Source organism: Melopsittacus undulatus, chromosome 11 (assembly GCF_012275295.1).
Source record: "Melopsittacus undulatus isolate bMelUnd1 chromosome 11, bMelUnd1.mat.Z, whole genome shotgun sequence".
Classification (NCBI taxonomy): Eukaryota; Metazoa; Chordata; class Aves; order Psittaciformes; family Psittaculidae; genus Melopsittacus; species Melopsittacus undulatus.
In genome coordinates, this window is record NC_047537.1 from 22,290,281 (window position 1) to 22,405,845 (window position 115,565).

The 115,565-nt window shown below is 51.4% G+C and overlaps 5 protein-coding genes and 1 long non-coding RNA gene across 6 annotated transcripts; 3 read left to right on the forward strand and 3 right to left on the reverse strand.

Annotated features, from left to right (window-relative positions):
- Window positions 1-6,827: 6,827 nt before the first annotated feature.
- On the reverse strand, window positions 6,828-14,241 carry SLC16A6 (solute carrier family 16 member 6). The gene is made up of 6 exons (XM_031046373.2): window positions 14,121-14,241; window positions 12,177-12,418; window positions 11,454-11,597; window positions 10,619-10,747; window positions 8,907-9,728; window positions 6,828-8,294 (listed from the first exon to the last, which is right to left on the reverse strand). The coding sequence occupies exons 2-6, from the start codon at window positions 12,409-12,411 to the stop codon at window positions 8,017-8,019; spliced, it is 1,608 nt and encodes a 535-aa protein (XP_030902233.2). The 5' UTR covers window positions 12,412-12,418; window positions 14,121-14,241; the 3' UTR covers window positions 6,828-8,016.
- Window positions 14,242-19,530: 5,289 nt separating this feature from the next.
- ARSG (arylsulfatase G) lies at window positions 19,531-36,829 on the forward strand. Its single transcript, XM_034067861.1, has 11 exons — window positions 19,531-19,730; window positions 20,058-20,245; window positions 21,031-21,078; window positions 21,157-21,268; window positions 21,554-21,691; window positions 24,638-24,825; window positions 25,344-25,424; window positions 28,217-28,325; window positions 32,678-32,798; window positions 36,102-36,192; window positions 36,495-36,829. Exons 1-11 carry the CDS (start codon window positions 19,540-19,542, stop codon window positions 36,827-36,829), a joined length of 1,602 nt encoding a protein of 533 aa, XP_033923752.1. The 5' UTR covers window positions 19,531-19,539.
- Window positions 36,830-37,334: 505 nt separating this feature from the next.
- Window positions 37,335-58,680, reverse strand: WIPI1 (WD repeat domain, phosphoinositide interacting 1). Its single transcript, XM_034067860.1, has 13 exons — window positions 58,550-58,680; window positions 56,629-56,711; window positions 54,959-55,128; window positions 51,507-51,603; window positions 47,901-47,998; window positions 46,840-46,932; window positions 46,518-46,588; window positions 45,562-45,669; window positions 45,003-45,167; window positions 44,713-44,820; window positions 43,408-43,529; window positions 42,164-42,264; window positions 37,335-37,854 (listed from the first exon to the last, which is right to left on the reverse strand). The coding sequence occupies exons 1-13, from the start codon at window positions 58,618-58,620 to the stop codon at window positions 37,807-37,809; spliced, it is 1,335 nt and encodes a 444-aa protein (XP_033923751.1). The 5' UTR covers window positions 58,621-58,680; the 3' UTR covers window positions 37,335-37,806.
- Window positions 58,681-68,292: 9,612 nt separating this feature from the next.
- PRKAR1A (protein kinase cAMP-dependent type I regulatory subunit alpha) lies at window positions 68,293-84,461 on the forward strand. The gene is made up of 12 exons (XM_034067427.1): window positions 68,293-68,428; window positions 69,605-69,668; window positions 71,579-71,754; window positions 76,837-77,010; window positions 77,608-77,699; window positions 77,891-77,952; window positions 78,460-78,506; window positions 79,105-79,263; window positions 79,838-79,898; window positions 80,169-80,290; window positions 80,877-80,958; window positions 81,999-84,461. The coding sequence occupies exons 3-12, from the start codon at window positions 71,581-71,583 to the stop codon at window positions 82,169-82,171; spliced, it is 1,146 nt and encodes a 381-aa protein (XP_033923318.1). The 5' UTR covers window positions 68,293-68,428; window positions 69,605-69,668; window positions 71,579-71,580; the 3' UTR covers window positions 82,172-84,461.
- Window positions 84,462-86,423: 1,962 nt separating this feature from the next.
- On the reverse strand, window positions 86,424-98,862 carry FAM20A (FAM20A golgi associated secretory pathway pseudokinase). The gene is made up of 11 exons (XM_034067714.1): window positions 98,504-98,862; window positions 94,334-94,518; window positions 93,865-93,915; window positions 93,342-93,420; window positions 92,458-92,550; window positions 90,992-91,107; window positions 90,558-90,738; window positions 90,163-90,272; window positions 89,960-90,041; window positions 89,810-89,869; window positions 86,424-87,081 (listed from the first exon to the last, which is right to left on the reverse strand). The coding sequence occupies exons 1-11, from the start codon at window positions 98,818-98,820 to the stop codon at window positions 86,817-86,819; spliced, it is 1,539 nt and encodes a 512-aa protein (XP_033923605.1). The 5' UTR covers window positions 98,821-98,862; the 3' UTR covers window positions 86,424-86,816.
- Window positions 98,863-103,350: 4,488 nt separating this feature from the next.
- On the forward strand, window positions 103,351-114,170 carry LOC115946039 (uncharacterized). Its single transcript, XR_004550134.1, has 5 exons — window positions 103,351-103,408; window positions 110,275-110,484; window positions 111,015-111,176; window positions 112,800-112,909; window positions 113,989-114,170. It is a non-coding gene; the product is annotated as an uncharacterized lncRNA (long non-coding RNA).
- Window positions 114,171-115,565: the final 1,395 nt, after the last annotated feature.

A 115,565-nucleotide genomic window follows, 5' to 3' on the forward strand; every position in this document is an offset into this window, starting at 1 on the left:
GCAATGGGGGGGGGAGAAGGATTTTGCTTCAGTCTTTCAATGTGGAGATTAAAGTGGTTCAACTCTAGTTCATTTCCACTTCTCACTATCAAGGAATGCATAAAGATGATAGTGAAATAGCAGCAGGAACCCAAATGTGTTCACCATGAGCGTTCGAGGGGAGCCACAAGTGGTTATTGAGGTGCCTTGATGTGCTGCAGGACTAAGGCATGCAAGCAGAACATATAATACATGCAGCAAAGCTCATTATTTAAAGGGTTACTCACTGTCATTGCCTATGGGCTGTTTGAAAACGTTCTGTTTGACAAGGAACTACCAAGTGCACTAAAAATTCTTCACTGAAAAGCTCATGTTTGTATCATCTCTTGGCTGACACCGGTTGCTAACGTGATGCTACAGTTATGGTCTCTGCTGATGCTACGTGTAGCCAGGAATGTTTTGTCTTCATCCCTCTTGAATGCTGCTTTCCTCAATAGGGCTCAGGGTGTGCTGTGTTCCATGGCTTGTGCCATAGAATGAGTGGTGCTTTATAGGATTAATGATGAAATTGCAGGAATTAGAGTTTCTTTGCATAAGTAAATGGGGTTTTGAAGGTGAAAAGGAACAACGGTGAAGCAGCTTGGTTTTGGGGTGTTGGGATGACATGGGGAGAGGCAGTCCATGAGCACCCAGTGCGATGTGATGCAATATACATGCCGTCCTCAACCAGAGTCCCAGGTACCACGGTATGCCCATAGCATGGGTTGCACCCAAGTGCAGTGCATGAAGATCAAGCAGAGATGCCTTGAACTTTAATCCAGGTCATTTACACCTTTCTCTCTTTAAACCAGGCTCACAGATTTAATTGGTGCTTCAATTTCCTGAGCCAGGATGGCATTTTAATCACTGTGGCCAGGATTTGGTTGGGTTTCCATTACTCTTCACACCACCCCAGTAGGATGCTGCCTCCTCTGGGCTAGTAAATGGGTTTCCTTGTGCCAAATCCCAGTTGATCCCAATTGAGCCCCAAATCCGGCTGATGGGGGAAGGTTCCCACTGGGCACAATTTTCAGGATTAATTGTTGCTTCATGCATCCACTTTGTGCCCCTTCCTCACACACTGTGAGCAATTACCTTCTCTGCAGCAGGTCACTTACCTGCTGGTGGAAGCACCCACCAGAGTGCACCTCTATGGAGATGTGTAAAAACTTCCTCTTTTGAGATAGATTCACACATTTTGATGTTTATTGCTGCTGTTTCCTTCATTATTAATATGGAATTTGCCATCATACACAGTTTATGTGCAGTTTGCACTTTAGACATTGTTAGTTGACCACTTCAGCCCCTTATGCTGTGCTGAAGGTGCTTTTAACTAAGGAGAGCAACACATCAGTCTGGCTGCAAGATCAGAGTCTGGTCCTGGAGGACAAACATGAGGTCACATTTCATGTGTCGGTCAAAGATGTGCAAAAGAGACTGAATAAAGCAAAGAGATGCAAAAGAGATTGAAGAGGCTGCCCCATCCCTGGCAGTGCTCAAGGTCAGGTTGAACAGGGCTTGGAGCAGCTGCTCCAGAGGAAGGTGTCTCTGTCTATGGCAGGGGGTTGGAACTGGATGAGCTTTAAGGTCCCTTCAATGCAAACCAGGCTGGGACTCTCTGGAGATCTCTGGGATGTGAAGATGCTGGTGTAGAGCTGGGGAGGATCGGGGTGGCCTCAATGAAACCATTTACAAACTAAAGCTTGAGCCTGGTTTCGTTTTTGGTTAATGTGTTTGCATGAGGGCTTGCTCTTGCTGTTGTGGAGGGGCAGGGTTCCATCTCCTCTCTGATACTGGAAGAGGCTGAGAAGGGCTCTGACCCCTCACCGGTGGAGGCAGGAGGAGAGCAGGCAGCAGCAAAGTCACCTTGGTGCTTGCTGGCTGCTTCCCTGTTGATCTCATGTATGGTGCTTCTGGCAGAGCATGGGGAGGTGCAGAGCTACCCAGGGAAGTTGTGTGCGGGCGAGGATAGACCTGAGTGTTACTGAAGCTCCAGTTTAGGGGCTCCCAGAGACAAAACCCTCTGTGGGCTCTGATGCTTGAGCAGGACAGGGCCGTGATTCGTCAGCAGCAAGGGAGTAGCTGCGAGTCTGTTATGTGAGGGGCTGCCGGAGGTCGGGGAGCTCATTCCCCTGTCCCTGGGATGAAGCCCCTTTGTGCCCCATGGGTGTCTCGGGGTGCCCTGCGGATGGCACAGCCGTTCCCATGGGCTCCGCGCTCCTCCCCTCTGCCCGGACGGACACGGGATGGGAGGAGCAGGACCCGACCGTGACGCCTGAGCCGTGGCAGCCGTGAGTGCTCGGGTTTGCTTCAGCCTCGTCCCGCTGTGTCCGGGGGGGGGTTCCCTTCCCCATCGCGGTGCCCCATGCCCGGCTCGCAGGCCGCGATAGCCCCACCGTGGCCCCGCATGGCAGGCACTGATAAGCGGCTGTTGCGGCATCCCCCGGCTGCGTGAGGGAGGGAGATTGGGGCCCTGGGGCTCGGTGGTGGTTGTGGGTGCAGGGAGGGGGGACCGGAGGCTCTGGGCTGCAGCAGGAGGAGGGCAGGGAGTGATTTCACAGCGGGCAGGGAAGGAGCTGGCTCCGTGCGGGGTTCTGCTCCGAGCAGGGCACAGGCTGCAGCTCCATGTGTGTGCTGCCGTGTTCGGCTTCCTGGTGCGCACGTTGCAGTAGTTATCAAAGGCTGCCTTGTCCCACGGTGCTGCTTTGGATGCAGCCTGTCCTGCATCCGCAGGGGCACATCCTGTGTCCAGTCCGGCGGTGAGGCTGGCTTCTGGGGCTGGGATGTGGAGGGCACCCTGCCCTGCTCTTCCCTCCTCTGTGCAAACCAGACCCTTGTTCCACCCCCTGAATGAATCCTCTAGGACAGGCAATGTGCGAATATCAAGGTGTAGAAATTGCTGTGCCAGGTCCTGTCTGTGATGCTGCATCTTAAGTAGAAGTAGTCACACGTGTGGAAGTGTCCCTAAGTTACCACCAGCAGAGAGAAGCAGGGATGCAAACCTGTAAGAAGAGGTGTTTGGGTAACTTGGGTCAAGTTTGGTGACTGGGAGTGGATAAAAGGCCTCAGCAGCAGGTTTGGCCAAGAGGGAGTGTTGGAGATTTAGATTGGATCTTAGGCAGAAATTCTTCACTGATGATTTTGGGTCTTTATCTCATTTCGCAACATCTAAAAACCCCCATCCAACAGCAATGCAACCAACAGCAAAACACAAAAGCTTTGATGCGTTTGAAGTGTTTAAAAGGCCTAATTTTGATAACTTCCCACAGCACAAGCTGGTGGAGATGCAAGTGAATCAGCAGAGCGGGGAGGCAGGAGGGGGGGTACCAGCATCACTGGGGAGTGCAGGGCACTGAAGCAGGAGCAGAGGGTGATGCTCAGCACCCTGCTTTGCCACCACTCAGCCCTGTTTTGCTGCTCTTTGGGCTGTTCCTCTGCCACAGGCTGGCTGTGGCCAGCAGCTGGCAGCGGGTGAAGTAGAAAAAGACATTCACAACATTAATGAAAGCTTTGACAAAAAGGAAGCGAGGGGAACTATTGTCTCCCCAGCCTTATTCTCATAATGTCTGCGTGTAATAAGTCTTTTGGTTATGCTTGTGGCTTCTGTGACAAAGCAGTGATTTAAGGGGCTGTCTTTACAGAGGCAGAGCTGCTCACACGGGCCAAAGTGCTGGTGAGTAATATTGTACCACAAATTGTTGTAACTGGAGCTTGACAACTGCAGTAGGAAGGAGGGAGGGGGGTGCATTTGATTTATGACATGGCTTGCTGCAGTTTGCTTTATGCTGCTGCAGCCACAGATGTGCAAACCCTGCAAGTAAAAGCCCATGTGAGTGTAAAGAGGGAGGGGATAACTGTGATTCGCTGCCAGGATTCCCAGAGGTCTGCTGGATCAATGGGAAGCACACGTGCATCGTGTCTTCTTGGACTGATGGCATCTTGGGATGCTTGGGAGCCTTTCCTTGTGCTGCCAGTGTTGTATCCCATTGGGAACCAGGGGGCCTGTCCCGTAGTGTGGACACCAAGTACAACATAGCTCCTCTGGGCAGCTGTGCTTTCTCTCTCTGCCTTCAAACCAAGCCAGGAGTTAAAAGGATCTTTAACCCAACCTATGGAGCATCTTTAAGATGCAGTCCAAAGAGAGAGAGAGGAAGGAAGGCTGCAGCTTGGGCTTGCATCACTGACAATCCAGGTCATGTTTACTATGGGCAGCTGGAACATGATGATCTCAGATGCTAACAAGTAACATCTGAAGGGAAGCACTAGAACATCGGAGCTGTTTTGTAAGCACCTACTTCACTTTCATTTCCAAGCCAGTTTAGCTGTTTTTAAAGGTTCATTTGTCCCTTTAAGTACCTGCTGTTGGTTTATCTAAAGCAAGTCAAGAAGCACAAGAGGTTGCCCTTCCTTTGGATTTCAACTGGAAAAATGGCATTGTCGCTTTGAAAGACCCCAAAGCAGCAAACAACCCCCCTGGACAGCTTCCTTTCTGCTCCACATACCTACAGCCAGAGCTTTGTGTCCTCCTGCAGGCTGACCTTGTGTAATTTCCTTTATTTACATTAGGCCGGCACTGGCCTCATTGACTGCAAGAGTTTGTACAACCCCTTTTATCCCAATGCTTGCAGTTCTGCTCGTGCTGTCCTCTTATTTACTGCTGCAGAGTACATATGGCATGCTGCTGGATCAAATGGGTCTTATCCTATGTGTTCTGCCCTTATAGCCTTTGTACCGGGGTAAGAGGAGGATGTCGGCAATTAACTTAAACCAGGTGGGAAAAATGACTCCAATCTGTGCAAGGAGACATCAGAAAGTGCTACAGTTTGATATGCTTTTATTTGAGGGAGTTCTGTTCAGCCTTTGTAATGCCTTTTGAAGGGGTTGTTTATGAGGAAGCTGTTGCAAACAGTGTTTGTTCACTGCTGTAATGGAGGCAGATTAGCTTCCCAGGACTTTGGTATTTGCACTAGGTCTGTGTGCACAATCACCTCTGCTCTAGGACTTTTGCAACCAGAATGAGAACAGATTGCACTTAACGCGTCTCATTGGCACGATGGTTTCTTCAGTAAGTAGTTCATTTGCAAACAGAAGTCTTGATAGCTGGAGTTAAGGGTGAGCGTGACTCCTGGTAGGGTTTGGTGATGGTGAGTTAGGGGCTAAGTGGGGACGGGCGTATTTCATCTGGCTATAAAAGAAACAAGGCTTGGGGGAGAGAAAATTGCCTTTTAGTGCAACTATCCTGGTATTTAGTGGCTTGCTTTGTGCTACATGAGCTGCCCAGCCTGGCATAGAGAAAGTATGCTGCAATTGGGAGATGATAAAATAATGACATGATTGTGTGCTTCTCAAGGCGTGAGGGTACTGCTCCCCAGTGCCACCAGTCCAGGAGGAGAAAAGGCTCCTTCTAATCGGGGCTCCCTGGTTTCCCAGGCTTTACAAGAGCACCCTCGAGATCAGCCCTGATCTTTAGAACACAGGATTGCCCAACTCCCAGGGCAAAGAGGCTGCTGCAGGCTGAGGAAGTGGCATGTGATGGCCACGCTGCCAGGCCTCGTGCTAGGGATGGAGAGGAGGAAAGCAGGGAAATGTCTTCATTTTCTTTATTAAAAAAAGGAAAAGGAAAACCAAAAAAGAACAAGTTTATTGCAAAACTCAGTGTTTTAGAATCGTTCCAGAGTCCACTAGGTTACAAACACATCAGTAAGTCCTGCTTTGAGCGCATTAAAGCCTGCTTCTGGGTCTTCTGTGCCCGCACACACACATACTCACACGCTCCCCTGCTCGTGCCGCTACACAGACAGGAACAGAAACGTGAGGTCAGTGACAGACATATCATTGGATCTGTATTGGAAACGGTCGTAGAAAACAAAGAGAACATTACAGTAGAACCTCGCCAATCTGCCGAACAGGGAGCATCCACACACACACAAAACCTGGAGGCCTTGTTCCACTTCCAAGCAGAGTTGTAATAGCAAAGTGCTGTAGTGAGGTCTCGTATCACAAAAGACTTCCATAATCTCACAAGTAAGAGTCTACAGAACATTTACCAAAATGCTTGAAGTCATAAATTAACAATAAATAAAAGGTACATCTTAATGCGACGATTGTGACTTGTTCGTGTACTCACTGATTCACAAAACTCAGTTCTCTGTAAGGGGTCTTCCAGTCCTGGGTGCATCGCAGCGAGGTTCTGCTGGCCGTGATAAAGTGCTGAGGCAGAGGAAGGATGCGAGACCGCGGGTCTCAGGCAGTGAGGATGGATTGCTCGAGCCACTTGGTTGCAAGAGTGCCTGTTTCTTGGGGTTTGGGACATCTAAGACACAAAAAACACATCAAGCACCTTCCCCAAAAGATGGGGTGAGATTCCTGGGGGGTTATCTTTTTTCTCTTTTTAACAGATTGTCCCCCGTTTCTATGGCTGGTAAAACACAGACAGGTCAGCGTAGCAGTTAATGCATGATGCCACTTCCACTGAAATACACAGAGATGTTGGTTTGGTTTGCCTTCCAAACCGAACCAGACTTGTTTTATTTGTCCCCCTGAGTTGCTTAAGAGGCGTTAAGATGCATATAGGTGGGGTAAGCAAGCTTGTGTCACCATGAGTAGGAATCTCTCCCATTAAGACTAAATGAAGAGCTAGGATGTTGTGTTTTACTATTCCCCTCGTGCCTTCTGTGTGCACAGACTCTGGTTCATTTTACTGGAGCAAAAAGAGCGATCCTGCTGACTTTGGGGAGCAGGGAGTACATGCCCCATGGCTGGCAATGTGGGGAGCAGGGGGCACGTGCCCCATGGCTGGCAATGTGGGGAGCAGGGGGCACGTGCCCCATGACTGGCAATGTGGGGAACAGACTGCAGGGGCTGGGTATGAAGGGGATGTTCCACATTCATTTGTGATGTGGCAGAGATTTCCTTGTGCACGTGTAAGCGAAGGTTTTGGGTCCATTAAGACATACTGAGCCCAACCCTCCCTGTGGGGTGGGCTGGTGACAGCAGCAGAGCTAGGTCCAGTGACACCAGCTGAGGCCTGACGGAAAGAGATGCTGGATCTGTGGTTTATTATTGGGTTGGGGTTTTTTCTTCCTTTCTAAATAAGAACTGGGTTACCTAAGACCTACCTATTCAAAACAGCTACACTCTATGCTGTAAGGTTCCCAACAATTTCACAAGCTAGCAATACAAGATAGGTGTTGAAGAGGGTGATGTAAAGACAGCTTTCCGATCTGCAGAAGATGATTTTTCCTCTCCCCATATTTAAGCTAACCTCCTTTAGCAATCTTAGAATAAATTAATAAATACTAATTAAATTAGAAACAGTACATCAGAGCTGGCTATCAACAGGGAAAAAACAGTTCTAAGGATACCAATCAGGAGAAGAAAAATTATCTTGTGATTAAGATGTGCAGTAATAACTGGCCATAAAGACATACGGAGCCTCTGATTTCCCAGCATGTGTGACGTTCAAGTTAAGAACATTGACAATGGTTTCTACTAGGTCAGCTATCTAGCCTAGCCTCCTCCAACCGAAAACATGAGTCCTTACTCTCCTAGAAGATTGACTTGGCTACTGGTGGTGTATGAAACGCTTGTCTCCAGTTCATGCCGTCGGTGTCGTATTTGCTTGGAATCTGTGGTAGGGAATGGCTGAGGACAGTCAGAGGCTGAGCTGCTTCGGCTGTTGTTCTCAGTTTCTCTGGGGTCAGTTGAACCTTTACCTATGCTTGTTAACAGGAAAGCGGGAGTGTGCATCACATCTTCATGCTAGACACAAGTTATTGGATGTGGCTATCCGTATTTTCTATGGAGCTTTCCATTGTTGGTTAAAAGAGTTCTTCCTAATCATTAAAACAAAAAGAAGTTGTCGGTAGCAACTGTTCACATTTAAAATTTCACATTCCCTTTAGAATGGAGCTTTAAAACGTGGAGCAGAGCTGACATCTTCCCCAGTCTGGCGCCGGGCAGATTGAGATGGAGAAGGAACCGGGTGTGTGGGGGGGTTTATACCACTTTGTCAGAGCCTTTTCCTGAATTTTCCCCTTTTCCTGAATTTTCCCCTTTTCCCGAATTTTCACCTCTTCCAATATCCATGTCTATAAAGTCATCAGGTAAGTCTGGCGCAGCCCCCACCGCGCTCTCCTCCGTGCCCTGCTGTGAGCAGTGGCACAGCCCAACCTTGCACGGTCTCACCAGGGACAGGAACACGGCGCCCAGGACCATGCCAGCAGCACAGGAGTAAAAGGCTGAGCTGTAGTTCTGTGTCGTATCCACTATGACACCTATAGAGACACATTGACAGCAGTTAGCCACAGGTGACTCCCCTCTCCCATGCCCATCCATGCCTCCCTTAGGGGTTTTAATCTGGGTACCACTTCAATCCCGGTACCACTGCATCATTTTTTCTGCAATCAGTGCTACTCTATGACAAACAGATGCTACCTTAAAAGAAGTAAAACCCAGTGTTCAGGGGTGCATAGTGTCATCTTCAGGCGTCAGAAGCCTCTGGGCATGAGATGCATCTATTTATTATGCCAGAGACTTCACCTTTCTGCAGTCTATAGCAGAAACACATGCACAGAGGAAACAATGCGTTTCTGCCTCTCGCTAGAGCCTGAAGTGATGCCAGGTTTAGGATTCCAGCAGGATCAGGGGAGCACTGCAGTATTTTCCTTCACTCCGAGGTTCCTCAGTGGAGACCGCCTCATCTGTGGGACTCTGCAGAGCTGCATTGCAGTAGTCTTCTGGCTCTGAACGTCTCCTAATACTAGTTGCAGGGCTTTTAGGCGAGTACTATGATTAGCGCTGCCAGAACACTTTCTAGACAGATCAGCACCAACAGCATGCCAAAAAACACACCCCAAACCCCAGATTAACACGAGTTTTAGCGTTACCTGCAAGGGGTGGTCCAGCCAACCCAGCTAAGCTCTGAATAAAGACATAGACACCAGCCGCAGAAGACATCTTCTCGATGCCCACCACGTCGTCTTCTGCCAGGAGGGGAATATGTGTGCCCGCTACCGTTCCGAGCATGAACCCGAAGAATATGCTACATGTCATCAAGCCCCAGAACTCGGAGGCAAAAGGGAAGGCAAACAACGCTACAGACAGCAGGACAACGCAGATGAGCTCGATGTAGATCTTGCGGATGGGCTTCTTGTTGAGGACCCAGCCCGCTGAGATTCTTCCAAAGACCTCTGCAATCGCCATGGCTGACAGTATGTATGCAGAGTGGTCTTTGCCGATACCAAGGCTGAGACTCAAGGGGATGATGTAGAGGGAAGGAGCGAAGAAGCCCAGGGTAGCAAACAGGCCAAAGAATGCATAACAGATAAAGCTATAGTCTCTCATCACAGAAAAGTCCAGTAGTTTGGTTTTTGGTTCTGGAGGGGTGCTGTTATTTTCAGCAAGTATCTGCACGTGTTCCTTTGGTTCTTCACTTTTCGGCTCTGCTTTGGTTTTTCCAGGCACATTGCTGGGTGAGGTAGTTATTTCAACTCCTGAGTCTATGGACTCTATTGAGGTGCGTGTTTGCTCGTTTTCAAGCATGTACTTGGTCTCCGTGGGCTCTTCTGGAGGCTGCGCTTTCACTTCTTCTTGCTCTTGGATGATGATGGGTCGCAGGAGAGACCCGCAGATGACGATGCTCAGCTGCAGCACCCCGACAGAAAGGAGGCTGTATCTCCAGCCTATCTGCTCCTTCAGAGCAGTAATTGCTGAGGGAAGAGGGCAGAAGAAGAAGGAAGTATAAGTAGAAGAACATGGAGTTACACCAAGGAGCTATTTGAACTGGAGCTTCATCACCATAGAGCCCCCAGCATCTCAGCTCTCACAGAGGCTGAGCAGGGTCCCTCCTGGTCCATCCTGCCCAGGGCCACCCAGGGGTCTGGCACCCACATTCCTCCCATCAGCTGCAGCAAAGAGCCAGAAGCCATCTCCAACATCTGGCTAGCAGGAGCCACCCTCTAGATAACCACTTGTGAGGTCCCAGTGATTTTGGGATGCGCAAGGACGAAGGTGGTGTTATTTTTAGTGAATGAGAGCAAACTCAGCAGTAAAGTTTCCTCTCTCACTGACCCCACCCTGAAACCAGCTACCAGAGGAAGTCTCTTTGCTCTACTCAAAGGTGCTACCGCATAATCACAAGCCTTCATCTGCAATCAGAGCAGCTTTGCAATGGGTTGTTAGCTGAATGGAAGTGTGCGCAGCAGAGGACCACCTGAACTGCAGAGACAGGGACGTGGTGCCCAGGAGTCTGGAGCAGCTCGTGCTGAGCAGAGGCTCACTAACCTTTAGGAACAGTTATGTGTACTGTGTATGTTTTAAATAGCTGAAGTTTCTCGGTCTTATTTTTAGCCTGCTAGATCTATATAGGGAACCGGGCAGGCTGTGTATCAGCAAGGCACGTCCTGCTCTGGCACACGTCACACTGGGGGGGCTTGGCCATGGTGAGACCAGTCTCTAGGATTACTTGTAGCCCTGTTTGCAGGGCATGTGAGCAACCACCTGTGGACTTGAGCAGCGCAAGAGCACCAAGTTGGTATCAACTGGCTTGGGAAAAGGATTGGAGCAGCATCGGGCTTTAGGCAGCATTTGGGCACTGTACCTGGTGCGAAGGAGAAGACAGCAAAACATTCCCCTGTGGATGCCACTGCTGTGACCAGCGAACGCCTTTTGTCAAAATACTGTGATAAAATGGTGACAGTCGGGAGGAAAGAGAGGCAGTATCCGAGGCCTGTGAATAAATGCCAAAAATTGCCGTAACAACAAGTAAGGGAGGGGGAAACACCGATGCGAGAACACGTTAAGTCAGCTTTCCCAGTGGCGAGATGACAGAATCATTTCGGCCAACTCAGCAAGTCACCCTGGAAGAAAATCATTGGGGAAACCACAATGTTATTTTCTTTTCAACTGGATAGGGGGGAAAGAAAAGAAGAAGAAGAAAGAAAGGAAAAGCAAAACAAGAGACCCGACCGCCCAGCTCATGCTTTCTGTTCCCAAACAGCCAGCGGGGTCCATCTGGAGGACCTCGTCTGCCTAAAGAGTAATTGATCCCCTAAGCGAGGCAAGCTCCTGGCCACGGATGTGAGCAGGACACCCAGGATAGGCTGGAGAAGGGGAAAAGTATCAGGAAAAACACAAAATCAAGGGAGAGGTTGGAGGATTTGGCCCCATGAACAGTGTTCATCTCCCCAGTCAAGCACAAGCTATCGGTACAGCTGCAGGACTGAGCTCCAAGGTGGTCCCCAGGGTGAGACAGGGAACAAGACCAAGCCTTGAGCCCAGGTCATCACCTTGGACAGGAGACTAAGACCAGCTCAGGGTCTTCTCAAGCACTGCCCATGTCATGGGGAGTAAAACCCCTGCATGGCCAGAGCCACGCTTTGCAGGAAGCCGGAGGAGAGCGAAGGGTTCGGAGGTGCAGGAATAGGACAACTCACCAGAGATGACGCCGATGGTGATGTACATGTCCACAACGGAGCGGGCGAAGGAGGCAATGACCATACCGGTGCTGATCAGCACCCCCCCGGCCATCACCACCAAGCGGTGACCGAAGCGATTGCTGAGGACCGTTGACAGAGGAGCTGGATGGAAGGAGAGGAACAGAGATGTGCTCAGCACCCATCAGCAGCCTCAGCTACCCCTGTACCCCTGCCCGCATCCCCATGACATGCCACCTCCCCTGCTAGCTGGCCCCACAGAGCAGAACATCACCCTGGAGCCATCCCTCGAGCACCGCACAGCGCTTCAGATGTGTTGATAAATGATCAGCAAAGACTAGAAAGGGTGCAGGGGACAAACCTGCAGCAACGTCCACAGACAGCAGTGGATTTCAGTGAGGTTTGAGTTATTTCCAACCCTTTTCACTATGGAGTTAGATCTTAAACCTCTTGTTTTTACCCCTTGCTGACCGGCCACACCAGGCTCAGCCACATGGACCATGTCCCTCTACCATGCAGAAGGACATGAGCTGGGGCTCAAAGGTACAGCTGGGCTGAGGCAGACATTTCTTGTTATTCCAGGAGCACAAAGCTCTGCACTTTATGGCTGTTATTTATAACAGAGCCATTAGAGACACCAAAGTCACCGGTACCAGGTCCTTGTCTGATGAGTCAGCACTACGGCTGCCCCTTGCACCCATGCTGGATGCCTGCCACTCTTACCTGTGAAGGTCTGCACAAACACACAGATGGATATTATCCAGGATATCCTGCTGTTGGTTTCATCAAAGCTTTCCATCAGGTCATTGAAGAAGACACCGAATGATTTTATAATGCCGTACGTGAGAGCTTCCACAAAGAAGAAAGCAAAAGCAACTGTCCAACCCCATCCTCCGTCAGGCACTTTAGAATAGACATTTGGGGCTGTGCACCCCATTTTTACAGCTTTGACAGTCATTTTTGATCTGGAAAAGAGGGGAGAAAGAGCCAGGCATCAGTTTTAGGATGGATTTTGCTGGAAGCAGCTGTGACATCCCTAAGGCCAGTCCCCATGCTGCCGAGGGATTAAATGCAGGAGTTGGGGTGAAGTTTCAGCCTTTGTCACCCCATAGGGCTGGTTTATGCCAGTACCTTTCAAGCCCAGGACCAGAAACTCTCTGCTCAGCACCGTGCCGAGCTGTTCCCATCAGCAAATCCCAGAGCCAGGGAGCTGTCGTCTGTACTTCAGTGCATGGGGGTGGATGGATGCAGTTCATGAATGATCCACCACGGGACCCAGTGTGGGCTGGTGGAGCTGCAGGAGCTCCCCAGGAGCTCCCGTCCTCCCCACTGCACCCTGTGCCTGGCCCGGGATGGATGGTGACACCCCGATAGCACCCGTTTGCCATGGGGTTGGTCAATGGCACATCCCACCATCATACCCTGCAGTGTCCTGCACACACCTCATGGTATTGGGGTACCCTCAGTTGCTCTGGTAGTGCTGGGGCTGACAATCCCCAGCTCCCCACAGTGCTGTAACCTCACAACAGGGGGTGCGGACACCTCCTTGGCCACCAGCTCTCTGCGCTGTCCCCTTCAGCCCTTGGGGTCACTGGACCCCCAAGAGCAGGAGCAAGGGGACGTGCTGAGGGCTGGAGGGGCTCACCCGGCTGGACACGGGGGTCTCTGCAGCGCTGCTGCGCATCACTTGTGGCCATGGATGAGGGCATCCTATGCCCTCATCCCATTCTGCGCTGCACCCGCACCTGCGGGTGGGACACGGGGACAGAGCCCGGGGTCAAGCGGCCGCGCTGGCTCCTTAGGGGGGAGCATCGTGAGCTCCGTCCCCCCTGCCCCAGCAGGCACCGGCATTTCCCTCCTCCATTTTACACTCCGGATCCCCAGCACTTGGTGTCCGTGCGGCTCCGGCAGCGCCGCATCCCACGGGGCAACTTCTCACCGGGAACAGGCGAGTGCGACCGTGTCCCCATCGGCACCCACCCCACAGCGGCCCCACGGCAGCGCACGGACCCACCCGAACGGGTCCCCTAAGTGGAACCGGGGAGTGGGGGGGCTCAGCACCCAGCGGGTTCAGGCTGGTGCCCGGTGCCCGTGGCGAGGTTCCGGTGCGGGATGGAGCGAGGCGTGAGCTGCTGCATCCCGGCGCTGCTGCTCGGGCCGGGGGGCACCGGGAGGACCACCGGTGTGTGCCCGAAGTTTGTGGGAAGTGCCTGGGTGCCCCCCGGGGGAGGCAGCGGGGCTGCAGCGAACGCCTGTGTCACTGCACGGGGAACGGGGGGAGGCTCGGGGAGGAGGAAACACGGTATTTAAAGCAGAGAAGAAGCAAAAACCCCATCGCAAACCGCACACAAACCGTGCGCATTTAGGGATTAACAGCAAATAGAATGGGGAAAGGAATCAGAGATGGAAACCCCAGCGCGGAGGGGCTCGTTGCGGCCCCCCCTTCCCTGCATCACTTTCCGAACATTTCAGACCTGATTTCTGCATCGCCACCGCCGCACCGGCTGCTCGGGGCCGCCGGCTAAAAATAAAGGGATGCGGGAAACGGGAGGTGGGGAAAAAGGAGGAAAAGCAAAACGGGAGGTGAAAAAGGTAATAAACCCTATTTGTTAATGCAGGCAGACAAAGCCCCCCCCGCACCCCCCACCCCGCAGGGACCCCACTCACCGTTGGCGCTGGGTGCTGCGGCGGGGTCAGGGGCTGCCCATGGCCCGGGCGGGCGGGCGGCGAGAGGAGGGGACCCCGCTGCCCGCCGGCCTGCGGCCGCTGCTGCTCCCGCTGCCCGCGGCGGCGGCTGCTCGGCGCTCGCTCCCAGCCCTTATATACCGGCTGGAGCCGGTCTCCGCCGGCGGCTCCGCAGCGCCATGTGCGCGCCGGGCCCGGATCGCCCCAGCGGCGGCGCCGGCACCGCGTGTGCGGCCGAGGGGCGGTGCTGGCGGCGGGGAGCGGAGCGGACCGGCCCCCCCCGACAGGGACACCGGCACCTGCCCCAACGGCACCGGCCCCAGCGGCACCGGCCCCCCCCCGGCCCCCCCCCTACAGGGACACGGACACCGGCACCTGCCCCAGCGGCACCGGCTCCCACCCGGTTCGGGGGGGACGAGGTCCTGGTGTGCGGGTTTGGGTGTCGTCCCCCCCATGGTGGTTCCCGACCCTCACCCCCCCCCCCCCCCCCCCCCCGGGTTGGGATTTTGGAGTCGCTCCGGTTTGGTGCTGAAGTTTGGAGGGTTTTGTTTGCGTGGAATTCCAGGTGGGAAGGGAAGGAGCTCAGGGAGCGGTGGGTCCGAGCAAAGCGTGACCTAGGCTGGATGTCCCAGCAGCCTGTGCAGACGGATCTCATCCAGCACTTCTCTGGGGGGTTATTCCAATGGCAGAAAAGGCCTCGATCTCCCAATGGGAAAGGGATAAGGGATGAGATTGTGCAAGCTGGGGTGTGAGGAACATATCTGCACTATCTGACCCCTTTGGGCAGCATGGCCGTGATCCGTATGCCCACAAGGGATGCGGTGCCAGGAGCATCCCAGGCTCACAGCAAAGCAGGCAGATGCCATCCTGTTTGCTGTGTGAGGTACTGGGGTGGGATGGGAGCTGATGGGATGGGGCTGAACACACGGTGAGGTCCTGAATGCTGGTTCTGAGCTTGTCCCCTCCAATCTCTGGTATCATGGGCAGCACATGTTGAGTTTTTAGGGGAAAACGTGTCCCTTGCATAGGGAGCCTTATTTATGGTTCAAACTGGGAGCAGGCAACTCAGCGCCTATATAGATGGGAAGGAAGGGAATGTTGAGGCAGACATCTGGCATGGAGAGCACAGGGCACAGATCCAGTGCCGGGTACAGGGGTTGGGACTAAAGCAATGAGCACTTTAGGGTTTCCCCTAAATTCCCCTGAAATCAGTAAATAAGAGGAAAAAATGAGCAGTGCTGTTTCCCAGCTCAGTGCTATGGCTGCATCCCAGTGCTGGCCTCAACGTGCTGAGCATGGGTGGATGATGCCAGCGAGATTTGGGAGCCCACAGGTCATACCAGAGGGCTCCCAGAACATCCCTGCCCTTTGCTATGTTAAAGTGGAGCCGAGCGGTTCTGGTTTAGATCCCTGGATAAACTCCCCAGGTTAAACTGTTCTTAATGCCTCGCCTATCCAGGGCTGCTGCATTTGGTTTGGCTCAAGGCCCTTCTCTTGGCTTCCTTTGTCCCAGTGCAAGTGCTGCTGTGGCAGTGCAGGTGAGGGCAGTGGGCACAGAACTGCAGACTGCTGATGGGCACTGATGGCTCTTGCTCCGTAACTTGGAGCTTCCTCATAGCAAAGTTGGTCCAGCCTCCCTCATCCTCGCAGAGGTTTCAGCAGCCTCACCCCTTGCAGTCCCATCCTAAACAAGCTCAAATCCATGGGGAGCGATGGACACTGCACCTTTAGACAGCCTTGTATCACCCTGTCCTGCTGACACCCCATCCTCCCATGGGTTATGCCTTTCAGGGCTGCAGATGAAGGGCACGCACCTTGCCTGGCCTCCAGGAGCCCATATCCCATTATATAAGGGAATGGGGCGCCCTCCCCAAGCTGTAATTCTTCCTGGCAAGGGACAGTGCAAGTGGCTGTGGGACAACAAAAGAGGTTTGCGCCTCCAGGGGAGAAATAAGAATGCAAATATCTGTGGCATGAACAAACAGAAGCGATTTACTCCTTGGTATTTCTTGTCAGGACTTTGCATCTGTCTCTGCTTCACCTTCTCATTCCTTCCCTTTGGGCTTTCCAAGTGCAATAAGGCTTTAGGAAGCGACAGGGGCCCATGGGAGGGACAGGGCTGGAAGCTGCAGCCTCTCCAGCCCAGGGCTTCCCAGCTCTGCTCTAAAATCCCCTTTTCCCCTCTCATTTGCTCACTTTGGGGGGTGATTTCCCTGCTGCAGCTTGGTTTTGTGGGGGGTTTGGCTGTGGCTCAGAGCACCCATTGTGGCATCGGCTCGCACCAGGACGTGCTTCCCCATCCCAGTGCATGAGCACACTGTAAACCAGAGCGAAGCAGAGCAAACGTCCTCTTGGTGGGCATAAACCAGCTTGGAACTGGAAACCAGGGTGGGCTGTGAGCAGCAAAGGGAGCGTGGGCCCTGCGTGCTGCTGGATGGCTCAGGGACTTCCAGTTCATTTGTGGTGCTGGGTTCACCCAGCCCTGCTCACGTGTGTGATGTTTTCAATGCAGGAGCAGGGAGATGGGGGGAACCATTCCCCATGGCAGGGCTGGCATCAGTCCTGCTCTGTCTGCAGAAGGGTGTTTGGTGTCTGTGCTGCTTCACCCTCACACAAACTATTCCAGTCAAAAACCCTTTCCTGGAATGAAGTCCTGACTGTGCCCAGGGCATTGTCAGGATACCGGGAACAGAGCTTTGCTGGTAAACATGAGGGGGGCCTAATGGGGCAGAAGCAGAGCTCGTGGCTCCTCTGTCCCCGTCAGCACACCCTTCACAAGGCACCTGCTGCCTTTTGCTGGGCTGGAATCAGAAACAGAATGTGTGTGGTCGATGGGAATGCAAAGCATAGGTTGTGGTTTATACCCTCGAAAAGCCTGGATGTGCCTCCATCCATCCCCTCCAGGGTGGGCATCCCATGGTGGGGTTGGGGTCAGCACCATCAGCCACACCATGAGGACATGTTCTCATCCTGTATCCCTCAGCAGCCATGGGGTCAGCTTGAGCCATTGCTCCTGCTTCCTGCCTCGGTTTCCCTGCACAAGAGGCAACACTGGGAGCCCCCATAAGCGATCCTGGGATAACAGTGGGTGTCTGCAGTTTGAATTCCTCATCCCCTGCCGTGTCCTTATCTCTCAGCCGGGATAGGGGATGCCTGCTGGGCTTCTGGCAGGAGAACAGGGCTGCTGGAGCGGCTTTGGGCTGGAGATCAGAGCTGGGACACCCTGGGTGCTGGTGGGGGACCGGGTGTGCTTCAGAAGGCATCAGGTTATCCTGTGCTCGGCTGCTGCTTTGCTCTCCAGGCAGGCGTGAAAATGGGAAAGAATGTGGAAAATGTGAAAATGATCAAGCTGGCCCCAAGATTTGTAAACTTCTGGTTAATGTGTAATACATACATGACAGATATTCCCAGTGCAGGGCGGGCAAGCACGGCCTCTCCATGCTGGTACAGCCCGTGGCATCCCGGAGCGAGGAGGCATCTCCCATCCTCAGCCCTGCAGCCAGCCTGAGCCGGCTTTGGGGCTTGTCTAAACTGGTTTATCTGGTTCTGACTTATCCTTGTCCTTCTGTGAAGCACCTTGTTTGCCTTGCAGAAACGCGCTTTGTGTTATTTGTTTAGGTTTGGTTTCATTCCTCCCTGGTGCTATGAAACCCAAGTTCACAGCACCCAGCCCGAGTGATGCCGGTGCCCGCAGCCCAGTGCCGGTTATCCAAGGCCTTTGCCTTGCTTCCTGGCTGGGATTCTGCCCCCGGAGCATCAGCACCGGTGCAGTGTTTCCTGCTTGGCACAAAGGGACGTGCCACAACACCCGTGTTCCATCCATAGTCTGCCTGGGGGAATCTCTTCTGAGTCACTTGTTCTCTGTAAGGAGGTGGTGGATCAGAGCTGCATCTACAGAGCTATGAGATGAGCAGAGATGCTGGTGTGGTGGTGAGGGGAACTGGGGCTTATCCCAGGGATGTTCCCAACAACTGAGCTGGCACAGCCTGGACTCATCCAGGAGCTGGAGATGGAAGGGGTCAGAGTGGTGCCTCTGAAAGGAGTTAGAAGGGAGCACCCTGCAGCTGATGCCAACCCTCGTGCTCTGCTGGGTTTGGACATGCAGTGCATGAGGAGGGTTCTGCAGGAGCACAGCAGGATCTGTACCAGCCCATCCCACCTTCCAGGGGCCATGTTCCCTTTGAATGGCCTCTGAGCATCAGAGATCAAGAAGTTTTATCTGATGCTAATGCATAAATTTCAGCCCTGGATGATTTCCCTGTAATTTAGAGAGAAGAGAGTGTCCTTTGCGGATGGTTTTGGTTGGTTTTGTTAGGTCATCCTGGTGCTCCCCTCCAATGGGAAGGGAAAGGGCAGAGGTTTGTTCAGCTCCCTTGGGCTGGTTTTCTCTGTGTGGCTGCAGGTGCTGATGGGGTCCCTGCTGCATGTGGCATGGGATGGGGTCTGGCATGATTCTGCATGGAGAATCCCACCACATCCCACTGCTGTTAATCAATGTACCCAGAGCTGCAAGGCCCTCGGATGGAAGTTTATAAACTGATGCTCTGGGGTGTGAATTATGAGTGGAGCCACATCCTGATCACTGCAGGGTTACACTGACAGTCCTGAAGCTCTGATCTGAGCAACAGCACAAAGCTCTCAGTGATGTGAGCAGAGAAACCTGGGGATAATTTCCTTTGCCAGCCTGAAGGAATGAGCTTCAGGAGCTTGGCAGTTATTACAGATGAAGACAAGGTCCTGAACAGTCCCCATGTGGTGCTGTGCATCTTCAAGGGCAAAGTCTCAGTATATGGGTACAGTGTTGTGCCCTGGGCTGGGTACAGGAGCACCAGCAGGTCCTGATGGGGTCTTGTTCCTATTGCACAGGGGCTGCTGCAGCCATGCAAGGTGAAGGATGCACCAACAGTCACCAGCAGAGCCACAGTGGTTACTTATACACCTGAAGCACGAGAGGACAGTGCTTCCATGAGCACAGCCTGCAGGGAAGAGCCGTGTGTTGGACACAAACACAGGGAGAGGAGCCTCTGCTGCAGATCCAGTGTGCTTCTGGAGGGGAAAGCAGCGCTTGGGTTTGGTGGCTAATTAGATATTTACCAGGAAGGAAGGGGAGTTAAAAATAGGGTGACAGTGACTTCAAAGGCTGGTTTGACTTCTAAGAATAACACCTTTGCTAGCACCGATTGCAGGAACATCAGCTGGTGTGAAAGGCAGAGATGCTGCAGCTCCATCTGTAGCCAAGGCACCAAACCCAGACCTCCAGACCCTGGCCTGGCCTCATAGAAGCATCCAAGGAGGAGACGTTTGCATCCCTGCACCTGTGGGGCAGCTGCATCCACAGGGACACAGTGAAGGGACTTCGAGCAAGACAAAGCCATCGGTGTCCCAAGTGATGTTTGGCACCATGGGGACCCCATGGGCAGTGTTGGTGCTGGCCCTGGCACTGGTGGGACTCTGGGCTCCCTGTGCTGCATACAAGCAGCCCAACTTCATTGTCATCCTGGCGGATGATGTGGGCTGGGGGGATCTGGGGGCCAACTGGGCAGAGACAAAGGAGACCCCACATTTGGATGAGTTGGCTGCTGAAGGGACAAGGTAACATCTGTCTCCCCTCCCTGGTTCTCTCCGGAGCATCCCTGGTTCATCTGTCCTGCAGCAAAGGGGAATTCACTCCTGTGGGACCGGCAGGCAGAGGGATTTCATTGGTGTGGTTTTGGGTGCATGGGGAGGGCAGCGAGAGAGTGGTACCCATGGTACCTTGTGTCTTGGGGAGCGTGGGTCCATCCATCCCAACTGGGACCTGCGAGCACCATCCTCTGCTCCAGACCTTCATCCCTGAGGATGCATGCAGGGGAGCAGGGAGGGACAGGGCAAGGTTGGACTATGCAGGGGTTTGTGAATGAAGCTCCTTCCATTTTCCAGGTTCGTGGATTTCCACTCGGCTGCATCCACGTGCTCCCCATCCCGCGCCTCGCTGCTCACCGGGCGCCTTGGTGCACGCAATGGGGTGACCCACAACTTTGCTGTCACGTCGGTTGGTGGCCTCCCCCTGAATGAGACCACCCTGGCCGAGGTCCTGCGGGGGGCCGGGTACAGCACGGGGGCCATAGGTAACAGCAGTGATGGAGAGGGGCATCTGGGGTGGGAGATAGCAGGGGATGAAGATGCTCGTGTCCATCCCTTGCAGAGTAGGGACTGCAGGTAGTTAGGTGCAACACTGGCCATTCCAGGGAAGTCTAAAGGACTCAAACCCATTACCTGAAATTCTGGCCCTTCCCAGTCCTCAGCTGAAGCTCCAAGTGCTTCACCTCACAAGGAATGCACTGGGTTTTCCTTAGCAAACATGACTGTGCACAGCAGCAATTCCATCCCGCATCCCACGTGATGCCACTTGTGCTGGTTGGCAGCATGGTGCCAGCGTGGTTGGTGCTGGTGGCCCCATGGCTTTGGGCACCTTCCTATTACCGTGGGTCCCCCCAGCCCATGAAGCCCTTTGTACCTGGCAGAAAATCCCTTGGATTCTCCTTTTCCCCCTAGTTTTCTCAGTTCTCCCTCTTGTATCCATGCATTCAGTGGGAGGAAGAGTGTGCTGGAGGCCAGAGGATGAAGCTGGTTGTTTGTGCTGGTTAGGAAGTCATCTCCTCTGAACACAGACACATGAAGGAGCCTTTTAAGGCTGGAAACAGTTGATTTGCACAGGCACGAGACACCTTGTGCATTTCTTGTGGGCTCCTGCAAAGAAAAGAAGGCATTCTGGAAACGCAGCCAGCACAAACAAGGAGCCTTTCTTGCTGCTAGATTAAAGCCCCCAGGGCTACGGGCACCTCGTGGGTGATGGCTGGTGGAGGCTGTAGCTGTGTTAACCCCTCAAGTGATGTTCTGTGGCTTCCTGCAGGCAAATGGCACCTGGGACACCACGGCCACCATCACCCCAGCTTCCGTGGTAAGGACTGTGCTAGTGGGCTGAGCTGAGCGCCCCGTGGTCCCATTGTCCCCACTGACACCCTCACTTGCTCCTCAGGCTTCGATTACTACTTCGGGATCCCCTACAGCCACGACATGGGCTGCACGGACACCCCTGGCTACAACCACCCTCCCTGCCCACCCTGCCCGCGGCACAGCTCCATTGCCAGGTATGGGACATGAGGGGGTCTGAGTGCTGGCACTGGGATGTGGGTGTTTGCATCCACTGTGGTCACCTCCCCCTATGCTCCATGCCCCCCCTGTGCTCCCCACAGAAGGGTGCGGGTCAGGGAGGTGGGTCAGCCCCATGTGCCATGGGGACACACAGCAGCATCATCTCCTTTCTTGTCCCCTCCTTAGCTCTCTGTAAAGCCAGGAGAGCATCCAGGCTCCATGCCTGATCCCACACTGGTCCCTGCCCCGATGATGAGTGTGAGGTGGCTCTTTCCCAGCAGGGTGGTGAGGAAGGATTGTTACATGGAGGTCGCCCTTCCTCTCTTTGAGAACACCACCATCATCCAGCAGCCCGTCAACCTCAGCAGCCTGGCAGAGCGCTATGCGGAGGAGGCCACACGGTTCATCCATAGGGCAAGGTAAGATGCCACCAAGCATACCAGGGAATGGGTGATGCTCTGTGGTTCTTTGGGAGCAGATCTGGGTTTTTCATGGCTTGGCTTCCCAGCCTGCTGGAGGAGGGAGAAGCCACTGAGGCCATCACCGGTGTCCTGCAGGGCTCACTATGGAAGCCTTTTGGTGCATCTCCTCTAAAGGGATGATGTGTTTTTAAAGCCACCATTTACAAGGAAGGTCAAAATCTTTGAGCTGGGCTCAAAGTACTCCTGGGAGTAATGTGCAATGAGATCCATGTGCGCAGGACATCCATCCATCCATCCATCCATCCATCCATCCATCCATCCATCCCTCCATCTTTCAGTGGTACAGGGCAAGGTGGCAGCAGGACACTTCTGAGTGGTGAAGATGCCTCTGTGGATGGGGGATGCTGGGAGGGAAGCAGGCACTGAATGTGTACCCATGGCAGCACTGGGGGTGTTTAAATCTGCCCCATATGTGGGGTTTAATCCATTTTGAGGGTAAGGTGCTCTGGGATCTCTATGCTTCAGGATCTGCCTTTCCCAGGGACACAATGGGCCTGGACAGGCCCTTCCCTAAGGAGCAAAGAGTCTCTTCTCTGAGACAAGGACCTGAAGCCCTGCTGATGGGTTATGTAATTTTAATCCCTATTATCAGGGATTATGAGCTATGACTTTGCAGAACACCTCCCTGCAGCACCAGGACATGCAGAGCTGCCTTGCAGCTGTGTCCGAGCCCATCCCATACCTGCATTCCAGGATAACACAGATCTGGAGAGCAACCACAGCTGGGGTCCTCCAGGGCTGCTTGGGAAAAGGCTTGTTTAAATGGGACAGGGCAAGGAAATGGCTCCTTATAAGCCTTGATCCTGTTTTTGCACACACAATACCTCTAATTTATCCCTTTGGGTATCAAGAATCAGCCACGTGGTCAGGATTTGTGCCTGTAACAGGGCTGGAGTGTACCCAGGCACCAATGGTCCCTCCTTCCAGGCACACCTCCATCCCTCCGGGCTGGGAGGATGCTCTCAGGCTGGGAAACCAAGCATGTGAGCTCCGGGTTAACAGGAACAACCTTTAGATTCCCAGCAGTATTTGGGGGTTATCCACGGTCATGGAGAACAGGATTAAGCAGGTGCCTGCCTTTTCTCTCCGTCTCTTTGATGGCTTATTCCAGTTTCCCTCTGCCTGACTCATTCATTACAGGCTGACAAAAGGCACCGGATTTGTCATCTCGGTGTTGTTTTAACCACTCGTGTCCAGGTTGGTGGTGAGATTTGGCTCCTCTCGGGATACTCACGGAGTGTGGTGGATGTGGGAGCAAAGTCAGGGATGTTTGTTTGGGGTTATCCATTAAATGCTTGCTTAAACTCAGGGAGAATTCCGAAATGTCAAGGCAGGAACAAATGGGATGTTCAGGTGAATGAGCAGTCATGAGTCCCTCTGGATGCTGGAACGGTGCTCCTGGAGGGAATGAGAACCAGGGGAAGCAGCTTTCCCTGCTGCAGGGTCTCTGGCATCCCTTGGGAAACAGGCATGCCACATCCCATGGGAAATGGGAAGGACACAGCAGTGATTTGCAAGGAGAGGACATCAGCATCCCCTGTATGGTGCTGGGGGCACACAGCCCTTCCTAGGGCTCCAGCACAACAGGGGAAGGATGGAGCGGCTCCAGCAGGATGGGATTGAGTTTTTCCACCCCAGGTGGGTGACGGGTAAAGGAAGGAAATGCCACAGCACACGTTGGAGGGGCCCCGAAAGCCTGGAGGCAGTGATGGGGCGGCCGGAGCCGGGATCCGGCACCTCCTGCCACGCGTCATCCCACCCTTCCCCTCCGAGGTCCCTGAGGAAGAGCAGGCCTCGTTGGAGGATAAATATAGCTGTAAACAAGCAAACAGGACATGTCCTGGGATGATTGAAACGCAAACAGGCAACGGGGCAGAACGTGCTGCGCTCCCTGTCCTGGGCTGTTCTCCCTATCCTGGGATGTGCTCCCTGTCCCAGGCTGTGATCCCTATCCCGGGCTGTGATCCCTGTTCTGGGCTGTGATCCCTGTCCCGGGCTGTGATCCCTGTCCTGGGCTGTGATCCCTATCCCGGGATGTGATCCCTGTCCCGGGCTGTGATCCCTGTCCCGGGATGTGATCCCTATCCCGGGATGTGATCCCTGTCCCAGGCTGTGATCCCTGTCCCAGGCTGTGCTCCCTGTCCTGGGCTGTGATCCCTGTCCCGGGCTGTGATCCCTGTCCCAGGCTGTGATCCCTGTCCCGGGATGTGATCCCTGTCCCAGGCTGTGATCCCTGTCCCAGGCTGTGATCCCTGTCCCGGGATGTGATCCCTGTCCTGGGCTGTGATCCCTGTCCCAGGCTGTGATCCCTGTCCCAGGCTGTGCTCCCTGTCCTGGGCTGTGATCCCTGTCCCGGGCTGTGATCCCTGTCCCAGGCTGTGATCCCTGTCCCGGGTTGTGCTCCCTATCCCGGGATGCGCTCCCAGTCCTGGGCTGTACTCGGCATCGGTGTGAGCATCCTTGTGCTGCTCATCCTCTGCTGAAACCACTGCAGGGGCCAAGGGCAGAGAGGGGAAGGAAGGGCCAGAATGGACTCTGTGAGAGAAGGGAGGGAGGTGGGTGCACCGACATAGGGTGTTTGGCTGGTGGTTGATACAGAGATGGAGGAAGAGGAGAACCCATTGCAAAGGGGAGGACAGTTGGTAACAGGGAGACAAGGGAGAGGTTTAAGGGGTTTATGCTCACACTGGGCCAAGCATCCTCGGTGCAAGGGGAACAGGTACCCACAGGGTTTGCTTTTCCCCCCTGGGAGCTGCAGCAGAGGCTGGGGTGGCTGCAGTGCTCCCAGGAGGAAGAGCCACTTCCCTGTGTCCCCAGGCTTGGCATTGCCAGCACTCCTGCCTCCCCAGCCCATCTGAACATGTTCCCTTTCCCCCCATGCAGTGACAGCGGACGCCCCTTCTTCCTCTACCTGGCACTGGCCCATATGCACGTCCCTTTGGGGGTCCCCCCTTCACCCCTTGCCTCGGACATCTACGGAGCCTCCCTGAGCGAGATGGATGCTCTGGTGGGACGGATAAAGCAGGTTGCTGACAGCCATGGGAAGGGGAACACGCTCCTGTGGTTCACAGGTACAGCAGGAAACCTGATTGCAGTGATGGGGGCAACGCTGGGCTCTGTGTGCTTGGGTTTGTGTTTGTCCCCTGCCTGGGGCCATCGCATCACAGGGGGATGCTGTAGCCACTCAGCCGGGTCCCCACCCCAGCACCCCCTTGGGCTGCAGGGCTGGGCCTAATTAAACCACAAATCCTCATTCATTAAGAAGCCCAAATCCGCTCTGGCTGAGCAGCTCCTAATGAGGATGTCTTGCTCCTGACGACAGGAACCGCTCTGCTGCTCATTAACACCCAGCCCTGTCCACCCTCCCTATGCCCCAGCTCCACTCCAGCCCCTCACCCAGGGCATGGGCAGCCCTGGCCCTTGAGAATGAACTGCTAGATAGGAAAGCAAATGAACCCCATGGCATGGGAAAACCTCACAGGGATGGGAGGAAGGGATGGAGGGTCACTTGTCCTCACCCATTCCCGTTGCAGAGCTGTTCCCTCCCTGATCCCGGTCTTGCTCATAGGGATGCTTCTTTCTCTTGCAGGTGACAATGGCCCTTGGGCACAGAAGTGTGAGCTGGCCGGACGCCTGGGGCCGTTCATAGGGGCCTGGCAGCAGCAGAGAGGTAACCTGGCAGCGTGGCTGGGGCTCCCTGTCCACATGGATGCTGCTCCACAAAGCCCCTCATTGTCCAACACAGGAGCAGTTCACCCCTCAGCCTTTCTTCTGGCTGACACCCCAGATTGTCCTCAACACATGTATATTCTTATATGTATATTCTTGTCATTCAAGCAGTCAAGTTTTCCCCTAAAACCACTGTTGCAGGGCTTATCCCCTTCAGTCCCTGTTAACCCAGAGCTTGAGGTGAGTGGTTGCTGCTCTTGGAGCTGGGATGCTCTCACTGCCCAAGCACCAGGGTCTCACAGCCCCCATCCCGCATCCCTCCATCACCACAGGCCTTTGCTTTCCTCTCTCTTCACCATTCTATTACTTCATATGTATCTATAATATGTATGTATGCAGTTTTTCCCCTTGCCTTTCCTCCCCTTCCGGCCAAGCCATCTGCTCAGCGGGCTGGTCCCAGCCAGCGGCACGCATGAGTCAGGCGCTTCCCACTTCTGCTTGTGTTACGCAGGGTAAACGCGCGCCCGGCTCCGTTCCCCTCGGCTCGGGGTCAGTGGGGAGGGAGCCTCCTTCCTCCTCCGCTTCCTGACACCCATGCGATGCAGCCGTGGCCACTTCCCTGGGCAGACACAGCCGCTGTGCTGGATCACTTTCCCATTCCCAGAACCTTTTTCCTTCAGCTGTTCCCGGGATGAAATCCTAACCTTAGGGGTTTTTTTTCCTCCTTAGTAAACAAACCCTGCTGATGACCCGGCTTGCTCTTGAGCAACCGACAGTCACAAGCTGGAGCAGATGGTACAAGCAGTCCAGCCTTCGGGAACAAAGCTGGGAAAACATGGCCCTTTTCCAGCCTCTCGCTGCCCTGCGAGAGCCCCTTGGCTGTGGCTGGCAGGGCACTGGGGCTGGCTGTAAATACCAATGGGGAGGGATGGCTTCTCAAGTCCCTCTGGCTGTTGGATGGGTGTTTTGAAAGCCAGCCCTGTGTCACTGCTGCTGCTGGTGGGTCTGATGCTGCAACACTGCGTTGGGTGCTGGGGGATGCTCACTCACTGCATCCCAAGCGGAAAAGCCCCTTGAGGAGCAGGCAGGGACGGGCTGCTCTGCACTCTGTATGTTCCACATAGCTTATACATATCTCATAGCTTGGCGTTTCCTTTAGGGTCCAACCCAAATTCCAGGGATGTTTTGCACTGATTTCGAGTGGTCACTGGAGCTGAAAGAGAGCAGCACATCCCTGTGTGCTGTCCCCTTCTCTGGCTGCGGAGGTTCCCATAGCCCCCAGCCCATCCCCAAACCCCATCTCCCACATTAGGGACAAAACCCCAGCTCAGGGGATGCCGGGATGGAGATGTTTTGGGGGATGTGAGTCTCTGTGTGTTTTGAGGCAGGTTTGGGAGGGTCCAGACCTGGTGTCCCCTGTGGGAGTGGGAGCAGGACCAGGGCTTTCATCCCAGCATGGGAATGCTCAGTTCAGCTTTCAGTGCAGCTGCCTTGCCATGAGGTATTCCATGTACGTGCAGAGATGGGGACTGATATTAACTGCTGTAATTGCTGTAACTTCCTGTGGTGTCTGAAGGCAGGGGGGGCACCTCACTCACTTAAGCCACACGTGGTGCATGTTAGAAGCTCTATTACGTTTCCAGTAGCCACAAGAGATCCTGGTGCTGACCATATCCCACTGCTCCAGGCCCAAAAGAGGTGTTCAGTAGGGTTAAAACACCTAAAGTTTGGGTGAGGAATGGGAAAGATTGGGATGTGCAGCAGGGTCAGGAAGCTTTGCCCTGGACTATTGCCACCACAGCATCGATGCTCTGGGAAGATCAGCATCACTTGTGAGCACAGGATCAGCCCAGGTGCCCACAGCACCAGGCAGTGGTTCCTAAGGAGGCCCATCCAGGCTGGGAATGGGCACAGGGACACATTGGAGCAGAGGGACATCGTCGCCTCTCTCTTGGCTCTGCCCAGAGGAAATGGCTTTGGGCACACACCGTTGCCATGTGCACACTGAAAGGCAGGAGGACAAAGGCTCTGCCTGGGAAGTTTGCTCCGTGAATCGGGTTGGGATGTTCTTTTGCCCCATTCCCAGCCCCTTCCCCTGCCAACTGCCTGGGGCCCTTTGGGCTATGGCCAAAGCAGAGGCTCTCTGGCACCCTCGCACCAGTTTGGGTGGTCAGTACTCCTATTTCAATGCTCAGCATCCTTGTTTTCCTGCTCGGTATCCCCATTTCATTGCTCAGCATCTCAATGGAGGAAAAGACTGGGCAGCTTCCCCATGCCATGCAGCTCAAACCCAAGGGCAGAGCAGTTTTGGGTGATGACAGGGTAATCACCCATAGGGAGGGTTATCAGCAGGATGGTGGGTTTAGTGAAGCAGGTTCCCAGCAGACTGGGGGGGCTGTTGGTGCTCTACCACACAGAGGGCACCTACAAGAGCTGTTGAATCCCCTGGCATAAATTGCTCCATATTCTCACCGGACATTGGAAGTGGATGGAAATGTGGCTGCTCTGTCAGTTGGCTGCATTTCTCATCTCTACTGGACAAACCCAAAGCAGTGCCAAAGCAGGCTCCCTTTCCTTTCCCTATTTCCTATTCCTATTTCCTATGTTGTTTTTCCCTTTCCCTATTTACAGGGAGAACCCTGTAACCCCTCACCCTCTACAGCGAAATCATCCTCCTCTGGGCTCATTTACTCCATCTCTGCCTCCAAGTAGCTCCTATCCCAGGGAAGCTCCAGGGTTTTCCCATCACTTCCTGAGCCGCAGGATGCTGAATGCTGCCCTTTTCCTTTCCAGGTGGGAGCTCAGCAAAGCAAACAACCTGGGAAGGAGGCCACCGCGTCCCAGCACTGGTGTATTGGCCTGGCCACATCCCTGCCAAGCGGACGAGCCATGCCCTGCTCAGGTAAGAGCCCCATTGGGAATGACCCTGCATCCATCCTCACACCGGGACCTAGGTGATGACCTGGATTTTGGCTGCATCAGCTGCTTGTGCTGGTTATTACCAGCCTTGTGCCAGGCTCTGTGCTTTTGTCCTCTCCCAAGCCTGTAAGACTTTAATGCTTGAGTTGAAAGGGCTTTTTGTGCGGCCCTGGGTTGGCGTTGGGCTCCCTGTGCCTCCCGCGGTGGCCGAGTGCCTCCCCATAATTAAAAGATGACGATGTTCCCTCTCCCCACCGAGGAGCAGGCTCAGGCTCTGTGGTTTGTGAATGACTTTATGTGGAGGAGGGTGCAGTTGTGGGAAAGGCTGGATGGAGCAATGGAGCTTGCAATCCGTGCAGGATGCGGTGGGGATGGGAGCGGAGGGGAAGGGATGCAGCCTCCTGCTCCTGGCCTCGCTGGAATGGGTGGCATGGAGGGACCATTAGTGCACCTCCAGGCAGCAGTTTACACCTCTTGTGCACCAATTGAATCATCCCTCTTTACAGCCCTCCCTTGCAGCACATGCAATGGGAGCTGGGGTACAGCTAGAGGCAGTGTGAGGGGATGCTCTGTGCACTATTGGCTCTTGGAGCAGGCAGAGATGGAGGTCAGGGTGGTGAGGCCATGGGCTGGGTGTTGGGAAAGAGTGTTCCAGCTGCTGGGAGCTGGTCCGGACTGGTGGCCCCTGGAGGCGTTGGGTGTTTCTAAGGTCCATGTGATAAACTGGAGCTATTTACTCCTTACGTGGCCTGAGGGCAGCACTGGGAGATGGGGTTTTGCAAGTGGGGGAAGGTTGGATCATAAGCTGAGGTCTGGTGGAGGGGATGGGGAGCTCACAGCACCCATTGGGTGTCACCTCCAAACCCTTCCATGGTGGGTGGTGAATTGACCTCTGGAACATGGGACAGAGCTGCCAACCTGCTTGGACAGTGCAGAACCTGTGCCTGTCCCCATCCCCTGTCCCACCAGCCTCCTGCAGCCATTCCTTTTATCTCCTCTCCTTATCTCCTGCATTTCCCAGCTCCAGCCCTGCAGGTTGGACAGCTGGAATCCATAAACCTGCGGCACCATGGGCTGTGCTGCACGTTGGGTGCTTGGAAAGGGGCTCTGTAGCTCCCCAGGAGTCACAGTGCACCCAGTGCCCTCCATGGCACAGCATTGCCATGGGTAGTGCAGGGGGGGATGTCTGGGTGCCTGTTTAGGAGCCAGCCTGGGGACAAGAGCAATGGTTCATGCTCAGGAAGGTGTCACCAGTGGGGTCCTGGCCGTGGCTTGAATGCTTGGACAGGGAATGCAGAGGGACATGGGGGCATCATAAAATCAGACTGGTTTGGGTTGTAAGGGACCTTAAAGCTCCTCCAGCTCCAACCCCTTCCACTGGAGCAGCTGCTCCAAGCCCCTGTGTCCAACCTGGCCTTGAGCACTGCCAGGGATGGGGCAGCCACAGCTCCTCTGGGCACCCTGTGCCTCTGTCTCAGCACCCTCACAGGGAACAGCTTCTGCCTAAGAGCTCAGCTCAGTCTCCCCTTGGGCAGGTTCAAGCCATTCCCCTTGGCCTGTCCCTACATCCCTTGTCCCAAGCCCCTCTCCAGGTTTCCTGCAGCCCCTTCAGGCACTGGAGCTGCTCTCAGGTCTCCCTGGAGCTGAACAAGCCCAGCTCTCACAGGGATGTGGAAGGCAGGGACTGCTCAGTGCTCACAGCATGCCAGGGCATGTGGCTTTTCTGTGCACTTAGGCAACCCTGAAAGAACAAGCATGTGAAATAGGGTGGTTGGAGACTCATCCCTCCAGCTGATGGGGAGACCAAGAACCTGGGATAAAGGGAACGAAATCAGTGCACAGACACAGCTGGGGGACCTCTGCATGCAAGGAGGGACCTCTGTGTGGTGGGATCCATTGGGAAGGGCAGGATCTGGGCAAGGGCAGGTGTTAACTCCCTGTCCTTCTGCCTCTGAGGTTATGAAACCGCTGATACCAGGTCTGGAGAAGCATCACTTTGGTACAGGGAGTGGAGGGGTGAGTGAGGGTGAGTGTGCCCCGAGGCCAGCACTCGGTGCTGTTGCAATGCCCTGGTCCTGCACCTGCACGCTGGTTTCATGCTGGAAACTGCCTCGTCAGCCCTTGGAAATCCCAGTTCATTGTCGGCTGCTGCCGTTCCCTGTCCCGACCCGAAGTAGGGCAGGGAAGAAATAGGTCAGTGGGGTGGTGGAGGAGCGAATTGCACCAGCGTGGCTGGGCAGGTTGGGCAGGCAGGGATGTGTGTGAGCACTGCTGGTTCAGCTGCCTGCTGCTGCCTGCTGCTGCCTGCAGCTCCTCACTGCCAGGCAGGGCAGTGTTAGTGCCAGGGATGCTCATCCCAGCTCAGCCATTGGGCAGCAGGCAGGGAGCTGCCTGTCCCTGGCTGCTCCCAAACCCTTTCCCCTCCATGCTCAGGGTTATAGCAGAATTGGAGTGAGATTTAAGCCTTTCTTGGCCAGGACAGGGCTTGGCAGCGTGGCTTCCCCTCTCCCTGCACACATTCAGGATGTGCCTTCTGCAGGGGTGTTTGATGCTGACTTTGACCAAAACCTGATCTTTTTCATGCCTTTTTCCATCGGTTCTATCTGCCCATTGGCCACGGGGATCCTCACCCACGATTACTCTCAATGTTGTTCTCCCACCTCTGTTTCTAGCAGTCCCTATGGTTTGAGGCTCCTTGGTCCACAAACACCATGCCCAGGGCCAGATGCTGATGGTGCTGAGCACCCCAGGGCCAGCGCACGCTGATCACAGCCTGCCCTGGGCTGTCATTAGGGTGTCCCTGGGCTGACCTCAGAGAGGTGCTGGCCGGGATGTGCCCTGCCTTGGGCCCAGCAGGGAGCCAGAATTCCTTGGGCTCCGCAGCCATACCGGGGCTGCTGCTCCGCACTGTTTGTGCTTATTGTTCCCTCCGTCTCTTAGCAGCTAAATGGAAACTCATTGAATGGGGGCCCTTATCCCAGGCTCTTTCCTCTCCCTGCTCACAGAGCCACCAGCACACACCAGGCAGGACAAATGGCAGGACCCCTGCAGCACCCTGAGGTCTCCAGGTTGAGGGATCTGAGGCTTTCACCTCCTTTAGCTACTGGGGCAAGCAACTGATCCCCCCCAAGCTGCTGACACGAGGGGTTTGCAGCCAAAGGGATGTGGGCTGAGTCCCTGTTGGATGCTCAGCACAGGAATTAGGGCTGCATCCCTGCTAGATGCTCAGCTCATCATTCCCGTGCCATGGGGATGGCAGCGCTGGGATGTGGCACTTGGCCATGCTGATGTCCCCTGGCCCATGGGACACCCCCGGTGTTGTGGCTCTGGTTCAGAGGTGTGGAGTCACCCTGTGTCTATGAGAGGGAGGGATGTGCTCATGCGGTGGTGATGAGATGGACACTTGTGCATCACAGCAGGATGGGGGCAAGGGTCAGACATGGGGGGCTGTGAGCATCCCATCCCACCCCAGCAATGACTGTGCTCAACCCACAGCCCCTCTGTGCCATGGGGATGTGCAGGATAGTGAGGAATTGCCACATCCAGGCTCCATCCCCAGAGCCACAGGCAGCAGGCAGGAAAGCAGAGACTGTCCCTCTGCATCCCTTTGGAGCCAGAGGGATACAGCATCACCCTTCCCTGCATCCCTTTGGAGCCACAGGGATCCAGCATCACCCGCTCCTTCCCTGCATCCCTTTGGAGCCACAGGGATACAGCATCACCCGCTCCTTCCCTGCATCCCTTTGGAGCCACAGGGATACAGCATCACCCGCTCCTTCCCTGCATCCCTCTGTATCGGGAAGCGACCGATGCTGAGCCCTGAGTGCTGGGTTTGTGGCTCCCTGACGAACCAAGGAGGTGGGAATGCTGATGGGTGCACACAGAACAGCACTGCTGTCGTGTTCCACCCTGCCTGCTTGGCTTGTGCAGAGCAAGACCACATTTAACTGGGGCCATTGGCATCAAAAGTCCCTGTGCCAGCGCTTTCTCTGGAGGGTGACCCCACTGTTATCCCATAGGGACACAGGGGGGGATATGGGGACAAAGGGGGGCTGCTCCTGCCCCGTGGGTGTGGGATTTGCTGGGCACAGGGGGCAGCAGATCCTGGCTGAACCCGCAGCTCCTGGCGAGCAGCCGGTGCTGGGGCAGGAGGTGAGGGATGTGAGTGCTGCCAAGGAGCCAGGTTTAACCTCTTCTGCTCTTGGGATGGGTGCTAAGAAGCTGCTTCCCTCTAAAGCACTCCCCTATTACAGTGCATTGAGTGCCCAGGGTGGGTTGGGGGGATGCTGTGGGGATCTTTGGTCCTTGCTCTGATGGTGCCTCCTCTTTCCGCAGCACTCTGGACATCTTCCCCACACTGGTGGCTCTGGCTGGGGCAGTGCTTCCCCCGGACAGGCGCTTCGATGGCTTGGATGTGTCCCCAGTGCTCTTTGGGTGGTCAGATGTGGGGCACAAGGTAAGGCAGGGACAGCCCCTGGTGCCATCCCACTCCTGACAATAGATCCCATCACATGGGGATGGGAAGGTGATGTGCTGGGTCATGGGAGCATCATCCCCCTGGCTTGGAGGAGGAGGGTGGCCAGACACAGGCCAGTGGGGTACCAGGGCTCAGGGTACCAGGGTAAAAGGGCTTTGGGATTAATCAGGATTTAGGCTTGGCTCATAAACCTGGGGTTACAGGTAAGAACAGCTCAATGTGCCTGCCTGTGCCTGCTGTCCCTGGGCTGCCATCCCGGGGGATGCTTGGGCCTGCCTGCACCTGGAAGGTGAATCAGTGTGGGAAAGGGAAGATTCCAGGGGCTCAGACCTGCTTGTACCCACATTTTATATGCCTATAAGGAAATCCTCCTCCCAGCTCCTTGTTATCACTGATGTTAAAGCAGGCAGCATACCCTGTACCCTGCAGCTCTCTGTCCACACAACAGGAGCTGCTGACAGTTCACAGAACAAGTGGTGATGCTCCTGTTAGGGTGGCACAGGATTGGTGCAGAACCAAAGGAAAAAGGGTAAAAAGAGCAATGACTTTAATAGCAGCCCCATAGATAAAGCCTGAGTTTGCTTTTCAAGTCCACCCTCCTGCGAGCACCACGAGCCAGCTCCCAGTGGGGGTCCTGGATTTGCTTTCTGTGTCCATCAGGGGTTTGGTATTTGCTTCGTATTTATGGAACCCTCGGATGAACCGTGAGGGAAAGCAGGGAAGTGGATGGGATACGGCCAGCGGGCTCCGCTCTGCTCCTCACCATTAACCCTCTTCTGCTGCGGATGTGGTGCTGGAATGGGGTTTGCTGGGAATGATGGTTTGCTGGGAATGATGGGTTGCTGGGAGCAGTGGTTTGCTGGGTGTTAGGACAAAGGGATAGGAGCCTGTGCCAGCCATTCTATCGTGTTTCAGAGCAAGGAATGAAGTCCTGAGCTGGGATGCAGCACCCTGGCTTCCTCAGCATCACCCAGCCTGGCATATTTTGGGGGTGATTTATGCTGCAATCAGGGATGAATTAACCCCTGTGGAGCTGGGAGCCATTGGGCACAGCAGGATTGTTCCTGCTCATCCCACCAGATCCGAGGATGGGGTGACCTGGGGGACACACACAGAGCACCCACTGGCTCCATCTCCACATGGTGATGGGCAGCAAGTGCGTGTCCCTGCTCCCTCCCCTCTGGGCTTTCATCTCCTGCTTACAAGCACTGGTAGCAGCCCCCCCTTTGGTGTTACAGGGTTTTCCTTGTCACAAATCCTCCCCACAGCAATCCCTGTGCTCATCCCACCCCCCAACAACCTCTTCCCTAATTGGGATCTCTGGGGATGAACCAGTGTAACCCTGCTCAGTGTCCCTGCTCACTGCACCAGCGCAGCCTGTGATGGGGCTGGGGTGACACTGAGGTCCTGTCCTGAGCAAGGCTGTTTGCAGTGAAAACAAACACATCCCAGAACGTGTCAAGGGTACCCGTGTCACACAAATAAGCTCTTTCCATGAGCTTCATGGCAGAGGGGGTGGGGTGAAAACAGCCCAGAGCCCAGACAGGGGTTTTCTGGGCAGAAAAGGCCTTTTTCTCCCTTTTCTATGTTAAAATAACAAAGTCAGGGATCAATAGAGGTGTTGCAGACCTGGGAATGTTCCTTGAAAGGGCTCAGTCGAAAGCAGCTCCTTAATGATGCTGTAAATTAGAATAGGTTTTCTTAGCATGGGGCTTTGTGAGGCAGGTTTAGGACCGTGTATGGTGGTGGGGAAGCTTTGAGTGCCTCTACACCAAGATGGCAGCATCCCAGCTGTGCTGCTAAAGGTGTAGGCACAGCTTTAGGGCTGGAAGCAGGATTGGTTCAGTTCCTGGTGCCTTCATGGGCCATTAGTGTTTGCCGATTGCTGCTTTGGAGCTGGTTTATTCCAGCCCAGAGTATCAGTGTGAGGGGATCCTGTAGCAGGATCTCTGCACCACCTCCTCCACTTTACAGACTTCATTTTAAACCTTAAACCATGACTTTAAACCACATTCCAGAAGGTGATTTTTGGTTAATTTACCTGCAATGGAGGGTGATGAAGGAAGCAGAAAACCTTTGGAAATCATCCCCCATCCTGAACCCTGGCATTTCTTGGGGAGGTACCAACCAGACCCCAGGGTGACAGCACAAGGAGCAATGGGTTTAAACTTAAACAGGGGAAGTTCAGGTTGGACATAAGGCAGAAGCTGTTCCCTGTGAGGGTGCTGAGGCGCTGGCACAGGGTGCCCAGAGAAGCTGTGGCTGCCCCATCCCTGGCAGTGCTCAAGGACAGAGCCTTGGCTGACATGGCCTAATGTGAAGTGTCCCTGCCCATGGCAGGGGTTGGAACTGGATGAGCTTTAAGGTCCACCCCAGCCCATGCTGTGATGCTGTGGACAGGCCGGGCACCTGCTAAGGCATCAGTGCAGGATGAGCGCTGCTCCTGAGCGTGGCCCCTCCGTCTGCAGCAGATGGTTCTCATTTTTAGCACAGTGGAAATTTCTTGAATCACTTTTAAGCTCAATTCCCAGGGAGGAAACCTCGAGTGACTCAGCCCTGGGTGAAGCCATTGGCTCCGCAGCAGATCCTATCTGATGGAGGAGCCGGCCGAGCCGTCCGGCTCATCCTCCCTGTGCCAAAGCCGTCGTCCTGCACGGATCAAGTGTCCTACATACTGAAAGAGAGGGATTTGAGCCACCCTTCCCTTCCTGCTCAGCCCCATTCCCTGTTGTTAGGGAAGGGAGCGCTCGCACAGCAGGGTGAGTCAGTGGTGGGATGCTGGACTGGGAGCGATGTTCCAGCACCTCACCTACCCATCGCATGAGCTCATCCTCAGCTTGGGGCTTGCTGCTGGCCCCAGGCAGGGAGCTGGCTCCCTTAGATGTCCCTGCCATTAGCTGAGCTGTGAGCACTGAGGAGATGGTGTCTCCTTGGTGTGGGGCAGTGGGGGTAACACAGAGAACATCACTGCTCCGAAACACTCTGTCCTGCTCTGCTGAAAGCTCCTACACCTTCATGATCACTTCATTGCAGCAGGTGTGGGGAGGTGAATTCAGAGGGTCCTGTGTGCAGGGACAGGTCAGCCCAGGAAGATGCTGCTGTTTCCCAGTGCCCTTCTGCTGCTCCCCCTCCCTTCAACAACCAAATCTCAGCTGGTTGCTCACACTCCAGGGGTTAAATGGTGTTTAAATGTGTGCATGGATGCAATGTGGCATGTGTGGGTCTCACAGAGCAGTTTTCACTCTGCAATGAGCTGAGGGCCCTTTTCTGTTCTTCCTGCAGGTTCTGCTCCATCCCAACAGTGGGGCAGCTGGGAAGGATGGTGGCATAGAGGCGCTGCGGCTGGCTCAGTACAAGGCCTTTTACACCACAGGTACCTGGGCCTTTTATTGATCATAAAGTCCAGGAAAAAGCTTGTGGAATTCTTGGTTCCCTGCACATACAGGTAAAAACCAACTCAGGTTAATTCCAGAGCAAACCCAGTGAGCAGTAAATATGCATTCACCTGTATGTGCACGATGGCTTTGCAGCCTCAGGAGCACACCTGGACTAGCAGCAGGACCCAGGCTCCCATAGCTGGACATGGTGGGACTGGGCCATCATAGATGGGTGAGGAACACTAGGGTGATCCCTGGGCAGTGGGGACTCAGTGTTTTCCTCTCACTTCCTCCCTAGGAGGAGCCATGGCTTGCGATGGGAGTGTTGGGCCAGCTGAGCATCACCAGCCACCCCTCATCTTCAATCTGGATCGCGATATCCAGGAGCAGGAGCCTTTGGATGTGGCATCCAGAGAGTACGAGGAGGTGCTGCCTGCCATCAGCAGGGCTTACACCCAGGCTATGGAGGACATTGCAACCGACAACATCTCCATTGCAGATTACTCCAAAGACCCATCTGTGACTCCCTGCTGTGACCCACAGCACGTGGCCTGTCGGTGCCATGCACCTGGAGCTCACACAGTGCTGGAGCAGCGCATGGAGACAAGAACAACACAACTGGTGTGTCTCTAAGTGAGTGATTGCTCCGGGTGCTCCTCTCCTGAGCCTGGTGATTGGGAATGTCGTGGCTCCAGGCTGGGGGTTGGCCATTGAGAGGGATGAGGTGCGGTGAAGCAGGGAGGTGTCCCATTAATGGGGGTATCTTAAAGACCCAAGTGTCACAGAAGGAAGGTCCTGGGCTCCCCTTAGTGCCACCCTCCTCATGGGCAATGCCAAGTATGCAGGTGGGGGGAAGCAGCTCTTACAGGGCCATTCTGGGCAGATGCAAAGGCAACCTCAAAGGTGCAACTGAAACCCAAGAACCCACTGGGACTGCCCAGCAGCTGAGAGAGGGGTTTCTGCAGCAATTTTGGGCTCTGATTTACATACCCAGATCTCTCTTTGGACAAGCCACGGACTGGTGTAGACTGGGCTTGGTGTGGGAGCTGCATCCATCACCAGCCCCCCAAACCCACTCTTCACTCACAGCATTAATCAAGACTGACATCTTTAGGGCCCCACAAAGAACAGCAGGAGCTGCAAGGGACAGAGTGTGACTTTATTCTGTCTTTCATCATAGCAAATGGCATCTCTAATGTCACTGCAAAAATACTTTGCCTGGGTAAAAGACTTTGTATATACTGTACAAAGACATTTAAGTTTTAATATATCTTCCTCTAAGTACATTTATACACATAAACCAGCATAAATTAGAAAAGGGACAAATGGGTATATAAAATCCTGGTTACATACAAATCTGATTAAATTAGCATTTACACTGTGGCTCTAACATATGGTCTGTTAAATATAGCGATGTGCATACAGTACAGACACCCCTTGACAGGACTGAAACAGGGGGCCAGGTATTCACTTACTATAGGAAAAAAGCAGTGTCCCACCTTGGGTTTGACTTATTCTCGCCTTGGGGACTCCCAACTCTGTTCTTCTGTATTCCCGGCTTTCCCAACGTGCTTCCCACCAGTGTCTTGAGCGCGGATGTTTGCTCCTCCTCACGACCTCTTCGCTTTGCCCGGCTGGTCTCCGCGGCACAAGATTATCTACCAAAACCAAAACACAATGGCCTTACTTTTCCCAGCAAGAGGGTTTGGTTCAGGTCGGGTTTAGGTGCATGGGAGGGAGGGGGGATGTCCTGTCCTGTTTTCCTTTCCATTCATTCCTGGGTGGATTTGTTTTACTCTCCCCCTCCCCAAATTTAACAGGTCCTGGGAACAGGAACCATCTGGCTTGGTGATAAATGTGGCTTGCCTCTAGCTGGCACTGGGCTGAGCGCTTGCAGGACATCAGTTACTGCGGTCAAGTCCTTTGGCCTTCCTAATTCATCCTCAAAAGCTCAGCTCCAGGCATGGTGGGAGGGGAAGGTGGGTGCTGTGCATCACTGCATCACTCTCAGGGGTGCATCACTGCATCTCTCTCAGGGGTGCATCACTGCATCTCTCAGGGGTGCATCACTGCATCTCAGGGGTGCATCACTGCATCACTCTCTGGGGTGCATCACTGCATCACTGTCAGGGGTGCATCACTGCATCTCTCAGGGGTGCATCACTGCATCACTCTGGGGTCTCCACATGGAGCCCAGAGTTCAACACCAACAAGTTCGGCCAAATCAGGTGAGGGGAAGCTTAGCCCAAGTTATCAGCAAAGCCTCTGAGAAAAAGAGCAAAGCAGGCGCATGAAGAACAGGCAGCAGGGAGGACCCTGAACCACTTCACATCAGCTCTTAATGCCATGGGATGAGGCTGGAGACCTGGGGGAGATGAGCACCTACTTCTGGTGGACACCGACCATGAGCCAAAGCACAGATTGCCCCTGTATCATCTCCATCCTGGGCATGACCTGCATCCTGCAGTGGTGCGATGTGAGCACAGCCCCAGCTTGTGAGGGTCTGTGCCAGCTCCTCCTCCTGGGATCAATGTTGCCGTGGGCTTCAGGAACATCACTTGCCCAGCTTTGAGGCACAAGCATTGGCATTGGATTTGCACATATTGCACTGATGAGTTTAATCCTGCAAGCCACAGGTGCCAAAATGCTTATTGAGTACCAGAGAGGCTGCTGTGAGGAAGAGGCCAGTCAGGTTCTGCCAGACTTGCTCATCCCCTATGAAACGATGACTGGTAGAGCTTCACTGCAAAATCAATGGCCATTCTTCTGCTAACAGCTGCTGAAAAACTCACTTCAAATCATTAGTGATGGTGCAACAGATCCACCATCCAGCAACAAGTGAGGACAAACTTGGGCAAACACTGGTCCCATGGAGCCAAAGATGCATCTGCAGCCAGGTCACTTTGTGCTGAGATCCATGGTTTGGAGCTGTGAGGTGTGTGTGGGCACCAGGCTGGGGCTCTGCTAGGCTGGATGGGCTGCTGGAGCCCGTGGTCCTGTCCATCCTTCCTGGGGGCAGGCATCAGTAGGAGCTGTGCTGCTGGGCAGCATCCTCTGGCAGCACAGGCAGGCTGCCCAACCAGTTCTGGAGGCAGCCAATAATCGATGTAGAAGAGATGCTTTTAAAGGCTGGGTACCAGCGAGGGGAAGCTGCCTTTGAAGAGCTGCCTGCTGAGTGCAATCCAGCCTGACTTAATGAAATGGTTCTCCTGATGAAGCCTTCGCATCACCTCTGGTCCCCAAGGTGACAAGCTTCAGTGTGCAGCCAAGGGCAGGATGCATCACTCTGCCTGGTAAAGCACTGAGCATTCTGCTGGGAGGAACCACCTTTCCTACTGAATCCCAGCAGATTCCCTGCTTCCATTCCTCACTATTCCATTGCTTGGAGAATCCAGCAGGATTTCTTCTGTCAAACCTCACAGCCCTATCCCAACCCTGCTCTGAGCATGCCGTGGTGGGGAGAGCCACTGTGCTGGCTTCCCAAAGTCCTGCCCTGCCTGGCCTGAGGCACACAACAGCTCCCAGCACCACTGGAAACCTCACTGACCAATCCACAGGGAAGTGGGAGCTGCTCAGGCAGTAACCAGGAAACAGCCAGAGCTGGGTTTGCTCTTCCCATCCCATAAAGACCACAGGTCTCAAGCATGGCAGCTCCTCCTCACCCAAGGCCTCAGCTGCTTGTCCTGCTCAGTGACACCCAAGTCCCTTCTGTGGAAGACCACCAGTGGACCTCAAAGTGCTTAATCCACCCCATCAATGCAAGCAAGAGACAAGCTGAATGTGTTCCACCTCCTGCTGCAGGATCCCTCAAGCAGTCCTGGTGCCATCAGTAGCAGCATCCACATTTGCTGTTGTTGAGGCCACCTTTTATGAGCCCCCCTTGGCCTTCTCATTTCTTCTCTGATCTTGTTTAATGAAGAGGCCGTTTCTGACAACCAGCAACAGATCTGATGTTAGACTGAAGCTGCTTAACTGTTAACAGTTGAGCCTCTGACATCTCACTTGAGGTCAAGGCAAGGCAAGAGGTTTCAAACCGGAGAGGAGCTGCTGGGTCTGAGCGCTGCAGTGCCTCCAGAAGCCTGTCTTCAGTTCAAAGCCATCCCCATGGTGTGGGCTGCGGGTGAATATTCCATTTGGTCCCAAGTTTTGAGGTTTTTAAATGTCCTTTTTCTGTTGCACGCTGGAAAACAAACAAAACCCTTCCCATGTTTCCGCCAAGCAGAACTCTGTCAAAACATTGTTGTTGGATAAGGTTGGGTTTTCTCTGCCTCCTTCTCCGCACTGCAGTGACCGGTGCCTGAAACCCCCCTGGAACACGTCCCTGCGACCAAACTGCGCTGAGAAAACAGCCGAGTTCAGTGAAATCCAGAGCATCAAAACATCCTGAGCACGACCCGTGTGCACCAGCACCACAGGAGCCCGCGCCTGCGAAACCAGGGCAGGAGATGTGACCGTCAGCAAACCCCAGTCCCAGTGCACAGGCTCCATTGGGAAGCTCCCATTACTCAGGCACTGGATCAGGGAGTGCTTGTGGAATGCACCTTCCCTCCCACACCATCTCCTCCCCACACTGCAGATCTGAGCTGCTCGCTCGGGTTCATGCCAGCATGGGGCTGGCAGAGATCAGAGGTCATTGATAAAGTACCTGCTGTTGTACAGCAGGGGTTTGGGGCTGCTTTTGTACAGCCTGATCCCAGCAGGGAGGCTCATTCATGAGCAGCGTGATTCCTGCTTGCTGGCGTTGGCATGGCCCTAAACCACATGGTGAAGAGCAGGTTTAGCAGGAGGAAGTTTTCTCTCTGACCCTGCTGCTCCTTCCAGGGAACTGGGTCAGCGCCTTCTCCTCCACAACAAGGAAGGAAGAGACAAGGAGGAAACAAGGAGGAAGAAGGAACAAGAAGGGAGAAGTTTTAAATACCCTTCTTGGGTAATGGAGTCGGACAACTGGAAAACTCGGTTTGCAGCAGGTTATGTTAGAGGACAGAAGAAACTTGGTCTAAGGTTAATGAAACTGAGTTGGATTTAGGTCGTGTTGCTTCAAAGGAAGTCATGAGTTAGTCACTTTTCATCTAAGTACCACTTTGCATCAGCTAACAGCAAAGTGCCTCCCAGAGGTCAGCCTCTGCCTATGGAACAAATCCTGGGATCCTGGTAAAGTTTCTACTTCCTCCTTTTCAGGCAAAACTCCCCAGCAGAATATGTAAAAACAGAGTGAAAGGGATTCAAAACCCTGCCAGGTCTACAGCCTGAAACCCATCACAATATTCTGCTGTATTAATGCATTACTAGTATGAGGACAGCACTCATTACAACCAGATCATACAACGTTACCAACAGGGGTTCAATACTTGACACAACAAGGAAAAGGAGCTGGAAAGAGGACACAACAAGGAAAAGGAGCTGGAAAGACAATGCCAGGCTTAGGTTAGATTTTTAAAAGCCAGTATCTGCTCTAAATAGTAACTAAGAAAGTGCCATATAAAAATCAGAAACGGGTTTAAAACTCTGTTAATGCCTTTCATCTTTGCCCTTGGAGAAGGAGTTCCCTTTTCAGTTAGCTTGGACATGCAGGGACTGGTGAGGTTCAGGTATGTTCCAGCTGCAGTCCATAAACTAACCCAACTGACTGTAAATGCAACAGGGAGTATTCTAAAGGATGGTATTGCTCAGATGAAAGCTACTCCTGGTAATACTGGAAACCTGCACAAGGCACAGAGGTTAGATCTGGATCTGAACCTCATTCTGCATCTGCACTTGATGCAATGACTTTGTTTAGGTTTGATCATCTCTGCCCCATCCCCAGCTGCCATTAATGGGGTGTTACTTTCCTGGCACTGTCCCTATAACTTAGTTATTTTAGGCTTCACAGTGAGCTGGGACAAGGTGGGGACAACAGTATCTCTTCTGTAAGAAGTTAATGCTTTCTTCTCAGCATGAATTGCAGTTTTAGGGGTTCCGAATGCTCACAGGAGGAAACTCATTCTCGTCATCAAGACACACTGGTCCGGTCGCAAACTCATGCTCTGGGATAACCTCTCCTCGCAGGGCACCACCGTCCTCCGAATAACCTGTGCAAGCAGAAATACAGAAGGTTAGGGATGGATGGAGGGATGGATGGATGGATGGATGGAGGGATGGATGGATGGATGGAGGGATGATGGATGGATGGATGGAGGGATGGATGGATGGATGGATGGATGGATGGATGGAGGGATGGATGGAAGGAGGGATGGATGGAGCTTTCTGACAGCACTCTGGCGGACTGCAGAAGGTATCTCCCTTGACACTAGAGGTTAGGAGTGGGCTCCATGGCCAGCTCCTGGTGCAGCAGCTTTCCTCCTCCACCATGAATGTGAGCACCACTTTCAGAGTCAGATCTGTGAAGACACTGTCCTCACAGGAGAATGGGTATTTGGTCCATGAGCTCTGAATAACTCCGAGGGATACAGCAAGGCCATGAGAGGCCCAAGGAAGCTTAAACAAGCAAGGAAAGAAGCTGGAATTCACCGAGTTATGAGAACTGTGGACTGTTGGCAAGCGTTCGAGGTCAAGTTCTCACACCTGTGCTTAACCAATTCTATGTTAGTCACTAAGGGTCTTCAAGACATGTATCCACTATGCCAAACTGCTGTAGGTGTGTGTAAGCAATAGTATATAAGGAGTTAATGCTTTGCAGTAAAGGGCTTTTGGTCTGATCATATTGATCTCTGAGTCCATTCCACAGCACAGATCCACATCTGTGTGTGGACCTTTAGACTTGGGAATGTAATGAGATAGTGGCCCGGTCTTCTGCAACCATTTACTGTGAGGTTCATTAGGGTAAGACGTTAACAGGTTTGGGAATGATGAACCAAACCAGTGAGATCTGACTTCTCCGGCCACAATCCCAGCTCCTGGAAACCAGCCTGGCAGCAGCTGCTGCTCAAACTGTGAAGCTCGGATGTGGTTACTGCTCTGCTGGCGGGCCTGCTTGTGGTCCAGCTCTGCACAAGGAGCAGAAGCACTGGTACGGGGTGCCAGGAAGCAGAGCAAATACCTGGCCTGGTTTTGGGGCAGGGGATGAAGCTGGTGAGCTCCACAGAGCGCTGCTGCCTCGCTCTGCATTGCACAAGTGGTGTTTCCAGTTGAACCCTGGAAGGTTGGGAGACTTTTCCACTTTGCCCTAGGTGGCTTTTTGCTTCTGCTTGAGGAAGGGCAGGCGTGATGCTTACCTGGCATGGTCGAAGTTGAAGGCACTGTACTTTGTCTGGCTACAGTCGCTGCATAAGATTGAGGTAATGGAGGCTGAAGGTCATTTTCTTTGTTCTCCTCCATCTTTCCTGAGCCAAGAAGACTGTAAAGGAGGAAGAGAGGCGAGAAGAGTTAGTTCTGATCCAAACCCCTCCTCCCCCAGCACCGGCTAAGACAAGGACATGCACCCACATCTTGAAGCACATCACCCATCCACATCACTGCATCGAGGCACTGCCTGCAGCCCTGACAGTACTGCAGAGGAGGAGAGCATTGTGTCTACAAGTAAAGCAGAAGATAGGGAAAGCACTACTTCAGCTAGAGGACAATGCTGGCAGGAGAATAGAAGGGAACAGATTGACCACAAAAGCTTTAGGTTACAAAGGCAAACAGTGTTTCTAATCACAGAGGGGGCTCCGAAAGGCTTCCAACAGGAGCGGACTAGATGGGAAAAGCAGCCCTGGCTAGTTTAGGACGGCGTTTGAGCAGAGATATAGTATGATGTAACGTAACTCATGACCCAAGGGCCCTTTTCAGTGCTCTGATGCTCAGAGGAGCCCACATGACAGAGCTGGCCCGCCAGCTCCATGGGGCTGCTCCGGGACTGGGCAGGGGTGTCAGGGCGGCCGGAGCACGCTGGACAGCGCAGCTTTGAAGTGCTTTTGTTTTGTGGCTTTCCCAAAAGCTGCTGGCATTTTCCTGGCCCTCTGCCACCCCCCGGGCTCCCAGCACATGTTCCATCCCAGCCCACTCCAAAGGCTTCACATCTGGAGCCAAGCAGCCCAGATGTGTGCGTGTGGGGGGGTTACGTGTTTCATGGGGTTTGCATCCAAACTGAGCAGCACGGGGAAGGCTCTGCTCTGGCACTGTGTGCCTGCAGCGTGGATCTCCATGGGTTTTCCTTTATGGAAGCTCCCAGTTTCACTCCACACTATCCTACCCCCAAAGTCAGGGTAGGACAAAGTGCTCTGCTCTTCTACTACCACAGTGCTCAGTGCTCTGCTACTGAAAGCATCTCCTAAGGTACAGCCTGCCCACCTCTGCTGTCTGAGATGTCCCACAACTGCCTGGGGATGTGAGATGGCTCTGATTTCTTCTGCAAGAAGCCCCATGTGCCTGCCTGCTGATGCAGTTCTCATCCACCTCTCTTGGATCAGGCAGCTAAAATCACAAAGTTCCAATATTCTTATTTCTACAGCTCCATTTTGTGCTTTCTGGTGGAATTTCTCCTGATGTGTTAAAAGATGAGCCTCTGTATCAGGTGTGTTGGAGGTATAGACAGTTACCTGTGCTTCTTAATTAAGACACACTCCCCTCCATCTTGTGGGTCCAGGTTATAGATACAGAGATGTCCATCTGATGTAGTCACCAACAGCCGAGGCAGCTTCTGAATCCTAGTGAGGAGAGAGCACCATGAGTCCAAACACATCTGCACTCACACACCCACGTACACACCCCTGTACACAGGGTGCTGTGTGCTCTGCAGGCAGGGTACAAGATAAGGGCCAGCCTGGTGCTGTGCTGCAGAGATAGCTGTGTTTGCTCACAGCAGAGCCATGCAGGTGTCAGTACATACGTGGAGAGGGCACAGATGTTCCTCTGCCCGGAGACATTGAGGCGGACGGTGGCGAAGGCTCGATCCTGGCTCATCATGCCCGACACCTGAGCAGGGAGGTAGTTGGTGGCAGCCTGGAACATCTTCCCCATGTAACCGCTCCAGGTTGGAGGCTCTTCTGGCCGGCTGAGGGGTCACAAGGCAGCGTCAGTGGGGTTACCATTGTCAGCGTGACAAACCAGATCAGAACATGCACAATGATCCTGAGCTGGGACACGGGATGGATTGCTTTGGAGCACCTGCATGCATTGTGCACCAGCCTGGCTGGATACACAGGAAGCAGGCAGGGGAAAAGGGCAGTAATAAATCCAGAGCAGGCCTGGAGAGGCTGACAGCAAGGATGCAGTGTGTAGCTTTTCCAAGGAGTGAATCCGTCAGGACACAAAACCAAAGAGCTGGCAGCTGGTATTGCTCATGGAGAGTATGTGGTGAGGAAATGGAGCTCTGTGAAGGTAGAGCTTTGCAGCAGAGACACCCCGGGGCAGGCAGGTTAAGCCAGGCTCTGGCTGTCACCCTTTACCTGTCAGTGAGATGCTCCAGTTTAAAGATGTGCACGGTCTCCGTGTTGCTGGAAGCACAGAGGAACTGGGAATCCATACTGAACACCAGAGAGCTGATGTTCACGTACCTAGGGCCAAGCAAAGGCAGGACTCATCTCTTCATAGCATACCATTCCAGGGGAACCAGAGAAGAGGATGGGGAGGAAGAAGACCCATACACAGTGAAGAGCCCCCTGCCTGCCTTGGGCTGACTGACACGCACCCCCCTACTCCCTTTGCTCAGCAGGGCTGGGATTAGCTTTGAGCTCCTGACAAACAGCCAGAGAGGTGGAAATGCCCCTGCTCACAGCTGTCTGTGGAGTGAACATCTGTGCCAGCCTGGCTACAGCAGCTAAAGCTTCTGGTACTGCAAAGGCCAGGGAAGATATACAGAGTGCTGGATAATGGGATACATACAGCATCTCCTGAGTTCAGGAATACCAGTGTCTCAGACATGGCAGTTTATGTACGTGCAGAAGTGGGTGTAAAGCTATAGGCAGGTCTGGGATGGGAAGAGGAAACGGACTGGGAATGGATCTACTGAAAACATGTGAGGGAGGCTGCAGAAGGCCCATTCCCACCACTGAGACCAGGGCTCTGCACGAGGACTTAGCAGCTTCAAAGCTCCTCCTCTGAGAGAGTAAGAGTTGGGCTGATAACTCTGGGGACTTCATTACTTCAAGTGAGAAGCAAGTAAGGACAGAGTGAATGGACTGAATCCATCTCTGTTCCCTGTGCTGTGCCACACTGAACTGAGCCCCTCGCCTTGCTGGGCTGGGTCTGGCACAATGGAATGTCTATCTGAGACGTTCACTCTCGTTTCCCTTCTGCAACAGATGCCAAAGGCACCGGGATCTGGTGTTGCCGTCTCCTCCTGCTCGCGTTGCTGCTCCGGGAGCCCTCCATGTACTCACCACGGGCAGAAGAAGGAACTGACCTTTTCATCCCTCGCCGGAACTCATAGAGCTTCTGCCCACCAGGAATGGAAAACACCCGGATGACTGTGCCCTGCGAACAGGCAAAGGGAGAGACCATGCAGGAGCAGGGCAAGGAGCAGGAGCCCTGTCTCCAACACACCCAGGGAATGCAGGATGTGCAGAGGCCCCAGCCAGGGTCAACCTGAAGCTGATGCACCCAACTCACAAGTCAGAGTCCTCTTAGTGCCCCTCCTGTGCCGCAGGATGGGTGCTGGGACCCCGCTGCCAGGCATGGGCAGAGCACAGAGGCTCACAGAGCACATAGGGAAGGGGCTCACTCACTTTCTCAGAGGCACTTGCAAGCTTGGAGCCGGTGGAGTTGAAGGCGAGGGCAGCCAGAGGCCCGTCATGGGCAGGAATGGTGCAGGCTGTTTTCTGTGGGGCAGGAGGTAATGTGAGTGCAGACACCTTGCTCCTTGGGCTGTGTACAGGTGTTCCCTGCCTCGCACCCTATCCAGGCCTGCTGGTAGGGATTCATGGGATCATGCTGTGCTTAGGGCATCCCTTCATCATCCTCAGCATTTCTTATCTCTGCCCTACCTTGAGCTCACTCCCCACCCGGCCACACAAAGCTCACTTCAAGGACAGAAGTCTCCATCTCTCCCATCTCTGCAGGATCACAACTGAGCCCTTCCCAAAGCCAATGTCTTTGTGCAGAGACAGAGTCTCCTTGCCTGCAATTCCCTCTGCTGTACAGCAGATCCTGCTGCAGAGACACCACCCTGGTGCCTGCAGGGAGCCCAGGCCCTCGCTAGTACCTCTCACGGCAGCAACAGCAGCACCAGTGTTTTCCCCTTGTGCTCTGCTCCTCCCCTGCTGCAGATCCTCAGCTCCCGCTGCACGTACAGAGCCACAGCCTTATGTAATCCAAAGCCCTGGCTTAAACAGCAGATAATCATGACCCTGCTTCCAGCCAAGGACAGGCTTCCTGAAGGGGCTGTGGATACCTTGCCCTCTCCATGACTTCGGGTCTGGCATCCTTGGCTGTGCCTGGAGCAGCTCCAACCTCCCTGAGCTACCCTGGTCACATCCCCTCTGTGGGATGTGCTTCCTATAGGAACCCCTCATAGGAGCCCCCGTGTCAGCCTGGCAGCAGCTTCAGGCTGCAGGGTAATGGGTCATGTTTCCCTGCCTATCCCATAGTGGGAGATGGATGTCCTGAGCTCAGAGAGGCCGTCTGCTTTGCACGGCATCCAAGCAAGGGGAATGTGCCTCCCTGGGCAATTCCTTTGCAGTCCAGCTCAGCGCAGTGCATTTATTCATCCTTCCCAAAGGCCCCATTGGCTTTGCTGTGGTTCTGTTTGTTTCCAGCCCGTATCCATCAGGGTGAGCTTCGCACTTACCAAACTATTTCCGTCGTAAAGCGCGATCTCTCCGCTGGTTGCACTGCCGGGATAAGCCAAGTAGGAGTTGGCGTGGTTGATGGAGAGAGCACACAGACCTGGCAGGGCAAGAGGGACACGGCTCAGCGTGTTTGGGAAGGCAGAACCACAGCCATGGCCCCCGCGGGGGGCTCAGGCTCTGTCTCGGTGTGGGACGGTGGCTGGCACTGGGTGCAAGGCGCTGGCAATGCCTCGGCCGTGGGGACACCTGCTGGCATGGCACAGTACGGCTCCCTCCTCCCCAACCCTGCTCCGGAGCCTGCTGTTGGCCTCTCCCCTTCCACCATCTCCTTTGAGATGCAGGAATAGGTGCATGACACACAGCAAGGGGCTAACAGGGCAGCTGCGCAGGCACATCTGGGCAGCTCCAGATGTGCACAGGGTGTACGTGGCCGCTCAGATGAGCAATGCAGCAGGGACACAGCCCCGGTATGGAGGCTGGCACATGAAGCCTGGCATGCAAAGAAGTGGCTCTGGGAATATTTCCTTTATCTCTGAACGGAAAAGGGAAGCAGAGAGAGACCAAACAAATGCCAGGGTTGTGCAGGGAGTTTCCGGCTGATGAGGAACTTGAATGCAGCTGAATCTGAAGCACAGGGGGAGTTCTTCCCTGTAACAGCCACCTGGGTTTATGCCAACGTGAGCATAAAGCTTCCCAACCACCCCTTTCAAAGGGAGCAGGAATTGCAGGATGGGACAAGAGGGATGGATGGCTCTGTGTGCAGCACATCCATCCGCCTGTCCCCCCGGTGACCTGGGAAGAGAGCATCCCTTCCTGCCTCCCGTCTGTGCCGCTGGCTGAGGACCCATCCCCGTGAATCCTGTCACATACAGAAGTGAGTCTGCCCTGCTTCCTGCCCCACATCCGCGTGCTCCCGGCCTCCCAAACCCCACTCAAGGCTTCAGCATGACCGGAGCTTCCTGACCCCCACCTCATCCCACGTGCGGAGGAAGCTGTGGGGTTAAAGGCTGCTGGGGCTGCTGCCACATTCCTCAAAGCAGGACACACAGAGCATGCAACCCATCATGGCAGGACACAGCCCTAGGGAAGGACAGACTGAACCTCTTGTTTTAGGTCATTGTTTATAACTAAACCAAGAGACCACAATGGAGCTGCAGGATGGGCCCTGGGATCCACTCCCTATCAGTCAGAGGCTTTTCCATCGTGCCAGGGACAGTGTGCACAGGGGACAAGAGGTTCAGCAGCAAAGTGCAGGCCACTGAAAGGCACCCAAAGGAGAAAGGCAGAGACAGATCAGAGACTGCTTGTGATGAGCATCCCATCTGTTCAGGATGGTGCTTCCCCGGCCCCGGCAGCCTGGGGGGGATCAGCAGAGCCCTCTCTCTAAGTACTGGATGTAGGGAATGCTGAGGCTGAACAAAGCAGGCTCTGAGCGGCTGCTCTGAGTCACCCACTGGGAGAGGCCACCGGGAAACCAGGCCAGGGGAAAACACAGCTGTGAGTGTACTGGGCTGACCTCGGGAGACACACAGCACAGGGAGCACGAAGGACACGGCAGCCTTTGAGGATGCTCCTCTGCTCTCACAGCCCTGACAAGGACTGGGGGGTGCTGGAACATGCTCAGGAGGAGCAGGCAGACTGGGGCTGCTGGGATGGCACCTCCGGGACTGCCCCGTCACCTCCTCAAGGTGATGTGGGGAGAGACACATGAGGTGGTTTCCCAAGCTGCAGTCATGGCATGTGTGTCACCATGAGCACTGTGAGCTCCTCAGTATGAATCCTGCCCCTGACATGAGCCACATGTAAAGCAACATGCTCAAGCACACTTGGTAAACAGCAGGCTCAGTACTATGGGCATCTTCCTCTCCTGCTTGGAGGAGGCTGGAGCAGGAGCCAGGTCCTGGCCATGAACAGCCTTAGATCTCACTATGAGGTTGGTGGGTGTGCAGCATCCACTGTGCTGCACTGCCATGCCCAGGGTGCATGCTCTGGATGCATTGGCATGCATGGTGTGTGCTCCTACACCCCCAGCACAGATCCTCACTCCAAAATGGGTTGTACAAGGAGTAGTGAGGTTGGGCTGCTTCAGCCTCCCTGGACACAGCATCCTCAGGGTCAGGCTTGGGACCAAAGCAGTTGATCCAGAGGGAGCACACATGGCACTTGTCACTCGGCTCATTTCAGTGACAGATGCTGCAGGAAAGGGGTTTTAAACAATTAAGCCTATATGAAACCCTGGGATCCCTCATCCTGCCCAGTGAGCTGATTGCTATTGCTCTGCAGGCATGACCCCACTGCATTCATCCCCACTGGAGGCCTGGGGACCCCTGCCCTCCCTGCCAGGCTGGGCTGCCTCGGGAAGGTTTTCAGCTCTGATTATACTTGTGGTGTTTAGCGTGTTTAATCCTCATGGAAACCCATCTGCTGAGGCCTGAAGTAGGTCAGGGAGCCGCCAGAAGAGCGTCCCTTGAAAGCCCAAGCATCCAGGCGTGAGCATCCCATCAGCAGCTTCCCCATCAACCACCATGGAACGATGCTGCAGCCTGCGACCGGCCGGGATATCACAGCACTGCCGCAGGCATGCGGCCAACATTCCCTCTCCATGGCTAAGAATAGCTCCTCTCCCACGAGCAGGAAAGCAGGATTCACCCTATGCTGCACACAGAGAATGTGTTCTGCAGCCACCTGCCTGCCCCGTGTGTCTGTAGTGTGTATGGGATACGTGCTCCATCCCTGGCAGTGTTCAAGGTTGGACAGAGCCCTGGGTGACATGGTCTAGGGTGAGGTGTCCCTGACTATGGCAAGGGGTTGGAACTGGGGGATCTGAAGGTGCTTTCCAACCCAAACCATTCCATGATTCTATAGTATCAGGTGGCAGCCCAAGCTCCGAGGACTCCCTGGCAGGGAGTTCAGGAGGGTTCTGCCTCTCTTCACAGCTCTAATCACTTGGGGAGCTGACCCCACAGCCCATAAGTAACCACAGGAGCTTGCTACCATAGTGGAGCAGTGCATGTCCATGGCCAGAGGAGAACCTGGGTTAACCACAGGTCTAGAGGGAGTGTGGAGCTCTGCAACACAGTGTGATGCTGCAGAGCTGACTCACTCCGGCAGGGTGGGAAAGCGGGGCCGGATAGTGGGAACATCGTGGGATGCTGACGCAGGACACAGTGAAGGAAGGGCAGGGAGCTCCAGGGGGAGGATTTCAAGTTGTCCTGTATGTGATGGGAAACTTGTGGTCCTGGTTTCCTTAGTTTCCTGCTTGTGACTGAAAATAAAGGCACCCTGTGGGAAGCAGCGAGTGCATGGACATCGCACATGAGGACAGGAAGGGAGCGAACCTGGGAGGTGAAGGCAAACCAAGACCACTTCTGCTCTGCTTTGCTGAGCTCAGGAGAGAGCAGGGGTTTACTTAGGACAGAACAAACCCCTCTGTCCTCCTCTCCCCAACCCACCTGACACCCGCCACGCACTTCTGGCTCCCCAGTGTTGAATTAGGATGCACAAGGCAAAAGCTGGTTTAAATCCTAACATGGGATTGTTGTTGTGGCTCGACAAAGCTCCTGCAGAGCTGTGCAGCCCCTTTCACCCAGTGCTCCCATGCTCACCTGTTGTATTTGGGGGTGTATCCAGAATAGTCTTCAGAAGCTTCATGTCCTTAATGTTGTGGATGTAAATTGACTCTTCCAGGCAAACAACCAGCCTCTGCAAGGACAAAAGGGACATGCACAGGACCTCAGCAGCATGGGCATGGTGCCTCCGTCTGCTGCTCCCACAGTTCACAAACCCAAATCTTTCCTCTCAGAAGAGCTCAAAGGCATTTGTAACACACTGAAATACAACAGAAGCATCATCTCGTGTGCTCCTCCATCTCCTCTGTCAACCTGGCATTTTGGGTGACTGCTTTTGAGAGCTGCTGCATCTGGTCTTGCTTTAGACAGCAGGTAACACATCATGACTTCTATGCTACTCTAAGAGCTGATCTTCAACACCCACAAGCCCCAGAAAGACACATCAGGGTTATACCCACCATGGGCCTTGATTGCCATCCATCCCTACCTTTCTTTGCAGTTCTTTTCATAGCAAATAGCTTTTTGATCATAAAGACCTGGCGGCAGAGGGGTTGCCAATCCCACCTGCCTGCACATGGGACTATGTACCCCTTGCCCTGGCTCTCTCCTGATCCGAGAGCACTTAGGTGATGCTGCTGTTAGTCCAACTGCTGCTAAACCCAATGCATCTGTGCAGCACACGTTTCTCTTCCCATTTGGCACCAGCAGGCGAGGCCGTGCTTCGTGTGCCTGCAGAACAGCACCAAAACTGGGCTGGGAGAGGTCTGCTCGGGCCAGTCACGTTCACACCACCCTGGCAATGGGCAGGGGATTCATTGCCAAGTTCATGTGCTTGTACCTTTTCTGCTGCACTCTTCAGGAACATCCACCCAGCCAAGAGGCAGCCGCTCAGAGAGGAGCTGCCAAGCACTGGGGAGGAAAGGCACAGAGGAAAAGGAAACCTAATGCTGTAACCTTAGCCCTGGGCCACCACCTGCGTGACCGCTCTGCTCCCTGTCTGCCTGGTCCAGATCAATTCGTGTTATCACGGAGGCATTTGGCACAGAGGCCGTTTTTGGGACCAGGTTTTGGATGTGGCTGAAGGGTTGTGCTTTCTAAGTCCAGCGAGTGCACAGCTCCACCTGCATTAGTACCAGTGTCCAGAAGCACTGAAAACCTCCCAACGCAAATGGAAGGCTACACTCCATCCAGGCTCCTGACGCTGGAGCACCCAAATCCATGTCCAGGAAGCCTCCACCTCTGTAGAGATGAGGCCACTTATTTAGTATCTAAATGTGGAGCTTAGTCACTAACTCGAAACACCCACATTAGGAAAGCTTTGCTTTGCTCCACCATTACTCTCGGATCAAACTCTTTCCCACTTCTATTCCTGCTAACCACAGCATCTGGGGCTGTGTCAGGGCCATTTTGCATTTCCAGGAAGACTTTGCCTTTCCTACAATAACAGCCATCAACTTGCAGAGACCAAGAGGAGTATTTATACAGCTGAATTCAGGCAAGCCACCGTGAGCCTTCCCAGAACTGCAGACACACTGCTATTGATGTACAGGTGAAGGGAGGGTTCCAGATGATGGCAAAGCCAGAGCTGCAGCCAGAGATGCTGGCACCAACAGGGACAAAGTCCAGGAAAGTGATGGGGGCAGGAGGTGAACAGGAAAAGGAGGCCTGGACAAGTTCAGCAGCAGTTGGAGAGGGCTGGTTCTCTGCCTCTTTACCCCATGCTACCATCACTGTGAGCCCTGCTGAGATGAGGAATGGGTTCTGTCTTCACAGAAGGTGCCTAGTGCTGTCATTGCTACACAGGGCTGCAACCAGGCACCGTGTCTTGTATAGAATGTTACTGCTGAGCAGTGTTCTTTAGTACTTGAGTCTGACACGAACTAGATGAGATAACCTAGTTGTATGGTGAGGACCTAAATGCGCTGGGTATGGGCACAGTCAGATCAAACCTCTCCAAAGAGCTCAGCAGGGCTTCAGCAGTGAATGGAAACCCAGGTTGGTTACAGGAGACCTTCTCACTGGTCCCACAGCACAGCTTTATTTGAGACAACTTGTAATCTGCCTTAACATACTTAGAGTTGTGATGGAGCTGGGAACATGGACTTGCTTGTTTGTTTGCACAAGGACTTTTTCACAGGGAGACCAAAGTGAAACATGCACCATTTTGAGACCTGTTCCTGTTTGATTTGCCACCATCATCCTGTGCTAATGCCTTGTGTGGGACTCGGCCTTCTATGGGTTTTTAGTGAAGTATAAAAGCCCAGGCATGGGGTTTAAATGTCGCAGCACATACAGAACCTGACTGCTTCTGGTTTAAGTCTTGATCATATTGTGGAACAGGGATTTCTCTTCTATGTACCCCAGTATGTGCAGCATTTCCAGACCTCTCCAGGTGAGCGTTATAGCTGGAGGATGAGCTCAGCCCAGGGTTGGAATCCAAGCTCATAAAGCAGCCAAGAACATGGATGCAGGGCTGGGCCTGTGCATCATCTCCAGGCACTCCCCAGAGCAGCCCATGGGGAAAAGCTTGAACTTGCTCTCACACTGATGTCCCCGAGCAGAACCCCCCAGGTTATTTCTGTACCTATACATCTATCTGCAATTCAGAGGGAGTCCTTAGTTTTGCCAGCTCCATTGTAAGCTGAAGTGAAGAAAATCAGTTTAGGGCAGGTTTCATTGTGGTACAGGAACTTCTGGCCAAGCACAGCTTTACTGGAAACTCAACCCGGAGCTTCCTTACGGGAGAGCCTCACTGCAGGACTCACTGTTGCTAACTGAAGAGAGGCTGATTATATACAATTACACAGACTGCTTATTTCTCCATTGTAAAATGTCCTCTGCTTCTCATGGCATATACTTTGAAAACAATTATGGACAAAAACAAAGGAAGACTTCAAGTCCTCCCAAAGGGCTCAGGCTGCACGAGGCTGTGTCTGTTCAGACACTAACACTCTGAAAGTCACCGTCTAAGTGGTCTGGATGTTTTCTATACCTTTAAAAGTAAACCAAGGCTGTTGCAGTTGTAAACCAGCCTTCTGCCTCATCCACAGAGCTCAAGTCACTCCTGGGTTTTGTTACCAGCTTTGAAGGTCTCCCTTGTAACCCAGATGGCAGAGGTGGGCCTGCAGTCAGGATGTGGGATCCAAGGGAGGGAGGAGGATGAAAAGGTGTGTTTTTGGCAGAGCTGTCTGCTGAATAGGCAACAGGAGAGACAACAAAAAGCCTTTGTGTGACTGCAGTGAAAACAAGGACTCCTGCAGCAGACAGTGGCAGCAGATGATCCCCACAGCATCCTGCTCCTCTGTCAGGTCACTGAGCCTGAAGTGGAGCTGATAGGAGAGGACAGGTCCCTCTGTCCCCTTTCAGTCCCCTGCAAACCTACCCAGGCTGCTGCCCTGCTGGGCAGTGGGGTTCCAGATGGAAAGCCAACAGCAGCCAAGAGCCAGTGTGACAACAACTCTGGCCGAGCCCTTTGGCCAGGCTCTTACCTGACGGTTCAGCCGGATGGACAGTATGTTACTGGAATAGCTGTAGTTGCAGATCTCTGTCCCTTTCTTGAAGTGGTACACATTCATCTGCCGTGGCTTGGCATGACTGACCACAACCACAAGGCTGCTGGAGAACAGACGCTCCACGATGTAAACATCTGGGATTTCATCTGGGCACAGAAGGGAAAGCAAGGCAAGAGGCTTTAGCTTGGCTTAGGGTGGGTTAGACTCATGCGAGACTCAGCTCAAGAGGGGATCGGGTTGGAATGCTCAGTGCTGGGGTGTTCAACGTCTGCTTTTGATACAGATTTCTCATACCTGGCACAAAGCATTTAGGTCAGAGCAGGAAGGGGTTAATGAACCTTCCCCTAAGGCAAAACTTAAGGCAGGCCCCATTGACAGTGCTGTTGTGCCTCTCCTGGGCAGGGCTCTCCAGCTGAGGCTCATCCCTGCATCCTCCAGCTGTAGCTAATGCTTGGGAAGAGGATATAAAAAGGAGGAGCTCACCAAGCTTGGTCAGGGACTTTCCTGGTGTGAGCAAGTTGAGGCTTAGTGAGGTAAGGCACAAACAGTGTGTAACTCACTGTTTATTCTGCATGGAGTCTTGTTTCTCCTGGCTTCCTTAGGGAAGGCTGATGTGTTTACAGCCTCCCTGTTACTGGGATTGTGGTCTCAGAGAGCTCTAGCATGGCTGTGGTGACAGTGGTGTGGCATGTATTGCACGCCGTGTTTGGGATGGTTCCTGTTGTGTTGAGGAGGCACCATTACAGTGATCTTGGTGGACCTGTATCTAGGTCATCGGGGTGATGACTTCTAGTGTAGATATCCTGAATGGTGCTTGGGCTGTGCTGTATTGGAGGCACAAGGACTGCTCCATAGCCATGATGTGGGTCTGCTCACATCTCAACCCATCACCTTGAGCATGTCACTAGCAGGGATCTGTTTCTCCTTGGCCTGACTCTGCGGGCAACCCAAATTCCTAAGTACTTTTAATACAAGCCTGTGACTTGTTGCTTTATAGGAGCTTAGTTCCCTGTGAGTCAAAGGGGAAAGGAGCCTGGGCTTTGCTCCAGATGATGTAGCTATGTCTGGTTGCTGAGGCTCCTTCTACAGCCAGTGGAGAGAGACAGCATATCCCAGCTGTGAGGTTTATCTTTAGTGCATCTTAGCTGAAACACTTCTGGCCGTGGCCTGAACTAGAGCATGTGCTCCCTGAGGCCTGACTTGTTTTGGGCTATGAAGTGCACTGCATGCTGCTCTGAGCACAGCCTGTTATGAATGACCTTCTTACATGGGAAGCATGGTAAAAACATCCAGTAAATACCACATTGGACTAAAAGGCTCAAGTTACCCAGTGTCTGTGCTGGGATCTGCAGTCCATGTATGTGAAACATGCCAGTGGTGAGCTACCTCTGGATGCTGCTTTGCAGGACAAGCTGTTGCTGTATGACTGGTAGCAGTGAGTAGAAGCTGAACTGTAACAGAGTTAAAGGACTCCCATAGGCTTAAAGTCCTAATGCCTGTTCAGAAGCTCCTCCAAAGCTGTAGCTGCTGTGCACAGGGCAGTAACCAGAGCTGTTCATCTCTGAGCAGAATCACGCCCTCGAGGCAGACTCCAGTGCAGTAATACAGGTAAAGGCTGTCAGCCAGTACTGAAACAAGACACTTACTGCTTTCATGGACCTGGTCCAGTTGTTCCACAGAGCTTAAGGAGAAAAGCCTATATCCAGTTGTGGTTCCAATTGCCAGGGAGCTGCAAAAGACAAGACAGAAACCTGCTAGTTCAGCTCTTAAGGCCTCCAGGTGATAGCAAGTGTTGCTGCAGGCAGGGTGTGCTGGTTCTGACTGGGATGGAGTTAATCTTTCAGATTAGCTTGTATGGAGCAATGGTTTGGATTTGTGCTGGGAACAGTGCTGATAACACAGCAATGCTTTAGTTACCGCTGAGCAGCGCTTACACAGGGTCAAGGCTTTCTGCTCCTCAGTGAGGAGGCTGGGGGTGCACAAGGAGTTGGACACAGCCAGGATAGCTGATCCCAGGGATATTCCATACCATATGATGTCGTGTTTGGCATATAAAGCTGTGGAAGAGGAAGGAAGGGTGTTCAAGGTGATGGTGTTTGTCTTCCCAAGTCCCTGCTAGGCATGATGGAGCCCTGCTTGCCTGGGATGACTGAGCACCTGCCTGCCAATGGGAAATGGTGAACTGAGTCCTTGTTTTGCTTTGCTTGTACACGTGGCTTTTGCTTTCCCTTTTTTCCCTGTCCTTGTCTCAGCCCATGAGTTTGCTCACTTTTATCCTGTTGGTTCTCTTCCCCCATTGCATTGGAAGGGAGTGAGTGAGTGAGCGACTGCTTGGGGCTTAGCTGCGGGCTGGCATTAAACCATGACACAGAAGTAATTCCTTGAGTGACCTCCATGAAGGCACAACTTCAGTTTCCCCTCTCAATCCAAAGTATATAAAATAACAAACCCAAGGATCTGTTTTTCCATCTGAGGCTACTGCAGCCTACAAAAGGCAAGTGTCCCTGTGAGGGGGCAAACTGTCACTCGTATGGTACTGTGGCTGGTGGAGGAACAAATAGGTGTATCATTGGAAGGCTGCAGACAGGACCTTTGGGATATAAAGGGGGCTCTTTCCCATGCCAGGAGCTGATCCATCTGCATGACACTGACCTATGAAAGCTATGGAAGGTTTGCTCTCACTAATAGCAATGGATGCAGGCATGGAGTATGAGCCACAGTCATGCAAGCACTGGCTCTGCTCAGTGCCAGATATAGTAAGCAGCAACAAGTAGGTCTTAAATCAGCGCTGACTTAAGACTTGCCCAGTGCCCCGATGCATAAGGTTTGTGGTGCCCACGTCAGCACCAGGGCAGCACCCATCAGTGCGCTCTTTGTTCAGCCACAGCAAATACAAAGCAGTGCTGCAAAGGTAACAGCGTTCCAGGTGTGAGGCTGGTGGCTGTGGGTCTGATCCGGTACCCCACGCTCTGTGCTGTGCCTGCTGCTGGGTGCATCTCACTGCTTCAGGGTGTTTGCTGTGCCAGTCAGAGATGGCTCTTAAATGACAGGCTTTGAAGCAGATAAACCACAGGTTAGCGATGGGGAGAGGCTCCATGAAACCCTATGAGCTGATGGGGTTTGTGAGCAGCTGTGGCTGCCCCATCCCTGGCAGTGCTCAAGGCCAGGTTGGACACAGGGGCTTGGAGCAGCTGCTCTATGGAAGGGGTCCCTGCTCATGGCAGGGGTTGGAGCTGGATGCGCTTTAAGCTCCCTTCATCCCAACCCGGTCCGTGATGGGGCTCAGGCCGCTCACCCCGCGGCCCCTGTGGCTCTGCCCCCCCCCCGAGCGGCCTCAGCTCCGCCCAGCACACAAAGCAGGAACCCCTCTCCCCCCCCCGGAGCCGCTGGGGACCGAAACCCACCGAGCCCCCGGACTCTGCAGCCTCCGGAGCCCGAACCGGGGGCCCCGAGAGCCGCGGGGCAGGGCCCCGGCCGGGCTCCGAGCGTAGCCGCCCCGTGTATGGGTGTCCCATAGGGGGTGTCCCATAGGGGCTGTCCCGGAGCCGCCCCCCCCACACCGCTTACGTGCAGTCCTGGTTGTAGGAGAAGCAGCGGAGCCCGGAGGGCGACCCCGGCCCCTCAGCCGCGGCCTCCATGGAGCGGGCGGCGGCTCGGCCCGCTCCGGCCCCCGGCCCGCTCCGCGCCGCGCAGGGGCGGTGCCGCCTCCCATTGGCCGGCGGGACGGCCCCACCCACGGATAGACGTTTACATTGGCCTATCAGCGAGGAGCGAACGCGAGAGTCCCGCCTCCCCGCTTGGCGGAAAGGGCTGCTATTGGCTGGCGGCGCGCATCAGCTGCTCGTGGGCACGTGGTAGTGTTGTGGTTGCATCAGACGCGGCCGGGCCGCGGAGCAGGGAGGAGCCGGCGGCCGGGGCTGCGGGCCGCGGCCTGGGCCGCTCCGCCGGGCCCGGGGTAGGCCCCGGGGTAGGCCCCGGGGTAGGCCTCGGGGCACCGTGTGCGGGGTCCGGAGCGGACAGGCGGAGACTGCGGCGCTGCTGCAGTGTCTGACAGCGAGCCCGGAGCCCCTTCCCTACCGCCGAGCGGGGGGGTGCGTTAATGTGCCCCTTTCTGACGTAATTTACGCTCTAAATGTACCGGATTTGTGCTTTATCCACGCGATTTATGCGCTGCTATTTATGGGGCCAAACCTACCGGGGAGGGTACAAAGGGAACTGTGCCCCCAGAGGTAGTGGCTGCATGAGAAACGTTCTGGAAGTCGGTGGGATGGCAGAGAGCACACAGGAACAGGGGCAGAGCTGCAAACCCCTCATTAGATGAGTAATCCTCATGTGAGTGCTGAAGTCATTGCCCTGGATCACTGGATGTGCACCGCAGGGCTGCTGGAAACGGAGCCGCATGCAATACCATCCCAATGAGGCAGAGCCCATGCGGACACGGGTCTCTGCCTGGGTTAACCCCTGTCAGAGAGTTCAAAACCTGTGACTGAGGATGGTTAGTTTGGGGGAGGATGTGTGAAAATGGACAGCTTAAAACCATGAGCTTGGGGGCTGGTGGCAAATGGGATTTGTCCCTGGGATGCAGAACACATGAGTGATGCTGCAAAGGCAGCAAGGGAAGAACGTGATATTCATCATATCTGGGGGGAAAATACATTCTATTCATAGGGGCCTAGTAGGGAAGCTCTAATAGAATCTCAGAATGAAACAGAAAATGCTGGTTTTGAATGTCCTAAGACAATCCCTGCAGATCAGCAGTTGGTTTTGAAACAGGGATGTCAGAAAAGGGGCTTGTGGAGAAGGAAGAAGTTCAAACCCAAACCAACCCAGGGAGTCAGTGCCTTGTATCTTGAACAAACAGCTTCTGAGCAGCTGCTGCAGTGGAGTGTTTGCTGCTTGGGTAATCACCATGAGCCGGGTTTAAAACAAAGCCTTGATAAAGCAGAGCCACAGAAGCATCTGAGACTTGGGCAATGCAGATGTTTCCGCAGCTTGACTGCTGCAACCCTGTTTGTCAATCTTCCTCTCTGCCTACAACGGCTGTTTAATTAGCAGAGGTAGGAGAAATGAACGGTTCTTGTCCCCTGCTACAGTGCGAAAACCTTTGGTGGCCAAGAGCTTTCTTGGGATCTGGGAATACGTCCTGGCAGAGACAGCAGTGAGCTCTACAGACACCAGGAGGACCCTTCTTGCTCTGATGCTTGCATTTGCTGGGAAGGATGTATCAGGAGTTGGCTTCCCTTTCCTGACAATCCTGTGACTGCAGTAACCATCAACAGCAACCACCTCAGCTCAGTCATTAACTCGCATGGAGGGTGGCCATCCCATCAGGAATGGTTTTCAATGCAGCATGCTTCATGTGACAGATGTTGGTTTGTGTTTTGCACCCCGTGTGTATGGATTCAAGCCTTAAAGAAGAAAACAGAAGTGAAGAAGCTGAAGAACCAGACAGTGTTTCTAGAAGGGTCTCTCCCAGCCACAGCATCCTGCATGCAGCCATTGGATGTGAGAAGGGTGAGGGAACCTTTTGATGGCTTCTCAGCTTTTCCTGGCTCAGTGTTTAAATTGCAGCCAAGCTTTTCTCTTTCAAATAAAAGAATTGGTCTCCATGAAGCTGTGGCTGCCCCATCCCTGGCAGTGCTCAAGGCCAGGTTGGAAGGGGCTTGGAGCAGCTGCTCCAGTGGAAGGGGTCCCTATGGCAGGGGTTGGAGCTGGAGGAGCTTTAAGGTCCCTTCCAACACAAACCAGGCTGGAATTCCATGATATGTCATTTGAATGAAATCTGCTACTGAAAGAAAGGTCCTGGTAGGGGGTAAATCTGCTAAATATCCTTCACTGGTGCTCATGATAACTATGAGCTTATTGAGCTACTAGAGCCTTCCAGTGGGAAAATGGGCAGGAGCGAGCAGGCAAAGGTGCATGTCAGACAGGGACAGCACACGTTTCTCTCTCTCTAGGAGCTCCAGACAATAAATGCTGCCATCTGGTGCTGTGAGTGCGGCTGCACACATGCTTCAGACCAGTCTGGCATCAGTACACAGCGATGAGCAAACTCAGTGATGCTTCTACCCAGTGCTTGTTACATGGAGACAGTGGTCTTTGCTTGCTCCTTGGATTATCCAGTGCACTTCCACTTAGGGTCAGTGCTGATGCAGGGGAAGGCACTGACCCTGGGGAGCTGAATAGCCCTGCTAATAGAATGCTATAGAAAGGAATGTGGGATTTAAACATTCTTTTTTTATATCATGATTCCTGTATAAAATACATAAATGTGGAAAGAAAAACCAATGGGCAGAACGTATTAGTGCTGGTCACGAGCAGGCTGGCTTGTCCAGGACAGACTGGGGAGGAGAAGGGGTGCACCATGGAAGTGTGCATGCCACATGCATGCAAGAAGTATCACTGCAGTCTGTTTAAGGCACAGAAATCAGGAGTGATGCATTAAGGCCTTAAGAACCTTCTGTTGGCTCGTACATCAGTCAGGGTGATGGAAGGGCAAGAGCCTGACTCCACAGCCTGTCTGAACATCACTGTTTGAGAGCTCTGCTTCTAGTAGCTTTTCCTTTGCAGTTTTAGTTGCTGGCCCTCAGCTGGATCCTGCCATTCAATGAGCAGCCCTTTTAGAAGTGCTTGCCAAGGTCGAGGAAGAGCTTACAACCCAATGCTGCCTTCCCATGTAAATTGGATTAATGCTCCTTATCTTATCCTTGCTCTGGCAAAAGTCCCATTTCCCTAACTAGCATTAGGACATCACACTTACCCTGGCAATGGATTATCTCACTGGAAGCTTTCATGAATAGGTTTGACATGCTGCTCACAGGAGTGATGCAGGCTGAGGCTGGCCGAGCTCTTTGGGGTGCACATGGGACTCTTGGAGTCTCTTTGAGAGCCATAAGACCTGTATCACAAAGAGTGAGGGGGTTAAAACTGGAAAGGGAGGACTTTTTGCCTTCCCTTTAACTCTTGGATGCAGCACTAATTGCAATTCCTCTGTAATTATCTAGAGATCAAAGAATGTGCAGACATGAGAGATCAGAACAGCCAATACAGCAGAGGCAGACTGAGCACACCGAGGCCCCAACAGACAGAGGAACATCGGGTTCCTGCACAGCCTGGTGTGAGCAGACCAGGGGAGCAGCTCTGCTTTGAGAGGCTGTGGAGGGATAGCGTTGGGGACACAAGGTCCGAGCATGTAAGTCAGTCCCATGACTTCTCTTCCGTGCTAGACAAGGAGGGGCTTTGAGGAGAAACAGCACAAAACATTGGTGTAATAAATACATTCACCGCAAAACCAACCTGGTTCTTGTTCAGACTGAGAATGCAGGGAGGCATCTGTGCTGTCCATGGGACTGTGGTGGACACACAGCCAAGGTAACCGCAGCCACTGCTTGCCCGAGCCTCCAGGTTCACGTGGATGCAGCTCCATGACTTGTTTTGCAAACCATCCTGCATCAGTTCTCATGTAGCCTGATGAACTTAAAGCTCATTCAAGTAATTCAAGCAGTGATGCCCATTACTGGAGCACACAAACATCTCATGAGCCTGGATTAATCCTCAGCCCAGACAGTGCTTTTATCCCCATTCTGCTGGGGGAAGCAGAGATGGAACAGAGCAAAATGACTTCCACAGAGAGGTTGGAAATGAGTAGCAGAGCAGGAAACTAGACCTACATCCCCCAATCATCTTGTTGCTTTGCATTTAATGGTTACAGCTGGAGAATTAAAGAAGGCTATATCATATTCCTGTGGGTACACAGTACATGCCAAGCAAGCTGACATTTCAAAGACCTATTGTTTTTCAAGTGGGTTCCTTCCATCTGGGAAAATGTTCTATTATCTTGGGGGGAGAGAGGCAGAAACTTGCATCAGAAATCGCTTGATTCCGCAGCCAGCTTGTTAGATGTTGGTCCAGGCATTGTCTGGATGTCAGGCCAGACCAAGAATAGTGGATCTGACCGACTGTGTGATGTGTTTACTTTGCCACCTGCTTTCAGAGACCAGCGCATAAGCAAATGACTGTTTAAAATGCTTTTATGTGTGCATCTCGCAAGAGAACTGTGTCACGGATGATGCTCTGAGAGGGAGCTCTCCCCAGACTGCCTCTATGTTAAAAGCAGGGCAACTGAGGATTCTTTTCAATGGGGGTATTTACATTCCATTACAAAACAAACACTGGTAGTATTTCACATGCATTCCCGGAAAAGAAGTCAACAGTAGCTGCACATATCTCATTGCTCTTTAATTCAGTTTGCGTCAGAGAGATCTTAAAGTTAAGAATCACATTTGCAGATGCTCGGGCAGTTCATGAACTGCTGGAGCTGCCCGGAGGTTGTGTAAGTGAAGGATGCAAAACAAAGGCAGTTCACATCCAAACTGCAGGAGGCAAAGACCTGCTGCTCTCCCATCTCCTTCTCTAAGGGTCTTTTATGCCATCCTTTGGATGCTGTTTTGTATCTCTCATCTCTTGTGAGGCAACCTAGCACCCCAGCCTGCATCTGTTATCCCACTGTACTCATCCCTGTCCTCACTCAGAGCTGAGAAGGAGAGTCCTGGAAGTCCTTTGGACTTGTACATAGACATCTAAGCAAGCAGTTTCCAATACTGTCAGGAGGGTGCTTGGAAACCTCTTGCCCTGCTGTTGAGGTGCAGGTTAATCGCTGATCTAGACTCAACTGCTTTAAGTCAGAAGAGGGAACATGAGTCCAAGTGAAACACGCTTGGATGGCAGCAGAACAGCGTTATCTGTGTTAGAATTCCATCAGGGTATCCTGGCTTTTCCAGCGTGTGGCTGAGCCTGTCCTTCATACCTCAGATAATGACTGCACTGCCGAGCTACTCAGCACTTAACTCAGGAGGGAGAATGTTCCCAACATTGCCTCTTGGGTGTTGGGAGCCTTCCAGCTGGGAATCATGCTGTGTGTATGCAGGGCTGTGTTGCAGCAGGCACGTCTTGTCTCGCAGATGTAAATGGATTCCCTGGCTGGCCTATCTTGAAGATCTGGGCACTTCAGGGCATTTTTTCCTTGGCTCTTGGTTGCTCTGTTTGAGTCTTACCAGTCGTATTCTTCTTCAAAGTAACATATGGAGATGATCTGAGATCAGTTTTGCTTTGCTCACAGCAGACTTGATCTGTGCATGGGAACCATTTCACACGCTGTCTACCCATGTGATGTGCATGCAGCAAGAGCAAAGGCAGCTTCCTCCAACCACCTTTCAGGGTACACAGTGGTTTCTCACCCATGGCACAGGTTAGAGCAGGAATCTCAAGGGCTGTCATTCAGACTGTGGTTATTGATCGTATCAATTCCTTGCTCTATTCCTTTATCACAGGATTACGGGTATTGATAACAGGTTTATTTCTGCTGTAACGCATCCAGAGGCTGACACTACCTGGCTTTGTCTCTCCTCACATGCAGGTATATTGAAAGCTGTCAAGTTTCTACAGCCAGCTCCAGAACCTGGCCTCCAGTAGCCTGTTGTTCACCAGCAGCATGGTTTGCTGTCTTTTGGCTCCTAATCTGTGGATCTTCCTATGAATCACACTGGACAGTCTCAATGAGACATGTGGTGCTGCAGCAATAGTTGGTTATTTGCTATGTTACTTAACCAGAATACAAGAAGACATGCCCAAAGGCCACAGCAGGAATTCTGCCGCAGGGAGCTCACAGGTTTTAGCTCCATTGACTTTCTGATTGCTGGTCAATGTGGATTTTAGGGCTGTTGGGGCTAATGGCAGCTTCTGTTTGGCAGAAGAAATCTTTCTGTGCCATTAAAGCTTCTTCATTCCCCCTTTAGCCTACCTCAAGATGGTGCACATGCAGCAGCCACGTGTTGGGCTGTGCCTCTTTGGACCCTGCTTGTACATCAAGGGTGATGGATTTGTGTGACTGGACATGTAGAACTGTGTGTGTGAGTCAAACATTTGCTCCTTCAATCTGACAACGCTTGATTCATTTGCTTTCAGCCGTGTCTGATGGTGGTACCTCATGGGTAGAACCCCACCATGATAACTCCTATGCAGCATTCCAGCTACCCACAGGCACTGTTAATTTTCCTGCCACTGGGGTACCCATCAAGAAGCTGGTTTTCTCTGCACATAGCAGGGATAGCCAACTTCTGTGCCTTTATTTCTTATTGTGGCTCATAGAACTTCTTTTAACCCTGAGCTCCCCTATCACTGTTCTTCCTGAGCTTACTGCTGGAAGTATTTTTCTGGCCTAGTGATTGATCTATAACCTTTTTCATATGGATCCAGCAATTCTTCAGCCTCTTCAAGCTGCTCTTTGCACTCCTTTAACACTGCTCCTCGTGCCACCCTCACTGCTCCATGCACAGCCTGCCTACCCAACCACCTTGGACCTTGTTTGCTTCCTCGCTGGATGCTGCAGTGCTTTATACTTGCAGAATAAACCCAAGTCAGTATCTCTGTGGGGTTTGTACAATCACATGGTGGGGAGCAGAATAGAAAGCTTTGATTCCTTCCCAGTGACCATTCTTAGCTTCTATTACTGTTGATCACCGTGTTGATAAATAGCACCATAAAATTAGAGTCATAAATTCAGTCTTTGTAAGAACTTCTGGGAAGCTTTGTTAAAAAGCAAACAAATTATCTTCCCACTTGGGATATTTCAGATGCTTTTTACAGACAAATTTATGGGTCTTTTACGAGACCCGGAGTATGTATCCTACATGACTTAACGCAAAATGGTGATGAGCCAAATGCCAGGGAATGATGAGGTGTCATTGTCACCTGGCTGATGGAGGAATCATGATGATCTTGAAGAGGGCTGCTGGTTTTAATCATGAAAATAGGGCTTTTGAGTCCTTTGTATGATGCTGAACCAGAACTGCTAAATACATCAGCCTGACTGTAGAGTGCTTTACAGACATGAGTGGACATCCTGGTCTGGGTTCTCCATGGGAGTTTGGTAGCTAACTCAGCTTGCAAAGACCTAAACACCTCTGGACACTTCCACCCCAAATCTGCCCACAAAGATCATCCTTCAGGCAGTGTTTCTTGGTTTAAAACCGAGAGCAATCAGGCTGTTAAAGCCAAGAAGTCCTACCTGCAGCATTGTGCTGTGACACACGGTGATTCACAGCCCCTGCCTGGGGAGTCACCTTGTCTGTCATGCTCAGACTCCACCAGTGTTCACCAGTCTCAAAAGCTGGATGTGCCACTGCTATGGGCACGGGATGGTTACCACCACTGAAATCACTGCCGTGCTAATCCAGTGCTTGCCAATGGGATTTGAACCAGGACTGACTACTAAATTAGTCTTTAAAATGAATATAATGAATATAATACAGCATAGGAGATTAAATGGAGTTATAGGAAGGGTTCCATGGAGTTCTCACTAAAAGCCAGCAGAAGCAGCCAGCAGGGCTCTGCACCTTGCCCCCCTCTCCATAGGGATGTGTTGGCTGTGTCTCCCAGCCTGTGCGTTGGTGGATTCATTCCACTGGCAGCCCTGCTCCAGCCACAGCCCCAGGCGAAGGTTGCTTCATGAGAAACTCTTTAATGCATGAACTGGTTTGAAATGAAAGTTGTGGGAATCGTGCTGACGGTAACGCGGGTTATTCACTGGGGAATGTTGTATTATTTCATTAAGGCACTGAAGCCCAGGGTCTGACTGTAATTCAGACCACACCAAACGGAGCAGGGCTTTGGTTTTAATTCCTCTTACGTCTTTAACAGTGAAAGAATTAACACATGAATATGGACACAAACACATGAGAAGCATGATTGAACTTTCAGAGACAAATCGGTGCTGACACACAGAGAGGGAGCTGTATGTGGTTAACAAGGGGGACTTTGGGTTGGCATCACAAGGCTCCTTCCAAAAGCCTGTTGTGTTCCCTGCCTTTCCGCCTGGGCTCAGGAAAGGATTGCATCAGGAGCAAGCTGTACAACAGTACCCTTGTTTTCTTAAGAAAGAGAATGTCGCAGAACAGGTTTTACGTATGGGGCTGATCTTTGTTCCAGATGGGACCTATCCCAACACAGCACTTGGGACGTGTCCAAACAAGGAGGAGTGAGATGTGACAATAGCAGACAGCTGGCAAGAGCATAAAGAGCAAAAGAACCCCAGCAGAAATGGGGGGGGGGGGGGGGAATGCACACAACTGCTTTAGTGTTCAGAAATTTATAGTAGTTAACAGTTATAGGAAGAAATACTATTGCCAGGTGAGCAAGTGGATTTGGTAGTTACTCATGCTGCACTCTGATAGTGTTTCAGATATTAATATATTAATATTATCAAATTAATAGATATTTACTAATATACAAAATATTAATGGTTCCTTATTATTTTGTATAAATAATGATTTACACTATATATAATTTATTTATTTTTTATTTACATAAAAAGTAAAGCTTTTGGCTCAGGGTCAGGAAATCCTGGGCCCTGGCTTCTACTTAACCTGTGACAGAGAGAAGCTATCAGATACTTAAGGAATGTGAGCTCAGCGACCAGCTTGGGGCTGTTGTAGATGCAGATCTGAGATTTAACCTATTACCCTTTACTAGCCTTTATATATTCTTATTTCTATGAGAACTAGTAATAAGAGACGCTGTGGCACACGGTTCCTGATGGCTTGTCACGGCATTGCAAAAGCACTATCCTCTAATACCCAATACACATCAGACTGTACTTATTGGAATCACTTTGTATGTTATATGCCTCTCCGGAATGCTACAAGCACTGGTTGGAACACTCTCACACCAGCTCTAACACCGAGTTGCGTTCTCAGTCACAGGGCGATCAGCCAGTGTGTGATTCCAGGTTCATTCCCTGCTTTCCCAAGCCCTGGGATGGGATCTGCCTCTCCTTGCACCGCAGCCGGGATCTTGGGTGCCTTCAAGCACAGAACGTGGGGGGATTGTAACCGGTTACGGTGGGGTCCTGCCTGACCCGGACCACAGCTCATCCCCCCCGCGGCCTGCTCGTCACCGGCCGACGTTCACTGACCCCCCTCAGCCCGGCGCCCCCGTTTGGGTAAGCCCAGCGCTGCCCATGGCTGCGGCCGAGGCCTGAACAAGCGGGAGGCCGGTGGGGACCGAGAGGCCGGTGGGGACCGAGCGGACCGGCGGGGACCGGGCGGACGGTGGGGACCGAGCGGACCGGTGGGGACCGAGCGGACCGGGCTCCGCTCCCCTCAGCGCCCCGGTCCTCTCGCCACCGACTCCGCGCGTCTTAAAGCGGCAACGGCTCCCCCCGAGCTTCCCTTCCCGTTGGAGCCGCGGCGCCCTGCCTTGCCTCTTTAAGGTTACCGCGGCGACGGGTCTGGGCGAGAGCGAGGCGCATTGACGTCAGGCCGGGCGGTGATTGGCCGCACCGGTCGGTTTCCGGTGGGAGCCGCCGCCGCCGCTGTTACCGTCGGTGAGGCCGCGGCCGGGCCGGGACGGGCGGGGGCCGGTGAGGGCCCGGCGGAGCCGCCGGTGGAGGTGAGCGGAGGGGTCCGGCCCGGGGGGGCTGCACTACAGCGGGCGGCGGTGGGACGGAGGGCGGGGAGCGGGCGGCCTGCGGCCTTGCGGGCGGGGGCTGAGGGGAGCGGCCGGGGCCCGGCCCGGAACCGGCAGCGGCCCCTCTGCTGGGCGCAGGCGGGGAAGGGGAGGCCGCGCTGCAGGGGAACCCCGGCGCTGCGCTCGGAGGCGTTCGGACGCAGCGGAGGTGCCCGGTGCTGTGAGGGGATGGGGTTTGTGGGTGTGTGTGTCCGGTACACCCAGCCCCGGTGCTTCCGGGAGCTGATGGGGTGAGGGGATGGGGTCTGTGTGTGTATGTCCGGTACATCCAGCCCCGGTGCGGTGAGGGGCGGGCTGGCCTTGGGACAGCCCCCAGGCGGCTCGGGCAGGGCCGGGTGCCGCCGTGGGTTAAAGGAGCTGGAACGGTTCACGTTTTGAACGCGTGGAAACGCTGCAGTTCTCGTTATTCCCTTAGTGCTTTCCGTTTGGGTTAATTCCCGTTGATATTCGGGATGCCCCATCCCTGGCAGTGCTCAAGGTCGGGTTGGACACGGTTTGGAGCAAGCTGTGCTAGTGGAAGGTGCCCCTGCCCGTGTCAAGGGTTGGGACTGGATGATCTTAAGCATCCTTTCCTACCCAGACCGCTTTCTGCTTGTGTGATTTTCTGCACCAGCCTCGCTGTTCCCATGAGCAGCGCTGCCTGTCAGCAACGCTTCCTCCATAGGTTGTCATTTGTAAGCTGTCACGGAGCCACGGAGTTCCTCTGGGGCTGTTAATGAGGAGTGACCTTCACTGTGCGAGCTGTCAAAACAAAAGGGAAGGAACTGGAGAACCTAAAGGTGCTTTTTCAGGCCACGTGAAGTCCCTCCTTGGTGTTTACACAGCACATAACATGTAGTTTATACACGCGTGCTTATGCAGGGATTAACTGTGACAAGAATGAAACCTGTTTGAAGTGTTTCATATTAACTCCAGTCCTCCTGCAGTCTCCAGTAGCGTAATTCAAAGGGAATGGTGTTCTATTGCCTGTGTGGCTGCTGTTTCTCAATCTGCTGCCTCGGTAGGATAAACCCATAATATAAGTGCCCGCCTGGCTCTTCAGTGACTTGCCATTGCTCAGAATTAGTTTGACTGAATCCATGTTTCCCCTTTCAAAAGCTGTTCCTGGGATCAACACACCCCACTGCAGATTCATAAGCTGTTGCCACTGTCCCTGTACCAGGTAAATTGCTTTCTATTTCATTATTAAAATGCCAGAGAAAGCCTTTCTTATTTCCGTAGCTGTCTCACTGTTAACTGCTTTATGCAGAAAGTGATATTAAATGTCTATTTAGATATGTGTGTGTGTGTATAAATGTGTTTTAAAATGGTTCTGTACCCTTGTGGTGGGTTGACCCTGGTTGGATGCCACCAAAGCTGCTCAATCACTCACCTCTTCAACTGGACAGGCGAGAGAAAATACATCAAAAGGCTCATGGGTTGAGATAAGGACAGAGAGAGAGCGCTCACTGATTGCTGTCAGAGCCAAAACAGACCTGACTTTAATTATTACCAATCAAATCAGAGCAGGATAGTGAGGAATAAAACCAAACGTTAGAAACACCTTCCCCTCACCTCTTCCTTCTTCCAGGTTTAGCTTCACTCCTGAATTCTCTGCCTCATCCCCCCCCCAGCAGTGTGGCAAATGGGGGTTATGGTCCGTAACACACATTGACTCCTCATGGGATGACTCCTTACACTCTTCCCCTGTTCCAGCCTGGGGTCCCTCCCATGAGACACATGGTGTGCTCCATGCATGAGTCCAGCATAAGCCCAACATGAAACCTTCCCATGTGCTGCAGTTCTTCATGAGGTGCTCCAGGGTGGGCCCCCTTCCCTTCAGGAACAGAAGCTCCATCGTGGCTCCCCTGTGGGGTCACAAGTCCTGCAGCAAACCTGCTCCACTGTGGAGCCACAGGTCCTGCCAGGAGCCTGCTCCAGCATAGGCTTCCCTTGGAGTCACAACCTCCTTCAGGCACCCTTCTGCTCCATCGTGGGTTCCTTCACGGGCTGCAGGTGGTTATCTGCTCCACTATGGACATCAGTGGTCCATGGCATAGCCTGTGTTATCATGGGCTGTAGGGGAATCTCTGCTCCGGTGCCTGGAGCACTTCCTTCCTCCTTCTTCACCAACCTTTAGGGCTGCAGAGCTGTTCCTTCCCTCTCAAATATTCTCACTCCTATCTCTGGCTGCACTTGCTCCTGCCCAGTTTTTTAATCCCTTAAATACATTATCCCAGAGGTGCTGCTGCTGTCACTGATGGGCTTGACCTTGGCCATCAGCAGGTCCATCTTCAGACTGGCTGATGTTGGCTTCACTGGACATAGTGTAAGCTTCTGATAGTCCCCTGCAGAAGCCACCTCTGAGGCCCCCCAGCTCCCAAACCTTTGCCATGCAAACCCAATACAAACCTGAAAGAGGGAGGAAAAACCTGCTCAAGAGCCCTGGCACTGTAACAGATGTGTTTAAAGATGTGCCCTTAATTATGTACAGTTAGAGAAATAGTTTGGGGATTGCAGTGTATCCATGGAGATACTTATGGAGTCTGAACCAGTTTGAACTGGAGAGTACTTTTTAAGTCTCCTAATTCCATAACTTCCATTAGTGGACTCTGCCTTGGCATTTGGCTTCAACCACTTCCTAATACTTTTCATACTGGCCTCTCAGATTCCCAGCCCCCACCCACCTCTCTCTTGGCCATCATCCCTGTGACCGTGTACAGACCATACAGCACTGTGAAGGGAGCCTCCGACCCTACGGAATACTGGGATTAATAGCATAAAGTTCAGGTGGAAGCTTCCCTGACTTTGAGCACTCACAGGGCTCAAGCTGTAGAAGCTTTTCCAGCTCAATCAAGTTCTTTTCCTTTAGAGCCTGTGGCTGGAGAGCATCCAGATTTTTTATCCCTTTCCAGGTACTAAATAAGTTCATGGCTTTTACTTCCATTGTTTAGCTTAGTTGCTGTTCTTGCAGATAAAGCTAGTTTTATGGTGTGATATCAGTAAGATAATGCAGCATGATGTGCCTGACTATTGGGTGGCAGCATCTTTATTTCCTCTATTTATTTGACCTTCTCTTTCTCTTCTCTCCAGCAATGGCAGCTTCTAGCAGCAGCAGTGAGGAGGAGCGCAGTCTTCGGGAATGTGAACTTTATGTCCAAAAACACAACATCCAGCAACTCCTGAAGGATTGCATTGTACAGTTATGCACAGTGAGACCTGAAAGACCCATGGGATTCCTCAGGGAATACTTTGAACGGTTGGAGAAGGTAAAAATACAGAGTGAGGCGGGGAAGGAGAGGGGAACAACCTAATTTTACATCATCTCTGGGATTTAGAGGCTGAGCTTCAGGTTTGAGCAGTGTTCGTATCAGCTGTTTGAAATAAGGACTGATGCTTTTAGAAGACAAATCCTATTTTCCAGTTTATGCCATCTGATCACAGTGTAAAAGCACTTCTGTCATAACAAAGCATAAGCTGACAAAGAGACTTACCCAGCTTGGATGCAGATGTAATCCCAATCTAATGCTTAATTGCAGAAGCTAATAGGTAGCATGCATGATTGGGGCTGTAGTTAGATGACAACTGTGGTGTTTGACCTTGTTTAGACACTTGAAATAGGCATTTGATTTCTTATATTGAGACAGTGTTTTACAGTAATTCAGGTAAGCGCAGAATAGCAGGTCAATACCCAGCCCAAGCTGTAGTCAAACAGGAGTATTTGCATTCCAGATCTCCAGGAGAAATTCTCTTGGGAGTTTGGTGTTGGCATTAGGTTTTGTTGTCCCTCTTGTGCTTGTCCTCAAGGTCTCCTTGGTGTTTTGCTTGTGGGATGCTGGGAATGGAGAGCATTTTCTCATCCTGGTGCTTGTGTGTGAAACTCTGATTTCACATTCTTTTGGACTGTTCGTTTTATACATTGATACCTAAGCAGACAGGAAAAGCAGCTGCTCTGAAAATGGGAGGATTGAAAGGCCAATGTGAGGTGTGACAACTCTATTCAGTACAGCAGTCATTTGCAGGTGCTGCTTTCAGTACTTGTATCTTACTCTTTTTAATTCTAGCTAGTTTCTAATTGCTGATATAAAGAAGAAATAGACACTAGCAAGTGTAAATATGTACAGTGGAAATTGCCTTTTAATGGAAATGTTCAAGATAGATATGAGAAAAGGACCAAATGGTGCAAATTAACCTATAGCTTACGATGTATTTGAGGAACATTTTGTTTATTAAGTGACCAACAGCTCTGTAATATGTCTGACTCCTTTTTGTGTAGTTTCAGAGAGAAACCAGCAGCAAACTAGGTAGTGATCAGGGTCTTAAGACTCCACTGTCCCTGCTTCCTGTGTTAGCAGGTTATGTGTTAGTGTGCCTCCTTCCCTACCTGGGATTCTGAGTTTCTGATAGATTAGTTGCTTTAAAACATCACCACAAGTGTAGGTATACAAAACTTCACCAAGTATACTGGACTTGGAATAAACTGTAAACCAGGCCATACCTTGGGATATAAAATGGGAGTGTTTGGATGCTTTTTTCTAGTGGACTTATGGTCAATGTGCAGGATTATTAATAATAATAATAATTATTATTAATTAAGGGAAGCTGAATTTGTTTTTAGCAGGGCAAGTCTAGCCCTGAGCTGAAATCACGTGTATTCTGGAGCTGAATAACTCTTGATGGTTTTATTCTGGTGCAGATAGGCTGTCTCTGTACTCGGGCAGCCCACAGGGAAGCCGAAAATAAAACTGGTTAGATAATGTGTTTCCCTTTGAATTCCTCTTCTGGTTTTGGTCAGGGTCTTTTATTCTGAGCTGTGTTGGCATGGGTTATGTGTGCCCACTGGTGCAGCAACAGCTACAAGTGAAACCACAGCATCTTTCTTGCCTTGGTCTTGGTTTAACCAGGTAACACAGCACCTCAGTAGCTATCAAGTACCGGAACAGTGGATATCCTGTGTTACATTAGCAAATTCCTGACATGTGTCTGGAAAGCATAAATGTGAAGTGCTGTTATTAACCAGCCCTAAGGCAGAGCAGAAATGACTGAAACAGATTCTGCTTCACCTTCCACAAGTAATGTCTGCTGCATCTTTAATAAAGCAGAGCAACTTTTCAGTCTACTTTCTAAATCTGTTTGGATAACAGTTGAGGTTGAGATCTGGTATTTAGGATTGAATGTGGAAGGAAACTGAGGCGAGGTTGCTATTTTCTCTCTAGTTATCCTGACAAGTCATCTCTTCCACAGCGCACACACACAGAGCTGATTCATTGTCATGTTACTAAAATACGTCGAAGACGTTTAAACACGCTTTTGAATTCATGTTCAGAAACATGGAAATGAACTGTCTCTGAGCCCATTGTAGCTGCTACAGGAATTTAGATGTCTTCTGCTGAGTTATGAAAGCTGCTACGTGAATCTGATTACTGCACATTGGTTATATGAATGCTTTTATTTTGTCTGCTTGTGATGTACCAAGGCTTCTGTTCTTTTTGCTGTGCAACACCAGTGCATTCTAGAAGCTAATAGCCATCCAGTGCTGTGCTTGGCTGTGTAATGTAGCTTGAGCTATGGCAATTTAATGTAGAGATCATTATTAGAGCCTGCCAGATGAATCTTGGATATTGGACATGGCTGTCCACTGGAGTAAGTGCGTGTTTGAAATATTGTGTGCAATGCAGTTAGGTGCATATTAGGCTTTATAGAAAGCTGGAATGATGAAGTGTGGCTGTCATCTAGGCACTGTACCTGCTCCCCACTATCCACTTTGTCTCCACAGATAATATGGCTGAGTGTTTCCCTGTTCTCCTCAGTGTTTCATTTGCCAAACATGGGAATCAGGAAGGATGCACTGTGCAATGTGAATTATGGCAGAGCTTTTAGCATTGCTTTTTAGATTGTGAGTGTTGGGGTTTTTAAGATACAGGGGGAGCTGATAAAGATTAAATTCTTATTACTCAGAAGAAACTGAGACAATTTCTGGTGTGATGACAGTCAGGGAATGCCAGAGCATACAGTGTAAAACACTGTTCTGGAGCTGGGAACATCTTCAGTAGCTGATGGACTGAAATGTGAGTGTGTGAAGTCTCAATACTTGGATATCCCTTACTTGTAATAATTGAAATTGACTTAATGGTTGTTTCTTACTTGTCAGGAAGAATAGGATTTACAGTTAGTGGTCACTGACACTGAAAAATTGGAACTGCTTCATCAGCTGAAAGACCAGGATCAAGACTTGGGTGTAATAAAAAGGCTAACTTTAGTACTAAACCTTTTTACCATCCTGGTCATGGTTATACTGGTCAGCACAGAGCAAAATGAATGACTTTGTCCATTTAATTTAAACACAGCTTTTTCACTTCTAAACCAGAACAAATACGTTTTCTCACTTATAACCACTGGCTAAATTTGAGGGTGACCGAGCATAACAACTGCTGCTCTTTCTTCAGCTCCTGGTGCTATTTTTTCCTCTGATCTGGTGGTGGTTTAGTATTATAAATCATAAAGGTTTATTTTAAAAAGATAAATACATTAAAAGCCACTGCTGTGAAAACAATGAGACTTTAGTATGTCATTTACTCCATGGCGTAGTGTTGCCTTGCAACGTGCAATGCGAATATAGGGAGATTTGACTCGTTAGGGATAATCTTCCTCTTGATGAGTGTGTACGTAGTCTACTTAGAATAGCTGGTGTATTTTAAGATAATACATTATCTTACTCATCTGTAACTAGTTTCTCTGCCAATTACATACTTCTATTTAATATAGTAATGTTAAATCTCAGCTCACGCAGAAGTTACCAGTTGTGTCCTTTCTGTTAGTGCAGGTTCTTTGAGTGGGCTGTTACCCACTGATGAATCTCTTGTTGAGCTCTTTTGATACACAGCTCCTTGCTAAGTGCTGCTGAAGTGCTGCTATCTCTGAAAGCCACAGGATCTCAATACTTTACGTTTTATGTGATACTGGAAAGAATACAGCAGCTGGTGTTCGCTCCTTTAAAGTGTCAAGGTTTTTTAATGGGTTAAGTATCTGTGTGGATGAACAGTGTGTTCCTGTGCTTGGTGGCATTGCTCACTTTGTAGAGGCAGTTTAAACTGAACACTTAGGACTGCTCCAGCTGTTTCTAGCTTCATCTCAGACTTGCTTCTTTAAAACCAGGAGGGAGACACAAGGTTTTAAATACATTTTGCTCCCATGAGTTTGAAATGTAGCACTATTTTCTCAATGGGCCAAAAGCAGGAAGTGAAATGTAACTCGATGGATCAGTGCTCGCTCTTTGGCTATCTGAGAGGTGTAAAGTGTACACTTGCTGTAATGGTTATCTGATGTCCCTTTCCCCAAAGCACTGTTGTTATACATAGCCTCTGTGCACCTCCGGAGTGGAGCGTGGCAGCCAGGCAGCAATGTGGCAGGGACAGCTTCATCAAGGACACTGGGACAAACCCAGCTTTCCAGAGAGCTCCCAGAGAACAGATGACTCCTTGTTCTTTTAAGGCATGGCCCAAAAATCCTGTTTCCTTAATGCTGGGAAAGTCATTTGTGCTGCTGTGATGCAAATGTGCTGGCTCCAAGGTTGGCTTTTATGTTGTTTTTAATCTGATTGTAGTTGATTAAAGTGAATCTTCTGGTACACAAAAGAATTAGATGTCTGTGTGTCTAGTTAGACTTCATTTTACTGTAAGTACACTAGTCTTGTACAGCATCACTGCAACACAGCACTACGGGTAACTGAGGGAAATAAAGAGATGTGCAAAGCTGGCAAATCTGGGGTTTATGGAAAGAACTCTGCTCTTTGGCCTCCAGCATCCTTCCTCCAGCTCTTCTGTAAGCAGTGTTCATATTTCTTCCTCCCAAAATAACTTGTGGTTATTGAGTATCCAGTTGGTTCATGACTTGACCTTGTTTCAAAAGCTTCTCATGTAACATGGGTTTCTGAGGAATTCCTCTTCTGTCTTTCCCATCAGACACGGCTCAACACCTCACAGCTGAGGGGGAGCTGATAGGTTTACAGTGGGAAAAGGTCTTTCAGCATGTGCAGAATGTCTTCATTGCCAGTTGAACACAGCAGTGGAAAGTAGAATCAACTTATTTATCCTTCTTAATTTATTCAACTATTTGTGGGACTTATTAAAATAAATACCATTGTAATATGAATGCCATGAATGAAAGGCATATCTGCCATCTGTTTTGAAAGGCCTTTGATCTTGGTTACTGTAGTCTCCTGTTTCCTTAATGTGGGACTAACAGTACGCAGGAAGCTCCCTTGCATTGGCAGGCTGACTTGGAATGTGATATATAATGACCTTTTTCTGTACTGGATGATGTGACACCAACATGTCTTCCTTCCTGTTTAGGAGGAAACAAAGCAGTTGTTGAATCAACAGAAGTCTGGTTCTCGCTCGGACTCAAGGGAGGATGAAATCTCCCCTCCTCCTCCTATGAACCCTGTGGTTAAGGGTCGAAGGCGGCGTGGGGCCATCAGTGCAGAAGTCTATACAGAAGAGGATGCTGCATCTTATGTTAGAAAGGTGCTCTGACTTTTAAACACTGCCAATAATAGCATCTACAGACCAAGAGTTTATCAAAGACCACCTTCTACCCAATGTATTAAATTGCAGCCTGTTGAATCTTATGGTAACTGTAAAGAGCAGACCTGTGTCTAGCTGTTTAATTGGAGGTTAGAATAAACTCTCCTGCAAGTAAACCAATTATGCTAACTCAGACCTGTTCCCTTTGAAGTTACATATATTTAGATGTCCATATATTTGTATAATATATAAAAACAAAGTGCTTCCAGTTATTCCACAGCTGTGACAAGATTACATTGAGCCTAATGGCAGAGCAGACCTGCTGCTATTTGTAGGAAACCAAGCTGAACAGATAACTTGTGCTCTTGCAGAAGAACTTACAAACAAGGGATGATGCTTTTACAGGTGCATAAAATAATACAAGGTTTTATTTACCTCCTCCCAAAGTGTCTGTAAGCATTGACTGTATTTGGGTTTAAATATGCAGTGCTTGAAAGAAACAGTCAGTGTTTGGTGGCAACTTAAATAGTTCATTTACCCTGGGGAATGCAGAAATTGTGCTTGGAAAAATGAGTTAATTTTCTGATTCTGTCCTAGGTTATTCCAAAAGATTATAAGACTATGGCTGCTTTAGCAAAAGCTATTGAGAAGAATGTGCTGTTTGCCCATCTTGATGATAATGAGAGAAGGTAGGAAAACATCGTTGTAGTCTTAAAGTGTCATCATGTACAGAGCTGCACGGCCTCTTTACAACTGTCTGTGTAACCATACAGGGGTTACAGGAGGAGTACTGGTGGGTTGGAGGTGCAGACAGATGAAATGTGCATGGCAGTTGTCCAGGAGTTTGTTGTTTGTCTAATTTTGGTCTCCTTCTCTTCAGTGACATCTTTGATGCCATGTTCCCCGTCACCTACATTGCAGGAGAGACTGTCATACAGCAAGGCAAGTGACAGTGTTTGCACTGATGAGTGTGTTAGAGGTGGTGAGAGGGCTCTGGCCTAATGCTCTTACAAGTTTTGGGGTTTGCTTTGAAAATGAAGCCATTGTCTGGCTGCAGTGACCCTTTGTTCTGTTACCTGAAGTACAGCTCGTACTGCAGTGAGGAGTGGAGCAATTGTAGGAAGGTGTGGTTTGCGCTATGTATTGGAAAGATTGTCCTTTGATGTCTCTGTTGCACACCTCATGTCAGTTTATGGATCTGATCCACCTTTCCAGTGATCCTGGCAATGCTGCTGATTTCCCACATACCAGTAGATGTCCTCTGACAGGACTGAGCAGAGTGCAAGATCAGCACAATGAAATTTCACCCTGCACACTGTGCAAAGATTCATCTCTGTCAACCTTATTAGATTCTAAGCATCAAAGTAGACAAAGATGCCAGCTCTGTGGAATGTGAATGTTTGCTTAACTTTACTTGGTTTAATGTGTATTCAATTTCTTCTTCTGTAGGTGATGAAGGTGATAACTTCTACGTTGTTGATCAAGGAGAAATGGATGTAAGCATTTTTGGTATCTTATTAACGATGCATTCATTCCTAGCAGAATAGGATGATATCTGTACAGGCCCTTCCTTTAGCAGCTTTTCTCATCATCATTTCTTACTGTAGAAGCATATTTTGCTTTGAAGCCCCTTTGCTCCTTGATGTCTCAGTCTGGCTGCACAGGCTGTGAGTTGTGCTGAGTTTCAGAATGGACACTTTGGGCATCAATGCAATACTGATGTTTACGAGTGCAGGATGGAGTCCAGTTGAGGTGTGGGACAGGCTTTAGGAATGATCAGGCTTTTGATTTTTCATTCAAACTAATCCATGGCTTTCTCTGACAGAGACTTTGTTCAGATCTTATTTCCTATCAAAGGGTCTCAGTGCATGTGATAAATGAGAGAATCCATTTGTCAAGGAAAGCAGAAATTGTGGCTGACATTGGGGTTGGCTGTGAAGAGTTGATGAAGCCCTAAAATGGTGAACTCTGACTGCACAGAGTTGAGGATTTCCTTTGCTGTAAAGGATGTACAGGGCAGCAGGAACTTTGTGTTGTCTCTGACCAGCTCACAGCACTGTGGGTCTTGCCTTACCACTGTGCTCTGCCTTTCAGGTTTATGTGAACAGTGAGTGGGCAACCAGCGTCGGTGAGGGTGGAAGCTTTGGAGAACTGGCCCTTATATATGGAACTCCTCGAGCTGCAACTGTCAAAGCAAAGACAAATGTGAAGTTGTGGGGCATTGACAGAGATAGCTACAGAAGGATCCTGATGGCAAGTATTTCTCTAGCTGATGTGTGTATAACCTGGTTTTACTGTTCACTCAACTTATATTGGTCATTCTGACCTTCTGTCTGTGCCTGTCCTTTGCTGGAGTTAGTTACTCAAAGTCCTGCTATGTCTTTTGTAAATGTAAAGCAAATCACTCAGCATACGTTTATCAGGCATGGGGCAAGGGGAGCCTTGCGTTAGTGAGCAAACAATACCAATACAGCATTAAACTGGACTAAAAATGTAATACCTACTGGTTGACTTGCCAGATGTTTTGATTCTGCTCTGTTCTTAGCTTGCTATGTGTTAAGTAGAGTGTGTGAACAGCAGTTGTAACTAACTTAAGCAGGTATTGTGAGTTCTGGTTAGAAAGTATTTCAGTAATGAACATTAAGGCTGCAATAAACCCTAAGTACTTTATGAAGGTTGCTCCGCTCTGAAATAATTAAAACACAATCTTGTGGGTTTGGGGTCTGAGACAGGATGTGGTGTGTCTGCTTAGTTTGTCTGGAGATTTATTTGAAGCCTCCTGTAAAATGTGAAGTAGAAAGAAAACTGGGTTTTGTTTCTCTTTTAGGGAAGCACTTTGAGAAAGAGAAAGATGTATGAAGAATTCCTTAGTAAAGTATCTATATTGGGTAAGTGAGTAGATTTTTGTTCTGGAGTGGAATAAATTGCCACACTGCAATAAAGCTGTTACCCAGCATCATTATGACGACAGGCTATTGCAGTCATCCATTAAGACTGACTGCAACCCCTGGCCTGCTTTTCTGCATCATTCCAAATCAACTCTTAATTCAGGTCTTTATCTGATACACAAATGTAGCCAGAAGTCAGTTGGCCTCTGTGTAAAGAGAGCAAAAAGCATGTTTGTGTTTCATTCTATTAATGACCTATTAACTCTATAGAATCTCTGGACAAGTGGGAGCGCCTCACTGTAGCTGATGCACTGGAGCCGGTACAGTTTGAGGATGGGCAAAAGATTGTGGTGCAGGGAGAGCCGGGAGATGAGTTCTTCATTATCCTGGAGGTAAGTGAGCTCCAATTAAAAGCTCAACCTTTACTTCTTTTATTGTTAATGTGGCTTATTCTGCCCCTAAATAGACATGTGGAGGAAAATACACTTTTAGGGAATTCCTAAAGGAGTATAATCTTGCTGCACATGCAGAAGCATATATTTAATTTCACTATTTTTACAAATAGTGCTTGTAGGAAAAAACAAGTTTCTGGCTGAAATCAGTGTATCCTTTACAGAAGAGTAGAGACCTGTTCTAGATAGCTAGTAATGTCTCACTAGTGGTATCATTGTCTTCTGTCTGTTTTGTTGTGGTGGGTTTTTGCCTGTCACACTGTAATATTCTCGCTGTCATGAGGAAAACCAGGGAGAAGTCAGTGCTATGGATATGTAACTACCCAAGACATTTATGTTTCAAGCGGAGGGAGGACCAGCTGTTCTTAAAGAGCAGTCTGGTAAATTGGGCAAGGACTGACGTGGTTCCTAGGCTGAGCCATTCTAACAGTTATTTCTGCAAAGCAGCTGATTCCATGTGGAATTCAGTGTTTTTTTGAAGGGATGCTGGGAATTCCAGTTGTTTCATTGCTGTGATTTATTGAAGGGCACGGCTGCAGTGCTACAGCGTCGGTCAGAGAATGAGGAGTTTGTTGAAGTGGGCAGACTGGCACCTTCAGACTATTTCGGTGAGTTACATAGTGCTCACACAACTGTCACTGCTCTACCTGTGCTGTGTGGGTGATGGCTGGGCATGATAGTGATGGGATGGATTTGCTTAATCACTGTTTTGACTGCCTCTTGTGGTTTCACTCAGCGTCAGGTGAGTGTCAGTCACTTGGCTTTCAGGTGTGTGTGAGGATCACAGAAGTGATTGTTTTAGAGTGCTTTCATTTAGAAGGGGCCTCCCTAGAAATTGCATCACACTGCTCAGGGCTGCGTCCACTTGAGTCTCTTGCGTCTCCAGGGGTGGAGATCCCACAGCCTCTCACTGTTTGACCAGCCTGGTTGTGCAGTTTTTCTTTATGCCTGACAAGAATTTCCTGTTCTGCAAGCTGTTGCTTTCACTTTACCTTTCACTATGCAGAAGGCAGTCTAGTTTTGTCTTTATAATCTCTTGTTACAAGACAGCAATAAGATTCCCTCCTCAGCTGCCTTTTCTTCAAGCCAGACTAACACAGCTCTTCCAGCATCTCTTTGGAGCCCATGTGCTGCAGTCCTCAACCATCTGGTTGGCACTGCTGGACTTGCTCTGCTTTGGCAGCACCTTGTACTGGGGACCCTGAAACTGTGGTGCTCTGGATACAGTCTTGCAAGTGCAGATCAGGGGGTTTTCTCCTTCCATTGAATGTGTTCTTGCTCAGCTAAACGTTATATGGTCTGTAAGTTGCTTTGGCTTGGAAAAGCTTATCTATGTTGGCAAAGAAAAAAGCTATGATTCTGTTACAGTCACTTGTGAAGACTTTGAGATAATCTTCTATGGAACTTGGAACTTCTATGGAACTTCCATGGAACATGGAACTAATCACTTGTCTAGTGCATATGGATCTATTTTTGGATCGCAGATAAGGACTGGATGTGTGTGCTCATGGAGGAGTTTGGGGTATAATGTAACAGTTTATAACAGGGTATTCTGCAGCAGCTTGAAATGCAACAGTGTAATTTCTTTGGCTCTTTGGCACCTTGGTACCTTGGTTTTAACTCTGTTCATGCTCTCCCGTTGCTGTAGGTGAAATAGCTCTGCTGATGAACCGTCCCCGTGCTGCCACCGTGGTTGCTCGTGGCCCCTTGAAGTGTGTAAAGCTCGATCGACCCCGGTTTGAGCGTGTCCTGGGGCCCTGCTCGGATATTCTCAAGCGCAACATCCAGCAGTACAACAGTTTTGTATCACTGTCTGTCTGAAACCTTCCTCCCTACCCAAACCATGCTTCACGAATGCAGACTGCTTTATTACCCTTGTGCAGAGCCACGTGGCCACTGGCATTTGCAGCTTCCTGTCTGTTTAAAAAAGAGAAAAAACACAAAAAAATGGCTTATCATGGCATTATTTTTAATTTGGAGCATATTGGTTCTGTGCTCTCTGTCCCATTAAATGAATAGAACACAAGTTTTATGAAGATGTTTGCTCTTACGGCTTCTCTCTGTGCAACAGTGTCCAACTCGGGCTAATGCAGCCTTGCTTCAGTGAGGGAGAGCCCTCCTGGCACTGTGCTCATTGCCATAGAGTAAGGAGGTGACAGCAGAGGGGGAGGAAAAGTACTTTTAAAGGAGTTTCTCAAACTGTTGGACAGATTTTAAGGCTGTGTTCATCATCTGCTGTATTTGTTTTCAAATGAGAACTGCCCTTGTAATTGAGCTTCTTGGGGCTTGGGGGTTCCTTCTTTTTTTAACTCTCTGGGTACTGTAATCCTGGGTTCAGTTGTGAGGCATCAGCTGCTAAGAAAGCCACAGTTGGAATTTAACAGTATAATTGTTCCTGTGTCTGCTGGGTTAAGATTGCTTAGTTACGTTCCTGTCAAGTGTAAAGCAAAGCTTCCAAGGTTACTAGTTCTGGTGAGCTGCTGCAGTTGTTTCTTCATTTGCTGACTTGCCGCAACTGATTTCCTTTCTTCAGCCATTTACGACTCTTCCTGTTCCAAGTGGCAAGAGCCAAATGTGACATTAAACGTCTCACTTTGGTCCGTAGTACATAGGTTGGTGTAAGAATGGTGCAGCTGTCCAGCTGTGAGTAATGTTCTAGTACTTAGGTTGGTGTAGGCATTGGAAGCAAACGTTTTATTGCCCCGGTGACTTTTGCTTGCTTTGTGTATTCCTCAGTTGACTTTATTAAACATCATCAGTTCAGGTTAACCCTTTGTTACCAGGGAAAAGAAATGTGAGTCTTTATGGCCGGCACTAGTTGCAGGTGGTGAGGTTGGTGGTCTCTATAGATGCCATTGTTATTGCTAGAGAACATAAGGCAGAAATGAATGTTTAACCTTTCCTGCAACACTCAGTTATTAAGTTTTTAAAGCAGTCAATGCATCCTTTTTAAATGGTTCCTGATAATAGTTTAAACACAGAAGGTGCATTCTGTTTCCTTGCTGACAGAATCGAACATGATGCAGATCTCACACTCTTTTCTTTCTTTCCAAGTTCAATCTGTTGCGGAGTCTTAAATGTATTTCAGTATTTACCAGCTTTGTGTTCCATTACTCTGTGCACGCCAATACTTCCCCAAGGTTTTTATGGAATTCCACGGTTCAATAACAGTAGGCAATTTTTAAGGTTTCCTTTAAACTGTAATTTATATAAAGTAGCATAGGTTTGTATTTGGGAGTGACAGCAAGCGGCTCTGCATTCGTTGTGCAACTACTTCTAACGATGGAGCCCTCATTTGAGTTCCTTTCTGAGGTCGGATGGATTCCAATTCCAGACTCTCCAAGGCATGTAGGTAATCAAGAGCCTAGGAACTGATGTAAAACAATACTGAGGGCATTAAGCCTTTACAGAGGGTTTCAGGCTGTTTCTGAACCTGAAATCCCAATAATAGGATTTAAACACTTGTGATTTGAGTTCTCTATTTAGGAGACCTTGAGTAGAGGATTTCAGCCACAGCCCTTAAGGAATAAGCAAAACCGACCTTTTTGGTTCCTTTTCTTTTTGGTTCAACTTCCCTTAAGTTTTGACTCTCTCCAGGTTTTGTGTTCAAATGTGTTCTTTGTGTTACTTCAAAGCACCAAAAGCAATGTAAACCAGTTAGAGCTCCACAACAAAAGGCACATTTTTTTTATATAAGGCTTTCTAACCAGGTTTCACTACTGCATCTTTTTAGCTTGCTGGTTACTCCCTTTTGTAGTTTTACCTACAAGATTTTAAGATAAATCAGCTAAGTCTGAGTTAAATATTAACCACAGTTATAGCTTTACCTTCGTGTGCAATTGAATTATGTTTGAAACCACAGTTGGCATAGTTTTGCCTTAGCTAACATTCAGGGCTTTAGAAGTAATTCTTTGCTAGTCCACCTTCAGCGAATTGATGAAGTCTATTGCCCTAGAAAGCTATAGTCAACCAGAGGACCATTTTTGTATTGTTACCTGACTATATAAGTCTGATTTACTGTATGTGCTAATATATTATATTATATTCCTTTTGTTATAGATTGTCCTAATGGCAGGTAAAGCAATAAAATGATTTAAATTCTTAAATGCAATCAGCCTCTTCTTTTTTTCCCCATATTGTGTTTTCCTTTAGCCTTAGAAGAATTACTATGAACAAAGTGATAAAAGCTAAGGAGCTTCAATGGGTTCGCTTTATGTTAGCTCTGAAGGCTTGAGTTCAAGTCTTAGCTTACAGCACAATGGACCCTGCCAGAGAGCTGGGTCTCCATGAGCCAACATGTGCCTGTGACCTGGGAACTTCTCCGTAGCTCTGGCATGTGATGGCTTTTGAAGTGAGAAGGTTCCTGTGTCTTGGTTAAATGTTTCTTTACACCTCCTGCTGTCTTGATCTCATGTTAAGGTGGTTAAGTCCCAGCCCAGGCACTAGTATTGGAGCTCAAAAGCTTCTCTAAGTGGTTTGCTGCCATCTGTGCATTATCTTAGTGAAGTTTTGAACGTGTGATAATCACTCATGAATGAGTTCTGATGGGCAGACAGGGAAATAGAAGAGGGGGATCTTCATACTATGATGAAGTAGGAAACACCTCGAAGTGATGACCTGAAGTTCAGGACCTGAACCGACCATGTAAATGAGAATAAAACTAAGAAGGCAACTTTGCCCCCCCATCAGTGCCTCAGCCATTTGCACATCCCTTGCTCTGTTTCCTTCACCCAGCTCTCCCTTTCCCTCACCCCTTGACCAGAATAACAGGCTGAAGACAGAACTTTGCCTATCTAAAGTAAAACTTAAACTTCCAGCATTAGGGTTTGACTTTTAAACTTATCTTCTGTTGCCATGTGCTTCCTGTTCACGCAGTCACCAAAGTCATTTCGGACTTGCTATGTGTGGTAAGCGCACAGAAAGTCACCGGTAGAGGGAGATGCGGCTTTGGGAATGCAGTGTCCTCCATGGAAGCAGCCCTTACACTGCTGATGCTGAGAGTGAGTTAAATCCTTTCATTCTCACCTGTTCTCTGTCTGCAAGAATGAAAGGGTCTGAGTGCCCCCCAGTGCTGAGCACTGATCAGTTGAGACGGCCTAAACCTGGCTTTGGGAAAGCTGGAGGTGGAAGGATACGGCAGAATGGTCAGGAGAGACTGAAGGAGCGTGGTGGGGTTTAGGGTTGGGTGGGAGAACACTTGTACTGTGGTGGTAGGAAGTTGCCATGAGAGCTCTGCAGTGCTGTAATGGGTTTGGTTTGACTCTCAGGTTAGCTTAGAATGAGCTGCTGGCACCTGGTTGTGATGTGGCTTTTGTATGGGCTTTTTTCTCCTTAAGGATGATAAATCATGAACAAAGATCTCACCTCTTCCCCAAGGCTGCCAAAAGGCTCAGTGCAATCCTCCTTGGGCAGTTAAAGGGAAAAGCTATTAGAAAGCCTTTAACTAAGTTATTCTTAAGCCTTGTTATTGAGAGGCAAGCGGAAAACTGCAAATGGAGAGATCTGATGACTCCTGCCCTATGCTTTTTTGGTCTCCAGTTTCTATTGCATCTCCTCAGAACACAGAGTGATGGGGCAGGACACCATTGATGTTTTCCAGGGAATTCTGACAGCTTAAGTGATTCTAAAGCTATGAGAAGATGACCTGAGGTAAATCCCCCCTAGCCTGGCACAATGTTTGCACCTGACCTGTGATTACAGGTTACTGTCTCTGAGCAGTTTGGGGTTTGCTTTTGGTTGGTTGGTGATTTCTCTTGGGGTCAAAGGCAGCACATTCCGGCTGTTCTCCCATAACCCAAACTGGCTCTTTCACCCATGGGGCAGGTAAAAGTAGAGGTGGTTTTACTGCCCTATGAGGTGGTGGGCTTTCGAGTGACAGGCACAGATTGAGGTGAAGTGGGTTGATTGCTCTTAATGAGAACAAGAGGCAATGGAGAGGCCTGATGGTGAAAACTGCACAGATGTTCTTCAGTCCGACCGTGCTGGATCAATACCTTACCTTGTCTCACAGGCACTGCCCGTGTGAAGCAAGATTGCTCTTAAATACAGTCCTGATTATGGAACAGAGACTTAATAAGAGGACAATGTTCTTTATTCAAGCCTTATCCTTGGTTCTCATTTGTGTCCTTCACCAGCAACCGAGCAGCTTGGGCAACCCAACGGCCGTGTGTTCCCCACCCTCCCAAGGGCATGAGCAGCTCCAGAAGAGATCATCCCTGCTTCCCCACCATGGAGCTGGTGCTCAGGGCATGAGATCTGCTGCAGTCAGACCACAGCTTAACCAACACACGGGCCAAGCACAGCAGCTTTGGTCAAGCACCCAGCACGGGAGCCCAGTGTGATTCCTGATCATCTTCTGAAGGGTTTCTCCCATCTCAGTGTTTGTAGATGGAAATCACCAGCTCTTAAAGCTTCCCACTTGCCTTGCAGGGGTTTTCCCTACCTCCGAGCACGAGTTCCAGGCTGTTTAAGTGGTCAGCTTCACTCTGTCAGATGCAGGAGCCTCGGGCTGTGTGCTATCATTGGCCACCACCTTGGCTTCCCCATAGGTGTCTATGCATTTGCTCACAGCTCTCAGGATGAGCTGTAACCGTCGGTCCAAAGCCAGGAGATGGGGCTCGGTGAGGACGGGAGCCAGGCGGTCCTGCAGCAGGGACTCCCTCATCACATCACTGAGCCGGTACTCGGGCTCAGCCAGGAGCTGCAGCCGCAGGAACGTCGTCCTCTTGATTCTGGAAGAAATGAGACACCTTAATGTGAGATCCCAGTACAGCATCCGAGCAAGAACCAGCTGCCTGTGACCATTGGGAGCAGCGGAAAGAGGGAGGGCAGCGGTGGGTGAAGGTACCAAACAAAGAACTTTGGAACTGGATGATCTTAATGTTCTTTCCAACCCAAACTGTTCTATGATTCTATGGAAATCTTTCCCTTTATAAAAGCAATGAAAACTTTGCAGAAACTTCTGCTTCTTCCTGTTTTTCCAGCCTGTGGAGTGTTTGTTCTGCAGGTCCCTGTCATCAGGAGGATCAGGATAGAAGCTCTCTGTAAAGGGTGTTTTCACTCTGAGCTGGCCCAGTTCCCTACATCACTGCAGGGTGGTGCCATGTTCCCAGGGATGACACTTATGGGGTGAGGGCAGGTAAAACATGAAGGAGGAAAGAAATGTGTCAAAACTGAGTGAAAAGAGGAGATGTTTCCTGGCACTGATTTAACTGTGACCTTCAGCACTACTGAGATTTAAACATTAAACCTTTGACAGACAGTGGGATGGGAAGCCATAACCTTGGAACACCCCTGGGCATGAAACAAAGCATTCTGAAACCATTTATTTAACCCTCAGCAAAAGTGTTTTGACTTCAGCATCTCCGAGACTGAAACTAATGAGTGGTTTTAATTATTGCCCTTTAAATCCTGGAAACAAAGTCATCCATGTATGTGGAACCAGTCCAGTTCAGCTGAGCCAGTTCTCAGATGGAAGAAGGTGTAATGCGAAATGTGTTAACCAGCTCCAGCATTTACTTTGTGTGCCTGTTATTTACCCAGGGCATCGATTGGGAACAGTGCTCTGCAGCTATAGCAGGATGTGCTGCCAAGGAAAAGGCTTCTTGCTGCTGCCATTCCTGCCTGAGCAGTCCTGGATTACACTTGGAAGTGCTCTAGAGGTGCATGTCCTTGGGTTTTGGTCAGTGATGCCTGTTGCTAAGGATGCAGCGAGGCTTTAAACCACAGCTGGAGCCAGAGGATGCTCTGCACGGAGCAGATGTGAACTGCAGCCTCTGTGTGCTCCCCTTGCAGGCAAGGGCTGATGGAGGAGCTGCTGTGGGTAAACACCAGCTGTGTTTGCTCTGTTCTGAGCAGGAACAGGGCTCAGAGGTGGAGAACAGGATGGTCTGACCCCGTGGGGAACGGCTGATTTAATGGTGCTCCAAGGAGCAGGCAGGACATGGGGAGGAGGGGAGATGGAAACCTCTGCCATAGGGCAGCTGTAACCCTGCTGTTGTTCCCAGGTGTGGGAGATGTGACCCGCAGCCTTCCAGGGACTTCATCAGCCAAGAAGAAGCTGGTTTGGGCCTATCTGTGCCTTGCTGAGGGTTTTGACCCTTGCAGGATAAGCACCATCTCTTATAGCAGGGCTGTATTGGTGCCATTCGCTGTGCTCGGAGCCGTGCTGGGAGAGGAGAGCTGCAGCATTCAGCGTGTGGGACCAGGGCTGCTGTGGGAGCTGTGAAAGGGGAGCTGAACATACCAGGTTGGACCTGCTGGAAGCCAGACTCGGAGAAGAGCTCAGCTTGGAATGAGACAAATGTGTTTAACAGGGAAGCGAGCGGCCTCTCGTTCAGCATCCCAATGGCTTCAGTGGTCCCTCTTGGCTCTGCTCAGGTGTGCCTGGCTCCATGTAGGAATACAGAGGTGACCTGACCAGCTCATTTGGTCAGGGCAGGATGAAATCTGCAGCCTCTGTGCTGACTCAAACCTTTCAGCCTCATCTCCCAGTGTTCTCAGATGTTCCCCTGCTCCAAATGGATTGGCTGTTGTGGGAAGTGAGGCTATGAGCTGCTTTTCCGCTGTTCTTGGCTGTAGCTGGCTTATGACAAGGTGTGACCTGCAGGTCTTACCACTGCCTTTTAGCAGGAGAACTGAATGAAGAGCCTATGGGAGATGGATGTGGAAGAATAGGATCTGCCCTGTGGATACAACTGTATGCAGGCCAAATCAAGAGACAGTAAATCTAAATGCACAGTATAGGAAGTGAAGAGTTCACTGCAGTTATAAATGAAAAGACTCACTGAGTGCAAGTAACAGTTAAAATCAGATCCAGTAACAGAAGTGTATGGGGAGAGTGCAGTTAACATTACCCTGAGGCTGAGATGGAGCAAGGAAATGGGTCAGCATCTCCTGAAGAGAAACCAGAGGTGAGAGCAGCTTTTTCTGTCTCCTAAATCATCAGCTGAAAGTTAAATCTGTGTGAATTAATAGAAAGGGAAGGTAGGATCCAGATAGTCAAATGTGTGAGCTTCTTAATGCCATGGGAGGAAGACACCTGATTTACTGTAATAAGGTTCTACCAGGCTTTTGCTGAGGCTCCTGTTGGACAAATGAGGCTGATAGCATCACCATGAGGTGCTAGTGGGCACTTGTGGGAGGGTTTGAGCCAATGGACAGTGTCTGTTGGTCTGTAAGTGAAAGCTTTTACACTTGCAAGGCCTCTTAGCTTCAGTGGGAGAGTATCCCAGAAGGATAATTGTGCAATGTTAATACTCCTAGACAGAAGTTTGCTCCCTGTTTTAGGGATAATCAGTGATTCCCATGCGCCAGTGTTGAGCCTGCCCTTCGGCTGGGATAAGAAGGGGTCTTCCCCATGCTGCTGGATGGAGCTGGGTGGCTTCCAGCACTAACCACTACCAGCCCATTACAGGGAACATCAATGTGTCCGGGAAGGAAGATGGGGCTGGCACTTACATGCAACACTGGGATAGCGGTGCCAGGATGGAGGTTTCATCATGGGAATGACGCCCGAACCTGGGGATGAAGCAGAGAGCACAGAGCTGCAGCACTGCCCAGCACCTTCCCCTGCCCCATATCCTGCCCCATGTCCTGTCCCTGCCTCACCCTCTGGCGTTGTCCAGGTGCAGGAGGAAGCCATCATCCCCAAACTTGGTGAACATCTCGTAGTGGTGCCGGTCCATGTTCCCTGGTAGAGGAACAGAGATTCCCTTGCATGTGATCCTATGTTTCCTTTCAGATCTGCATAAATAGGTGTTGCCAGGAGGAAGGAAGGAAGGGAGAAAGGGTTCTTTCCCCCTTCACCCTACCTATTAGGAAGTCAAATATGGCCATGTCGACGATGTTAAGCAGCCGGTTGCCATTGCTGTAGGGGTAGATCTCCCTCACAGTGTTGCAGTAGAGTGGATTCACTTCCCACCTGCAGGAAATGGGGGAGATGCACTCAGTGCTTGCTGCTGCTGTGTCCCAAGAGCACCCCAAAGCTGGTTTCCCATGCAGAGATGGGACTTAAAGCTCCCTCCTTGTGCACACAGTCAAACCTAGTCAATAGCCAGTGTTATTAGACTAATTATGGGGTCATCTCTCAACCCTGGCCTTTCTCTGCCTGGACATACAGTTTCTGTCTGTGTCTGTGTGTCCATACCCTGCTCATCCTCCCTCCCTGCAATGCAGATATGGGAAGCAGCATCATTTACCCACTTACTCCTCTTTTCCATCAAACGAGTAGGATCGGATCCATGGGTTTGGGATGGAGAGCCGCGGTGCCAGGTTGAGGGATGGCAGGAAGGCAGAGAGGGACCCTTCCAGCAGGTGAGGGTTCCCACACACAGCATACTCCGTCTTGCACATATACGGGCACTTGGCAAAGAAGCACACGTTGCTGGCTGGGAGAGGAAGAGAGGGAACAGGGAAAGGAGCTATGATCCTACAAGGAAGCTGGACTGACCCCTTCCGCATTGAGTGATGGAAGGCACAGCTTCCATGGGCACTCAGCACCCTCCCAGGGAAGAGCTTCTGCCTAAGAGCTCAGCTCAGTCTCCCCTCGGGCAGGTTCAAGCCATTCCCCTTGTCCTGTCCCTTTAGGCCGGTGTCAAGCCAGGCCTAACCCCATCTGATGGCAGCCAAGCGCTCACCCACCTGGTGAGACGAAGAAGACGCTCTGCAGGATCTCGTTCTTGGTGACCTCCAGGATGTCCTTGGTGACATTGATCATCCTCCCAACCGTGGGTGGCACCCTCCGGAAGTCCAGGATCCTGCTCAAAAGGGACATCCCTGCACAGCGGGTGGGATGGCAGACGCTGTCCTTGTCCTTTCCATTGGTAAACCAGAGCTCTTTGATCACTGCACCCACATGGGTGTTGTTTTGTCCCCCCAGATCCATTCTAACAAGTAGCCAGGATCATTTTAGCCTCTGGACCAAAATGCAGCTGAGTTTGGATTTCGGTGTTTTAACAGCTGCTGCCTGGAACAACCTGGATGTTCTCCAGGATCATGTCTTTATCCCTTAACCAGCTTCTCCCATCCCCTGCACACAAACGTGTTCCTTCAGGAGCTAGAACAGCCCTTCAGGCCCTTCTACAGTGATGGTTTGACATGAAGATGTATTGACCCTGGTACAGCAGGAGGTGAGGAGGCATCGCCCCACTCAGAGCCTCTCATACCCAGCTTACTCATCCTAAATGTTCTTCAAACCCCAGGGCCTGTGGTGAAAGCTGCTGTTGATCACTGAGTCAGTACCACAGGGTGAACTGGCTCACGCTGTGCTTTGCTCCTTGGGTAATGCCCTTCGCTTCTGAGAACTGGGCACAGAACAGGACTTAGCCTGTTCCTTATTGAGCAATGTTTAAACAAGGAGAAAAATAGAATCCTTTGCTTTCATCTGCCATCCTTCAGCTCTGAAAACCACAAAGCACTTAAGGAAAGCAGCCCGGCCTCACTTCTTCTGCTGGTGGAGCTGGGAGTGGAAAGCTGATGGTGTAAGGGCAGAGATGGGAAGGGAATTCAGCTCTCTTCATTCCTGGACTCAGAGTTTGAGCTATGGGACTTACAGTCCTGCTTATCATACAGATTGGGTGTGGGAACTGAGACCCCTCCACCATCATCATCAGGGTCACTTGCCCTTGATGTTCAATACTCATCCCATTGAGGGCTGTTGCCCTCCTCTTCCAAGAAGGGCATTTTGGATGCTATCAGACACAAAGCCTGCTGGAAGAGGTGCCAGGTTAATCACACATTAGCTGAGGGCTTCAAACTGAATCACTGCTGTTCATCTTGATCCAGAACACACTTTGATTGCAGATGGAGCTTGTGCTCCATCACCAGGAGGGCCCCGAGGCTGTGCCCAGAACTCATCTGTGTACTTCAATGCATGTGCAATGGGTGTCTGAATACCTGACCTGGACTTCCTCTGCCAGCCTGTTGTAGTGCAGTGACCAAGGCAGAGCTGGGCTTCAGCTGGGGCCAGAGCCACTTGCATCGGCTCCCATAAGGGTGCTGCAGAGCAGCAGCTTGGCTGATGCTGAGCACCCCGCAGGGCTCGGCACGGCTCTCCCCGTGCCATAGATCCCTATGGGCAGAGGGCTGGGTGGGAGGCAGGTCCTTACCTGTCCAGGTGGAAGGCAGCGATCTCCGCATTGTGCCGCTGGAAGTCAACGAAGTAGAAGAAGTCCTCGGGGGTCTCTTCCTCACGTTTCTGCCTGGGAGAGAGCTGGGGCCTTACCCAACCAAGCACAGTGCAGGTAGGGACCAGCACAGGGAGCCTGGCACAGAGGGGTGGCCCATCTGGTACCCAGCTCCAAGCCCCAGGGACCCCTTCCACTGGAGCAGCTGCTCCAACCCCTGTGTCCAACCTGGCCTTGAGCACTGCCAGGGATGGGGCAGCCACAGCTTGTGCCCTGTCTCAGTGCTGGTGGGTAGAGGGGCTCTCGGGGGGGCTTTAGGACAATTTGTGTCTGTTTAGACCCATGCAGCAGCACTGGGTGGAGGTGGATGGAAACCAGTGGGAGAGGAGCTGGCTGCTTTCTGGATGAGCAAAGCACTCCAGTGCTGTGCACAGAGAGCAAAGTGAGGGGGGATAACTGAAGAGCCTCAAGGGGCTATAGATGAGAGCAGAAGCAATTGAAACCTCTTGTGTGAGGTGAGCAGGGATGATGGCTGTTTCCTAGGAATACTCTGGGGATCCAAGGACAAGCAAGGCAAAGCACAAAGCTGGGGAAGGGGGAGAAACAAGCAGTGCCTAATGGCAAAGCTCTCAGAACAAGTGTCCCCAGGCCCTTCGCTGGCTGCTATCTACTGACAGAGTGATCTCCAGCATCAACAGGCAGTGTGGGAACACTGTGTTTGTCCCTACCTGTGCCTGGGATGCTGGGAGCAGCCAGTAATAGTCAAAGCCTTTCAGCTGTTGAGGTAGGAAGTGCAGGGAAGGGAAGATGCAGTGGGGCTGGCCTTGCTGAGGATGGGCTCAGCAGGGCTCTGCTTTGTGCCTTACCTCATGGGTTTGAACATAGCCTTCCCAAAGTCCTGGAACCTGAGCACCAGCTTCAGGTGCACACCGCTGGGCTTCACGACTTGGGGAGGAAACGGGTGTTAGTGCCTGGAGAGCCTCCACGGTGAAGCACCAGTTATACACTGGTGCGATCAGCATCCCATACTGGTGAGTGCATCCCATTGCTCCTTTCACATCCTCCCCTCTGCTGCTGCAGTTACTTTTCCTCTCTTCTTCTCCTCCCCTGGGCTATAGAGGAGGTTTCCCTGCAGCACTTTTCCCAACACCCATTTGTTAAGTTCTCCCAGGGACTTCTTCCTTCCCCCAATAGAGCCAGTGGCACAGCAGTGTCCTGGCAGCCACATCCCATCCCTGCTGGAGCAGTGGGGTTTAACTGGAGGGAGAAGGGTCTGGAATTCCTTGGCTTTACATTCCCCTTGCTGAGGTCAGGGTGGAGGACACGGACTGGGATCCCCTGAAGTGATGGGGAGCGAGGGGAGGGCAGGACCCCAAGGATCACACTCACTCTGGCTGCAGTCGCAGGCTCCCAGCAGTGCTTTCTCATCCTGGCTGTAGTCTGCAAGGGCAGGAGGAGAGGTGAGACACAGAGAGGGGTGCAGTCCCCTTTGGGGGGGCTGAGCAGCCAGGCAAAGGGTCCCTGGCACAGCCAGCACCAAGTGATGCTGTGTTGAGCACCACAGCATCGTGTCCTTTCATGCCACAAGGTAAGGATGTGAAACTGCACCAAACCTGTGGGGATGCTGGCACAGGGCTGGGGGCTTGATGCAGAAGTGACCTATGGGGGCTCCATCCCCATGCAGCTCCCAATGGCCCCATAGAGCCCCAGTCTGGTTTGTATTGGAAGGGATCTTAAAGCTCCTCCAGCTCCAACCCCTGCCACAGGCAGGGACTCCTTCCACCGGAGCAGGATGCTCCAAGCCCCTGTGTCCAACCTGGCCTTGAACACTTCCCATCCCAGTCCCCATGGCATTTACCAGCACTGATAGTGGTGAACTCTTGCATGTCCCGGAGCAGCCTGGTGACAGCAGGGCTGGAGCGCGGGTAGAGCCCATCCCGGCTGATTCCCAGGTGGAACTGGAGCCAACTGGCCTCTGGCCGCAGCAGCAATGGGGCTGATGGAGAGGTCAAGTTGAGCTCCTCCCTATAGAGCTTGTGTCTCCTGCAAGAGAATGGTTATAGGGTGATGAGGATGAGGATGGAGCCCCTCGTTGCTGTGAGTCCAGAGGCTTCTGGGGGGCTACAAGGGCTCTGGGTGCTACTTGAGGGGAAACTGAGGCAGGGAGTGATTGACTGAGATTGTGCTGCCTTCTTGCCTCTGCAAAGCCCTGGGAGAGCAGCATCAAGCAGGAACACAAGAGGCTCTATTGTCCTCTCCTTTCCCCTGCAGAACTGATAGGGAAAAAGTCCCTAAGAGCCACAGACTGCCCCTGTGACCAGACTGACAGCCCCAGGGAGCAGGGATGCGATGAGGCCATCCAGCAGCATCCTGCCCATCATCCCTTAAAATGAAGCTTGAACCCTGCCCTTTCGGGGCAGATAGAGCCAAAGGGGCCTCCCAGGTTCAAGAATAACCCCTAAGTGTCTCCCTGTTTGACCAGCATTGAGACCCCCATGCAGGGACCCACACTTTGCTAAGCTGCAGTCGAAAGGTCACTTGTTGCAGCCGGCAGAGGACAGCTTTGGTTTGTCATTAACACCGACCGAGCCATGTACAGGTCCTGATAACAGACAAACACAGTTCAGTTTGTCCTGAGAGTGCCAAGATAGATCCATGAGAGAAAACAGGAGCTGGATAACGAGTGGGGCATTAACCGAGGCTGGGATGGAGCGACCGAGAGAGGGAGGTGCCATGGACCTCACTAGACCCGGTCTGGACCCTTAGCAAAGCACAAAGATTGAAGAAAGACTTTTCCATGCCAGCCTTTTTCCCTAATTTTTCCTATTTTTCCTATTTTTTCCCAATATTTCCTATTTTTTATGCAAAAGGGAGCTGAGGGAAGCTTTTCAAGCATGATGTGACATGGGAGCAGTGCTGGCACCCACAGACATGCAGGGTGGTGTCCTCTGGGATGGCTGCATAACTTGGAGCAGTGGCTGCAGCAAGTGGGTGCTGACCACGCACTAAGGAATGCATGGGCAAGGAGTCTGTGGTTGGAAAGGGCTCATGGATGTTGCTGGTTTGTTGCTTCCCTGCTCAGACCAGCAGGAAAAACAGGGGTTTGGTTGGTTTCCTTTTCCCATCATCCGTTCCCATCCAAGCAGGTTAAACAATGTGGTTACTCCGGCCTAACCATGAGTGATGGACACAGTTCAGCAGCATCCTGGGAGCAAGCTTGGAAGTGATGTGGCAGAGCTATAGGTGAGGCCAGCCCATTCCCTCTGTGTTTGCCTGTCAGGTGGATCAGGTCAGCCAGGATGCAAAGTCCATGTGTGTGTGGTCAGAAGGTTGTTGGACCACATCCCTCTGTCCTGTCTCTCTTGGGCTGTCTGCAAAGGAGGCAGAAGCTCCCAAAGATGGGAACAGCACATGGGGCACACTGTGCCTTGCTGTTGGCCTGGCTGGCAGGCTGTGCACAAGGATGCTACCAGCTCCGGTACCTGCTCCAGGTCTCTCCTGGTTGACGCACAACCTCACCCCCCCCATGGACAATAAAAGCCACAGTGTCATTTATACAAATGACTCAGGATTTTCCCTAGGGAAGCTGCCCAAATATTTTACCATATTTGCTCTCCTGCCTCCCATCCACACAGGCTGTGCCCCCCCCGGCTGGGCAGTGAGCAGTACATTACTGGAGGGGGAAAACATGCAGTGCTTGTGCAAGGGGAGGCAGCTCCCAGCCCCTGCAGCCCCTTCCCAGCCTCTAAACCCGAAATACAGCTCCTCTGCCTCCTGGTTTCCTAAAGGATTCCTGGAATACTTCCCTTAGGAACAGATCTCTGCACAAGACACGATATAAAACCCGGATTCATTTCTACCCTGCTATAAATAGCCCCGGGGTTGCCCTAGCTCTGCTCGGCGATGTGGGGCACAGCATGGGGTGATGCTGGTCACTGGTGTCCACTCGCCTTCCAGTACCGAGCCAGTTACAGGGTTTGGGGTTTTGAAGTGGCTCCTTCCAGGATTAAAATAAGCTCTAGGGTTTCTAAGGGTGTTTTTGTGGTTCTGAAGAGGTGTGGATGGTTTTCATGCTCTTTCCTTCCCGCATCCCCATCAGGCTCTCCAGCTGGTTCTGCATCCTGCAATAATCCTGGTTCTAACTGAAGTGCTTGGGAAGAGCACAGTGATGGGCAGCAGCCAGGACAGAGAGAGCAGGACAAGTGGGTAGCCATAGGCCATACCCTGCGTCCATTCAGGGGGTTGGCAGAGGGTCCCCATCCAGCTGATGTCCATCCATGGAAATGAAGACAGGCACACTGTGCTGTAGGCACCGGGTTAAGCCATAGCTTGTTCCACTCCAGAGGAGCATCCCATCACTTTGAAAGCTGCTTTGCCACCAGCCTGAGCTGTAAGTGATGCAGAAACGTGTCATCACCCTGCCAAGGTGAGGAGAGGATGGACCAGCACCAGCTCTGCACCTTTCCCATTGGGCCATGGATGCAGTCACACCTTGGTGAGACCCAGTGTGGACTCTGTTCCTGCAGTATTACTGTCAGTCCTCAACAGCAGCAGCAAACCTATGGACTGGGGAAAAGCCACATATCCAAGTCCCATGGAGGATGCTGTCCTTTGCTCTTATAGGGACTATAGGGATGGCTCAGTCACATTGGAGAGGATGTGGGTTCTGTGGTGCTTCTGGTGGGGCAGGAATTCCTCCATGCCCACAGGAGTTAATGGTCTTAGGACACCCATCAGCCCTGGCAAGTGCTGCCTCATTATAGCTTCAATTTGCAGTGCCCATGGCAGATGTCGGGTGTCACCTCGGCCTGTGTGTGCTCTGAAGGCTTTACCCACCTATGAGCATCATAGGTTTAATTTCAGTGGCTGCGGGATAATCAATGCTTCTGTCTCCCTTCTCCTCCCCAGAGGTGCAAAGTGAAGCCAATCAAGGGTGAACGGCATCACCGCTTTCCTCCTGACCACATCATAACCAAACCTCAGAGCAAAGGCAGCCACGGCTGTGTCAAACAGCAGGGTTAGACAACACAGATGGGGGATGCAGGCTCCTCACCAGCCAGGCTGCTGCCCAAGCAAGGCTGGGCACAGGTAATGTCAGCACTGCTGCCAGTGCTCAGCACTGGGTGCTCAGGAAGCCATCAAGCACATGTCATGAGCTTCTCCAGTTCAAATCCCCCTTCCCCACTGGGCTTCTGCTTGGGAAACATCCATCTTGCCATCCGAATCCTGGTGTTTTCAGGAGGCAAAGCTCCACTCCGAGAATCATCATCATAGAATCCCAGTCTGGTTTGGGTTGGAAGGGACCTTAAAGGACCCAGCCACAGGCAGGGACCCCTTCCACTGGAGCAGCTGCTCCAAGCCCCATCCAACCTGGCCTGGGAGATGCTCCAGGACCGCACAGCCCAGGGGTGCTTAAGGATGGGAGTCCGGGAGAGCTGCCCCAAAAGGGGTGCCTGGGGGGTACCTGTGCAGGGGGTACCTGAAAGGGGTGCAAGGAGAGAGGGTGCCAGGAGATGCCCATACAGGGGGTACCTGTGCCCAGGCAGTACCCATGTACTGGGTGCTCATGGGGGAATGCCCAAGAGATACCCTTGCAGGGGTGTCCGGAAAGGGATGCCTGGGAGCTGCCTGCACAGTGGTGCCTGTGCAAGGGGGGCCCATACACGGGATGACAAAAAAGGAGGTGCCCAGGAGATGCTCATACAGGGAGTGACTGGGAAGGGGGTAACCAGGAGATGCCTATAAAGGGGGTGTCCATGCAGGGGGTGTCCAGAAGATGCCCATACACAGGGTGATAGGGAAAGGTGCCCAGGAGATGCCCATAGAGGGGGTACCAAGGAGATGCCCGTACAGGGGGTGCCCACAGAGGGGGTACCCATAGAGGGGGTACCCAAGAGATGTCCGTGCAGGGGGTGCCCATAGAGGGGGTGCCCACAGAGGGGGTACCCATAGAGGGGGTGCCCACAGAGGGGGTACCCAAGAGCCGCCCGTACATGGGGTGCCCATAGAGGGGCCGCGTCGGACGCACCTGTTCCATCGAGCCGCCTTCCGCCGGTAGTAGCGCAGCGCTTCGCGGGCGCCCAGCAGCGGCTCCGCGGGGCCCGGCGGGGCGGAGCGGTACAGCGGGTGTGCGAAGAGGCGGCGCAGCGCGGAGGCTGCGCGGGTGCGGAGCGGCGGCTGCGGGGCGGAGGGCACCGGGGGGCGGCGGAGGACGCAGGGGCAGCTCGGGGCTCCCGCACGCAGCTCCCGGCGCGCCCGAGGCCAGAGGTGGAAGTAGAGATCGGCGGCTAAGAGCGCCCCGAGCAGCAGCAGCACCGCAGGGCGGTCCCGGCGCGGCCCCGGCATGGCCCGTGCGGAGCGGGGTGCGGATGGAGCCGGTGCGGACAGAGCCGGTGCGGGAGTCGGGTGCGGATGGACCCGGTGCGGACGGACCCGGTGCCGGAGCCGCCGCCGCCGCCGCCTCCCGGGGCAGGGCGCACGGGGGAGCTCGAGCGGCGGAGCCGGGGGGTGCGGGCACCTCGGGGCGGGGACCGGGCAGGGCGCTCGGGGCGGGGGATCGTGATTGGGGACTAGGGAGGGATCGGGGTGCGGGTCTGGGTCTGGGTCTGGTCCGGGTCTGAGTCCGGGTCTGGGTCTGGGTCCGGGTCCGGGTCCGGGTCTGGGTCTGGGTTTGGGTTTGGGTCTGGGTTTGGGTCTGGGTCTGGATCTGGATCTGGATCTGGCTCCGGGTCTGGCTCCGGGAGAGGTTGCGCCGGGACCGACCGAGCAGCCCCGGACTCCGCCGCCCTCCCCTCCGCAGCACCCGGAGCAGCCCCAGGCTCCCCCCGCCTGCCCTCGGTCCTGCGGGTTCCTCCCGAAGACGGAGAGTTCCCTCCCGAATAGAGCCTGCAGCCGGGGCTCTGAGGCCGGTGCTGCGGGGGTCTGGGGTCTGCGATAGGGTCAGTGTATGGGGATGGGGTGTGTGAGCACCTCCGGGGGTCTGGGGCTGCGTTAGGGTCAGTGTATGGGGATGGGGTGTGTGAGCACGTCCGGGTGCCCGGGCAGGGCTTGCGGCCGTTCCGCGCTGCCTCCTGGCGCACGGAGCAGCCTCGGCTTTTATGTTCTTAATTCCTAAATAAACGAGTTGAGGAAACTCCTCCCTGCAGTTCGCTGGGAGCGGCTCGGCCGTGGGGATGTGCTGGGCTGGGACACATCCAGCTCAGCGTGCAGAGCACAGCGAGCGGCAGGTTGAGGAGCACCATGCCAAGGGAGGGACACGGAGCAGACAAACGGGCTGTAAACAAAGGGAACGTGACGAGACTGGGCTGGTGCTGGCACTGCTGACGGGAGGACAGGAAACAAACTGCAGAAGGAGGGGAAAGTCAATGGTGTTTTCCTATGGCTGGAGCAGAGCTCGGTTTGCTGCAAGGGGAAGTGCTGGGCTGGGGGGTTTGGGGTACACAAACAGGCATCAGAGGAGCTGTTGGCCAAGCATCCATCCTAGAGCCTATGGTGCTCCTATTGCGGGGGGGGGAGGAAGTGGTCCCCTGGGCTGGCCTGGGTGGTGGCATCAGTCCCCTCTGTCTCTTGCTCTTTGGAAGACAGGGTCTAGTTAATGCTCTCGTTTAGAAATGTGGTTTCAAAACTGTTCTGTCTTTTGATATTTAAAGAGTTTGTGTTCAGGTTTGGGGGTGTTGATCTGAGCTTTTTCCTGCAATACCAACTTTAATGTATGTCAGAAAAATCACAAGGTGAGGGCTGGTGGAGCAAATGATGCTCTGCTTCTCAAAAGCATCGAGTGATGCTTTGGGCAACCTGGTCTAGTGGAAGGGGGATTGGAATGAGATGAGCTTTAAGGTCCCTTCCAACACAGACTGATTCTACTCAGGGACACCAGCTGTGCCCATGTTTCTGTGCTCTCTGGGGACAGAACAGGTATAATGATAACGTTTGGATTCCTTTATGTGCTGACCCACACATGAGGTAGCAAGAGGGAAAATCTGGGGGTCCTGCCTGTATGGGCAAGGCTTGGGGGGCACTGGGCAGGCAGGGGCTCTGCTCAGAGCTGGGGTCTGCAGGATGAGGAGGGTTCCCATCAGCCTTAGAGCTGGTCCTCCTGATACTGAAGGAGAAAAGAAGCTTTGAGGACCTAAAACTGGATGGAATGAGGGGAATGATGTTTGGCAGCAGTCTGGCCACATTGCTTAGGAAAGAGCAAAGAGGTGTTGTGCTGCAGCAGCACTCTCTGCATGGGGATCTGGGGTCTTCAGCCCTTCCATAGGCCAGAGGCTGCTTCCCCAAAGCAGCATCACCATGAGCCCAATGCTAAGTAATGTCCTGGGGCTAATGATAGGATTCTTCCTTTATTTTCATTCCATACAAGATGGGATGGCCCATCTGAAATGAACCCCTGGAATTCACCAAACCCAAATGAATCAGCAGGAAGAAACGCAGCTCTGCATCTGTCATCCCTCTGACAGACACTCACTGCCTCTCCTTAGACTTGAGGAACAGCATTGGGCAAACACTCCATCAGAAACTGGCTCATATTCGTTCCCCTCCTAATCCTCCCGGAGCTGTTTCCCTGTTGCTAATCTCACCCAGAAGCCATTAAATCTTTCCTGGTTTGCAGGGCTGATGGTGAGTGAATGCATCAGGAGCCAAGCGGCAGCTGGGCCACAGGCTCTGTGTTATTTGTGTGCTCCACAGGAGGATTGTTCTGCTTTTAATGAGACTAATTAAAAAGAAACAAATATAATCAGTCAATCCCATTAATCTGTAATAGATTGAAGCACTCTGGTCCTTCCCAGAGCGTTAGGGACTGCCAGCTGGAATGCAAAGCCCTTCTGCTCACTGTTACGTAGAACAGCTCAGTGATGCTCTCATAGTGCCAGCCCTATGGCTTTGCCCAGTACCAGTCCATACTCAGCCATAGCTTGGGATCCCATGGGAGCAGGGCAGGGATCCCCCATCTCCATCCCACACTCATCCCTCAGCATCTTGTCGTGTTCCAGTTCCTTGGTGCATTGCTCTTGCAGCCAGGCTGTACTGGGCTGTGCACTGGTCCATGGCCTGGAAGGTGAGGACCAATCCCCCCTCCATGAGTCTCAACAGGAGCAGAGCAGGATGTGTGGATGCATTGCTAAAATTAACCTGTGCAATCTGCCTCCATAGGACACCACCAGCTACAGCGGAATCAAGTTCTCCTTCGGAATTACCATGGGATAATTGTCCTCATTTACTATTTAAAGATGGGGGGAAAAAAGCTCCTTCTTCCAGACAAGTGCAGCACAGAAATGTGCAGGAGTGGATGATGTCCCCAAACATATCATTAAAGCTTTAAATAAATGCATGATGACATCCCCTGCTCAGGAAGACTTCCTCTGTGTTTCAGATAGGACCCAGGCAGGTCACTGTCAAAGTCATCTTTTAATAACCAAAAGAGATTCCTTTTGTTTTTCTGGCCACGTAAGTTTCAATATTTGGGGATGTAATTTGGATCCTGTCACACGTTATTGATTTAAATATCATCTTCCTTAGAGGCGTCTTGTGCTTGCCAAAAGGTAAATGCCTCTGTCTGCTGCTTCTTGTCTTCTTTGCTCGGCTTGAAATGCTACAGACCTGAACCAGTCCCACCCTGCGGATTGTGTTTGTAAGAGGGAGATGAGATGAGCATTATCCCTTTCTCACTCTCCCATTAATTACAGGGATTAAATGCCAAGGCAGCTACACAGCATTATGAGGAATATAAAGATATGAATTGGAGGAGCCAAGTTGTGTCTGAACACATCGTGGTGTGGGTATGCTCAGCTCCAGCTCCGACTTCTTCCTCTTCACACACCGGAGCCAGTGGCAGCCGTTGTTTTCGGGGGACAGGGATGTGATGGGGACAGGGAGATCGTGGTGCATTGGAGAGAGGGGTTTGTTCCACTCGTGGAGATGCTCAATAAAGATGATTCCACTTTGTATCCCTGGTAAGGAGGGAGAAAACCACAAGGAGCAAGGGATGCATTAGTACAGGGCTGGAAATAGAGACAAAGCTGCAGCTTGGACCTTCCCAGGGGAACACCAGGATGATTCCAACTCTTCTGGAATTCATGTTTGGGTTCATGTCTGAGGTCTTTGCTGTTTCCTTGACCCTGTGATGCAGAGGGTTTGGCTGCTCCCACAGCCAGGGCTCAATGGGCTGTCCCTGTGTGTCTGTCTGCTTCCTCCCATGCTCCATGAGGCTTTGATTGCCAATCCTGGCTGGAGCCCCCCTGGAGCCGGCCACCTCACTGCCCTCCTCTCGCACTCCTTTCCACCCATAATGTGATGTGGAAGGTGCAGCTGCTTGCTTGGGCTCCTGCCTTACAGCAGATGCTCAATGGTTGTATCTGACCCAGGCTTTTGGCATGGGATAGCCCCAGATAGAGAACAGATGTTCTGGACTCTTCATACAGGACTCAGGGAGGTGGCCAAGACCCTCGTAGGGTTTCATCCCCCCCTTTCAGGGCCAGGTGCCCTCTCCCAGCCTGGCTGCTGGATCTGAAGCCCTTGGCTGGCAGCATCCAATGAGAATTCTGCCTGTGGAGCAGCAGATCTCCCCTTTGTCAGCTTCAAAGCATCCAGCAGTGCAGGCAGGGATGTGGGCAGGGGTGGCAATGGATGTGATGATGGGCAGGTTGATGGGTAGGGATGCAGACAGGGATGCAGACAGGGATGGGGGCAGGGGTGGCAATGGGTGTGATGATGGGCAGGTTGATGGGTAGGGGTGCAGGCAGGGGTGATGGGCAGCACATGGGCCGGGGGTGGAGTCTCACATAGTGGGCGTGGCCAGGATGGGCCAATCAGGGGGCAGTGCTGCCTATAAAAGCTCTGCCTGTGAGCAGTGGGTCATGGTCCTGATTGCTGTTTGTGGTCCTCAAGGTGTATATCCCAGCCTGACTGCAGCCTCCTGCCACTGAAATGATGGGTTTGTTTCCCAGGGAAGGTGATGCCTCATGTGGGGAGGTTGGTGGGGTCCTTTCTGCCTGAATCCCCCAGCCCTGGGGGGGTTTCCTTCACCCTGTTTGTGTGAAATCCCTCCCTGGTCCCTGCTGTGATGGTTCAGTGAGAGAAGCTTTTATTGTTGCTCTGGGCTGTTGCTCTTCCTCAGCTTGTAATTAAAAGAGAGATATTTGGGTTAAATGCTTAAATTAAGAACATGTTTTTGTTAGCTAACAACACAGAGAAAAGCCCTAGAGAACCTGATAGAGCAATCAATGCCTCTCCACTTGCATTGGAGATGTTTGAGAGAGGAAGCCTGTTCACTCCAGAGCATGTTTTTGCTACAAAAATGCAATTATAGGGTATAAAAGGAAGCCTTTAGAAGCATGCAAAGTGGAAATGGGTTCTGAAGCTGCAGGACAGGGAAGGCAGAAGGTGAGATGTGCCCCATCCAACCCACAGGCAGCTCCCATCAGCCCAGGGCTTTGGTTTTCTCCTCCCATCTACCTCACCTGGCTGCTTTTCAAGGCTCATCCTCTTGGCCTCAGCAGGCTCAGCTGCTCTGGGCTCAGGGGGCTGGGTGGTTCCTATCCTACTTGGCAATGAGTTCTTGCAGTGCTAAGCACAAACAAGATGAAACCACCTTCAGGGTCCAAGAGAGCGGCTGGTGTGTGCTGGGGCTGTCTCCTAACCCTAACCCTTGCCTGGTGCATGGGGTCTGAGAAGCCTCCATCTGCCCTCATCTGGAGCCTGGCTGATGGACATCAACCCTTGGAGCCCACACCAGGTCTGTAACAAGCAAGGTGATGGTGACCTGCACAGGGCCCAGGGCATGGGCAGGGTTGCTTGTTCTTGCTGCTGCCTGTACATCCCCTGCAGCGCAGTGACATGGGGCTGTTTGTCTTGGATGTGCTGGGATGGACTGGAAAACAGCACTGACCTCTTGAGCAACATTGAGGGGGGGTTTGGCCTTGTGGGCATTGGCTCCGCTTGCATTGAGTTTATGGGATCTGATTTCCAAGATAGTAAAAGCAAAGCAATCCTCTCCTCGCTGCTGCCTTTGCCAAGGAGGAAGGGGACGGAACGTCTGTGTCGTTGAGGTTAAATAACAGCAAATGATGTTCCGTGTGTGCAGGCGCTGCCGGGCTGCGTGTGTGCATTCCTTAATCAGGGCTTAGTTTGTTGGATTACTTTTATTGGCAGTTAACTGTGTCATGATCTCGGTGGAACATCTGGTCCATGATTTGAAAGGAATATTCTCAACCCTTGCTGAGTGCAATTATTTTTGGATACAAGTGGAAGCTTTAGAGCCATTAAGAAGATAAAATGCAGATTGTTTCAGAGGGTGGTTGGGTTTTTTCCCTTATTTTAATGGCTTTCAAAGAGAGGAACTTTGATTATTTGTTGTCTATTGTTAGCAATGGAAACCGAGCAGAAGGGCTGGGGAAAGGCACAGATGTTCCCTGTGCTGTTGGCTGGGACAGGCACCCAAACCCAAGCAGAGGGTTTGAACCTCCCTCCATAACATTTCCCAAGTCTTGGAATAGCTCATCTGCCCACCAGGTTCTTGGTAAAACCACAGAGGGCCCGTGTGGGATTCCTGAGGGAATCATTTAAAAGCCTGTCACTGGATGGGATGAGGCTTGTTTACAAAACAGAGGAACTATAAAGGGCTTTGTGCTCTCTTCTGTGGATGGGAAAATCACAGATGGATCCCAAACCTCTGACTCCCTGCCTAGCACCGGCTCACACAGCCCACAAACAGTCAGTCAGTCTCTGGGTTTTGGGCAGGGATTGCGACTGGAACACTCTCATCCTCAGGAATACAGCCCCAAAACCACATTGAATTATCAGTGGATAACAAGTTCTATCTCAGGAGTGAAATGTGGTTTGTGTATTAGGGCCGTCCATAGACGAGGCTGACTCCTCCTTGTCTGCAAGAGGAGTACGGTCCTGGCTGCTGTTTGCTATTACGACTGCAGGCAGACAGGCTGTGAAATTATGGCTGGTTTTAGTAGGAAGATAAAGTGAAACTGTTAAGCTGGGTAAGGATGGATGCTTTTAGTTTATCCCAGGGATATAGTGTTATAGGCAAGACCATGGGTTTGGGAAGGAGCTTGGATGGCGTTGGAAGTGCCAAGGGATCAGTCTTGGGGTGAAGGAGAGACTTTGGCTTTGTGTGTTTTCAAGTGAAAAGGGGGAGAGGGAGGAAAGTGATGGAGGAGGTGGCAGCTCCTCAACCCCTCCCTGGAAGCTTGAGAATAGAAGGAGTGAAACCAGCCACAACCTCATGGTTTTGGGCTCTTTTCCTGTGGTCCATTGGTGGGGGCATCTCTGCCAAGGCAATGGTTGTGTCACAGCAAGGTCATGTAAGGACCTCCAGAACGCTTCAGCCCTCAGCTGTGGTTGTGGAGGCAGGATGGGGAGCAGAGCTGAGGACCTCAAACTTCAGTCTGAAGTCAACCATGCACTTGTTTGGGTTGCAGCTTAGTGATGGGTTTTAAAAGGAAAGCCTGTGCTTAATAACAGCAATAATAGTAGTAGTGATAATAGTAGTAATCATAGAAACAATAGTAATAACAATAATGGTAGTAATAACAACAACAATAAAACAGTAACAATAATAATAAAACCCCAGTGTTTCATTCCAGAACCTGTATCTCCCTTTATGTTTTTAAAACACCCTTGTGTTTCAAAGCTGCAAGGGAAAGAAAAGGAAAGGGAGAGAGCTCCTCAGCCCCAAACTGGTTTTCAGTATTGCTTATACTGAGAGGAGGGGGAAAGCCCTTTCAACTTCAATCCCAATGAAAGTCTTCATTGAGAAGCATCAGTAGATTGGGATGCTGAACAGCAAACAGCAGAGCAGCAATCTGTTGCTTCCCACTAGGTAAGGATGCTGTATTGCACATTGTCAGCTGGTGGGGAAGGTCCTTCCTCTTCCCAGGCCCCATCCCTTGCTCAGCTTTTCCTGAGGTTCTCTTTTCTCCCCTTTTTGTGTTGGTTTTCCCCCATCTAACCATGTCAATCTGCTCACTGGGGTCACCTTAACCCTGGCTCTGTGGCTGGCTGCTGGGAATGGGCTGTTTGGCAATAACTCTTCAGGGCAAGCTCTTGGTGGACAAACCATTGGGCAATAAAAGCAATGATTTTGGAGCTTGGTGCTCCTGGAGGGATCTGTGCCACAGGAATCTGTTCAATAGCTTATTCTGCAATAAATACAATATAAATACAAGCATCAGAACAAATGGAGGAGCCGTGAGGGACCTCAAGAGGACAACAGCTCATTCCTAATGCTGCCAGAATAGATGTGGCTGCAGGATCAGGGTGACTGACCCCAGGATTGATTGCCTGCAGGCTCCTTGCCATCAAATCAGCTTGAACTAGTTGAATCTCAGCTGCTTGTCAGCTTTGCCTCCTGTTTTCCCACTTTATTGGAAGTCAACAGGAAAGTTGTAGGGTTTACTTTCTTTATTCCATAGGATGTAAACTAAGGACAATCAGTGATTCTCCTGCACTGAGCTGGAAGGAGCATGTGTCTGTCCTCAGCACAACCAGGTGTTTAGAGCAGATTAAGGTGGAGTTATGGCACTGGGACTTGTAGCTTCAAATGGCTCTGTATAAAATGCCTCCAGCATTTTAAACGTGGGCTCTTGAGCCACAAGAATGATCTCTGACTTCATCTGCTTTAGGGGTCAGTTACAGTTGGTTCATCCCTGCACTGGGGAGGATGCAGAAGACTCACTGTCTTGCTGGAGAGCCAGCAAAGAGAACAGGATGAATGCAGAAGTACCTGGGCTGTTACAACTGCTCTGGAGGTGCTGCTGGTTAATCCTTGATTCCTACATGGTGTATTTAGCTGGGATTTGGGACAATATTAATCACCTTCAGCTATGCCTATTGCTGCTTCTGCACTGCGTCCCACCTGGATAACAGGGTCTGAGAAGGTCAATTCTATCTTAGGAATTCCAAGAATGGAAAGCATCTTTTACCTTGTTTCCCTCTGTATTTTCAGGCCTCTGTGGCCCATGGGAAAGGGTACAGGTAGAGTTCTCCACCCAAGCACAGTGTACTTGATGGAGAAAGCCTTGGAAAGAGGTGATGCCAATTTTGGCACAAGTTCCTGCAACAGAAATAGGTATTTCTGAGCATACACTTAAACCTTAGTAAATGATATCTCAAGTTAGGCTATTTATTAAGGTGTCACAGGGGAATTTCAGGTTAGCTGTGTACCTCACCACAGGAGATAGGCTGGAAATAACAGCGACTTGGAAAGAACATGGATTTGAGTCTTAGGGCTTGTGGTGAAAGTCAAAGCGCAATGAATTATTCCACTTAACAATTGATGTTCACACATGGATTCAGCAGGAGCCAGAGTGTTTCTATTGCATCATGTTTTCCCAGTGATCTACTGGGTGTAACACAATAGTTCATGTGCAGGTTTTGTGCTTGTTCTTGGGGCTTTCATTTCTGCCTTTGTTGCTCATCCAGTGGTAAATGCCACTGAAATGGACTTGTTCATCTGCTGTGTGCTATAACTGCAGAGGGACTATTTCTTCCTGCCTTAAGTAATGAGTCTTCTGCATGTTGGGAAGCAAAAGGCTGTGGAGAACGATGGGCAGATCATCACTGCTGGGTGAGGAACCTCCCCGTTACATGGGTGCTGCTCTCACACTAACATTACCTCCCCATGCTCTTTCCTGTGCTCCGAAGTCACTCAACAAAGTGGGATTCTTTGGTTCCTCTTTCCCTTCCACCATCTCTCTGCCCCCATGAGAGGTGTTTTAGGTCACCTTGATGCTTGGTGGGGCCGGCTGGAATTTAGCACCATTCCTGTAGCACACAGTGGTGTAGAGGTCAGTGAAACCTCAGCAGATCAATGCATGATCCTCCTGGCCTGAGTGTGAAACTCTTTTACTGCGTTTCTTAGTGCAGGGGTCCTGGGCTCAGCTGATTTTCTGCCTTTCAGTACCAACAGCTATGGCTCTGAAGGGGAATTTAGCAAGATATAAAGAAGTCTGCCAGACACAGGAAGATTTTCCTCCTCCTCCCAGTCTTGTATTTAATCTAAAATAAGGAATTATTAATGCCAGGGTCTCTTTAGAATACGAACAAATCACATACTGAGAAAGAAGGAGCTGTGAGATGAGCGGATAACCATTTTATCTGTCTCTGCTGCTAATACCCACGCAGAAACACTTGAAGTACTGAGCTGTAGAGAAAGAGTTGAACTGTATTTAAACTAACATCCATTGTAACCAGCAGAATCATGTGGATTTAGCAGCAGAAAACCTTGAATTTGGCCTTGTCCTTTCTGTTTTGCAGTGGAGCATTTGGTCATTGTGTTTAAGTCATGTGCTAGGGATGCTGATCCACGTGGGATGCAGGAGCACAGTCAGAAGCTGTGTATTGATGTGATGTGACTTATTCTTGGGGTGGGAATTGTGGTTGTGCAGCAGCTTTGGCTTTGCTAAGCTTGATCTCTGACGACACAGAAAGGGTTCTTTTTGGGTAGGTTCAGAGGCTGATCGCAAGCCTCATGGGGACTGCAGCTCAGGTCTCCTGCCATACCAGTGTGAGTTGATGGTGTTGACATGGGTGAGCTGTGGCTCCTGGGCTGCTGTCATCCTCAGCATCACCTGTGGCCCACATTGGTGTCCATCTGGTCTCTCCATGGACCAGCTCCTGTCCCAGCCCAGTGGTGGTACCAGTTGGCTGTAAGCATTTTAAAGAGCTAACCCAGCTTGTTTCCTCAGAGATGAGTTAGAGAGGAAACCAGCTGATGTGCAAAGATGCTTTGAATAGCTGGAAGTGATGACCTTATCTGATGTATCTGGAAGGAGGTGGAAGTGATGACCTTATCTAGCAGATCTGGGAGTTACAAGAGGTGTTTTTTCTCCTCCTGCACCCTGGCACTGTGTTGCATTGGCTGGATGGGGCCTCTCACACTTTCCAAACCAACATTTTCAGTGCTTTTTCACTGCACAGAACATGAACATTGAGTTCATGCACCCAAAGCGAGTGCACAACCTGTGCACTCCTTTCCTCTGTTAGTTGTGCAGGACATCCAGAGGAAAACTGTTAAGTGTCTGTTGACAGGAAGAGGTTGACAATGACTGCATATTTACTCCACACTCAATTGCTGCCCATCTCCCCACCACTTTATTTCAATGCAAAGAACAAAGAACTATGTGCAGTGATTGCAGCTATTGCTGCATTATGTAGTGATTCATGACATGCAGATTACAGGGCAATAATTATAGCTGGGGCTGCTGTCATTTACTAGCTCCCTAAGCACCAGGACCTCTAAGTGCTGGGTTTTTTGCTCATGTGGCAATGTAGCTTTAGCTGGAAGCACAGTGAAGTGGGGGAACCACAAATGTAATATCTCCTTGAAAATAAGGTGACAATTGACTTTCTTTGGACTGAGCTTCTCCCATTGTATTCTGGATGTTATTCTGAGAGCTGGCACAGGCTCCGAGGGGCATTAGCAATGCAGAAGTAGCACTGGGTTTGGCCACATCCACACTGTGGGTTAGAAGCATGTTGGTATTTGGGTGATGGTGGAGAGGAAGGGTGGAGTGAGAGGCTTCATCTTTGCTCACCATGGGATCTCACATCAGCAGTTATGTTTTCTTATTGAATACTCAAAAGTTGTAGTGCAGAAAGGTGCATAAAGAAATACCTCTTTATGCTTATCCAAGGGGAATCTGGGCCTGAGGCTTGGCATGGCCAGCAAGGGAATGGCTACTTGGGCAGTGGAGATGGGAACTGGCTGGGAGGGTTACTTGTCAAGACCTGAGAACTGGCTCTGTGGTGCTGCTGAGATGGATTTCTAATTATAGCTAATTACAGGGTCGATGCTCTCTGGATTTGGTCTGAAACGAGTCAAAGGATTTCCTGTTGCTCAGCACTTTACAGACACGGAGCCAGAGGCACCAAGATGGACTCGTTCTCTGAAGCATCCAGCTGGGCAAACACTCACTTTCCCCTTTCCTTCCTGTGCATGAGCCTCAGTGGAGGAGAACACCCAACTGCATCCTTGCTCTGTGGTTTTGGATGATGGTAACACTGTGTTATAGTGAACAGAGGTCCCTAAACCAGGTGAAATGGTTGGGGTTAGTGAAGCTGAGGGAGGAGCAGTGCCTTGGCAACACTAAGCCCTGGGCTCCTGCAGTCCCCTTGCTGCTGTGTTGCTGACAGCACTTTGCAGCAGACACTTAGGAAAGCTCTATCACAGATACACTTGCTGGATTATGGGAGCCAAAGTATCTTAATTGTATTCCCTGCAATGGGACGTGGTGCATGAAGCAGTTCAGTAGCTCCACAGTGCTTTTAAAGTCAAATATTGCTATGAACTGGATTTTATTCTAAGTCATTGAATTCATACTTTAAAGCTCATTTTAATGTCCCCTAGCTGGAGCTGATGCCAAGCATTTCAGTCTTACCAAAAGTAAACTGGGAGCACAAATGTACATTAAAATTGACTTTAAAGTTATGTCAGTGTTAACACTGTAAGTGTATTATGTGACTCTAGGTCCACTCAATGCTTTTCATAGGATGCTGTGAGAGTTGTTGGTTATGTTTCTTTTCAGATGTTCACAGGAAATTCCATGGAGAGAAAACTCAGCTTTGGGAAAAGCCCAGAGGAAAACCAATAAACAAGAAGGAGCAGATTCCCCCCTGGAAGCCTTCCTGGCAGGGTGCATTTCAGTGGGGTGGGAGGATGCTCACCATGATTGCTGGGGCCTCTGGAGGTAAGGATGTGGTCCCAGATGGGTGGCATTTGCTGACATTGATGGTCCCCAATGTTTCTCTTCCTCAACCCATTTTCTGAGTGTTTTCTAAGAAAGCTCTGGGAAAGAAAATGGGGTTAATATTGTGAGGATAGGGAAGGAATTAAAGAGCAACCTTCATGGGAATGGTGCTGGCAGCAAGGATGGATGGAGCTGGGCTGGCCCTTGGCTGTGGGCAGAGGCTGGTGTGTCATACATTGCAAATAGCTCTAAATTATCCAACCTCCATCCCTGCTCAGTACTGGATGAAACATTGGCTTGTGATGGAGAGCAGCTCATAGCAGGTGCCTTAATGCCTGCTTCTGATCTTAAAATCAATGAGTCCCAAAACTGCTACCCAAGCTGAGAAAGCCAGCCTTGTAGCTGGCATTTACTGCCTAAAGATGTACTGGAGCATGTTTAAGCCCAAACTCTGCATTATCAGACCTTTGGAGATTGCTCCTAGCTTCTTTCCTCTGTTAAATATAGCTCAGCTCTGCTGCCTTTCACAGGAATAAAACTTGTTATTACTTCTAGGAATCATCCATTAAGTATGTTTAAAATGCTGCTCAGCCACGTGTCTGCACTGTTGTGTAATCCACAGAGCATTCCCTGCGCACCATGATCATTTCTTGGCTGGTTTATGTAGGAAATAACCTTCACTGCTTCACCACTTTGTATGTCTTTTAACAAACCTCAATATGTGTCAGGTTCTCTTACCTCAAGCTATGGAGTTTTGCCCTTGGCTGGAAGCATGGAATGGAGTGGACATGGACAAGGTGGTCCAGGTCAGAGAGAGGGAGATGGTCTCACCTAGTGCTTTCTCTGGCTGGAGGTGCTGTCTGATGGTGATGCATGGCACAGGTCCCTTTGGCTGGGTGATGCTGGTGGGATTGGGATGCACGTGGAGGCTGGATTTAAGCGCAGAAAGGGCAGGATAGGGAGAGCAGCTCAGCATTCCCACTGGGGGAAGGATGCTTCCTGAAGGAAGAATCACATGTATCCAGTGCTAAATGCCATATGACTCAAGGAAAGAAATAATCACACCTCTTTATTACAAAGATTTATCTTGCTGTGTCGGGGCCTGACAACCGCCACCAGATGCTCATCTTCTCAGTTGCTTTATTGGATTCTGGGACATCCTCATAATTGCCATAAGTGGGAGATGATTCCCCAGCATCTGGCGTGTGTTAATACTGATCCAGAGTGCTTATCAATCCACTTAAGGAAAGCGAGTACGTGCTTGGTGTGCAGGGAGAGACAGCCTGGCAAAGTCTAAAGCATCATCATTTGATCCTATTTTCTCCTTTGAATTGCTGCTGAATGACTGAGTCCTTGCTGCTGGACCCTGCTGCAGTCTGAACAGTGAGGATGCATTGCCCAGATGTCATCCCCATTGCTGGTGATGGGTGGGAAAGTGCTGCTCTGTTTTCTCCCCCCCCCCCCCCCGAATGTACTTCAGGGGCTGCTGAAACACTGTTTATCTCCTCAGCTCATTGGAAGTGAATTTAGTAGTTAAGACCCAACAGGAATCTTCCACTAAATTAAAACTACTTTTGTTTCCACTTTTGGGTTAGTTTCAAAGCATCTCTTGCTCTCTTTGAGGCTGCAGATACCCCAGAGCACAGCTGCTTGGACACCATTCAGCTCAGCATCTTTTAACAGAGAAGGGAGCACTGCTTGGAGGTCTATGGAGGCAGCAAAGTCTCAGGCAGGTGGGTTTCCTGTCAGCTCAGAGTGAGGAAAAGGAGGAATAAAACTGGGCTAAAAGCAGATACTTCAAGAATTGCTCCAAAGCTGCTGTTTTCATTCCAGGTAGGAATAAAACCACAGGGTTTAGGCAGCTTTTAGTTCTCCATTTCCTTCCTCTGGGGAGCCTGAATGAGAGTTCATGCTGGCAAACTCCATCATCCAGGCAGACTTTTGGAGGTTTTAGAGGGAGACAATAGCACAAAAGGGCCTGTTTGAACACAGGAATTCAGTATTTCCCCACATTGCTCCTGGTTGAGGAATGCTGCTGGGTTTGGAATTGTATGTGAGTTCAGGGAAGAGGCATTCTTCAGCTTGCAGCGCTCCAGCGCTGTCTAGACTTCATAATGCAATGGTGTGCACTGCCCTGCCTTGAACCTCTGCCATGGAGCCTATAAATGGAAGCTGAGGAGCCTTTGCTCTGCCAAAGCCTCAGTGGCTCTAATGAGACCCCAGTTCCTGTCCAGTTTGGCAGTTTGTCCCACTGAGATTGCAGCAGGTGGGAGCAACGCTTATTTCCTAAACCCACATCCCTCTGCAAGCAAAAAGCCCCCCCTGACTTCCTGTAGTGGGGTGACCGCATCTCCCTCCAGGCTAATGGAGATGCTTGGGCATAGGGATGGATGCTCCTGCATGGGGAGCCTGCAGACCATCACTGCAGAGGTGAGTTTGGATCAGCACATCACTCTCGATGGCTCAAAGCCATCCCATTGAGCACAGCACTGCCCATGCGAGGTCACAGCCACCAAAAGCAATCTGGTTTTCAACTGTGTCTGTCCTCTGTTGGCTCTGCAGAGTTGTTTTGGGTCACCACTGGCATTAGGATGAGTTTCCTTCTCCACCCTCCTTTCTCCTCTTTCTGGGATCAGGTTTCTTACAGCTAAGCATGCTCTTATCTCTGTATGTCCCACTGAAGGCTGAAGCAGGGCTTGGTCACCTCTGGTTTTCCTAAACCCAGCCCAAGTCAGGAGCATCTTCCTGGAGGGAGAGGTTTTCCCTAAGCCTGTGGTTTGAATAACTCTTTGCAGCTTTGCTCCTCTCCCAGGCACACGAGGAGTGGGAAGGATGTCTCTGACCACTGGATGCTGCCTCCTGCAAAGACCATGGCAGCGTGTGGCCATCAGCACACAGCAGACTCCACTGCTGCCTTTGCTCCAGCACCAAATCAAAGCCTCCTCACTTGGGGATGACCTTTCCATGTGCAAAAATGTCCTGTTTTACCACCAAAGGAGGTAATTAAATGTTAGTGTTGAACGATGGGGATGTGGGACTGAGGCAGGAAAGGATCCAGCCTCTTCCAAGTGCCAATGCCAAGTGCAGACATAGGTATCTGGTGCAGCTCTTCACTAAACTCACCTGCCAGGCTGTCTTGCTGCAAGAGAAGCATCACTGCTCCTCTTAGCAGGACATTAGGATCAGACTTGTTGCATTTTAGAATAGCCTGATGTTTCCTGGAGTGCTTTGTGGTTTGTGCTCTGGCAGTTTTGGATGCCTGGAAAGATGTTCCTTGGAAAGCATCACTTCCAGAGCTTCAGTCCCATCAGACTTCTTTTTCTCTATGTGAAAATGGGGGCAGCTCAGATCTTCTATTGTTTTGTTGCATCCAAAGACAGTCCATCCCTGTGCAAAGCTGTTGGCTGTAACTGAATAGGCAGGAATGAAATCAGACACATACTGCTTAGGTCCTAGTAGGAGTTTCATCCTGATGTGGATTTTGGATTAACAAGGTTTTCAGACCTGATGAAGCTTCTGGTCTGTGGTATTTTTGCCTCTTGGACTGACGCATGTGGGTTGTGTATGTGGGTTATGTATCAGGGACTGACATGGCAGGGCCCATAAGGAAATCCTTTTGTCTGTAGGAATGGGATAGTCCAACTTGTGGTGTTAGGTGTGTCAGGGATGATGGAGGAGGTGCCTACAGCAAACAGGAAGATGGTCAGTTAGGACCTTGCATCTCAGATGAGCAGGGAAATAGGCACCAAGAGCTTCTGTGCTGAACTCTAACAATGGCTGAGAAACCCTGCAAAGTCCTGCTCCCATTTCCTGCTCTAAATCCAGCACAACAGACCCTGATATCCAGGGCTGGGAGCCAAACACTCTCAAGTCAGTGGAAAGATCCCCCTTGACTTTAATGGTCTTTGCATGAGTGCTTAATTCCTTCCTATTCACAGGCTCTCTTGGACTTGGTTATGGAAACAACTGCAGATCTGAAGTGCTGCAGTGAAGTGTAAACCCTTCAAAGCAGTGTGATGGCAGATCCTGATGTCCTCCCAGACAGCTGGAATGGGGTTTGCTTGACAAGAAGCCTGATATATGTTCTTGCAGCCAGCGCCGTGGCTGCAGTGTGAATGAGTGCCTTAACAACGTATTCATGCAGGCAGGGTCTGTGGTCAGCCCGCTGGGTTGGGAGCCAAGCTCTTCCCAGCAGGATAGGGAAGGCAGGGAGCCTGTGTCCATGCTGGGAGAAGCTGAACCTCTGCAGCTTTGACATGCCAGCATCAGCCAGGGATGGGGGCTTGGGTCTTGCAGGGACTGTTCCAGTTCCCTGCCTACAAGACCATGTCACTGGGAGGCACCAGATGTGACCTGATTTTGTCAGCTCTTTGTGAAATGTAAGGGTTT

What these genes read in the sequence shown, in the direction of transcription:
- SLC16A6 (XM_031046373.2), bottom strand. Translation starts at nt 12,411, where the DNA reads ATGACTGTCAAAGCTGTAAAAATGGGGTGCACAGCCCCAAATGTCTAT. An exon ending in CACCATCGGCGTCATCTCTG is followed by an intron (nt 10,748 to 11,453) that starts GTGAGTTGTCCT and finishes ATTTATTCACAG; the next exon opens with GCCTCGGATACTGCCTCTCT. An exon ending in GGCTGGACCACCCCTTGCAG is followed by an intron (nt 8,295 to 8,906) that starts GTAACGCTAAAA and finishes GTGTCTCTATAG; the next exon opens with GTGTCATAGTGGATACGACA.
- ARSG (XM_034067861.1), top strand. Translation starts at nt 19,540, where the DNA reads ATGGGGACCCCATGGGCAGTGTTGGTGCTGGCCCTGGCACTGGTGGGA. An exon ending in CGGTTCATCCATAGGGCAAG is followed by an intron (nt 21,692 to 24,637) that starts GTAAGATGCCAC and finishes CCCCCCATGCAG; the next exon opens with TGACAGCGGACGCCCCTTCT. An exon ending in CACGCTCCTGTGGTTCACAG is followed by an intron (nt 24,826 to 25,343) that starts GTACAGCAGGAA and finishes TTTCTCTTGCAG; the next exon opens with GTGACAATGGCCCTTGGGCA.
- WIPI1 (XM_034067860.1), bottom strand. Translation starts at nt 58,620, where the DNA reads ATGGAGGCCGCGGCTGAGGGGCCGGGGTCGCCCTCCGGGCTCCGCTGC. An exon ending in AACATCTGTGCCCTCTCCAC is followed by an intron (nt 44,821 to 45,002) that starts GTATGTACTGAC and finishes TCTCCTCACTAG; the next exon opens with GATTCAGAAGCTGCCTCGGC. An exon ending in GTCTTAATTAAGAAGCACAG is followed by an intron (nt 43,530 to 44,712) that starts GTAACTGTCTAT and finishes CCTCCTTTACAG; the next exon opens with TCTTCTTGGCTCAGGAAAGA.
- PRKAR1A (XM_034067427.1), top strand. Translation starts at nt 71,581, where the DNA reads ATGGCAGCTTCTAGCAGCAGCAGTGAGGAGGAGCGCAGTCTTCGGGAA. An exon ending in ACTTTGAACGGTTGGAGAAG is followed by an intron (nt 71,755 to 76,836) that starts GTAAAAATACAG and finishes CTTCCTGTTTAG; the next exon opens with GAGGAAACAAAGCAGTTGTT. An exon ending in GGCACCTTCAGACTATTTCG is followed by an intron (nt 80,959 to 81,998) that starts GTGAGTTACATA and finishes CCGTTGCTGTAG; the next exon opens with GTGAAATAGCTCTGCTGATG.
- FAM20A (XM_034067714.1), bottom strand. Translation starts at nt 98,820, where the DNA reads ATGCCGGGGCCGCGCCGGGACCGCCCTGCGGTGCTGCTGCTGCTCGGG. An exon ending in GTTCACCACTATCAGTGCTG is followed by an intron (nt 93,916 to 94,333) that starts GTAAATGCCATG and finishes CTGCCCTTGCAG; the next exon opens with ACTACAGCCAGGATGAGAAA. An exon ending in AGCCTGCGACTGCAGCCAGA is followed by an intron (nt 93,421 to 93,864) that starts GTGAGTGTGATC and finishes TTCCTCCCCAAG; the next exon opens with TCGTGAAGCCCAGCGGTGTG.